Raw genomic sequence first — 142,494 nt, 5'->3', positions numbered from 1 at the left:
ATGGATGGATGGCTCGTGGGTCTGGAGCAGGACATAGGCAGTGTTGTACCCGGAGCAGAGGCTTTTCTTGAAGGATATTGAATAGCACGTTGTGCACAAGTGCTGCCCTGGTGGGAAATGAGGGCTCAGCTGTGATATTCCACTTTTTCCCTGCAGCTGCAATTGGATGGGCAGAAAACCCCCAGTGCTGTGCTCAAACACTCGCTCTTGATGCACCAACAAGCTTTCCACAAGCAACCGGCCAGAAAAATGATGCTGCTTTAGCACAAGCTTAAAACAATACTGGGAGGGAGGGAATTGTCCAGTATTTCCAACCTAAACCTGTGTCAGAGCCGGGAGGTGAAGCCCACCATGCAGGCAGTAAGGTGGCTGCAGCATCTCTGGCTGTTTGTTCAATAGGAGCATCCCAACAGTGAATAAGGTGACTGGATCAGAGCTCAGCATCCCTAAGAAACAAAGGGCACCCCTCTCCCAGACCCCCCTTGCAGTTGCCTCTCCATCACCCATGTGGCTGCCCCAGCCCACGGTGGGATATTAACTGCATCCCCAGCGCTGTGTGAGGATGCTCTGGCTGCAAGCAGAGATGTGAGCAACCTCCCCTCTGTGTGCAGTGCTCCAGGGATGGGACATTTGGCAGCTGCCTGCGGGGAAGGTGTTTGAAGTGTACTGCTTGTGTTGGGAACATGAGTCAGAGCTCCCCGGTGCAGGAACCTGACGTCTCCCTCCTGCTCGTTTATTCAGCACGTCAAATATTTGCCCTGCACAGTTGCACCAGATGCACGTGATCCAGGAGGGTTTTTTTTTATCTCCCCTTTCTGCTGCCTTATAGTAAAACACCACAGTGCCATCTTGGGAAACCTGGGCTCCCAGATAAGCACATTAGAGCACCCTTTTACCCGCCTGCTTCAGGGACCAGCTCCTCTCCAAGCATCTCCTCTGCTGTATCACCAAGCCCCTGTGGTGGCCAGGAGGGTCTGGATACCAAAACCCACAGGCAAAAGCAACCACCCCACAGTCTGCAATGGGGAAAGGTCATTTCAGACCCATTTCCAGCACATTTGTAAAGCTGGGAGCCTGCAGGCAGTGAATGGTCCCCCTGTAAATGCATCCAGCCTGGAAGCCGTGCAGGCAGTGGCAGGAGAGGCCAGCCAAGGAAAACGGCTCAATTTTGCCTCCCTTTAGTGAGGAATTGGCTTTGCTTGCTGCCAGCTCCACAATAGTCCCGTGGGGACCTCAGTCTTTCTTCTTTGTGCCACATCCTTGGATTTCTTATTTCTTATGCCTTGAATGTCCGATTCCCAGGGAGGAGGAAGAGGTGTTTATATCATTAACAGCCAAAGGCTGGAGAAGGTGACCTTGTGCAGAGGTGACACAAGAGGCCTCGTGTCCCACATGCCCCCCCCGCCCTGGGGTTTCTAGCCTGTGATTGCAGCCAAAAATGTCCTGTTTCATCAGGAACTGCAGAAATGGGTCATAAAACACAAGCTTTAGGGATGCAGCACCCGCATGGTGCACTGCTCGATCAGCACAGCGTGCTGCAGGGAAAACACATGTCCCTCCACCCTGTTTGCAGGAGGAACATCACCTTTCAATCTCCACTTGCATCCCCAACAAGTACACACATAGGGCTTTAGGCCCTCAGTTTTCCAGGACCAAGGTTCCACTAAGAAAGCATCCTTGAGCATCGTACTTAACTGGCTCCAGAGGGATCTGCTCCATCCACCTTCATGCTGGCAGGGAAGGACCAGCTTGTCCAGCCTTTACAGAGCTGCACATCCTGCTGTGCTTGCAGGGAGGGGGAGTTAGCCCGTGCCAAACACTGCCCACAGCTGAGCTCAATGTCCTTTGGGAAGTCAGCAGTGAAAATCCAGTGCTTGGGTAGAAACAATACAGCCAAGACACCACCATGTGCCCCCAGGTCCAGCCAAGGAGCTGCAGTGACCTTGCCCAGACTCAGTGTCTTGAGTTGAAAGTGCAGAGCAAGAGGATGTGACTCACATCTGGCTGTGGCTGCAAAGGACAGATGTGTTTGGTTACTGTCCAGGGCCGTATCTGCAGCTCTGTCTATGCACACAATGACTCAGCCTTGCCTTCGAGCCCTTCTGAAAGAGGAGCTGCAGCACATCTCTTCCCAGCAGCATCCCTGTGCTGCCATAAAACAGATTTGGGACGTTCAGACTCCTGCAAGGGAAAAAGAAATAAATAAAACAAATCAAAGTCGTGTTTCTCCATGGGAATCTTCCAATTTCAATTGTAAATCATTCAGAGAAGGATAAAATCAAACGCTTTAATGATGGAATCTATCTCACTAAGCTTAGAGACTTAAAAGCTAAACATCACCCCCATCCCAATGGGAAGGCACTGGTAAGTCCCCTGTGTTTTCTTAGACACTTACCATAGGGCAAAATGAAACATCTCCTGGAGATGCTCTGTGTCTGGAGGGAGGCAAAAGGGGATTTCAACAGGTCTCCTTCCTATAATCCCTAGGAAATTCAGCAGCATTTAGTGGGGAGAGCCTCAAAGCACTGAGGTAGTGCTGAACCACCCCATATTAGACATCAGATGGTCTAAGGATGGGAATGCTGCAGCCAGCCAAGCACAACACATCCATGAGTAACCTGCAAAATCCAGACCCAGACCTCATCTCCCTCACCTTGGGCAGTGTTTCCCTTCCCATATCACCCCCCTTAAGCAGCTTTTATCACACTCACCTTCACTGTTGTCCATCACTGCCTATGGGGACCAAGGGACAATGGGGTTGACGGCTGGGGGTCCCCTGGCAGCAAATCAACTCCTACTCTGCACCAAAACCCACTTCACACCAATGGCTTTTCCAGCGGGAAAGCAGATGGGGCTGCATCTACTGGGAGCTTTTCCCGAGCACATCCTGGCTTTGAAGGCATCGACAGACTCATATTGGGGGGGGGGGATACCTGGCCAAGCGCTGCCTGACCTGGGGGCCAGGAAGCTGCGAGCCAGCAATGCAGTTCACTTGGCAGACACTTGATGGGGCTACGAAACCGATTACCAGCGCACCTGGCAGAAACCGGGGGGGCAAACCAGCCTCTGCCAGATGTTTTGGGGTCCCGTTTTTGCGGGCATCAGGCTGGTGTTGCAGTAGCCAGCAGCGTCCATACAGGATGCTGGCCTTGGTGCAGTGGTCCCCGGCGCTGACAGCTTAGCTTTAGCTTTCAGTTGCGTTCTGCACGCTCTGGCAGAGCGAGAATTGGCAGCAGATGGATAGAGCTGGAGGGTTTTTTATCCCCAGAAGATTGTCCATTGCTCTGCTTTGATAAGCACTGTGGTGATGGAAAGGTATGGAATGGGCAGGTCTGGCAGTGGCATTGGTCAAGTCCTACACTGCTGCTGCTGCAGGGTTTAGTAGAGGTGTTGGAAGTGCTGGGGTAGCGGTTGGACTTGGTGATCTGAAAGGTCCTTTCCAACCCAGTTGATTCTATGATTCTATATAGTAGGAAGTGACCTTGCCACCTCCTGAGCCACCACTGCCTAAACCCAGGCTGTTCACAGGCTGCTGCGGTGGGATTTCCACATGTTTCACCCCAAAAGAAGGGGAGGACGGGGAGATGCAATCCCGGAGCAGACCGTGAGCACCGTGAGAGGCTCAGCCCCGCATTGCAGAGCCCACTGCAGGCAAGGCAAGGGCCAGCCCTCAATTCCCTGAACTTTCCAGCATGGCTCTAAATCCACCAGGCCCTGCCTGGCTCCAGCTGGCTGGGCAAGCCGGCAGCAGCCAGGGAGCAGATAGTGAGAGTCAAAGCTTCTCTTGCTGGAGGAAAACAGACCAGAAAGAACAAGAGAGGGTCTCCATAAATCACGAGCTTGTTACTGATGGAGAGAACTCCCCTCCCTCTTGCTCCACACACTGCGGCACGAATTATGGCCCCAACTTCGCTGTTGTTCAGTGATGAACATCTGAAAAGGCTGTGACAGATGAGAGAAGGGATGATTTAACAGCCATAAATCCAGCCAGCTTAGAGGTGTTTTTACAACCAAACCCATCTTGAATCCCCTCTGTTATGAATACTTATCACTCCCAGACACTACTACAATGGAAATATTTTTAACAGCTTTAATAGAGATGCAATAAAACCCCCCGGAGCCCAGCAAGCAAATGTCCTTTTTATCCCTCAAGGGAAGGAGAAGGGGGATGAGAGCCATTTGCTGTGCTCAGGCTCGAAGGATCAGAGCTGGAGCAGCCACCACTAGCCCTTGTGTTTAATGGATGGGTGGCATCAGCCGAGATCTGTATCAGCTTTCCTAAAGCTGCTGCAGGGAGGGTGTAATTAATACCTTGTAGGGAGGGAGGAACGGGGGGAACAGACTGTGCCCATGATGTGCAGCCCCTTCCACCCCTCTAGAGCTGTTCTTACCTCTGTCACGCCTCCTCCTGCAGTTACTCAAGTCACATCTGGTCTAATTCATCCTGGGGGGTTCAAAATGGGGCTGGTTTCAGCTCAAAGACCCTCCTGGGTTGATGCCACCCCTCTCTGCTGTTAATGCACCTCATTTCTCATGCACTGAAGGCTAAACAGGCTCAATGACCATCACCCAAAAGCAGGATAAGGGCTCTGCGCACTGGCACTTTGAGGAGGCCAGGAGGCATCCCAGCTCAGGGTTAAGAAGCCAAGGATCTCACTCCCTCTTGCTAGATGAGCTGCCCCTATGGCCTCTCTATACCCTTCTGCACATACAGGCTGCACCCAGCCAGCAGAGTCAGTGGCTGAGAGATGCCAGGGTTGCATCCACTGCAAAGGGCACCTGGTGCTGAGCAAATTCCTAATGAATAAGCTCCCCCTTTCTTATACACACAAACTTATCAGGCATAGCAAGGCAATAAGCAATTCATGGGATGGAGGGAACAAAAGCGCTTCCAGGGCAAGTGGCTTCTGGTTTTCTATAGCTGGAAAACCCCAGGTTAAACATGCAAGCACAAGCTTCAGGGATGATGGGTTTCCCTCCTGCAATGGTGAATCCATGGAGTGCTTCAAGGAGGAAAACCAGAAGGAGCAGGGCAAGCTCTTTCCTAAGAGAAAGATGTCCATGAAACCTTGTTCTTGGGCTATTGAGAGAGACACCAGCATGACAGGGAACAGGCTCAGATTGACCATAGGGAGACAACAGCAGACGTGGTCTCCAAAGCCTGTGTGGAGGATGACGCTTCCAGCCCATTAATCTAAGGGAACATCTTCTTTTTTAATAAGATAACAGTGAGTAATTGATTTTTAAATACACTGAAATCGAATGTCCTGAGGCAAGAGCAGGATCCCAGCTCCATCGTCACATCAGCAGTGAGTGGCAGGGATTGAGAGCACAGGGGAAAAGGAAACAAACCTTAAAGCTCCTTCATGTGCCTTGCTGGCCCCGGGGCAAACATGAAGGTTTCTTTTAGTGGTGCATCAATCCTCCTCTATTAAATACTAGGTCATCAAAAGGGAGAAGCCGGTGAGGGCGGAGCTGGGGAAGGCACCAGGGACCATGGAGGCCGAGCAGGCAGCATGGGGAAGATCCATCTGATTAAAACACACGAGAGCTGAGTGAAAAAGTCATTTTAAAGACAATTTATTCCATCCTTTAGCTCTGTCTCACCCCATCCTTCACACAGCTGGGAAGGGCTTATGGATGTTTTTTATTCCATTTTAATTCCTTTTTTTGGTAGAAAAATACACGTGCAAATAATATACACTTCACTGCTGAGCTTCTTTTCATGTTGGGAAAAAAGGATGATAATAAAGAAACAAAGCAGGATCTGGGAAAGACCTGAGTGGAGATAGACACAGGGATGCCATAGGGATGGGATGCTCCAGGATGCAGGTCCTGGTGCTGAGCTGCCTGATATCCGTGGTCCAGCACATCTTCTCCATCAAATAGGTGCACGTTAGGCCTCTCTGACAGTCCCTTACCCCAACAGAAACCATTCTCTGGTAACACTGCCCACACTGGGAAATGGCCAAGAGGAAGCCAGTGCTGGATCCAATTCTTCATATGAGACCCAGTATGGAGCAGATCCCCAGCCCCAGCAGCAAGGAAAGCCCAGCTCAGGCAAAACCATCATTCTCATGGAAGAAAATGACACCAGAAACAGCGAAAAAGCCCTGTTCTGCTGTTTATCTGACGGGATACAGCCAACAGCATGGGGGAAAATGGACTGAGGATTGCTTGGAACCAGGACTTGTGTTTCAGGACAGTATTTTGGGGGTAAGACTGCATGATGGACCCTTGGCTGCTTGGAACAGGGGTTTATTGACCCCATGGACTGAGCTGACCAGGTCCCATCTGAACAGGGACGTGCCCTGTGGAGGGGAACAGCAATGTCCCCATGGCCCCAGCCTCCCTGCAAACCCTGTGCCAAGGAAAAAGCAGATACACTGCATACCAGGTAGCTGCCATCACTGGAGCAGAATAGATGTGCTTAAGACAGAGCTATTTCAGGTTTGATCGATGGAGCAAAGGGGCTGGGGAAGGAAAGGGCAGAGAGATGCTGGCTGGGGAAAGAGGGTGATTAATCTCATAACATGGCTGCTTTGGGAAGCCAGGAGGCTTTGGGAAACACCATAAGCCCATGGCAGCCGTGATGCTGAGGATGCAGCAGGAACAGGTACAGAGGGAATCTGCCTTGGCACTGTTTTGCTACCTCCTCCCAAGCAGCTTCCATGAGTGCTCCTCTCCCAGCAATCCTGCCCAAGGCCATGGTTTTTCTCCTGCTGATCCAGGCTAATGATACGGAGCAAACTGCATTTTCTCTCTGCCCACAGGTACAAAACCACACATGCGGTGCAGGGAAATTGTCCCAAGGGAAAGATTTCTCCCCAGCTCCCAAGGAGCCTTAAACAGAGGAAGGCAGCAGCATGTTGCCAGCCCCATCTCTGCTCCCAGCAAGCCCCCGCACCGCCCATGCCCCCAGGCAGTGGTGACATCCTGGGTACACAACCCAACCTGTTGCCCTGACCCAGATGCCTGCTGCATCCCATTGCCATCCCCAGCAGCCAGTTCCTGCATTGCCAGGACAAACCCATGTGGTGAGAACACCCAGTGCCTCACTATGGAGGGAGATGGGTCAAACTGGAAGCTGCTTTCCCAGGGGAATTGGCTTCCCATGGTGGCTGCATATGGCCCCAGGGGCTGGATGTGGTCCCTGCCATCACCTCCCATAGCCCTGGTCCAGCTCCAGCCTCCATGCAGATGCCAGTGGGGAAAGGCAACAGGAGGGTCGAAGCCTTGGATTCCTTTGGATTTACCACCATCCACAGCAGCCTGGGGAAGGCACTGAGCAGTGAACACGTTTGGCAGCTCTGCTGCTGTCATGCCATGGAACACCCCGGACCACTGGCAGCATCCCATGGTGGGGCTGGAGACCCTCAATCCAGCTCCCACAAACACACCTGGAGCCTGCAGCAGTCACTCTCTCTTTGCATTTGTTTGGGTTTGGTTTTGCTTTTTTACTCACAAAATACACTTTTGGGGCTGTCTACTCTGAAAACAGATGCGAGGGGGGTCTGGCGAGGGGCAGGGGGGCTGTTTAGCTCCTATTTCTACGTGCTGCCTTGGTGCAGCGCTAAGGGTTGGTGGATGATCATGCAGGTTTTATTGCAGCTTGTGTGTGTGATTTCTCAAAGCAGCACAGCTTCGGTTACAGGTATATCCCCAAAGGTGGGTTTCTTTCCCCATCTTGCCTGCTCCAACCGCAGCGCGATGGCCAGGCAGCTATTCGGTAGCCATCTGCTCAATGTGGTCACTGAGCAGCTTGAATTGCTCTGTGGAGGAGAGAGAAAACGGTGCTGGGAGGGTGCTGAAGCATCCCACCCAGGTAGGAGGGCTCCATCCCTCTGGAATCCCATGGAAGGGGTGCGCATCCTCCCCTACCTTCATCCAAGTTGCCGATAGTCGCCTGCTTCTTCAGGAAGTCGCTGCAGAGCTTCTTGTTCAGGCCGAACGCCAGCATGTTGTGGATGAAGGTGCTGAGGAAGGACAGAGATGCTCTTGGTGAGGGAAGGGCCAGGCTGCCTTTTTTTCCCCCACCTTTCTCTTTGCCCCTGCACCCCCTTGTAGCAGGCACTGGGATGATGCTCAGCTATGGGAAAGCGTGCCAAGAGACACTGCAGTGTTGAGATTTCAATTTAAGAGATAGGAGCAGGTCCTAAGGAAAAGTACCAAGCATCCTCTGCACCATAAGGGTTGTCCCCAATGATGGAACATCTGTGATGTGCCCACCCATCAATAGCCCACGCCCTGCTCACCCCAGCTGCCCGAAGGTGATGTTCTCATTAAAGCGGAGGCTGTCATCACGCTCCTCCTGCGTCATGTGGCACCACTTCTCCCTGCAAGGCACAAACCCGTCTGGCACCACCATCGCCCCAGAACCCCCTGCCTGCATCCCCCCGCCCCAGGACACAGAGAACACCAAGACCCCTTGGCATGTGGGGTGCAGGATGGGCTCCCACAGCTGCATCCATCCGCAGGTCTCTCGCTCTGGGGCAAAGAAAGAGATGTCACAGGAGAGTCATCTTCAAGCTTGGCTTGCTCCTGAAGGTTAATAGCTAGGAGGAACATTGGCCTCTCAGCACAGAGCTTGCATCTCTCATCTTCAGTGCCATCGCTTTGGCATGGGGGATGAGTGAGGAAGCAGGGGGTCTGCGGCGCATGCTGAAGGCCCCCCCAGCCCAGGAGGGGTACCACGAGGGTACCAGGCACCTCTCCCCCATCTGCAGTGGGGCTCCAACACCCCAAACCCCAAGCAAGCCATTCCCCAAACATACCTGCCCCTCCGACAGCACAAGGAGCTCCCGTTCTCTTTCCTATGACCCCACTCAAGGGCCAAAGTGCCAACATCACAGTGCAGCCCTGAAGACTCCCTGGCTCTACTCCACCTCCCAAGCAAATGCAACTGCAGCATTGCCTTAAAGGAAAGGGGTTTATGTGCTCTAGATGTTGGCAATCAACTCTAGGTGGTGAAACGACTCCCAGTCCGGGTGTCCCACTTGTGGGGGCTTTGGGAATAAAGCCCATGTCATGGAATGTCACTGTGGTGCTGTGCTCAGGTGGTGGCAGCAGGGGCTCAGTGCATGCACACCAGGTGAAGCCAGCCCCATCCCGAGAGGTTACAGGCAAGGATAAGAGGAGGAAAAGCAAGGAAAAACAGGGATAGGTAGAAGAAAAATAGCTCTATGGAGGAGAAGGAAGAGGAGAACACCAGGAGCGCATCACACGCTTACAGCTCGCACTAGCTCGCCAGCACACCAAGCGGGATGGGAGGAGCTGCGCTGGGTGAAAACAGCAGTTGGGATGAAAGGTGTCTCACAGTGCATTCAGAGGGGCGAGCTCAGCCCCAGAGCGTGTTTGTGTTGCTGAAAGTGGAGAAGGATGAGTGCCCATCCAGGCTGACCCCATGGACGTGAGGCTGTCCTCACCCCAATCAGCCCAGCCCATGCGGAAGGTGCTGAGCCGAGTCTCAGGGAGAGAGCTGCTGCTATTCACAGGGCTCTGGAAACTTGTATGGTATATTTAGAAGTATTTAAAGAAGAAAAAAGAGGTGTAATTTCTTCCAGATAAAGCTCACAATAGCAAATGAAAACCACATCCAAATCTGGAGGCTGCAAAGAAAGGAGAAGAATCAAATTAAGGGGGCTTTGAAATCTGGAAGCGAAACTTCACAGACCTCACTGGCCCACTTACAGAAGCAGCATGTTTGTAACAATTTTTTTCCTGCCTTTTTATGTTTTTGAGGGAGGAAGGAGGAGAAAAAAAAACATTATCAAAGAAAAATCTGGCTTGTTATTCGGGAGTAACATGCCTGGGAAGGGGGGAAGCTCACATGTGGCTCTACTCAAGCCCTTTGATCTTCATACTAGCACAATGGGGGAGGCACAGGGGTGTGTAAGCCCACGGTGTGCTAACACCTTGCCTGTATTTTGGTGTACCCAAGAATGTCTTGCCATGGGCAGACAATGGGGAGAACTGTGCCTGTAAGATGCGGCTTCATCCACTTGGCATCACTCGTCTTTCAGCAACAGCATTTCACCCCACACAGCCGACCTGAGCAATGCTCTATCTGAGCAGTATTCCAGTTATCCATTTGCTGGTGCATGCCTTAGCCACGTGGGAGATTTACTGCCAAGCTTCAAAGAACCCTCATCCTCTTGCTAATGCCATCACTTGCAGCGATTTGCTCCGAGATTGACTACCCCATGCTCCAGCAAGAGAGCCATGGCTCTCCCCCTGCCCCAATCCCAACTCAGAACACCAATGGATGTGGCTGCATTTGAGCATTTTCAGTTGGCAAAGGACCCTCAGCACCTCTCTGTGGCAGCAGAAGCCAGGAGCAAGCAGGAAAGACAGGAGAGGGGGATGCTTTCTCCACGAAGAGACTCAGTTCATGTCCAAAACCTGCCTGGGGAGCTGTTCCCAGCGTAAGCCCTTGGCTACCCCATCAGTGGGCATCTGATTCCCATAGCAAAATACTACAGCTTGAAACTGGTCAAGTTTCCTTATAAAAGGCCACATTAAAAAGGCCCTTTTGAGTGGGTAATGCACATGGAGTCGAATCTCTGGTGGCCGTTCCTCCACAACGGAGAAAGGGCCTTTCAGAGCCCCCCTGAAACATGTTACCCCCCTCCCCAGGGCAGGGTTTGGACCTGAAGTGAGCATTGGCCTCTGGACTCTAACGCACTGAAGTAGAGGGACAGACACACCTCTTCTCCTCTTCCTCCCCAGTGTTCCCTCTGGAGCGGCAGCAGAAACAGGGCCGACAAGAGTGGTGCGTGAAAGATCATGCAAGATAGAGGGATGGAGGGGAAAGGAGGGAAGAAGAGACAGAAGGAAGGTTGTTAGAGGCAGAGAGAGGAAAGAGAGAGAAAAAGAGGTTTAGTTCTGGTTCCTTCCCCCATCCCCTGCCCTCCCCACCGACAGGAGCAAAAACCTCCCCTGCTTTACTGCAGCCCCAGAGGATGCAGCCCAAACACCACAGAGATGCCCTGACCACCCCATAGAAATGGTCACAGCCCTGTCACCAGGGGCCATCCAGACACCTTCCGTGGCCAAGCAGCACCCCTGGTGTTCCAAAACCCATTCCATGGGACACCAGCCCTCACCAACCAGCTCCTCCTGCCAGGGTTTTTAATCCTCAGTCCAACAAGCGGCATCCGTTCGCCCAGTGGCATCCATTATCCTCTCCAGAGGGCTGAGGGGGGATCACTACCACCTTCCAACCCCCACTGAGATACTCAGAGCACTCCAAAGGTGCAGCTCTTGAAGCTCATTAGTTAGGTGGGCTTGTTTCTGCAGCAGAAGCAGACTCAGCCATCAGTTTAATTGAGAAAGGCACTCGGAGCAGAGAGCAGCTGCCGGTGGCGTATGTCCTTGTGAGACACTTGCTGCTGCTAATTTGGGGCTTAATCAAAGCAAATGCAGTTATGGTTACATTAACTGTTCAATAGGTTCTCTTGGTGGCTTGCTTGGGATGAAAAGAAAGGCAATAAAGGAGAAAACAGAGATTGATCGGCACGCTCAGCCTAGCAGAGCAACCCATGGTGTGAGGCAGGGCTGCTGTGGCTTAGCTCAGGTTGTGGGGGGGACGCAGGAGGGCTGGCTGCTCAAAAAAGGGGCTGTTCAAGTGCTCTCAGCCTGAGAGCTCAAAGCCTCAAAGCACTGCACAGACACGCAGCAAGGGGGAAACTGCAGTCGAGAGAGGAGTGAATTGCTCAAGTCCTCCTGGCAGCTCCATAATGGAGCAAGAGATGAACATGAGCCTGGTGAGCATCTCACCCACCCTTGCACCCTGTAGGGTTCCCATGCCCAGGCACCCAGATGCTCCCAGCACACAGCCACCTTCCCAAATAAGCAGCCCCTTCCCTTTACAGGGTTTATTCCCATCCTACAGCCCTCAGGGGTGATGTGACATCTCCAGCTCCCATCCTTGCTGGTTGCCTGGTGTTGGTCCCCATGCTGTGCTGGCAGAGCATGTCCACAGCTCCCCTGGGGATAGCCGGTACCCAGAGCATCCCCTCCCTGTCGCTGCACTAAGCATCTTTCCCCATACCTGCTTGCAAAACAAGCACCAACAGCCTGAACCCAGCTGGGTTTTCTGGGCACGCCTCTAGGGCTTTGTCCTTGCAAAACTGGTGCAAAATGAGCAAGAAAACCTTCATGCACCTAAATCCCTAGGAGGATGCACCCCACAGCCCAGTAGTCCCACGGATTTGCCATCAGGGGCAGAAAGCAAAGTGTTTCCCCATGGTTGGTGATGCTTAGGACCATTGGGAATGCTGTGAGGCTGGAGGGGACACAGCATCTCCTTTTCTGATGGGAACACATCCTACCTGGTGGTGGGGGACCGCTTCCTTCGCTCGCAGTGCACAGCGTCGAAGAAGGCAGCATTCCAAAACCTCAGGTTGTGCCTGCAGGGAGGGAGGGAGATGCTGGGAATGGCCACCCCCCATCTCCCATCTCTTCTATGCCTCCAGGTCCCAGGGCCAAGCTCTCCCACTTCCCAAGAGCCAGGAGATGATTCAAGGGGGTCTAAAGCAAGTCTGGTGGATTTGGTCCATTTCTGGACCAGCTCCTTGAGTGGCTGCAAACACACTCTCGCTGGCACAAGAGGTGTGCAAAAGCCATCAATGTCCTCTTTTAGGGGCAGCAGCAGCTTAAAAGCACTCATAAACATATGGAGAAGGTGTGGACAAGGAAGAGTAATCCCCTCCCCAGGGAGAACAACACTGGCCAGGACCCAGCTCGCTGCAGGCAGGCTTTACCAGATGGGCTGCTGCTTGAGGTGCATGTACAGGTAGATCTTCTCTCCTTTCTTCTCCTCCTCTGGGCTCTGCACGGAAACTGTGGGGACACAGTTATATACCAAGGTCTGGATGGCTCCCACCTTCCCACCCATGGGCAGAGTATGTGACCCCCTTCCAGCTTGGTGCCTAAGCAGCTGTGATGGCATGGTCTGCAAACCAAATACTCATCCCCAACACATCCACAGCAACAAGAACAGGAGTTTTGGCTGCCCTTTGTGGGTAGGTAAAAGCTCTGACCAAAGCATGGATGTCCCAGAAGGATACTTGAGGGACTGGAACACTGATGGGTAGCACGCATAGCTACTGAGGGGAAACTGGTGCAACACGAAAGCTCAGGGGCAGTGGATGCCCAAACCTCTGCAAGCTCTGCCACTGGGGACAAGATGCCACAAGATGTCCTGTGGGATAAGAGCTGTGATTGCTCCAAAGCAAGGAGCTGTGAAGGCTCCTTTAGAGCAATTCTCTAAGGGCTCAGAGAAGATAGCATCTTCCTGCCCTTCTCCTGGCCCCACAGGTCCAGCAATGCATGGTCATGGTTATTTCATACTACCTCCAACCCTTGTTCCTTCACTGGGGATGCCATGACCAGCAGCACTGGCTCTACTCACCCGTCTTCTTCAGCTTCTCCTTTGGTTTGTCCTCCCCTTCGCTGTGGCACAGAAATCAGTGTCAGCCCCCAAAAAACCCGCCCCCATAACAGGATATATGGTAAAGCCCTGCCCACACCAGAAAGGGGATCACCCCCACTGAAAGCCCCCCTATTTCCACGCCACTGTCCCCCAAGGCCGGAAAAGTGGCTAAGGGACTGTGTTGTCCATCCCAGTCAAACCCAATACAGAGGCGATGCAGAAGATCACAAAGCAACAGCACCACCTCCTAGAACCATACATTTCCACCCCCAAGGGACATAGGACTCCCATACTATGTGATACCCAATGACCAAAGTACAAAGTATGGGACCAACCCCCTTCCCATGGCCATGATAACTCCTGCCTTATGGTGACCCTGCACCCAGGAGGTTTCTGCCTTGGTGCCTGCCTCATCCCACCCAACAGAGAGGTACCCACTCGCTCTTTTTGCTGGTAGGACCCTTCAGTTTGGTCTCCAGGCCCCCGAAGAAGCCCTTGACGTTCTCTGTCTTGGCTGATGTGGTTTTCAGCAGCCGCTCTGCGACGTCCTTCTTCTCTGCCAGCCAGCTATTTGCTGACTTCAGGTACGAGTCGATGCTGCCCATGGGCTTCTCCTTGGCCTCCAAGGGCAGTGTGTGGGTCTTGCCTGTGGGCAACACATCAGGAGCTCAGCTGGATGCATGGTCCTGAGTGCTGTTAGCTCCTGGGGGACCTGCTCCCAGCACAGGCCAGACCCATCCCAATTCCCATAGGTCTTTATCCTCCCCTTAGTTTTGGATAAGAAACCTGGAGCGACCACCACACACCAAGCAATAAACCAAGGTGGTTCTGGGCTGTGACATTCACAACACAGCCCCATGGTCAGGGAATATCTGGGGATTGCCACACATAGAATCATAGAATGGTTTGGGTTGGAAAGGACCTTAAGCTCATCCAGTTCCAACCCCCTGCCATGGGCAGGGACACCTCACATTAGACCATGGCACCCAAGGCTCTGTCCAACCTGGCGTTGAACACTGCCAGGGATGGAGCATTCACAACCTCCCTGGGCAACCCATTCCAGTGCCTCACTACCCTCACAGTAAAGAACTTCCTCCTTATATCCAGTCTAAACTTCCTCTGTTTAACTTTTAACCCATTACCCCTTGTCCTATCACTACAGTCCCTAGTGAAGAGTCCCTCTCCAGCATATTCGCTACGTACCTATTGAATCCCTGTTACCCTTAACATCCCTAGCCATGAACATCCCTGAATAGAAACAATGGCAAACCAGCATCAGCATGAGCATCAGCGAGGGTCTCTGGAAGGTTTGTACTGCTTCTTGGCCATGGAGGCTCTTTTCAGCTCAGTATCAGCCAAGCTTGGGTACTCTCCATCACCCTTCCTATGCACAGGGCACGCTTCACCACCAACACAAGCAGAGCCCAAGGGTGCAGGTGCCTCTTACCCACGTAGTAGTAGGTGAAACACATGGTCATAAGGTTCTTTGCAGGGCTGAAGTCATCCATCTGGTGACACCTATCACAGAGGGATGGTTTGGTAAAGAAAGACACCCACCGGTGGCAACCCATGGGTGCTGCCTGTCGGCTTTTGGTGGTCCAACAAAGCCCCATCCCACCCCTGACTTACTCAAACAGCACAAGGGCAAAGGACTGCATCAGGCGGTAGAAGGTCTGCTCCGAGACACACTTGGAGTTGCAACGCTGCAGGCACAAAGCCCAGGGTTTAGCACAGGTAAAGCAGCAACCTCAATCCCCGCCATGGCCCCCATGCAGGGAGATGGGCAGAGCCTCCCTCCCGGAGACAGGGGTTTGCCTCTTGGAATTGTTTTTGTAGGGAACAGGACATTTCTGAGTGCTGATGAGATGTCATTTTACATAAAAGAGGTGACTTCTGTTCCTACATTGCAATAAAGATGTATTTAACTGCGTCAAGATGTATTCATTCACTTCTCTATCTCCCTGTACTGAAGTTCCTCCTTTTACCCCAATTCCCACCCTTCGTAAGTATCACTTTGGGGTGTTGCTGGGTCACTGCTCCTTTGCCCATCTCTCCCCTTACCTGGGCACTCACGTATCTTGCAAACCACTCCCTGCCCTTCCCATTCTCGCTGCTGCAGAGCTCACCAAACCTGGCCTTCTCTTCTTGGTCCAGATCCTCTCTGAAATGGGGTAGAAAGAGGGAAAAACACTATTAAAGGTGAGGATGTGTCTGGCATTCCCTATCCAGCCAGCATGGCTCAGCTCCTCCACCTCCATCCTGGTCCTGCGATACCGGGAGAAAGCAGAGGAAAAGGAGCATCCATTTTGCCATCCCTCGTCTTATGCTGCTCTTTTGTTCCTCCCTGGCAGGGGGAAAACCAAAGGCAAGGGAGAAGGGAAGAACTAAACACAGTCCAAGCAGAAACTGAGCTCCAGAGACAAGCACTGTGCCCCAGAGCAAAAACAACCCCTGTTGCTGCTCGTCACGCTCCGTTTGCTCAATCCTGCTTGACACACCGAGCCACAGCGTTATGGAGACAACAGTGATGGGAGCTGGGGGGGATGCAGGGCTGGGGTGGGAGCCAGGGGCTGCTGCAGGACCAAGGGGCACATGGTGAGCTGCTGGTGTTGGCAGGAGCATGATTAGTGGGGAAGAAGAGTTGGAGACCACGGCATGGGAAGAACCCCAGCATGGGAAAAGGGAGAAAGGAGAGGGGTGGGAAGCTGGGGGTGAAAGATGAGCTGGGATATGCCTAAGAAAGGGATACAGGGCAGAGCCTGCATCCTCGCCTTAGCTCTGACAACACTGGGGAGCAACAATCTGCGTTATCCAGGCACAGGGAAGGACACAAACCAGAGTGGGAGAGCACCCAGACCCCATCCCATGGGATATCCCTTAGCAGCCCTCTCAGGCCCCATTCACTCACCCGCCAGTGAAGATCTTCTCCACGTAGTGCCGCATGAACTCCCTGCGCTCAGCCATCTCCTCATCCCGAGCCGACTCGGTGCTCTGGCTGGAGGAGAAGGACTCGTTGGATGAGGAGCGGTGGTACCTGCCCCAGTGCTGGGGGGAGTCACCCATGTCATTCTCGCTGTCTGCAGACTCAGTGGCATCGCTCTCCTCCCCAGCCACATCCCCCGTGTCCCCCTGGTGCCCGTTGCCACTGGGGGCTGAGGGCTCTGAAGGGATGCAGGCTGGTGTTTCGGTGTCGAAGTCGATGAGATTCCCTACAGGCACGTCTGGGGGGGCCTCCATGACTCTCCCAAGGGATGTGGTGGTGGTGAGGGGCACTCGGTCCTGGTCCTGTTGTCCTCACTGGGGTGTTGAGGCCATTGCTAGCGGGATGCTTGGCAGGACGGGCTGGCTAAGGCAGGCAGGTCCTTCTGTGCACGGACAGGTTACTGCAGGGCATCTGAAAGACAAGGGGAGGACAAGAGTGAGGACAGGGCCCAGGGGAACCTCCACCATGGACCTTAGGCAAGGAGATCACAGGCCACCACCTACTATGTCCCCAGGATGCCCATCAGCAGCATGGAGAGACAGGACAGGGATGCCCTGATCAGACAGAGCTGGCTGCTCTCCATCAGCCGTGTGAATAAGCAAACCCATGCAGTGCTTGCATGCTTTCTGCACTGCTCAAAAGGGTTTTTTATCCGTTAGCCCAGAAAAGAGACAATTTGAGCCCAAGCTCCATATGCCACGTTTGGGATGTGACATCTCGCAGCCTGACAGGCAGAACTGGGCCAGCGTGAGCCAGCAGCTGGCAAGCACACTGGTGATTTTCCATGGCAGCCCTAAAGCATCGTCCTCTCCTCTTCCATCCCCTCCGCTCTTGGGTCTGCCTGACCCCATTTGTAAATGGGTCCTGGATGGAGCATCCCAGTGTTGAACATGCACCGACTCGAACTGGGAGCGGCAAGGGGATGCTGAACGCAACAGAGACTGTCACGGGGTGCAGGTGTAGGGCTTTGGGCTGTGATTAGATTAATTTTGGCATCCAAGCCACATTGCAAAGGTCCTGCAAAGCATTCCAGGCAGTACTGCATCAGTTGCTGTGCAGCAAAAGGGGCTGCCCTGAAGCTGCCTCTTCATCAGAGTCACTCATGTCCTCAGCGAGCGTGTTTGTGCCCCAGGAGGTGGAAGTGATGCCTTCTGAGGAGTGAGCCTGGTACAAGCATCCCCGCTGCAGCAGCTGGGCATGGGGCCAGCGCGGGGCAAGGCAACGCAGCACAGGAGCAGGGACAGCAGCACGTCAGAGCAGTGACATCCCCATGGAAGCACCACAGCAGCACTGCCATTGCGTCTGCTGCCTTCGAGGACACAGGCAACCACCCCCAGAGCAAAAGCAACCCCAGATTTCCTTCAGCTCAAAGAGTAGCATAACCCAAAGGGCCAATGTGCTGCCCATCAGACAGGAGTTCAAAATAGAACACATCTGAAGTGTTTCACCAAGCTCAGAGGCTAGGAAAATAACCCATTTGTGGCAGGAGGAGCAGCATTCCCAGCAGTGCCCTCCTCCTCCTCCTGCTTCCCACTGCCACTTGGGGTGAGTGGGGTCCTGGGACCCACAGGACAGAGAGGGAAGCACTCACATGCACCCACACTGAGCAGTCAGCCCCCTGCTCTACACCCTCCCTCACACTGAACCCTGCTCATCCCCCTGCACGCACCTAAACCAGGATCCTGGGAGAGCTGCGAGGATGCTGCTGCAGTCAGTGAGCCAACGGGAGCAGAAGCTACTGGGAGGAGAGGAGCAGCCAAGAGGCTGCGGCATAGGAGGGACTGGCCTGGTGCCCACAGGGAGCCAGCCAGCTGCAGCACAGCTCAGCCCCCTGGGCAGTGTGACCCTGTCCACCCATCCACCATCCACCCATCCCTCATCCACTTATCCATCCCTCCACACATTAACCCATCCATGCACCCATCCATCCATCCATTCATCTCTCATCCATCCAACCCCCCATCCATTCACTCATCCATCCACCCATCTGTTCATCCACCCATCAACCCATCCACCTACCATCCACCCATTCACCCATCCACCATCCATCCATCCATCCATCCATCCATCCATCCATCCATCCATCCATCCACCATCCATCCACCATCCATCCATCCATCCATCCATCCACCATCCATCCACCATCCATCCATCCATCCATCCATCCATCCATCCATCCACCATCCATCCACCATCCATCCATCCACCATCCATCCATCCATCCATCCATGCATCCAGCCAGCCAGCCAGCCAGCCATCCCCAGCCCTTTCCAGTCCTAAGGCAGCTGCAAGGTGCCTCTTTGCACCCATGGAGCAGCAGCACAAGCTCATTTCTGACCATCGCAGGCTCTATTTTAAGAGAAAGAGGCCAGGATGCATGTGATGGGCTTTCACACATCTGTGCCTCTCTCCCTGAGTTGCTCATCCCCTGTGCACTGAGATCAGGAGCAGGCTTGGAAGCAGGAGGCAGCACATCTGCAAACCGAGCTGTCAGAGCTCTTTGAGCAGATTTTCTCCATTCAACACTGAGTGGAAGGGAATTGGTGGGGACAACGAATCCATCTGACCATCCATGCATGGATGTGGCACTGAACAAAGTCTGGTGCAAAAGACTTTGTGCAGGCACAGTCCCAGATTCCTCTTATCATGTACATCCTGTAAAGAAATAGCAGGAATTCCTCTACCAGGTGAGCATCCCTGTATCCTTATGAGTATCCATCCCAATCAGATTTGCTCCCACTAGGTCACCTGGGGAGACAACAGTGTTTCTGCCCAGGTACTTTGCAGAGTGCCAAGCCCTGTGCGTGCCTGAACAAAGGGCTTTGCAGAATCTGCTCCAAGCAACACATTGCTTAGGAGCAAAACACAGCCAAGATTTGGGAATTCCAGCTCTAGAAAACAAGTGTAAATGAAGACAGATCTCTTGGCATCACCTCTGGCTCTGGGCAGGTCTGTCCTGTCCCAGAAACCCAGCACCAGCACAGCAGCAGCTCAGGGGGAAAACAGCCACTTCCAGGACTGTATTTATCCAGACACCACCAGAAAGGAACCAGATGTGCTGGGGAAATGCTGGCTCCTTCTCTGCTTGAGCCCATGCCTGTACCCAGGAGGGCAGAGAAGCATCCCCAAGCTCTCTGCCAGATGTGCACAGCAGGCAGATGGCACCACTGCTGACCAGGCTCTGCCCGTCCCCGTCCCCTCCAGGCAGCAGTTCAGGGTCTAAGGGCACACAGCAACGTGCAAGAGCTCACACACAACGCTGCCCAAACGCATTGACCCTCTCCATATACACACACCCCACGACCCTACGACGAGAGAGAAGGACTTGGGGTGCAGGCTGAGCCAGACCCCAGGACTTGCAGTGGGTATAAGGAGCATTGCAAGACAAGCAGAAACCTGGCCAGGGCTGCAGGCAGCATTGCTAAGTGCATTTCTGACCACAAAGGGTTTAACCACTCGCTGACCGGCTCGCAATGAAGTTCTGCCCTCGAAGGAAGGCCACAAAAGGAGATCCAAGTGCTCCAAGTTTGCTGGGTTCTCAGCACAGAGCCTAGAAGAGCTTCAAAACCAAACCAAGCCTCAACCTCAGCCCTGTACCCACCCCACAACCCAGTCGTTGCTCCAACGGAACAAATACAGGAAAGGGATGGCCAAAAATACAAACCAAGAGCCCCAGGTCCTGCGTTCTGAGCACTCAGCTCCATCAGCACATCCCAGCACAAGCCAGACACAGCCCAGAGCATCCTGCTCCTGGCTTGCCATTACTGGGTCAAGCTTGAGAGTGAATGAGGGCTGTGCAATAAAAGGGACTTTTTGGCTGCTTGGGAGCCTTACCACAGTATCACAAGCTTCAGCATCATCGCAAGCTTCAGCATCATTTGGGTCCTGCAGTTCATGGGCTGACTTTAACCACGAGGCTAAACCAGACAGACAAGATAGCACGTAGCTGACTACAGGCTTTCTCACGAGCAAGCATCTTCTAGTGCATCTGTATTCCCTATGGACATTTGGAGTACAACAAATCCACGTCTTCCCACTGGAGACGCCAGCGCAGGAATACTGTCAATGAAGAAAGAGTTGGCTGGAGCCATGCATGGAAATGATGCAGGAAACCTGTGGTACCCCGGAACTTTGGAAAAGGCCTGATTTTAACTAAAAAACATGGGGTGTTAAAACCTGGTGCCAGGAGAGGAATGAGTGAGGAGCTGGAATGCAAAGCAATGGAGCTGGGAATGAGGTAGGACCTTTTTCTGCTCTGTTTCAGAGGAATGTCAGGAGGATCTCTGCCATCATCCTCCCATTCGGTCCCACAGCATCCTCTCCAGGGAACAGGACCACTCAGTGTGCCGTTGAATTCCTTTTTCCCCTTGCAAAACCTGAGGATATGACACAGAGGGGCAAAAACTCACCCCCAAAGCCTCACTGAGTGATGCTGAAGTGGTACTCATGGGATCTAGACCAGAGAACAGCTATGATAAAGGACATGACACAGCCCATCTTCAAGCACAGCCTTTGGGGAGTCCTCTGTGCCCATATGCAGCAGCCAGCACCGGTGCAAGCGATGTACTGAGGTGTGATGATCTCCCCAGGGCAATAGCTTTGACTGAGATGAGCGGCCTGGCCAAGGTGACATGGCAAACCCAAAACTGTCCCTCCCACCAGCATCACAGACCCCATCATCCCACCCAAACCCAGCAGCAGCCCTGGTCCCTGCAGTACCAGCTCTGTCACCATACCAGTAGTGTGTCCCTGTGCCATGGGGTACATCCTATCAGGCAAGGGGATTCCAGGATGAGGTGCTTTCCCAGCATCCCTAAACCCTGTGTGGTTCCCCCTTGGGGTTTATTACAGGTGTGATGGGTGCTGAGGACAGGTTTGCTGCAGGACCTCAGCAGTTCACAGCTGGGAAGTGGGATGCAATCCCAGTTTGATGTGATGGAAATCCCAGTGTGGAACAGGATTCAGCCAGTCTGTGCCTCATTGCTCCCCAGCCCACTCAGTCACCAGAGGTGGATGACAAACTCCACTAATTCTCGTTACCAGCTCAGGCTGTGGGTGCATCATGTACAATGACACTGCTCGAACCCACACTCGCATCTGCCTCCTACGCAGAGATGGTGCTGCAGCCTGGAGCCTTCAGGGGTGATTAAATACTGTAATTAAAATGAAGGAACCTCTGCCTATTCGCATAGCTGCAGCATTGCACCCTCCAGTCCCTCTGCTCACCGGGATGCGCGCAGACACTTAGTGCAATGGCTCTGAAAGCCCCTGTGGACATCCAGCCCATTTGCATCCCCACCAGAGATGCTGCTTCAGGGAAGGAGAAAAGACACAATGAAGTCTTGCAGGACATACCCCATGTCTCAATTTCCCAGCCATGTCAGGGGACATGTGCTTCCTAACCTGCAGGAAGGGGGATGATGCACTGCTACCTCCTCCCACCGACTGTTCTGCTGCCCTGGGGAGGATGCAGCCTGGATGCAGGGGATGACACGGGGAGTCACTGCTGCTGGTGTGACAGCAAAGAGCCATTGCTCAGTACTGGCACATTTCCACGCTGCAGCTCACCACAGAGCTCCTCTTGTCCCATCCTCCCTGTGCACAGGCAGTGCATCCAGATCCCGGCAAGGAGACCATGCAGTCACCCTCCTCCATTGCATCCATGGGTCTGTGCTGGCACAGCACCTCAGCACCAGTGGGAAGTGCCCCGGTGGGCGCTGGGCCAGCCTGGCCGGGCCCTGCAAAGGCACCCTGGACAAAGCGTTGTTTCTGCCAAAGAAAACTCCCTGTGCTCTAAGGGAACGGCCTGTTTCCTCATGGGGAACTGGTCAGTCTTGTTCCCTGCTGTCCCTCCTGCAGTGTGAACACCTGGGCAGCTGGGTCATGGCTGAGGGATGCTGACCCCTTGAGCGCCAGATCCCTCAAACCACCCTGAAAACAGAAGCACAGCACCTATCCATCTTCCCAAAGTGCTCCATAAGCACCTGAATGCCCAAACCTCCTTGTTTAAACGAGCCCTGAAATTCCCCCTCTGTGAGCCTGCTTGTCCCCATGCGGACCTGCTCTGCTCCCTGTGTGTCAGCCAGGACATGCTCCTTGTTCTATCGGGGTTCAAGCTGCATCCTCCTCAAGGCACAGCCGCATTATCCTGATGCTGCTCAGCCACTCACAGGCAGAGAAGTTACAGCCTCTGCAACTTAATAAAAGTAATACCCAGGATGCTAGGCCTCAGCATCAGTCCGTGATGCTGGCCACAAGCAGGACCCTTTGCCTCCCCAAGCCAGCATTAACCCACATGGGTAGCTCTACAGACCCAGCTCGTTCAGCCTTAATAACAGAGCTGTTTCAAGACAATCTGAAGCCCCGCACCTTGCCCTGCTTTGCAAAGAGCCTTTTTTTCCCTGCTGCCATCAGACACCATATGGCAGCTCCCCATTTGCCTGGACTTCAGAAGGGAATTAAATATCTCTTGAACAGACCTGTGCTGTGTAAGACCAGCTTTTGTGCCGAGCAGCAGCTTCTCCTTTAACACTTGCCAAGCAGCATAGCTTTCATTGCCCCCCCCCCTCCCTTGCCATGCACACGCATCTCCAGGGAGCCCTGAAACTGGAGCTGTTTATTCTGCAATTCCAGCATTCATCCAGCTTCACATCGGAATGCTGAGGGGCCAGCCTGTATGTTGGTCATGAGCTTCCCTTCCCCAAACACGCTCAGCCCTGTATTCCCATGGGAAACACTGCCTCCATGGTTAAAGATGCAGCCTTTTGATGAAGGAGCGCAGGGAACGCATCCTACCCCAGGAGGATGAATGCATCCAACCCACAGGCTGATCTTACAGCAAAGTCCAAGTCCTCCCTGCAGGAGATGGGGAAAGAGAAGGGGTTAAACCTCAGCCTGGGGGGCCCATGCACAGCGGGCCTGTCCTCACGCAGGGTCACAGCGGAGTCCGTTCGGATGCTGCCCTCCCTTCCTACCCTCGCCGTTACCTGCACGCAGGGCCCTCCTCGCACCGTTGTCAGCGGCATCCGTCGGGGCCGTACCCCCGTGTCCGGCGCACCGGGAGCCCGGCGGCTCGGGGCCGGTGCGGTCGCTCCCTGCGGAGCTCAGGCGCATCGCGGGTACCCACGCAGCACGCACGGCTGCGCGCAGAGCGCTGCCGCTCCGCCTCGGAGCAGCGGGATGGGAAGCGGCTCATTGTGTAACTCCGACACAGTTTTCACGCCCGGGAGAGCTCCTTTCCCCTTGCCACAGCGCTTGTGCGGCGGGATGCCCGCACCGACCTCATCACCCGCCACCCCCAAATCAGCCTGTGCGAGCCATTCCATGAAGGCACATTCGGGGTGCTCCCCAGCAAGAGTTTGTCATCCCTTTCCATCACTTTTAGCTGGTATTTAAGCCTCCCCCCCCCCCCCCCCCCATCACTCTGAGCCCTGCAAGACTGAGTTACCTGCTCCGCTCCTCCCCACAATAAGGCACTCCAGGAACAGAAAGTGCGAGTTTTGATCAGGGGGAGGAAAAAGCCCCAGTGGGGAGGAGAAACCGGGCGAGGGCAGCTGGTGCAGTTGACAGGACAAGGGCAGTGCTTCAGTGAGTTATGGCTCACCTGGAGGGTGGTGCTGCCAGAGCCTGGCTTCTCCCCTGGCACCGTTAGGGAAAAGGATCCAGGAGTTCCATGGCAAGAGATGGGAGAGAGAAGAAGGGCAATCCCCCTGTGAGGGATGTCCCAGAGGGGGTGTTGCATGCCTGGGTGGCAGCTTTGGGGTGCTCACAGTGATGGGGAGTCTCTGATGCGAAGGGAAGCAGTAGAGGAGGCCACTAACCCCTCCACCTTCTGCCAGGCCCTGTTAGGGCATTCAGCCCTCCCAAAAGGACCTTTGTCACTTGGCCAGCCACTGTTTGCATTAACCCCATGGGCTCTCTCTCCAAAGTGGGGTGCTTTGGGGAAGCTCCAGCCTCCCCAGCTCTGCTGCCTTACCCATAACAGTGAGGGGAGGCTGGAAACCCTCTGTGTCAGCACTGCATCCCTGGTCCTGCTTACGCTCCCTGCTCCAGCATCACCCCAACTCAGAGCAGAGCCTCTTTTCATACTCCTGTATCCAAGCATCACTATGGGCAAAGAGGCAGTGATCCCTTGACCCAGCACACCCCACAGGACCAGCCGCAACAGCCAGCCCTGTTCTGCTACCCATGGGGAGCAAAAAACAGGCTTGGTTGTAACAACAGCATCTTCTCCCCTAGGAGATGTCATGGGGAGATGGTCCAAGAGCAGCAAATTGCATGAACCCAAGGAAATATTGCTGGGACTGCAGCATCCCTGGCAACGCCTGTCCAAACCCAGCTGCTGCTGCACAAGGGCACTCTAGGGAGAGAGTCGAAAGCCTCCGCATGCCTTTTTAGTCCTTTCAAGCTACACAGGAGATGGGTGAGTCACTCCTACCATGGAGCATCCTCATCTGGAGAGCTCAGATGCTGCCAGTTAGCGTGGAACTGCTCAATGCCCCTTTCAACCCTGTGCAGAGGGGATGCTGCCCGCCCCACACTCACATCATCATCAGCCCACGGAGGAAGCAACGCATTTGTGACACAAAGTTTGAGCTCAGCAGAAATACAAGAGCGTTACTAATTGCCTGTCTGCTGAGGGTGATTATTATAATTAAGCCAGGCTTCAGAAATGGCAAATGACATGTGAAAACACACCCCAGATCCAGATTTTATATACCACCACAATGAGGGGTTTGCTGCCTTCACCTTGGTTGGGCTTTCATGTGGATGCCCAATCATTAAAGCACAACTTGAAGGTCGTAGGTTGGGTTTTTATCTGTTGCTGCTGTTGTTGACCTGGGTTTTGCACTGGAGCATGGGAGATGGAAACCCCTGGAGCACACATGCTCCTGGCACTGAATAGAACCCAATCTCCAGCACTGGGATGGGAGATGGGCACTTTTGTGCCTGCTGCATCTGGTTTGGTAACCCAGGAATGGTTTACCTGATTGAAGAAAGGGGAGACCCCAGCATGCCAGGAGAGCATCCACCATGGGACTTGGCCATGGCACACTGCCTGCCCTGGAAGCAGCCAAGGACCAGGGCAGCCCATCTCCATCTCCATCTCCTGGAGTTGTGGACCCACCTGCACCCATATGAAACATAGACTGGTTTGATCACCCAGTTCCGATCCCCCTGCCCTCACATTAGACCATGTCACCCAAGGCTCTGTACAGCCTGGCCTTGAACACTGCCAGGGATGGAGCATTCACCACTTCTTTGGTCACCCTATGCCAGCACCTCAGTACCCTCACAGTAAAGAACTTATTTGTTATAGCTAACCTCAACTTCCCCTGTTCAAGTTTGAACCCATCACCCCTTGTCCTGTTGCTACAGTCCCTAATGAAGAGTCCCTCCCCAGCATCCCTATAGGCCCCCTTCAGATGCTGAAAGGCTGCTATGAGGTCTCCACGCAGCCTTCTCTTCTCCAGGCTGAACAGCCCCAGCGTTCTCAGCCTGTCTCCATACAGGAGGTGCTCCAGGCCCTGATCATCCTCGTAGCCTCCTCTGGATCCTCATGACCCTCCTCTGGACCTATGAGGACATATGAGGTGTTCAAGACTTCCCAAACAGCTTGTGGAAACGTCTCCATGGAGGTTTCCCCCCTAAAACACCCTCATAGCGGAACAACCCCTCTCCCCATCTCCATCCTCAGCCAGAAGCCATCTCCCATTGCTCCCCACACTTCCAGCCTCATCCACCCTCCAGCATCCACCTCCCTCCATGGTGTGTTTACAGGCAGCCTGCGAGCATACACAGACGATGATGCCCAGCTGCCTCACCGGCACATTGAGAGCTGCCTCTGCCCCCGGACTGACGTGGGTATTCATCACTGCATCCCTCTCTTCACAGACAAAAGGCTCCGGGGGTGGCTGTGTCTGTCGCACACGATAAGTGGCCTATTTTCCTTCCCTGATCCCAACACGGCACGACTCCAGCAGTAGGCGGGCGCCGTGAGACAGCCAAGCTCACATCTGCCTTGTGGTTCTCCAGCACCAGGAGGGAGGAATCGGTGCTGAGCAGAGGGTGACATCCCTCCCAGCAGGCAGCTGCAAGGGGAAGCACCTCTTCTGTGGAAGTTACTAAAGAATTGGGCAACGTTTTGCTTCACACCCTTGAGCAAAAGGCAGCCCAGGAGAGCAGGGCTGGGCATGAGGCATAGGGGAAGGCAGCGACAGCTCCGGAAGGGAGATGGGGTTTCAAAGACAGAAGGATGTGATGCAAAATCCTACTGTAAAGAATGGAGCGGTGCCAGAGCAGGGAGAAATGAGGTAAAAACACTGAGAAAAGGCCCAAAGCCCAGGTACTGCATAGAAACACCATGGGGTCAGCCTGAAGGTTGAGCCCCACAGAAGAGGGCAGCCCCTTTGTTGCAGCTTGGGCAAGGCCATGCCCATGAGCGCAGCAAAAGCACATGGATCAGGACAGGGACACCAAGGCACTTCCACAACACAGAGCCACATGCATAACGATGGATTAACTCACAGTAAAAGACCCACAACAGTATGAAACCATCCAAACCATAATGGGTACTCACCCTCTGCGATCTCATGGGTAAGGGACTTGGCTCAGACTCACAAGACAAGGAAGATGTCAGATTCCTGATGCTTATTTAGCCGTGTTCTTCCATTCCCTCCCTCTCTTGGCCACCCAACAGCATCTCCCCTGTGCCCAGCCCTGCTGCTTACTGAGCCCTCAAAGCCAGCACCCCAACGCGAGCACGCAACGCAACAGTGTGTTGCAACACCAAGTATAGTTGTGACACGGCTGCTAAAAACCTAAATAAGCCGCTCTCCCAGTCTGTCCCTCTGCAAATCCGTCCTAATCCAATCTGGTTTATGGCATTAAGTTGGACCCTCCCATACCGAGCACCCCTGTTGGCACAATGGTTGGGAAAATCCTCTCGTTTCCTTATTCCTGGTTGAATCTCTAATGCAGAGGTCACCGGAGCTTCCTTTTCCTTGCTTAGGAAAGGGACTAACGACAGGGATCTGAGTGTGCTCCCAGCTTTACACGTTGCTGGCACATCACATCCATGGCACAACAGTGGCTCATGCATGGGAGACCTCCCTTTGTGCTGGCTGTAAACACGCTGGATGCAACCAAGCACCTTCCCCTTTGCTGGGTGTTTATGTGGTTTAAAACACAGGGCTTTCTCCACCTTAACCAGACACAGCAGAATAACCATGGAGGTGGGATCCCTGTGCTGACTTCCACCTTTCCCAGTAAATCACAGCTGGGATCCAGGTGATGAAATGAACCCCAAACTACAGGGATTTGGTGCACACCAACTAACCCCAGAGCACACGCTCCTCACCTCGGTTCTGGTGATGCTCTGCCCTCCATGAGACCACCCCATGGCTGGACCTACGTCAGGGTGACACGGCTGCATCGCCAGCCACCCCTTTACCTCCCTGCAGAGCAGAGGAGAGCAGCCAAAGACACACACCTCCTCGATGCTAAGTTCTTCAGGGAGGAAAATCCCTCTCCATGTCTCCCTGGGGTCCTCTCAGCAAACATCTGCCACAGCACGAGCTCGGCAAGGCAGGCGGGCATCAGCGAGATAGGACCAAGGTGTTGTAATTACCCTCAGTCATCTGGGAAGTTATTGCCATGGGAAAGGAAAGCAGCAGAACCTATTTACAACCCCTTTCCCATTGAGACGCAGATGGCCGGGCTGACATGAGCCCGAGCAACAGGAGCGGGGCTGCTCCCCCTCTGCTTTCCCTGCACACACCCAGATCACGTTTGGCTCCATCCAATACTTAATGCAGAAATAGCTGGGGCCCATGTGGGTGTTGCTGGCACCATTGCTGGCTGCACTGAGAGGCAAGAGCTCCAGCTGCACCTGCAGGTTAAACAGTCCCCCCCCGAGCACTGTTCTTTGTCCTTCCCCTTCCCTGTAAACCAGCCCATGGGAGCAGGGCAAACCACACAGGGAGCGCTGGCAGCAGCGCAGCTGGGAGGAACAAAGGTGGTTTTGATCCCTCCTGCCCGTGCGAGGCACCCGGGATGGGCAAGGAGCAAACAGGAGCGATGGGAGCTCAAAGGGGCAGCTCAGCTCTGTGCCAGCAGTGCCACAGGGCTGCAGTGGCGATGGGGACATCAATGGGGAGGCAGTGGGGACGTGCTGTGAGGTGGCTCCCTAAGGAGCAGAAGGGGCCTCAGTGTGGTGGATAGAAACATGGAATGGCTTGGGTTGGAAGGGACGTTAAGCTCATGCAGTCCCAACCACCTGCCATGGGCAGGGACACCTCACACTAAACCATGGATGGTACCCAAGCTCTGTCTAACCTGGCCTTGAACACCACCAGGGATGGAGCATTCACAGCTTCCCTGGGCAGCCCATTCCATTTCCTCACCACCCTCACAGTAAAGAACTTCCTCCTTATATCCAACCTGAACTTCCCCTGTTTCAGTCTGAACCCATCACCTCAGCTTGTGCGAATTCCAGGTCTCATGAAAGGTGGTGTGGGCAGATTGATGCTGGGAAGAACCCCATGGTGCCTCCACCAGCCTCCCCAGGACATGCTGCTTGCTGACACCTGCATTGCCTGCAAACACAGCTCCCATGTTTTATGTCCCCTCTCCCTTCCCTTGCTCAGTGGCTAGAAAGGATGACAAACCATGGTTAAATATCACCCTAAACCCAGGCACAGCGGGGTCCTCCACTGCCACCCCACACAAGGGATGGAGGAGCTTGCGGCAGCCCTATGGTCCTCAGGGTGTTCAGACGTGAGCAGCTGAGTGGATGCTCAGGAGATGCTGGTAGCTGCAGCACCAAAGGGAAGGTCACCAGCAAGGTGATGCAGATGACTTGAGCTCCATAACATGAATGCTCAGGGCACAACATGCTGGCAAAGGAACGAACGCTGTTTTCCTGCTTGTATCCCAACATCCTGACAAAGACGCAGATTCCTAAGCAGGCCAGCTCACCCATCCTCTGCTTAGGTGTAACCTCCCCACAGACCACCTTGCTTTCCCAGTTGTCATTCCCAAGGGGTGGCTGATTTAACTGTAACATCACCAGCATCCTCTGCAACCCTCACTGTGCTGCCTGCAGCACCAGCCATCACCATCAGCCTTCCCAACCAGCAGCACTTGGTACCCAGCATCAAGCAAGAAGGGACAAGGGAGGATGAAAGACCCGTTGCATTTCCAGACAGGAAATCACTCCATTCCCCAGGGAATCCCGTCCCTAATTGTTTTGCATTAAGAGCTTCCAAATTCATGAGCGTGATAACCAGAAAGAGGAGAAAAGCAATTAAATTAGCTCCAGGAGCCATGAAAAGCAGCCTTGCAATGCAGCAATGGGATGGGATGCGACGCCAGTTAGACAGTGCCACTCACACCAGTGTCTATGCAAACCAAACTCATTTCACATGCACCCACCGAAGCTGCTTCCCCAGCAGAGCCCATCACGCTCTTTTGGAGCGCTTTGTGCCATATAATTTCCTTTCCAGTTACAACAGCCAGCAGTGACTCCCGGCTCTCTGTTTGTGTAAAGCTCTATCACATGCCGGATAACAGCCCAACAAGGAATTTATAAATACAGGCAGTAATTGTCACTCCAGCCATCTGTTAACATGGAGAGCCAGGCAGCGGCGCGGCGGAGGTGGAAACACAGGGAAAAGCATCGCAGTGGTGCCATGGATGACAGGGAGCCAGGGAGATGCCGTGATCTGGGATCTGCGCTGGGATCACTGGCCATTGGTCCTGTGGCTCATCCTGCTCACCATCCAGAAAACCTACATGGTCCCCAAACGACATCAGATTTGCCAGCTTTCCCCATCCCACACTTTGTCTTGCCATGTGGGATGCAGACCCAGCAGACTCCATCCTGGCTTTGGGATACAGCCATGCCGCAGGGGGATGCCCACCCTCTGGGAGCCCCAGCCTGCTCCCCATGGTGCTCCATGCACCAGTTTGACTTTTACCTTCACCCCACGGGTGCTGGGTGATGGGGATGCTCCTTCCAACAGGCAGGAAGCAGCTGGTAGAAGGTGATGCTCTGTGTGCCCCAGTGATCTTGATATGGTGCGGACACAGCCTGATGCTACAGGGGTAGCCCTGCAAGCATTTACTGGTGCTTAATGCTTATTTAAAGCTACAACTACCAACATAAAGAGAGCCAGTGACGCATCGGGTGCTTTTCCCCCTCCCTGGGTGCCGCCCCACTGCAGACGTGCCCAAGAGCCGCAATGGGAGCTCCGGAAGGGACCGCGTGCCAAAATGCAGCCCAGGGCAGGACTGGAAAGACCTGTTGCTGCTACCGGAGCCACGAGGGCACGGGGCTGGGAGGGGAGGTGTGGCAGAGGCCAACGAAGCCTGTGCTACCGCCACCAGCACTTGGGAAAGGGCTGGAGCAATGGAAGCAAGCAGGGGTGAATGGATGCATCCCATAGCCCAGAGTGTGAGCCCAAACACATGCGGACCCTTGGGAGGCTGTGCCTGCGAATGGAATACAGTGATTTAATTCTGCCCTGGGCCTGCAGGGCCCTGACCCATGCCCAGTGCTCAAGGTCTAACCCAAATCTGATATCCAGAGTCAGTGGGATGACCTGATGCAGCCGCTCTGGTGCCATGGTCCCCATCTCCCATTGCTTCAAATGCAGCACAAAGCACTGACAAACCAACCAGGGAAAAAAGGGGAAAAAAAAAAACAACCCAGAAAATAGAGGAAAAGAAAACCCCAGAAAACAGCAAAAAAGCCCCAGAAAACAGGAAAAAAAAAGCAGCAGGTTTATTTCTCCCTGACATCTAATAATGTTTATCGCCCTCCGAGCAGCAGTTTCCCACTCCAAGAGCCAGCAGCAGGGCTGATCCTCCTCCAGGCTGGAAGCAGTTTAAAGCCTGGCATCTCCCCATCTCCCGCCCTCCACCACCAGTGAGAAGACCAAAAAGGTTCAAAAGGCACAAAACAGAAGGAAACGCCATGGGAAGCAACAGCCCTGGATTCTGGGGCCGGGCTGGCTCCTATAGAGTTCACTGCAAACCCTGCATCCCTGCTGCTCCCAGCTTCGTCCCGCAGGATTCCTTGGGCTCTGTGGTTGTTTTCCAGCTCTGAGCTCATACAAAAGGTGCTGGGGCCACAGCAGAGCATCCAACCCACTGGATGAGGTAGTTACTAGGCGAGGGGGAGAGCTGCTGACAACTTGCAGGAGGCAAAAGGAGAAGTTAATGGTGCTGCAATTCCCACTGCCTCTGTCATTAGGAAAAGAAAATGCATTCGAGCATCCTCACTCGAATGCGCAATGTAATTTGTTTCAAGTTTAATATCATTTTCTTTCCTGGAGATGGGCTGAAGCTGGGGAAAGTCTTTGTTTTTATCAGCCGTGCTTCAGGGCAGATGCAAGGAAAAGGAAAGGATTTGCAGAGTTTTATAAAGGGGGAAAACTCATTTAAACCTGTGCAGGGTGGCTGCTGCAAGAGGCAACCGGCCACTGAACTACTACAGACACTATCACCCTGAGCAGTGTGCTCATAAACCAGCTCAAATTAGCTCAGTATTTAACACAGGTTGTTAATGGAGGGTGCGGGTTTTCTCCTGCCCACCAAACTAAAGCTGCCTGTTGCCACCATGCTCCTGCACGAGGCAGTGGCATCGCCTCACCTGAAAGCACCGGTTTTGGGGCAGAACAGGAGGAAAGGGGGAATCCCGGTTTATCTGCGGTTTAATCCTCTCCTGGAGACCTGGGCTTTGCACAGAGAGGTTGGGATTTTCCCCCGCCTGGCTCATGCCGTTTCCTCCTTGGGGCCTCTTGTTTGTACAGGCGGCTGCAAACGTTTCCTCCTCCTGGCGCCACGGAACAACACGGCTCTAGGGGGGGAGCATCCTGGAGCATCCGCATCCATGACCCACCCCGAGCCCATAAACCACCACGAACTAAAGCATCAGATCTGCACACACCCCCCCAAAAAAAAAGGAAAGAAAAGCAGCAGAGCTCCCCTGCACCTTCTCCTTCTGGCTTTTAACCCAAGAGCACAGCAGGGCCACCAGCCTTGTGCTATGTAATATAAATCAGGTTTCCTGGCGCTGCTGGAATAGAGAAATGATAAAACACAGACCTGGTGGTCCCACGGCAGCGGAATCGACAGGCTTTTTCTCTCCAGGCCTGGAACAAGGAAGAGATAAACCACGCTTGCTCCAGAGCACAGGCAAACAACCGCTTATCACCACGTTAGCAGCCTCAAGGCTGTTGCACGGCTGCAGGAAAAGTATTATTCCTCCCCGCTCGCGGTAAAGTTTCTATTTTGGGCCCCTCCGTCACGCAGAGCTGCAGCCTCAATCCATGCTGGGCTGGGAAAGCAGCCAGCCATGCAGCCCCCAGGGACCCCTGCAAAGCCCGTTTCCTCCAACGCTGCCAAACTCACCAGCAAAGGGATAAACTTTGGGTGAACCGGAGGTAGTTTTTTTGTTAGAGCGGCCGATTCCCGTCAGTTCGCCTTGGTTTGGGTGTTTTTGTGTTGTTTATTCACTTTGAGTGGTTTATTTCCTAGGAGATGTCCTCAATGCACCACCCTGCAGCCGGCCCTTTGTGGTGTTGCCATTGCCAGCACAGATTTGCAGGGGGAGTTAAATCAGGGCGGTTGAAACGCATCCACCTGCAGATGCCGAAGGGCATTGGGTGCTGCGAGCCCGGGCTGGCTGTGGCAGGGAGGCAGCTCTGCCCTTGCTGCTGATGGAGAGCCTGTCCTGGAGAGCAGGCATCAGTTTGGGGGTGGTTTGATGCTGTGGAGGGTCCAGCCAGGGATACCAGAGGGTTTGGGGCTGGTGCTGGTGCACTGAGGGATGCTCGCCTGGCTCAGGGGGGAGATAGAATCATAGAATGGTTTGTGTTGGAATGGACCTTAAAGCCCATCCAGCTCCAACCCCTGCCACGGGCAGGGACCCCTTCCACTAGAGCAGCTTGCTCCAAGCTCCTGTGTCCAACCTGGCCTTGAACACTGCCAGGGATGGGGCAGCCACAGCTTCTCTGGGCACCCTGTGCCAGCGCCTCAGCACCCTCACAGGGAAGAGCTCCCTTACACTCAACCTGAACTTCCCCTGTTTCAGTTTAAGCCCATCACCCCTTGTCCTACCACTACAGTCCCTGATGAAGAGTCCCTCTCCAGCACGTTTAAGATACCTAAAGGGCAGCTGCAAAAAGCCAGACTTCGTCCTGGGCTTTCCAAAGACACTTTGAGGGGTTCGGGGTGGAAAATGGGGAATTCTCCATCCTCAGAGGGGCAGAAGAAGCCGCAGCTGATTCGGTCCTGCAGGGTCTGCCAGGTCCTTCTGCCAACACATCTGTGACACTCTCCTCCCTGCACCACGTTTTCCTTGGCCGGAGAGAACAGATCCATTCATTTCATGTCTCTGCTGGTTCCACTTCCCAGATCTCATCAGAGAGCCTTGGTTGCGGAGCTGCTGCCGCGGTGCCCAAATCCAAACACTAAATACAGCAGGAAAAAAGAACGTTTTTGATAATTACATTCTGTAGGACGGTGGGGTCTGTAATTGAGGGTGAAATTACATCCACGGTACATTTCAGAACTGAAAATAGCATAATAAATTAGCTCAGCTTTTTCCTGGTTGACTCAGCTAATCCTTCAGACGCCAACAGACAGATCTGATTGTATCGCCTCTCCTTAGGCTCAGTTAATACGAAGGCCAAGTCGTGGCAGCTGCAGAAGATATATACAGAGCTGCTGCCTGCAATATATAACCTGCCCTTGTTTCTGGATGCATCACAGCTCGGCAGCAGAGCTGAACAGAGGTCGCTCCTGCTCCTGTTTTGATTTATGAATATGGATCGTGTTGGTTAAGCCATTAGGAGTGGTGATGAAGCAATTCAGCGTACATCCTGAGCTGCAGCTTGCCTTATTGGAAGCCCCGCTCTGCAGAACATTCTCTGTGCCTTCCCCCTGCAACGCTGTTCATGCAGGGAAGATTATATTAAGGCTTTGTCTGTAATGCTGTAATTCCACCTTGAGCCCTCTCAGATGTGAAACAACCCAGCCACAGGCAAGGAAAGGGTTGCGAAAGGAGATTTGCACCCATGCAGGGTGGGAGAAGCCAAGATCCCACCCAAAGGGCTTAAAGAAAAGCATTAAATCAGCTCAGACCCCTGCCCTGGCTGTTTGTGGTGCTGCCCCAACGCTTCCCATCCATCCCAAGGGGTTCAGGGGTGCCCTGGGGTAGCTGGGGTGGGAGGACCCATCCCACTCTGTTCCATGGGCAGCGTTCCCATGGGAGCAGCCCTTCCATACCCCCTGGGAGCAAAGCACACGACAGCATAGTTACCATCATGGCCATGTCCTGCTGAGAGGCCGAGCATTGTTCCCCAGGGAAGCCGAAACCGGTTCTATCCCTCTTCTACGGCCTTTATTCCCAGGTCAGCACGTTCCAGCCCCATTCCACAGGGCTTTGTACCCATGTGGAGTAAAGAAACAGGCTGTGCCCGGCAGGCCCCACTGTGCAATTAGAGAAAACAAAGAGGGAGAGGGGAATTGTGTGCATGGGGGGGCCGGGGTATGGCCCCTGCTGCCTGGTTCCCAGCTGCCTGCCTGCTCTCGGCCCTATTTTTCCTCATTGCTGCCCTTATCTGCTTGTTTTGGACAGGAGGAGGCTCCCCCCCCGGCTGGTGATTGCCTCCAGCTGCCCTTGTGTCAGGCACCGTGCAGTAGAAGGCCAATTTGGCACCTTCTCCCTAACAAACCATCACGAGCCAAGATGTGGTCGTGGATGAATCAAACGCGTTATCCATGTGGGAGCCTTTGGGAAGGGTCCCAGCGGAGGCAGGCTTCTCCTCTCTGCAGCAAGCAAGATGCTCAGAAAGGGGCACACATCATCTCCTCTTCTTCCTAGAGTGGCAGAAAATCACATTTTCACATTATTTACCCGAGCATCTCACAGATCTCCTAAATGGAGCGGATCCATCCAGCATCATTTGCCAGCCATCCCCCTCCTCGTTTGTTTTTAATTAGCAGCAACATGCAGGGGGCTGAGCCAGGCAGCCCTAGCACTGCTGATGCAGTGACAGATAACAGGAGCTTGCCTTCTTCCAGCTGGGATTAAGGGATATCAGGCATTTGGCTGCAAATCACCCTCCTAATATGCTGGGAGCAAGGGTGGGATAAATGCAGTGGAGCAGGTAACAAGGTCAGTGCCAGAAGGACACTTGCTCTAGGCCTCAGGTATTACAGTAATGAGGGTTGAGGGACACAGGATCAAATGGAGCTCCATGAGAAGAGCAGCGACTGCAGGCACCGGGGTGAGCTGTGAGACCTGCCCTAGTCCGTGACTAATTTGGGTTCCTGGAGGTGAGGAAAGGGATGAGGAGGTGAGAAAAGCCCCAGGGAGAAGTGAGCCACAGAGAAGAGCATTTGCAAGAGAGGTGAGACCTGAGGGCTGACAGGGAGAGAACTCACACACAGATTTAAAGCAGCTGCATCCTCAATGGCTGCTTTTGAACACAAAACCTTCGCAGTGGCTGAGGTGGCTTTGGCAAGCGACAGACTGAATGTGCTGATGAGAACCGGCTCACCTGGAACGCATGGGGAAGGGTGCATTGGTGGGTGAGCAGGAGAGATGCTCCAGCCTGGCCCCACAGCAGCCCATGGGCCCCAATGGGAGACCCAGCCACGATAGGAACATCGTTGTTGTCACTCTGGCTCCATACAACCTGGACCCTGCTTGCACTGGGGGTTGTTCCAGCAGCCTGGACTGATGGTCAGTGGGACAGAGCAGGCAGCAGGGAAGTAAGCACATCAAACAAGCCACTTATTGGACAAACCAGAGACACAATGGCTGGTGGCCACAGACTCCCACCACTCTCCCTTACCCTTCGCACCAGCATTCTGGTTCATCCCATGCTGTGTTCCCAGAGAGGTCAGTGCCTCTTTAACCAGCTCAGCACTTCCCACTGGATGTTGGTGGGAGAAAGCATCATCCCCATATCCCCCTGGACCAGGCATCCTCCAGGCGTAGAGGTTGGTAAAGCCGAGGTCCACAAGTCCCCCACGGGGCAAAAGTGGAGACCAGTGGCAGAGCACCCTGAGGGTGCTGGGTCCCCCGTGGCGTGCTGGGTCCCTGTGGGTGCCCCCAGTGTCCCCATCGGGGGTTACGGATGCTCCGGGGGTCCCCGGTCCCCTCGGTGCCCGGTCCCGGGTGCGCTGTCCGGAGCGTGCCCGTGCCCAGTCTCTGGGCGCCCCCTGGCGGCCGCGGGGCAGCATAGGCCAGCATGGCTGCAGCGCTTCCTGGAGCCAGGAGGTTGGGATGGGGACCCTGGATTCAAGGGGGGGGGTGATTCCCAAAGTGGGGTTCAATGGGGGCGATGTGACATTAAATCCTGGTCCCAAAAGCGCAGGACAGAACCTCGGTGATCCAGGAGCTGGCAGTGAGAGAGCCAGAGGGTGACAGCTCCAGGGAACAGCAGAAATAGCTCAGGAGTCTTTAATTAGCCACGTAGAGCTTGGTACTAATTAACCTTTTGCACTGGGAAGAGGAGGAAAAAACAAAGCACTGCTGGGAAGCGGGGTGAGCAAAACACACTGCAAATTGCTCATCATCCTCAATGCCTGTGCAGCAGAGAGAGAGGCAAAGAGGAGAGGGCACACCCTGGTTTGGACAGCCAGACATTTCTCCACATGATTTGGAAAGTGGGAATCAGCAGTGCTTGGAGCACAGAGTGAAGTGGGTAAAGTTCCTCCCTCTGCCCCTGGTCCCTGGACTCAGCATGGACTCACAGCCCCCGAGAGTGATGGCATGGATCTGTCCCCTCCATCCCCTCCTGCAGAAGGGAAGGCAGATGCTGCTTCCTTCTCACAGGAAGGAAAGGCCTCAGAGTAAACCAAATGGCTGACAAGCACAGAACAGTGAGAAATTCAACCCTCCCAAGTGGCACTGAACGAAAGCCTTTGTTCCAGCCCATTCCCTAGGGAGCAGGGAGACCAGGCAGTGTGCAAGACAGTGTTTCACACAGCTCAAGGGTGCTGATGCTCTGGATAAGCTTACACAACATCTGGACCAAACACAGCTTGGCTTGCCAGGCCAGTTGGCATGAGAATACAGCCCAGCCCAGCAGTGCTCATCTGAAAAGAGCCAAAAATAAAACCAGCATTGAGCAGAAAGGCAGAAGGATTGCATTGAGCAGGAATGGCAAAATTGATGCCACTTCCGCACCCCATCCTTACCCCAGTGTAAGGTCTCCAGCTGCTGCCAGCAGTTGGGACTCACAGGGAACGGGTTTTCAGCCACACACTTGCAGCACTGAGAATGAACACCTACCTTCCTTCCTTCCTGAGTGGAACCAACAGGCTCTGTGTTAAGGCACCGAAGCCTTGCTTTAGAAACAAGCCAAGTAGCAAGAAGCAGCATCGCCACAAATGGCAGTGGTGGCCTCTTTGGCACAGAAGAGACACAGACCTAAGAGGGGATGAAGATCCAGCTGCAAACACAGCCCCAAACCACCATAGGATGTGCCTATTCACAGCAATCATCTGCCCAAAGAGGGAAAAATCTACCCTTGCATGGCCATAGTTTCTAAGCTAACAACTATGAGACAACCTCCTGCCTGTTGCACAGTTAAAAGCCCATAACTGCCCCTGACACTGAGGACTTCACCCCTAGCAGATGGAAAAAGCAGCTCATCCATCATCGAGCTGGGAGGAACAACCCACCTGCTGAGGAACAGCTCATCCAGATCATGGATATCTCCTTACCCCTTGGCGAGGGGCTGCAGCAAAGGAGGTCTAATGAGGCTTAGCCCCACTCCTCTCCAGGAGGTGTTAGGCTGCCCAGCACTGAACCTTCACATCTCCAAGTTTCCTTGGAAGGAGAGGGGAGGCTGCAAGCCAGCATTCGGGAGGTGCACGTGGTTGGTGTTCAGAAACGCTGCCACTTGAGAAACTACATTTGTGCTCCTCGAAGGCCAAACATATGGTTGGAGTTACTGCGTGTTACACTATTCTCCCTTGCTAAGGCTTGAACGACTGCGTGATTATATATAGAACACTTCACATAAAGGAGTGGGGTCAGATGTGCCTTTAGCACCAGAAAATTAACTCGTGGCATTAGGGGAAAGCGGCGGTGGTAACAAAAACAAACAGGGGGGAAAGGAGGTCACACGTTCATTGCAAACTGCGCTTGAGGAGCTCTAAGCGTGCGCTCTGGCCTTGACTAACTGCCAGCACCAAGGCAGAGCCGTTTCCAGATTAAAAATTCATGTGTAAACTTTGGTAGTTTAATGCCCCACGGCCAAGGTTTGTTCTTAAAAATAGTAATAACCCGCCAAGAAACTTACTGGCAGAGCTGGGCTGCAACGCTCGAAGCACAACATCTGCTCCAGTAAAGACAGGCTCAGGCCATTCGCACAGAGCTGGGGACTCCACCGTGCACCCTGGCACAAGATGAGCAGCTCCTTGGTGGCGGCTGAACTTAACACCACAAAGTCTCCCATTTCAACACAGCCACTCTTTTGGAAAAGCAATGAAAGCAGTTCAGATCTGAGGTGGGTGTGAATTTGAAGGGGTGTGTGGGAAACATGAACAAAGGAGTAAGGAATACAGACAGGTTAGGCAGATTCCATAAAGAAGGGGGCTTACACCATCACACTGTCTCCCCCTCATGTTAGTTTTGTGTCAACTGATCTATTTCAGACCAAACCAAAGGAAGCATGAAGAAAGACCCCCTAAATTCAGGACTACCATGTGCTTCCATGCTTCCTTTTGGAAAGAGAAAGCTACGGCTTGGAAGGCAGAAAGACTTGGTCAAGGCTCAGGTCGTTAGTTCTGCCAGCCCCAGCATCTGCTGTTGGAAGGAGCCAGGTACTACAGGCACTCCTAGGTAGATGCAGGGGGAACAAACATAAATAGGACAAGGGAAGCTGGATTTTGCAGCATGAGGTGTGGGGGTGAGTGCCTCGCATCTTCAGGAAATCAGTTCAACTGCTCATCAATTATCCAAATGAGGGAAAATTAATTCTTACGACGTGGTGGAAGACAGACTGCTGCACGTCAGGAGGCTGGAACTCATCGCCCACTTTCCTTTGGAACAACAGAGGAAGAAGAAGCAAACAGAAGTAAGTTCACAAAACTTTGCTTTTTATTATTTGAAACTGGAAAAGGCTCCTTGGGTAACAATGATCAGGTGTAAAAGTAACACACGCGTTTTGCTCAGCTTTCTGATAGCTGGGATGAAGTAGGCAAAGTGTTGCAAAGTCACATCTAGCTTTTATCCAGCCTGTTCCTCTCAAAACCCACAAACAGAAGGACAAGCAAAACAACTCAGACAGGTGAGCTGTTTAAACTACAGTTACCAAGTTCCACAGGGGTATCCGTGACATGAAACCACGGTGTTTGATGTCAAACAGCCTTTCCGAAAGAAAAGCTCACCTTTTTCCTCTGCACTATGCTCTACATGGAACATGGATCTGATGTTTTACCTTCATTTTTAAGAAGTATAGAGAGTTACATATACACAAAGCCTACAGCAGATGCCCAGATTAATCCACTGGTGTAACCTTGAAGTAGTGAGTACAAAACGCACATGGAAACAGAGATGTAGGATTATTAATCAATCAAAAAAAGTGCAGATTGTTTTAATTAAGCTAATGAACACAGTTGATCTGAGTGCTTTTTCCCCAAAAATTAAAAATACTGCAATCCAAACAAAGAACAGAATCATAATTCAGCACGCACACACACAAAAAAGGTCAGTGGCACTCACAGTTTGGTAACTTATCTTCCACTCCACCTCCTGATCACACCTCTCAAATCTTTCACTGTCCAACTGGTAAGTTACGCTGTGTGCTTGGCCCGCAGGGAAGGCCAGCACATAATCCTTTGGCAGCTGAATGCAACAGAAAATTATTGGCCACGTGAGCAACCAGCTACAAGACAGAGTTAATATATTATCATTTCCTAAACTAGCAAGTTGAGATTATACAACCCAGCTCCACACAACACCCAACACCCCCATTAAGTTCCACTAGTTTAAAATGAATAGGAAGCAATAAAAAGTCACCCTTGTTTAAAAGTAAACATTGAGCCAGCTGCATTTTGTTTTTTTCCTGGTAGCTTACAACTCCAAGAACACCTTCCAACCTGAATTGGCTATATCCCCATTACAAGTTTCCTACCTCACTGCCATCCAACCTCTGCTGTCCCATTCCAGAGCAGCCATGGCAGTACTGCACTGTTCACTGTTAGCAGGAAGCTGACAGCCAAAGTTACAAGTAATTCCGTCCTCTTTCCTTCTCCTCAGTAAAACAAAAAGCCTGATGAGTCCACGTGGACTGCAGTGAGTCTCCTAAAACCCCAACACCCGATCACAGCACTTTTATAGCTATGAAGTCAGGTCCAAGGCAAACAAACAGGCGGGATGAGGATCTTTGATACTTTTGTTTTCCAGCTGGCCAAACCCATGGGTATTGACAACTCAAAAGCACGCTCTAGGAGCACAACACAGCCCAAGAACGTAAGCCAGTCACTTGCATATTGTTTCTCAGCTAGAATGAAACCTAAGGTCTTGCTGTGGCAACTAGGGCAATGCTGCTCTGCAACCTAATTGCTAGCGTTTTAGTCCAAAAGGCTTCTGCCAAGAGTATTCCTACCCCTGACAAGTTGTTTTCCATCTTCCCCAGCACTTCACACCCATCTGGGATCAAGAAATAAAGCAAACTATCCCCAAGGTTTTTCTACAGAGAGAACAGGACAAGGACACATCAGCACCAGAAATTTATCACCATCTGCAAGGCACCACCACACATTATCCCTGTCAACAGCTCACAGAATTATCGCAGCAAGCTGGACAAGTAGGGAACAAACAGGGGATGCAAGGAGGTGGTGGAGCCCGTACCAAACATGAACAAGTACAAAAGTACAGGTCAGGTTGGACAGAGTCTTGGGTGACATGGTCTAGTGTGTAGTGTCCCTGCCCACGGCAGGGGGTTGGAACTGGATGGTCTTAAGGTCCTTTCCAACCCTAATTCTATGATTCTATGAAAACACTGTGCTGTTAGCACTGCTTCCACAGGCACCACAAGGGAAGGCAGGACCAGGGCTGCAGCCACAACCCCCTTGGCCGATGCACAGATCCAAACCGCCTGCTGCCACATCTGGCTGCACTCCTCTTCATTCCCCTCTTCCCAAAACTTTCAGAGCTGCTACTTATCTGAAGGGGGCCTACAAGGATGCTGGGGGGGGACTCTTCATCAGGGACTGTAGCAACAAGGCAAGGGGGAATGGGTTTAGGCTGAAACAGGGGAAGTTCAGGTTAGATATAAGAGAGAAGTTCTTCACTGTGAGGGTGGTGAGGCACTGGCACAGGTTGCTCAAAGAAGTGGTAAATGCTCCATCCCTGGCAGTGTGCAAGGCCAGGCTGGATGAGGCTTGGAGCAACTTGGTCTAGTGGAAGGCATCCCTGCCTATGGCAGGGGTTCAAACTGGATGATCTTAAGGTCCTTTTCAACCCAAACCATTCTATGATTCTATTCTGCTTTCCTCTGGAAACACTGATGTAGTCATGCACAAAGGAACCAGCAAAGGCACAAGAGCACCCAGAGCATTGATGCCAATCTCTCCAGATTCACCCTCTCAATAGCTTTCTTCGCCCTAAGTCACATCAGAGGAAATTTTCTTCCGATATGCCACAAAAGCCTGCCAGGCTTTGAGGAGCAGAAGGTGATAAGAGAAGGCAGAGGAGGAGTATTAATACAAAATTTGCTACTTTCACTGCCTTTGCTCTAGACAGAATAAAGCCACAGGGTATCAGCAGTTTTGCTTTAATCAGGACTAGCACACTGACATTTTGAGGCCAACCAGGTATGCTATAAATGAAAAGATGCTACTACAGGGGCAAAGCTGAGCTATGAGAAGTTCCTGCAAGAGGCAATCAGTTCTCTGCAAAGCCCTTCTCTCCAGCCACCCAAGCAGGTCCCACCTTCAAAAAGGAGACCCTTACCACTGCCACTACAAAGGTTTGGAAGGGACAAGCTACAAGCAGAACAACTGTCTTAGTCTGGAGAACAGTAGATGCACAACCTGTGCCAACAGCCAACCAACAGGTCCTCATCCAAGTGACAAAGCAGACCTGTACCCAGCACTGAGCAAAACGCCAACTGCTACCATAGGTTTGCAATCCCCAATAGACTCCTGGTATCAAGGGGACTTTAAGCTGCAGGTAACAACTACTAAAAACATCCTGTGATACATCAGTGGAGCATACCTACACCACCTTTACACTCCACTAACCCACCACAGCAGGTTACAGTGAGGAGAGCAGGTACAAAAGCAGTGTCTGTTCTTAGGAAACATTGAGGCAGGTCTCAGGCCAAGTGCTCACAGTGCATTCAATGCAGTCTGGATTTTCACTCTTACTTTAAAAAACAAAAAGTAAAAACTATTAAATCAGTTACATAAAACTTCAGGATTTTTATCTCTTTTGGGTGAGCAGGGACATCGAGGGAAGGAGGAATCCACAATGCAAATCTGAAGCTGAAGCAGAGCTGATTTTGGGAACAAGAAATTGAAACAGCTGCCCAAGGGGACCTCTCTCATCCCTTGAGGCAGCTAGGCAGAACACAAAGCAGTCAACGTACTGGCTGCACCAGCCTAACAGCAAGCTCCAAGACAAAGTGGCCACCAGACGCCAAACAGACTCCTAATGTCTTTAGGTATCCCAGAAATCTGCTTTCATCAAGCTGGAAACCTGTGTCTGCAAGATTAAGCATTAAGGTTATGCTTAAGAAGAGCTGTTCTTCTGCACACAGCTCAGAACCTGGCTCAGCAAAACGCTGAGCTGCCCAATTTTTGCTTCAGCTCACCTTCCTGCCCATGCACCAAGGCTCAGAGAACTGCCACCCTTCCTCTCTCACAGCCTTACGTGTTGGGGTCAGGTCCAAGTCAGCTCTACCCTCTGCTGATGACAACAGGAACACCTCTAACAGGCTGCTCAGAAACAACCTGCTTTTTATAGCTTGTTCACTAGAATGGTAATCGCACTTCACATCCTCACCTCTAACACTGAGGCAGGTTTTCCACTACCGACAAAGCAGTAGGAAACAAAGGAACAAGTGCCCCAAATCAACCTTCAAATTCCCAGAGGTTTGTAAAACTATATTCAAGGAGACAGGAATTAATCCTGTGAGTGACGTGACCTTCTGCTCCAAGTCTCTGCTGGAGACTCGGTTCTCACGCAGCTTGAGCGAACATTCAAGAGCCAGAAATGGCTAAAAGCCCTTGTGAGAGCAAGAATAAAAGCTGCTCGCAGTGAAACCAGGCTGTGACTGAAACTTCTCCACAGAAGGGGTCTGAATTTTCCCTTCCTGGCCCGGGGGTTGAAGAAGCACAGCATCGATGGGTGGGACAAGGCAGAGCAGACACCCCTGCATCTTGCTTGTGCAAATTGATGTTGATTACATACCTAATAGAAAACAAGTGTAAGCTAAACTTTTTTGACAGTGATAACAGATCACCACTGATGAAGGCAGTACAGCGCCAGCAAGGAAAGTGTGTGGCTATTCTGCTACAGCACGATGCTGACCTGAATCTGACAGATGCAGATAGCAATACTGCCCTTCATCTTGCTGTTATATATCCTAAAACATCCATAGCAGGGCTGTTACCTGACCATAATGCCAGTATTGATGCCCAGAATAAGAAGGGATATACCCCGCTTATTCTTGCTGTCTCCAAACATCAGGAAGAGATAGAAGAATTTATTCTACTACAGACATGTACAGACTGTACACATGTAGAGACACATTTACAAACCAAGACCTGAAGAAGATATAAAGGCAGAGTTTTGTTAGACACAGATCTGTCTGGTAGCGGGAAGAGAATAAATATGGAGCTTATCATCACAGCCAGAGAGCAGCTGCAGCAAAGGATGTATTTTGAATGTAACCATGACATTCCTTACTAACAGCTCTTTTCTCTCCACACAAGGGTCCCTATCATCTCTTTCTACACAGGATTAATAACAGGCGCTGATGCAAGTGCTGATGCTTTATAGCACAACTCACAGTCTGTACATTAGCACTGGCCAGAATTTTCCTGAATAGAACAGTCAATAGGGAATCTGCTTCGCAGCCTGCAGAGACCTGGAAGGTAGGGTCTCATTTTCAGTGGAGCTCAGGTCTGCCACAGAGAATGCAGGTATCACGGAAACAAACTAAGCCCAAGAGCTTTCTGTTAAAGCAGCAGTCCTTCGGGATGAAACAAGCACAACTAGAAAGGGAATAGAAGGTTCTTAAGAGAAAAGAAGCAGCATCCACCTGACAGCATCAACTGTGAAACATGCCAGAACAAGCCACTGCAATATTAGGAGAACCCCCAGTGCTCCTTCAGACTTCACAGTGCAACCTGATATGAGAGTGACACCTGAAAGGAGCTACAACAGTACCAGTGACACATCCCACCTTCTGCTGCCCATCACAGACAGCAGTCATCAGATTGCAGCTGGGCTTATTTCACAGTTGGTTTTCTTTTTTCTTCTTCCTTTACATTTTCAGACCGACTTTAAAGATCTGAGGTTAACCGTTCAGGTACAAAGCCAATCTGAATGCACCAGCATCTGCAATTTACAGTCACTTCTAGTTCCATACCCAGCTGCTGTAAGAAAAATAATCTCCTTCATGCTCAGGGAGACACCCAGACTTGGAGCTCCAGGGACAGCACATCCATCAAGCTCCAGAATCCAGGGCAACACTACACACACTGTCATTTACAGTGGGAATCCTCCCCTTGCTGCCAAGCTGAGGGAAATTCTCAAAGGAAATTCTCAAAGGAAACCACCCACTGCAATGACTAAACCAAGGACTGCAGGTATTACACCAGCCTCTCTTAACAATGCTGCACCCAGAGAAAGGTTTCTGGAGAGGAGGATATGCTTTGTCAATGGTGACATTAAGCAGCCACCCAGTTTGCAGCTGGGGACTACACAGCTTTTCAGGACAGTAAAGCCAGTCTCCCAGGGGGACAGATCATCCTACAGTGTAGCAAAGGCTCTAAATGAGTCTCCTCCTTGCAGAAGAGCTCTTTCCACAGGAGACTGCTAATGGTCAGAGCAGAGGGCTTGTGTCCATCCTGTCAATTAGATGTTCTTCTGACCCAACTCTGACCTCGAGTTACTTTTGTTCCAATACATTCGTTTTCTGCAATATGAAAGGTCTGTTTCCTCCTCTGCAGGATCCCTTCAGCTATACAAAGCTATGTTACAGACCGGGTAACAAGAACTGCTAGGGAGCAGTGTGGAATGGCAGGGAGGAAGGGACAGTCATGGATATTTTAACCGGGATGTGTACATTTGGGGTAAAAAGGCTTTATTAAAAGTGCATGCTTTTCTTCAGAGGTACCAAGAGCAAGGAATCCCCATCTAAGCTCTGGCTGGGGGAGTGCAGCAGCCTTTGCAACCCCTAGCCCTGTCCATCACTACCCGTCAAGTAGCCAGTGACTGAATGTTCTTCAGCATTTCATCGAAAGCCTCACGGGAAGGTGCGTCAGCGTTCTGGAAGGCCACCTTGATCCGGCTGTAGAGACTGAAGGACTTGAGGTCCAGCCAGATGAATCCGAAGCGGTCGTCATCGAAGAGCACAAACACACCTGGTGTTCGCTCAGGGCTGGTGAAGCCGTGGCCAGCAATAAGCCCCGTCCCATAATAACTGCAAAGGAGAACAGCAAAAAAAAGATGTTAGGTAATTATGGATGTTCTCACATTTCATAAGAAAAAAAAAAAAACAAAAGTACGATCAAGCCGTTGTCAAACACACTGCCAGGTGCTACAGAACAGCCAGTTTTATACTCACCTCTTACCACACAGCAAAAAACACTGTTGATACCATTTTAAGTAAAGAAACTCTTAGCTGCTACTTGGAGGTTGCTGCTTTTGGCTATCCTAACTAGCCCCTGCACACTGAGGCTGTTTTTTTCCTGTAATTCATCCCAATAATCCACCTGAGATTTACTCCTGCAACTCAAGGATCAGCCAAAGCCCAGACAATCCTCACAGAAAAGGCATGTTGAGAGAGTGACCATAAAGGCAAACCTTGTGATAAACCTAAGGGAAGGGAGAGAAAGGATGATCTAAACAGCAGGAAAGTCTAACTGGAGCTGGGGAGGAGTAAAGGTCAGCCTAACCTCCAAGCAAGCAGCAGGTGGAGCAGGGTTTTACTCAAACACAACTCGGTTGTGACAGCAGGGATCTTTGGGGATTAACCAGCTATAGGTAGGTTTTTCCATGAGCACAGATGTTTGGCTGAAGGTCACCTGCCTAAGCCTCAGCTTTTGGGCTTTTTTTCCACACTTCATTTAGTATGCTGCTTCACTGACCCCAGGTCTCTTTCAACAAGGCTCTCTGCATACTTGTACTGACTGCTTAGGGTGCTCAGCACCTTCCAGAGCTTGCCTCAAGGTACCAGAGGTCAGGGAAGGGTGGGAGAGAGCACTGTGTTCTGACAGTCAAGGAACAGAAATGACACACACAGGAATGGGAAGCTGCTTGAACAGGTCTTCAAATACAGAAACTGGTCAGCTCTGGAAAGCAAAACACATACAAAAGAAGGGGAATGGGTGAATTATGGGAGAGGTGCTTGCTTCAGAAGAAACAGGATAAACACCTAGCAGGGCAGCGACAGCACAAAATCTGAGGACAAGGGGCTGGGAGATCCACATCCAGGTAACGGGCAAGCAAATAACAGAACAGATCTCAAAGATACACCCTCCCCTTCTGCTTCAAAAACTGCCTGGCATGACCAGGCTCTAAACCCACCACCCCCCATTACCAAATTCGGCAGGTCCGGGGGTAATCTTCATTCCTCGATATGACTCCAATGGGCAGCACGAAGGGCTGGGAAGCTGGTGCCTTGTCCTGGGTTGACCCCTCCGTTCCTGCTGCGGTGTCTTCCCCCTCGGCACCTTCTCCTCCCAAGGGCTTTGCAGCAGGCTGGGATGGGTCCTCTTCCTCCTGCCGGTGTTCCTGTTCCTGCTCTTCCCGACGCACCTGCTCCTGGACCTCCAGGACAATGCGAGAGAGCTCACTGAAATCACGAAGGTTCTCAATGTCAGGCAGGTGCAGAGGATGCGCCAGGTCAATCTCCACAGTCTGCTGTCCAGCCGGGATGTTGGGATCTCCCTACAGACAGAAAACAACAGCTTGGCTGCAGAGCTCAGACCAGTATCCTCCCCATGTCCACCATCTGACTTCTGCATAGTTCACCCTATTCTACAATCACCAATCTGGCAACAAAATAAAACCCCTCTTGGACCTTGTTTGCTGCTCCCTGAGATGTCTACATCACGTCTGACTTTTGCCTCCCAGAAAGAGAATTTTAAATTAAAAGCTGCAAGTCAGGCTGTACTTGCAAGGGTGAAAGAAAGTCAAAGCTGTAACTGCATTTTGACAGAATCCCTCCCTGCAGAGAGAAAGGAGCTCACTAGCCTGGCCTTAGTGAAAAGCTGCCAACATTTGGTACCTAATCCTCAGATAGATGGAAGTGATCTCCAGTGACCTGCTACCAGCTGCTCACAGAAAGCAGCTGGAAGGGAGAGGACAGGAAAAGGGAGCCAGGTGGCATCAGGAGAAACTTAGAACAGCATGTTTTAGCTGCTCCGCATGTGTTAAGATTCACCTGATGCATCAATCCCCACAAGCAACAGGATCTGGGGTGACAACAACCTTCCAAAGGCCTCTCCAATGGATCCATAACATTGAGAATACTTTAACAAACATCTGAGAGAAAGACAAATGCACTCACAGTGATTTTAGTCCCCTTTGCTTTCTTCCCATGAAAGCTCAACATGACAATCTCCAGCCCATGGCTCCCATAGGTTCCTTTGAAGAGACCTGGCTTTATAAGGTCATCAGGGCTACTAGGAGGGAGGTAGATGCGTCGGTATGTCAGGCAGTTGCTGTGCAAAAACCAAAATGTTAGAGAGATTAAGAGAGAATCCCTCTCTCATGAGGTATGTGTCTGCAGTCAGTTCCTCCAGACAGCTTTGGGATGCTGACAAGAGAGAGGTGGGTTCTGTGTTTTCCACAATACAAACAAGCTCAACAGACTTTGCTTTAGACCTATACAAGCATTCCCCTCCCTTCACTTCTCTCTACCAGTACTCAGCACACCAGAAGGCTCCAGCACGAAGACCACAGTAAACCTCCTCACTCCTTGGGATTTCCAGAGAACCCAAGAGTGAAGCATACTAAACATTTGCTACAGTGAGGCGGCTGCTATTATCACAGAAGCATATAATGGTTTGTGTTGGAAGGGACCTTAAAGATCATCTAGTTCCAACTACTAGAAGCTGGAAGCGACAGTTTAAAACCCACCACATTCTCCAGGACTGACTGATTCCTGCCTAGCACACTCCAAAGCACATAGTGCTTACTAATATGGATACTGAGCAGATAGCTTCTTGAGACTACGGGTATTTGCTCTGTCTCCAAACTAAACACAGTGAAATGACTGGAAAGCACTGTGCTTCACTGTGTCTTTGCACAGAACCTGCAGAGACACAACATCCCTCTGGCTGTTAAAGCCCATTGCAAGCACCCTATCTTCAGAACAAATGATCCAATGTGGTCTCCAAGTTGCAGCAGCCTCAATTCCCCCCAGAAAAGCTGTTGACCTTACTCATATTGGCTGGTGTAGATGAACTTCATTAAAATGAGCTCTTGCATGTGTTCGTGGAAGATGTCTTCCAGAGTTCGACCCCACTCTTCCCGTAGCCAGGTCCGGAATTCCTGCAGCACAAGAAGAGAAAATGGGGAAGATAAAGGCATTTAATTTGTGACAGTGATGCCCCTCAACATGACTTCAACTCATCAGCATGATTTACTGGCAGAGCAACAGAGAGAGCATATGCTCTGTCAGACAAGAGGATCATGGCTGAATTTGGTAACTAACTAGCATGTATTGCTACCAAGCTGCCTTGGAAATACACTTAACAAGTAACGATAATGATAACTGCCCTATACCTGCCAGACACCACACAACAGACATGTGCCACTTCAAATACATCACAGGTAGAACCAATATGCCTCCTCAGAATAAAAGCATAAGCATCACCTGTTACTGCAAAGTAGCTGATCTACTACTTCTTTACATCCAGACTTACCTTGCAGTTGCTCATTTGTGTACCCATAAGCCAATTCCTGTGCCCTATCACTGCATATTAAACATAGAAGGGGAAGCTTTTGAAAGGCACTGAGGATTTAGAAGGTTAAACCCTGATGCATCTAAATCCAAAGGGTGCTTTGAAAACATCTCCTAAAGTACTTTTACACCAGCTCTGACAAGTTAATACCCTACCATGAGTTACAAGTGATAACAGCTTACACTAAGATAGCAGCCTACCAAGTGATATTCCAAGCCCGCTTGCTTTATCTTCTAAAGCCAGATCCTCCAATTACCATAATGCCACGCACATTTAACACAGTGCTTTGAAAGTATTAAAGCATTTCTCATCTGCTTCGGAACCAGAAAACACTTAACTAAACCTTTCACCCAGCTGTTTTCCATTAGTAGACAGACATTCTAAAGCATTTGTTAGAAGCAACTCAAGTTTATCAGATTTGTCAAGTTTAACTAGCTGGCAGCAAACAGCACTACCTGGAACAGGTATTAGCTGAAGGTTTTCATCCTGACATTTATACCTGCACCTAGAAACATGTAGTTTGAGTCAGGAATCTATCTTGCTGGGTATAGCTGACACACACACAGGATAAACAATTAAATGAAGCTTTCAATCCCTCAACCAAGATGATAAGCAGTAGAAAGGTGCCCCACTGACAAGCAGGTATTCAAATGCAGCTGGTACTCTGTATTAGGCCTGTGTCTGATAGATCTTAATTACACAGACAGCAATACCATGAGATTAGTGTCTGGCAAGTACTGCAGGATGTACAATGCATATTGCTGTCTTTGGATACTCCTGCTATCAAGCAGGAAAGGTATCAGAGCACAGGAAGGAAAAGTTGCTGGGGCTCCTCTAAGCACCTTGCTCAGAGAACTGCCTGAAGGGCTTTTTGCTCAACAGGATGGACATTAACAACCTCCTCCAACACCCTGACACACACTGAGATTAAGGCATGGGGTCTCCACACAGACATTCTGCAGGTGCATGTGCAACACTGAACTGACCCTATATACTGGATCCTTAAATGATACCTTGTCAAGTACAGAAGAGGTTCTCCAAGATCCTGCTATTATGCAAACATGGCCACTTTAAGTTTTGATTCAAGTCACAGACTGATTCTACTCACTTAAAAAAGATTCTAGTAAATCAGCCAGAAGCTACCAGCCTGGGTTTTTGTGTATGTTCCACGTATGTTCAGATACACAGAAGTTAGAAGGCAGAAGACCATCTCTCTGACCCCAACACTAGCTAAGAGCTTTGGTAAGACAGAAATGCTTTAGCTTTAGAAAGGGGACATACAAAGAGCCCTAATGCAGACTCTTGGCAAAGGACTTGTACCTCTTGTCTTCCCCCTGACATCCGATGATGGTCTGTCTGGTTGCATTTCGTGGAGAACTCATCCTTCTTTACAATCTGTAGTTACCATGGAAGAGAATTTAACAGGTTACAAATCTGTTTAGAGATGCTTAGGATGATGTAACTAAGACTGCTGAGAGTAAATGCTTGCCACAACAAACATTACTGAATTTACTACAACAGAGAAATTGTTAAGTGATAGCAAGTACATCAGCTACAGAAATGAGAAATAAAAGCAATAAAACCCCAACACATTATAATGAAAGATAACAGGTTTAAGTTGCCTCTCTATTTGAGCTTCCCTCTTCAAAAGAAAAGGAAACAAGCTCTCAGGAACCTTTTCAAAGCATCCAACGTACTGAATGGATGCTATATCACCTTCTCAAGGTCTCATCTTAAGAGAGAGCTGTAAAACAGTACAGGTCTGTGTGTCTGCTTGGACACACTCACCAACCAACTGCACAAGGACATGTTACATATCCTTTCCCCCAGCCTGTACACATACTGGTGCTCCCACACTCCCACCATGCTCCAGCCCAACAGAAGACAGTGTAACAGCCTTCCTGTACTACTGCCAGTGAACAAATTCAGAGTGGGGAACAGCCCACACAACTTGCCAGACACATAATGAGCATAAAGCTGGCATCCACACATACAACAAGGTGGTGAATGCCACATCCCTTAAATCAAATTCTCATACAGTTTTTTGATGAGCCCGTTTCCAGAGCCAATGTGCATGATCGAAAGAGGTGAAGGAGGAGCAGGCTGAAGGAGGTGATCCTGCCCCTCTACTCTGCTCTCATGAGACCTCACTCGGAGTACTGTGTGCAGTTCTGGTGTCCTCAGCATAAGAAGGACATGGAACTGTTGGAGCAAGTCCAGAGGAGGCCACGAGGATGTTCAGGGGCTGGAGCACCTCCTGTATGAAGATAGGCTGAGAAAGTTGGGGCTGTTCAGCCTGGAGAAGAGAAGGCTGCGTGGAGACCTCATAGCAGCCTTCCAGTATCTGAAGGGGGCTACAGGGATGCTGGGGAGGGATTCTTTATTAGGGACTGTAGCGACAGGACAAGGGGTAACGGGTTAAAACTGAAACAGGGGAAGTTTAGAGTGGATATAAGAAAAAAATTCTCTACTGTAAGGGTGGTGAGGCACTGGAATGGGTTGCCCAGGGAAGCTGTGAATGCTCTATCCCTGGTGGTGTTCAAGGCCAGGTTGGACAGAGCCTTGGGTGCCATGCTTTAGTGTGAGGTGTACCTGCCCATGGAAGGGGGGTTGGAACTAGATGATCTTAAGGTCCTTTCCAACCCTAACTATTCTATGATTCTATGATCACACATAGGATGGATGATGCTGAAAGTGCCAGAAGAACTCACCTGGATATGGCCATTATGAGGTCCCTTATGACCATACATACACTCAACCGTTGCAGCCTTCCTCTCCATGAGATGAATCCTGAAGAGAGGTTTGAACCTCATTGGATCATCAACATGAGGGTCATGAGGTGGCAAGTACATCCACCCGATGATGAACAAACCATCTACCTGCAGAGGGGTGGGAGAAAAAGCACATGAGATCATCTCTGCATGTTTGATGAGTATGCAGCTAACAGATCTGGGGCCTATTCTGCAACAGGGTGGGAGCTGTGGAACAGCTTGCTGCATTTCCAAACTGCCTTCCAGCAATTAAACCAGACCATATGCACTCACAGCACACCCCTGGTGAAGAGGGAGAAGGTTTGTTTACCAAGCTTCCTGCACCACTGGAAAACGATCAGGCCTTTATTACTGCAAACGACTTTGTGACGGATGCTTGGTGTGCAGGATCCAGAGGGAGAAGCTGCACTGAAGAGACCACACAGCTAGTCAAACTGTAATTGGTTTGAGAGCTCATGCTGGCAGATACTCAAGCAGACGAATTCTGCTTCTCATGATTATCCGTGCCTTTTGGACAAGGAATTATTTGGCTCCATTACTCATAGACAGCACAGGAAGCAACAATCTCCTCTGCTGAGAGGTGCAAGTGCCAGCCCTCTTCCTGCACGCCTAACAGAATCCATCCCCTCTATCCCAACAGTTCCAGAGAAAGGATATTTTCCAAAGAGAGATCTGAGACAAAAGAGGAGCAGCACCACAGAGGCACTCTTGTCTTTATAAGGTCGTAATAACATGTAAGTACTGGTGCACTTGGATGCACTCTTCTACTAGTTCATGGAACAGAATCTCGCAAAACCCAAAGGTCTTGTGATTTGTTACACTTCAACATGTCAGCTATTGAACCCTGGTGCAAAGAACAAGGGCCTCAGGCAAGCTTCTGGCCCAGCTCTTACCAGTAGAGTCAAATATTGCTCATTAACTACTCTCCCCAGCAGCACAAGAGCTGCCAGGCTCCACAGGTCTTGCACGAGTCATGCCCCTGTATCATAACATCTGATGCCTTAGTCTTAGACATGGCTGGTGAAAGAAGGGAAGGAAATGTGCATGAACACAACTGCAAAACCCTTTGCAACATGATCAGCTACAGGCAAAGATAACGGAGTAAGTGATGGGCCAGTGCCAAAACCTCTGCTGTACCCCACACATAAGGAATGGACTTCTGTGCCAGTTACTGGAATAATAGCACTGAACTCTGAATCAAGCCTTTCCCTGAAACACTGCTCATGTTTTCTGTGCGCTCCTGTGGCTGCCTGGAGAACATCTGAAACACAAAAGGACTCCCTGTGGAAAGGTGGTGACGATGAAAAGGTCAAGAAGCAACCACTGGGTCCCAATCACTTGCTTCAGGGCTGACTATCCAGAATCCTCAACAGCTCAGAGGTGGCAACCAGGTCTAGAAAGCTGTATACAAAAGACTCATGTGTCCTCAACATCACAGCCCCCAGATTGAGGTACTCACTCACCACCACGTTCAGCAGTCCCCCATAGGGCCCGATGTCCGGCTGCCATAACCCCAGGATGTGTCGGTATCGGTGCAGCACTAGGGAACAGTGAGACACCAGAGTGAGCACACCACAGTAAGGAATTGGGATTTTGGGGGAAAGAAAATAAAACACTGCTACCAGACCGCACACAACACCGCCCAATACCACCCACAACTGCCTCTACTAATGAAAACTGGTTACTTCAAACCACAGCCAGGCAGTTCTGAACTGAGGCCTCCCAGAAGCTCACATGGATTTACACTGTTCCCTGCAGCCCTGCTCCTGGCCTGGTGCAGGAGTTTACACAAACAGAAACCTCACCAGGAATTCACAGAAAACATGGTCCCATCAATGCAAATTGTATTATCAGAGCTAAAAACAAATAAAGTATCTGCGGTCTCCAAAACATGTTCTTGATGCCTCAGGCTGCAAAGCTACCGAAAATAAGAAGAACAGAAATGCAGTAAGGAACAGGGGAATTTGAGTATTTTTAAAGCATTTCTTTGCCTAATCTAGGCAAACTTGTCTCCAGAGTTCAGCATCCTTAAAAACAGCCAGCAAAGCGTGCAGACCATGCCAGCTCGGGAGATCTGGTGGTGTTACCATGTCAGTCATGGCCTTAAAAAAATCTAAGCAGCTACATTTTAGCACTGCCCAAAAGCTGATTCAATGTCACCCTCAAAGCCTACTGCAGCAGGTGAGGCTTCTCTGTCATCTCAGAGATAGGTGCACTTTCAATCCCACCAAAAAAGGACAAGTAGGAACATTATCAGCAAGCAGGAGACAACAGTCTTAATAAATCTCCAGTCCTTATACAGTCAGCCATTAATTCTGTCCATGTCATCGCCTGACATGACCAGTACAATCTGACATTTTGGTCAGAATCAGGATGCAAATTTCTATGTAGGTGGCAAGAAGATACTACCCTTGCCTTAAAATGATGCTCCTGGCCAACTCAGAAGGTCACAATAACCCATTACAGGACTGGCTTGAAGAACAGTTTCTGCTTTGCATCAATTTATATGAAGAATTGTGTTTCGGTGCAGTTGCTATAACAACTTTGTTTCATTTACCACCAAAGATAACAAGAATTATAAGAGTGGATTTATTACACCAAAGCAGAGAACTTCCACAAAGGTTTAGGACAGCAGGGAGGGTTGTCCAGAGCTGCTGCCAACTGGCCTGGAGGAGCCTTTTTCCTGTGCAGTAAACAACTTAAGATTGATAGCCTGGATGACCCAGTGAACCAAGTGCAGCACAAATAGCACTGAGGCAAGCAAGCAAACCACATTCCCAGTTTTCTCATCTCAGTGTGGTAATGTCACGTTAATAAAGGCGCTGAGCATAAACTGCACCACCCAGCACAGTCTGCCTTCTACCCTGTCTGGCATGGAGCTGATAAAACCCAGCTTAAAAAAAACACTACTTTTAGGACAGAAAACTTGATGCTAAGCTACCCAAGAGCGATGAGGATGCCTCTCTCCCCAGCTCCTGTCACAAGCACTTTCAGAGCTGTAGGTACAATTGATGGGCTTTTCAACAGCCTGGTAAGTGTCTCTGTGACAAGGCAAGCCCTTCCACTGCAAGCCACATGCCCGCTGAAGATGGTTTGTGTGCTCACTTTGAGTAAACAGCTGGCTCCAGCTGCAGCTCAGTTCACCAAGAGCCATGGTTCAGGAAACATGGCTGAGTCACAGACACATGGCTGAGTGTGTTTCACCATCTGTCCCGAACACCCAGAAACCCAAAGGAGGCAGGAGGCCAAAGAAGTCTCATTCACCTTCAAAAGAATCCTACCCATTGCATAACAGCTTCTGTGCTTGGTTTACACACCGACAGCAGGGACACCTTAATGGACAAGTCATCTTCCTCACTCGCTCAGGATGCTGTGGACGCCTCCTTCTGTTCTTTCAGGAAAGGAAGTGACTGGGGAAAATGCTGGTACTTGGCCAAAGCCTCAAACAAGTCTCAAAGCAAAAGCACAGCTCCATTTTCAAGCCTGGAGTGTCTCTGGGCTCCAGTGCGCCAGCAGCTATATTCCTAGCAGAGAAAACCTGATGAATTCCGGCTCTGGCTGTTCCTGGAGGGAGACAGGATGGATCTGACAGTTGTTTCCCTCCCTGCTCCTCGAAAGAAAACAGCATTTGGGTCTTTCTCCAGCATTTTCCTCTGCTATAAATGTTGTCCATTTTTCTCAGTCCTGAAAAAGCCTCTTGCCTATCTGAGCCACAAATCCTCCCAGATGGAGCACAAATTAACATCCACTGGATGCTTCAGTACAACCCCCATCCAGCCTGGATAATACCCACATTGACACAAGCAGCCCACCAAGCTCTTCAGATGAGAAGGCAGCTTGAATCCAGCTGGGGATGGGTGAGGAAAAGCAGTGAATGACCAAGCTCCCACTAAAAGAAGGCTGCCTGGGAAAGGACTAAAGCCTGTGCTCTTCACTAAGAGTTAAGACACGGGACAAGGAGGTGACACTGAGCAAATGCACAGCGATTCAAGCAAGCATTGCAGTGCTGGCACACCACAGACACTACAGGTATGAACAGACAAGTTACAAACCCAGAATGGGTTATTAAGATAGGAGAGCAGGTGCTTTCAGAGCTGTTCTAACTCTTATTCCATTACTGCGTTCAGCTTGGGGAGCACAGGCAGAGAAATGCAAAACCCTAACACAGAAGTTGTCAGTGAAATCTGCAGCCTTTAAAACAGAAGTATCTTGCTTTGAGCGGAAAAAACCTGATCCACTACAGTTCCCAGGGCCTCTCAGGATGCAGCAAGGTATCTCTAAGCAAAATGAGTTGGAATAATACAGGCAGTTGCTGCCCCCCAGCTGGTGATAACTGACCTGCTAGTGGGAAACACTAAGTGTTTGAGCCAGGCTAGTTTAAAACGCTGGGGGAAGCAATCTGAGCTGACCTGGCTAGTGCTGCAGGAATACAAATTAGGGAGCACTCATGGTAAACCCTGGCAACAAGGTCTTAATAGTCAGGAAGGGAAAAAAGGAGGAAATGGGCAATTGCATCTTAAACCACACTTGCTTTTCCCAGAGTAATACAACATGCCTCCAGAGAAAAGGGGCATGAGACATCAAAAGTGTGGGGTTGTGGCTAAACAATTAACTGAGGGAAGAGCACAAAATGCCATTTGACAGCCACCAAAAAGAGCACATTTGGAGCAAACACCCAGGTAGCAATCTACAAAGCAATCCCTCATCCTGCAGGACAGCTTGGATGTGCCTCTCCTTCCCACCCAGCTCCAGAACAAGGCTGCTGTTGATGCACAGGACTGCTAAACCTAAAATTTCCTATCAATTCCTGCTGTAGCACTGCTGCTGCTTGTCTGTTGTGACTCACATTAATGACACCATCTTCACTCTGTGGCTACCTGTGCTTTCTTTAGCACAGGTAAGTCTGCACCATCCACTCCACTCAGTGTGTGTGAAAACTACATTCCCAAGCACCAGTGAGTTAGTAACTTGACTTGGCAAAACTCTGCAGACCTAAAGGAGCATTAGAGACAGCTCAACACCCCCTCTGAAACACAACCAGTAGTGACTTTCTTAACTGATGTTAAGAAAGGAAATACTCATCAGTATTCCCCCCCCCAACTCCTGCTGAACAGTGAGTGTTAAACTCCAGCATTTTAATGCTCTTCCCTCAACACAACATCAGGAGGGAAAGAAGTTTACCCAAAGCAGCTTCTTGACTAAAGAAGGTAAATCACAACCTCTAAAACACCAGGAGAATGTTTCCTAGAGATGGAGATGGTGCTTTAAGGGATTCACTGTGTGGGGAGGGACTTAGTATGGGAACCCTCAGCATGTTTCACTGGGAAGGTCTGTGGATTAAATGCATCTTAACTGGATCATGAGAAAGCTTTTTGCCAGTCCAGAGCTTATTCAAACTTGCTTTTGGGAGCTGTTACCAGGGTATCTGAAGATTTCCTTCTAAAAAAGGAGCAATCTGTGAGGAGCAGAGGGAGTGCTCCCTTTCTGTGAATGGAGACTCACAATTTTCTAACTCAAAGCACTTCAAAAAGAGCCTCAGCATACCTCAGAGGCTGCCCTACTCTCATTGCCACTCTGAAGAGTCAGAATACCCCCTTAACGTGCAACAGCATGAACTGACTAACCGGCACCCTCTACACTATCCCAAGGTCCGCCCCAAAATAATCTGCTTAAAGCCACGTCACACTCCATGCAGCATCTTGTGTGTGCTTAGTGCAGGAAGCATCAACCAGCAGGAGGTACGTACGGCAGGTGTAAACATCTCTGTACTCCATGTGCTCGTAGTCGGGAAGGATTTTCATAAAACGCCCCGACTTCACTCGTGGGTTTATACCTGAACAGACACAGCAGGGTAAGTACCAGCAAACTCTGCTCCACTGTAACCAGCACTGTTAACAGCATGATGAACCTGGACCAACCACGCAGGAAAGCCAAACTCTTTTTCGACTTCACTTCCAGTTGTGGGGCACCATTTGTTTGCATCAGCCCAGTCTCAGGTATACCTGGTTAGCAGGATTACTCACACAGAGCTTGGTATGCTCAAGATTCCCCACAGACAATATGTATAAATGGCATCCGGTGAATTCAAAGTGGAATCGGGGTCCTCTTCAGACTCTGTAGTGGGACTATAACAAGCCATGCTGCCTCATGAACACACTTAGGCCAAGTAAGTACATGGACAGCAGCCCATGCCTTGAATTAGTTATGCTTTCTGTAACTTAAACTCAGTTCCCCATTCCCCACACTACTTCTCAGAGAAACACATTCAGTGGACAGAAAAGTGTATGTGAGCCCTGCCAGCAGCCCCAGATTAACTCTTCTGCAATTAGAGAGGGGTTTATGGGAGAGTAGAGAAAATGAGGTCACACCACCAGGAAACTGTTCCACTAAGAGCCTGCAACAGGGCAAACTGCTGAATCTGGACAGGAGAGCAGAGATGGTGCCAGAAACTGTGGGCAAGGATTCTCACTTCAGATTTACCATTGCGAGTTAGGACTGTTGAATGGATATGGACACATTCCTTACTCAGAACTGCAATAAAGTCTGTCACAGAGGTACTCGCATGTCAAGTGTGGCTCTCTGCCAATGAATGCAGAAACTACTTTAGTATAAAGGAAGACTGGAAACACATGTAACACAAATCCTGTCTGATTTTCCTGTGGATGCTCAGCAAATCTACTAAAGGTGGGATTAAAACCCTTCTGCCTGTTGTTTTTTTCCAGCATTAAGATCAATGCTTGAGGTCATCACTGTTTCAAGGTTTAACAAATACGGTATATGTAGAAGCTGAGCCAGATTTTGAGTCTGCAAATCTACGGAGACCTCTCATGACTGACCTCTCTGCTTTTGTTTCATAAAGCAAGACCTTCTTCAAACAGCTAGAAGCCATAGCTCAAGTGCTTCAGGTCATATCTTGTTTTTTATCCTAAGAACCACAGGTAAGTTGGTTCTTTACAAGATCTGTGATGGGGAATCAAGACAACACAGCTTGGCAGTGCTGGTATGGGAGCTCTCAGGGGCTTTGCAAGCCTCTCTGAGCAACCAGCCCAGCTTCTGACTGCAAAGTGCAAGGTTTGGTTACAGGGGAGAGAGCCTCACCATGGACCCAGGCCTCCACTCAGCCCTTAGCCTACCTTGGTTTCTCTCATCTGATGATGCCCCCACCCCTCCTTACTGTAAGACAGAAGATGTGCATTTGCCTTGCATAAGGCATGGTGGGTCTAAGGATTTGGGGTTCTACTATTTTACTGTTCCTAAAACTCACTAACAGCTTGCAGAAGCCCAGCCCTGCTAAGCTCTCCTCCTTCAGGAGCAGCTCAGAGGAATGCTCATTCCTATACCTACTGTGCTTTCCCACTTGACAGCATCTAACAGTGTCTTTTCACTGAGATCAAGACTTAGCTACATCAGGGCTATGAAAAAATACCAGTTAATTCCTTAGCAAGATCTGAAGATGGCAAAACAGGAAAGGACGAAAAAACTCCAATACACTTTATAATAAGGTTAAATTACACTCTCTTTTCCCATCAAGGGATTGAGGGGCATAGACATCCCACTTCTTGGCATCTGCTTAAAAATAAAACTCCAGACATATCAACTTCACAGATGAATCCCCTGCCATCAGCAAGTAAGTCCAAATAACTTATGCTGTCAGCATTTAATAAATATTCAACACATATATGCTTTCAAAATTGGTACTAAGCAAGGACATATGGATCTAAAGCAGCTTTATCACTTACGCTTGGCATAAACATCTCGACAGGACACTCCTGTGATCTCCAACTTCCGCAGGTTTTCACAGACCCCATATTCTGCAATGACACAGATAACAATGTCAGCTCCGGCACAAAGGTGTTTGCTACCCAGGATCTTGAGATCCACTGTTCGAGAAAAAACAAGATTTTATTAGGTGCCTATTATCTTGCAAGAATAATCTTATTATTCTTGCAAGCTGCTGCATGAGTCCAAGAATCTTATTTCTGCTTTGAAGAGAAAACAGAAAGTTAGATGTAATTTCACTAAAGTTTGGGAATCTAATGCATTTTACAAGCAACGCCTGCAACAATAAACACACCATCAGGAACACACCAAAGTTATAGGTGCTTATACTTGACCACAAAGAATGTGAAATGTGGAAGACCTACTCATTGCAGCTGGGACTGTACACCCATTTAGATCAAATCATGACTCTGGGTAGTAATTATCTACTCCCACTAAGGTACCCAACAGAGAAAACTGCTTATTAGGATCCTACAGAAAAGGTCACACAGACTTTAAAAAGAATGAAATGGAGACATAAGACAGGCATCAGCGTGTACAAATATGGTTACACTTGAAAGCAGATCAGATTGAGATGGGTCTGTTGTACATTCAAATGCCTTTGATTGCTTACAGAACACCCTGAAAACAAAGCAATACAGAGATCTTATAGGCAGCTTTGAAGCAGAAAATGAGATTCTCCTCTTTCATTTTCAGGAAGTACACACTGAACTTCTGAGAAACCTTAAAAAAAATAAAAATAATAAAAGCAAGCGCTCACATCTCAATACAAGAAACCTTTAGAGGACCAGAGGGAGGAAATGAGAGGAAGGAGATCCCAAAAAATCATCAGCAACGAAAACCACCATGCTGCAGCGACCCTGATAGATCTCAGTACAGAAAACTACACTCCTTCACATCAAAGACATCTACACCACAGATCAAACACCAGCCTTCCTCAGCAGTACCAAACATCTGCCAAATATGTGATTAAAGTGTATCTGTGAAGACCCTTATCCAATCATTAAATATTAAACTTATCCGCAGTAGAGCTTCCTTGAATTAACAATTTACTGTGGCTGCCAAATACCACTACTGAATGCTGGTAACCTACTGCAAACTGAGAATTCATTTTTCATATACAAGAAAACCAGAAGTTTCCCTGAATGAATTCAACCTCCTCCGTTCTATAAATACACTTGTGGTACATGTACACGATGAGACAGCACATGCAAAGCTTACTGTCAGCCTGCCTACAGGGAACACACATTCTGCACAACATCGCTTTGGGTAAGCAAGTTCAACGAAGAGTAGGCAGAAGGTACAACAAACACGTTGCCCTTCATTAAAAGATGCAAAGGTCAGTGGGAGAGTTCCTGCTGACTTCCTTCGCAACAGCCAGAGGAAGCTCTAAGCATTATCAAACACAAGGTGGGATGAGGAAGCACCATCAGCCAGGGAGCAGACAGACGAGCTTGCAGTAAAGGACTTCCAGCACAAACAAGCTATTTAGTGCTGGGCTGCAGCCAGCTGACCTGAGACAGCTCATTCTGCAGATGGGTGAAACCAGAGCTCTGTTGGAGACTGGAAATTCAGACCCAGGCAAGCAGCTCGCCCAGCCCTCCTGCCAGAGCTATCAAGGCTTTCAACCACTGGTGTGCATTATGTGCACAAGTGGGTATGTGTTTGCTAATGGAGGGAACAGCATGTCTCCTCAGCTGATCTGAAAGTCAGAGATCTTTATGACAGAAACAGGGTGGTCATAGCCTGCTGTTTGCAAACAGGCAACTCTTTGCATGTAAACACTCACCTGGCCACAGAACCAGTAAGATGCAGGCACTGTGCAGCAGGCATTGCAGCTAGATTAAATTCAGGATCACTGAAGGTATCTGTGCTGCATCAGAAAGGGAGGAGACATGCAGAGGGTCCTGCCCAAATGGCATTTCTCCATGTTGCTCTAACAGCACTACTAGCACAGTCATATTGTCTCTTCCTCAAGAAAGTGCTAATTTTTCAGTTTTCCCTACTAGAGCTATAAATCACTTTTGAGTGCACTGCCACAGTAAATCTATTACCAGCAGGTATCTTAAAACAACAGGGTGGGGTGGGAAGTGATTGATGTTAAAGCCCTATCCCAGTTTTATGCAAGTGCCCTTGATAACCCGCAGTGAAATATTAATTTCATGAAAGCCAAACCACTACTAAAGGTGCATTTCTAACTGCTGGAGTTTGTATCTTTCCTGAAGAGAGTCAAAGTTCTTCCAATAGCAAGCTCACTTAATTTAAAAAAAAAAAAGATAAAAATTTAGAATTTAGATATGCTACATGTGATTTGATGTTAGATTCCAAGGCTTGTAAGAAAATATTATCAGAATAGAGAAAAATAATCAAGAATAAAGAAAATAACCTCAATTTTGTGCGCTTTAATACATCTCATTTTCTGACAACTAGTCTGTATCCTGTTTTGTACAGCAAACGACAACAAAGAGTCAAAATCCCATAGTGATGGCTAAGCTCTGGTTAAGTGCATCACTTCAGCTTCTCTGATCCATGAGATGTGAACACCACAATGGCCTCTTGATGAGACAAAATAGTCCTTTGGCTACAAAGGACTCCAAATATCACAAGCAATAAAATGTAAGCATCTCTTTAATCCATACATAAAATTAAAAATAAGTAGAACTTCAAGACAGCTACAGTAAAATAAAATGGATCTTTTCTTAACAGAGAACAGAAAGCCTTTTCCAAGAAAGCTCTGAAGGGCTCAAGCTTCCTAGGAAATTCCATTTCAGTGCAATTAAATCTATTTTCAGGAAACACATCTCAGTGCAACAGCTCCCTGAGAAACGTATTTTAAAGAGTTAACAGTCACAGAAATCCACACAAGAAATTTAGACTGTTAGAAAATGGCTACTTAATCCTACTTCAAAAGCAAGGCTGGAAATTGGGTTTAAACTTCTTCCTTGACCAGCTGGAAAGCTTGTTTTATTAGATTTGTAAGAAATGCTTGAAAGATTTACCAAACACAGAGTGACACAGTGCCGTTTCCACGGTCACATGCACTAGAATTTAAAGGACTTGTGAAGGCAATTCTCCATTTATTAGGAACTGCACTAATGCAATTTACTCCCTGGCCTGCCTCTCGCCATCTGCTCTTTTGAGCCTCATGTTCCCATCTCCTTTCTAGAAGCCATGCCATACATCTCCTTCTGTGTGGCCTGTGCTGAAGCTTAAAAAAGCAAACAAACAAACCAGGTTCTTCCAGCCCAAGTAGGGAAGAACCCCCATACTCTTATCAAAGACCAAATTAATGCTTTTCCTCTCCATCCTTCTCAGCATGGCAATGCTAGTCAGCAGCTGCAAGCACTCAATGTGGACATCCGCAATTCAGAGGAAGTGAGGATGTCTGGAAGAGCTTGACACCCTTATCACTGCTATGTTTGCACTGTACCCTGCCTAATCAAGTCCTACAATTACTCCTGGATGATTGTGTGTTTACAAGGCTGTGCACAGAACAGAAAGCACAGAAACTGACTGGATTATTTCAGAGAACACAAAAATGGAAGATTCTCAGGCTAACACCCCCGAAATACCAGGTGGACAAGCTTGGAACCAGCTTCTTGTTTCCAAAGGCTGAACTACCAGACTGAAATACACCAAATAGTCTCCCAAACACTACTCCCAAGGGAAGGTCTGTAGTTACTACCGAGATATTTTGCAGCCACAGATAAAGAGACCTGATCTGCAACAAATGAAAGCATTTGTGGAAACCCTGAAGCAAAAGATGGGTAGCTCTAGGTCTACAGCTTACAAGCTGACTCAAGGAAGACTCTCTGAAGGATGGCTACAGCTAGTGAGCACCTGCCATTAGCAGTGAGAAACAGCAAACCATTGCCAAGTTGTGCTCTAAAAGCCAAAGAAAATGGTCAGAGATGAAGAAAAGCCCATGATGGTTCACCAGAGAAACACGTAATACAGTGTTTTAACCTTATATAAAGGGAGATTAGAGCCCTGAGACTTATTAAAATCACCTCTGCGTTTACTAGACTGCAGCACTACAGGAAATTGCTCCTGTTGTGGGAGCAGTTGTACATCAAACTCCTATGTGGATTCTCTGGAGTCCTGTAAGAGCTGAGCTCTATGCATCAGCTCCCTCACTGATTGTATAAACAAGATTTCCCACTCTTCTCCACAGGCACCTCCTTCTGTACAACCTACTGGAGGTCAGCAACTTTAAACACCTTGGCTGACATTTTTCATCAGGTCCAAGAACTGCTGGAGGTCGTTCTCACAAACAAAAGCCTTTTCATTCAAGTTCCAGATTTGGTTATTCTGAATTACTGGCCTGTTTCCAGGTGTTCTGCTGCACCTGTGCTGTTTTATTTTAAGATGAAAGTGGTTACCATTTAAAATAGACTATCAGGTGTTAATCAAGGTAGGTCAGGCCACCAGCCAGGGTGAAAGAAGCTTTAATTCTGCTCCCACTGCAGAGATCAGCAATCTCCTATTTATAGAAAACATGAAAGTGACTGCAATCGTCTTCTTGCCAAAGAAGCAATAGAGATATTGTTTACACCAAACAGTCGCAATGATAAAAGGACAACAGCCCTAAAAAGCCATGCCAGCACTGCACAACCACTTCTGGTTAATCCCAGCACTCTTCCAGATCAAAATCACCAGCAAAAGCCACCCTGCTTTCAGGAGGACAAGTCCTCTGAATGCTTGCACTAACCAGATGTTCTCAAGTTGAATCTACAGCTGAGTCAGCCCACAGTAGTGTAAGAACAGGACACCAACACTCAATGGCTGACTGAGGCAATGGCTGGGCTTCTCTCAGAGAACTGTTCCATTTAATTTTAGAATCATCTTTCTTGTTTCTTTACTGCTGTGCATTTCTGAAAAAGCAGACTGTTTTGCATATGCAACTGACACAAAGTTGAAGTTTACTAGTTACTACCTCAGAGAGATCAGCTCTGGAATATCATCAGTAGACTTCAGAGTAAATAAGACATCAATGCAAGGAGCACACCAGGAGAGGTGCACATGCTCTCGTTCTGTTTCTAGGACACATAGCTTCACAAGAAGACTCAGGCAGATACAAGCACACGTTGCCCTCAGCTGGGAAATGGCTTGTTTTGGAGAAAGATAAATTCCATTTCATGTTTGACTATCATATAGTAACCAGCGTAGGGTTATACAGAAACACAGTACTTCTAAATTTTACATGTGCATTTATATACCTGATGCCCATGCAGGTCCTCAAGGAGTTGCACACTCACATTTGAACACACTCAGTAGCTGACTATGTGCAACAGATCACTGAAACACACACAGATAACTGCAAAACAGCTCCACAAAATGACATATTTCATATGTGTACAAATACTCATAGTAGCACTGCCACAATGGTGATTACTTACACTGCTGTGTAGAGCACTATGGACAGTGCAAGTCCTTATGAAGAACTGCTTGGAGAACTGTGACTGCTTAAAAGACTGCAGTAACAGTTTCATAGATTAAAACTTGCTTTATGCACCTCTCACCTTGTACCTAGCCAAGGGTCTTGAGACAAAAGTGTAGTCTAAAAACTTTCTCTTCCTGTCTGGATCAGTTTTAGCCATATAAAGCCCACTTAGCTTTTGAGCACTGTTTTATGTACTTGCAAGAAAACACAAGGAGCAGTGACGAATTCAGTAAGCAAATTTATTTCTCAATCAGGCCTAATTTAGTGGGTCCTTTTGACAACAATCTAGCTTACATTCAGAAGTCGTATGCATTTCTCTGTAAACATACTGCCAGGATCATAACCTATTAAAATAACTAATCAGTGAAGTTTGCAAACCATTCATAAAACACATGTTCATGAGGCTTCTACGTTAGTGGAGGAGAATAAGGAAAGAATGAATACTATTTTATTAGCCTGTCTCCAAAAAACAATGTTAAGTTACTGGGACAACAGGATCATCCCATGCTGAAGTGAGGAACAAGAATGCTTTGGTGTACATTTTCTAGGTACAGCCTTTGTACTGTCCAAGGGTTCCTGGATAGTGCTGATAAGGCAAGAATTCATTCCTTCAAGGCTGAATGCATCTGAACAGATCCCACTGCTGATGGCAGGCAGCCACTCTGCCATATCTAAATTCTTCATCTTGATGTCCCCACTGGTATTAAAAACAGAAAACAACAACAACAAAATATACATGACTTCATGTGCTGGCAGCAGATGCACCTGGCAGGATCATGCTATTTAGAGAGACGATGAGCACAGTAGGACAGCCACTGGATTAGCAAACAGGGAACAGAGAGCCACAATGTCGTCAGAAAAAGCACAAGGAAGAAAGAGTAAGAATTTCAGTCTAACAGGGCCACAGCAGCACAGAACTGAGACACTGTACCAACAATACATCCCCCAGGCCTTTGCAATAATGCAGCACAGCATCCTTGTAACAGACATTCCCCAGGCAATGCACATACAAACCAGGAACCCCCAGAAACCGGGCCCTGTGCTTCCCGAGATGGAACAGGAACGGATGACCTTACCCAGGGCTGCCTTTCTCCATCTGCTCACTAGACCCCAGCAGGATCCCTGCTCCTGCTTTACCCACTGTGCCTCCACGCCTCCAAGGCCCCCAGCTCAGCCCCACTCTGCAGGGACTGATCACTCCCTGTCCTCTCTGCCTGAAACACACCATGCTCAGGATTCACCCAAGGACACCCTACAAGGAGGCATCACCCACCAGGGCCTGGTCCCATTCCCGTTCCCATCCAGCTGCCACCCCGGGAAACAACCCCAGCTCGATGCCCTTTGCTATAGCCGCTCACACGTGACTCCTTCTGCAGCAAGGTCCACCAAGTAAGGACCGCGCCCCAGAGGACCCGAGATGTACCCTCTTCTCCACCTCCACCCCTAGAGCCCTGCCTGGCGCCCTCACGACCCTACAACCCGCAGCCCCCAGCTCTTTCCTCCCCCACCAGACCTCCCACACCATCCCCTCCCGTCTCTGCACCACTCCACCACCTCCCCATAACCCCCGGGTGCTTCTGCATCGCCCGGGACCCTGTCCTTGCACCCCCCGGCTCCCCCCCAACCTCAGGGCGGGCGGTACCTTCGCGGCAGCGCCGCCGCCAGATCGTGTCAGTGCGGAGGATGCGGCGGAAGGTGGTGCAGACGCGGGCCAGGCTGGGTAGGTCGGTACCGGGCAGGGAGCCGAAGATCTGCACCAGGAGCTCAGGGGGCAGCTCCAGGATGGACAGCGGGGCCCGACCCGCCGGGCCGGCCTCGGCGGGGTGCGGCAGGGGCCGCCCGCCCTCGATGCGCTCTGCCGCCTCCTCATCCTCCTCGGAGCCGCCGCCGCCGCCCGCCTCCTCGGGGTCGGTGTCGGTGTCGGTGTCCGGTTCGCTATCCCCGGCCCCGCCGCGCCGCTGCTCCCGCGCCGCTCCCCGCCGGCGGCACCCGCGGGCCGGGCCCACCCCGCACAGCCGGGCGCACACCGCCATGACCGACACCGCTCTGCCCGCCGGGGCGGGGCGTCGTGCCGCGCGGCGCCGCGGGACCCGCCCCCCCGCCCGAAGCAGCCAGTCAGCACCGTCCCTAAGGCCTCGCCACGCCCCCGCTGGCATCGCACCCCGACCCGGCGCAACTGTCTGTGGGGAGCCGCGACCGCCCCCTAGCGGGCGGGGGGACCGAGCGCCCGGTGAAGGGGCCGGAGCGCGGTAAGGGCCCTGCGCTGCAGCCCGCAGACCGCGGCCCGGGTGACGGGGCTGGGGCCGTGGCAGCGAGGCCAGCTGCCCAATTCGGTTGGTAGAAAAAGAACCCAAAATGGCACTTTTTCTCCTGCCGAGGGGAAAAAAAACAGAGGACACCTTCCTTGCCCCGTGTGAGGATCGAACTCACGACCTTCAGATTATGAGACTGACGCGCTACCTACTGCGCTAACGAGGCTCCTCAAGGGCGCTTCGGCGCTGCGCACCTCCGCCTACCTGCATCCCTTTGAGACCCTCCCCTGTGCTCACCGCCAGTTCATGCTGCTTCGTGGTGTGTTGCACGGGAAACCTCCCTTCTTTGCTTCCTTTCTTTCTTCACAGAAAAAACTGCTTTGTTTTTTATCCCTGACTCGTTCTTTCCCCGTGTTTTGCTGCAAGAACTGACATATTTTGCAAATGGCTCCTCTTTCACATGCTGTCCTGCAAGAAAGACCTTGGGTTTGGATTTTTGTTCCAGTAAATGGCTATTTTTATCCATGATCTGCAAAACAGCTGCATTACTGACTCCTGAGCATCCTCATCCAGGTCTGATGGCCAGGAACAGGCTGCGAGGGCTGCACTGACAACATGCTCGCAAGGAAATCAGGTTGTTTTCACATAATAGGAAAGATTAAAGCCAGCCTTGTTTGTGTTTCTGCTGTGCAGAGTCGCTGCTCGACTGGGATTTCTGCAGTGAAATGAACTCTGTGCATTCAGTGAAGCACTCGGCAGAAGAGGCTCCCTTGTGATGCCACAGAAGTGCTGCCCTGAATCCTAATTGACAGGCCTCACCCTTAGCGAGGGTCTCCAGGCAGCAGTCACCATGACAATCAAGCAACACGTACCTAGATTGGAAGAAGATGGGAAAAGAGATGCTTAATTGCTTTGGAAAGTCTCCAGACCTCACCCACGAGCATCACTGCAGGGAAGATGTTCACCTGCAGAGCAAGCAACTGGCAGAAGATGAAGGAACAGACCTTTAGACATCAGACCCACCATACAAGAAGAGATGTCTGGGTCAACCCAAGGATTTTGCCAAGGGTCTGGTGGGCAGCTTTTGTTGTCGGGGGGAGCAATACCCTAGTTTTCAGGGATCAGATGGACATTCAGGTGTTGAATTCAGTCTGCAAGGCTGGTGGTATGAATAAAATCACTGCAACCACAGGATGAGTAAATCCAAGGCTTCTCACAGCCTGAACCACTGCATTCCTCCCTCCAAAACTGCCCACGTGCAGAATGAGGATGGCATTTTTAAGAACGTGCTAATCCTTTGGTGCTTCAATGATGGACAAGTTTAGTGCCCACAGTTCTGATCACATCAAGAAAAGCTGCTCCAAGCATCTAAACCAAGGCACATGGACAGTGAATCACCTAAAACAGACATCAACCATTGGGAAATGACTATAGCTGGCTTCCACCTGTATTGAATCACATGTTTTTGCCCTCACTATGTTACACTCAGCTGGTAATCAAAAGTTTCTGACACAGCTGTAAAAGGCCTTGTCATATCTGTTTGCTTATGAACTGATGGATTCATGGTGAGGACAGGAGAAGTACTGATGGCAAGGATTTTCATGTGAATGAAACAAAAGATGTCCTTGGTGATATTGCCTCGAGCAGAAACTCAGCAGTCTACAGCACACACAAGCTTTTCCCTCTTTTCCATTTTTATCTGGACTTTCTTCTTTTTTCCTTTTCCTCTGAATATTCCTGCTGTGCCACACAACCTTCTCTCATTTTCCCTCTCCTACCTCTCCCTATAACCTTATCCCCCAGCCTTTGCTCCATGGATGCTAAGCCACTGGCCCACTGACCCCCTTTCCAGCCCAGCCCAGCAGAAGGCAGGACAGCCCATCATAAATCCATGCCAATTCCCACAGAGCTCTATCACCCCATGCCATTTCCTCCAGATTAAGAAAAGAAGGAAAAGTCCATCTGTCTGAAAGGCAGTGCCACCTCCATGATGCACTGATGTCACTTGGCAGGGAGCAAAGCCCAGCAAAGACAAGGCAATGCAACAAGCCCTGTGGGCTCCTAGTACTTGGGGTGACTGCATTTCCCCTTCCCATGGATCAGAGTGGGGGAATGTCAGCTTTTTGTTACGTTAGAGAGGAGAAATGATCATTGTCTCCACCCCAAGTTTCACGACCCAAACATAAAAGGTTTTCAGTGCTGAGAGTTGGAGGCTGGGCACAAGCAAGGTCCCTGGGGAGAGCAGAACAGGGCTCTTATAACTGAACATAACTTACGAACTCACTGATAGCCGCCCCATCATCAGACAATAAAACTGGCACTTTCTCCTCTCTGTTACTGAGTCCATTATCTGAATCTACCAGCTTTGTTCTTGATGATAGGCAAAACCAGTAAAAATGCGTTATCATCATCTTCCATCCTCTGAGCACCTTCCTTTGTAAACATCGAGTAATAGCCCTGAGCTTTCCAATCCTGCTGTTCCAGGCACGCAGTTTGCAGCCATTAACAGAGGGCTTTAAAAAAAAAACAAAACAAAACAAAAAGGAAAGATGTACCAAAAGGTGAAGATTTTATTGTTACATTTCCCTTCAGCTATTAAGGAGCTGATGCAGCTCCCGCTATAGTCAATTAGTCTCCATGCTCACTCTAAAGGGCTTTGGATTGGTCCCAAAGTTAGTGTCCTCATTTTCTGTAATCCTGGAAGCATTTACGCTTTCCCAGCCTTTGAGCGGGGATGAGCCAGCTGATGGCATATCCAGCCAATTATAACCTGGGCAGCTAGGAGAGAATTATTTATTTTCCATTTGGCAAGAGGGACATAAAAGTATGGCAAGGGAGGCTGAGACAGATGAACAAGCCCTCTTTGCAAGCCCTCTTTGCCACGTGAAGTATTTGCAGCATAGCTTTTTTGGCATAAGCCTGCAGTGAGATTTCTTTGTAATAAGCATCATTGGAGGCAGGACACTTTGAAGGGAGAGTATTTATATAGAAAGACCAGAGAATTTTTTTTCATTTTTTGTGATGTACATATTTTCCTCTCAGATATTCTTTCTTTGCTTTTTTATGTAAGCTGGAAAATAGCTCTTCTCATCATGATTTCAGTGTTTTTCCTTCCTTCTTCCTTTCTGTCTGGACATTGATTTTGCAGGATAAACTGATTAGTGGACAGACTGGGCTCTTCAGGGACAATCCAGAGCACTGCAGAAAATGCTGCAGATGACTCAGGAAGTGTTTTGCATCCTTCTGCTTTAGAGCTGAGCCCGGTGCCTTCTCGTTATGAAAGAGATTATGGTCTTTCTTCAGCACACTGTCCTTGCAATGTGGTATTAGCCAATCCTAATGATCAGCTGTGGTCATGAGTACCTGGGGTCACCAAAGACTTTCTAGCACTCCTGCTAGAAGCAGTTGTTGTTCTTTCAGCTCTGGCCATGGTCCAGCTTGAACGATTTCATTGTGCCCAGCACTTCTGGTAGCTCAGTTCGCAGAAGCATTATCCTGTTCAGGACAGATCACAGGACAAGCAGTGGGGTGTCTGAGATGCTATTACTGGGTCGGCTGCTGAGCAATGGTTGTGCAATCACAGGCAGCTCACTGAACCTCCATATGGCTCAGTTTCTCACGATGTAAATAAGGAGGGTGTTTACTGAAGCCACAGGAGGTGTAGTACTCAGTATTTGAATGTGTGTGTGGAATTGCTTAAATCCTAGGAGTATTAAAAATTAGTGGAAAACTTTGTTGCATACTGTATTATCCCACAATTTCCCTGCTATGCCTTCCGCACTCATGCGGTTGTTACTGTTTGCCAAGAGGTTATGGATCTGTTTGAGCGACAGGTAGTACATAAACATAAGTTGTTATTGCTTACGCCAACTGATTTACTGTGTTTCGTTGTGAAACAAATGGCTCCCGTTTAAAAGGGGATCCTGAAGCCAAGAAATGTTTGCTGGAACAGCAATAGCAGCAGTACCTGATGTCGGGGCTGTGGCACATGGCACTGATCTCTTAGGCAATACTTCTTGGAGGGGGAGTGCAATGAGTTTTACCCAAACGTTCTAAGGAAATTGTGATTTTGTGATGACATTGCACAAGTCTGTGTGCTAGTTTGGGTTTACAGTCCAAAAAAGCATCTGTCTATTAATCTCAAAAGTGTTATATTCCAGAAGTTTTGTGAAATATGTGGCCAGATAGAGGAGAGAGTCAATGTTCCCGCTGAGGAACAGCTTAGATAAGCGATGGCTTATCTGCTGTTAGACCTCAGAGAAAACTCACATATGGAAAATGTTCTGCAACTGGTTTCTTTAGCTTCACTTTTCTCAAATTACATTTTTATATCCCCCCAAAAGACAGATATTTTGTCATTCTCATCACTTCTTTGCTAGAGATCTCCTAACTCAGAAAGTGACTTCCGTAGAGAAATAGGAAGTTTGGGAATTTGTTCATAGGGTAGTCACCATCTTAGGACAAATTTAAGATGAAAACTTCTCAGAAGAGTTATTTTAAGGCATTGCAAACAATTCAGTACAACTTACTCTGTCTCAAAATCTTCAATAGTAGCCGGGTAATGGCTGCACACTGTGTTAAAAAATCAAGGCCCGCATTGATCTTTACCAGAGCTAGATCAATAAGAACAATTCATGAGAAAATAACTGAAGGAAGGTGTTTTGATTCAAGTTTAAATGCAGGTTACTCTCAGCACAGTTGTCCTTCCTTTTATTTTGTGAGTGTTTTCTCTCCATGTTTCTGGTGAATTTAATACTGCTGACAGCTGCTGAGCTAATAGCCCTAGACACTAAAGTGCTGTCTTCCAGCAAGGGTGTAGCACTGCAGAGGAACAGCTTTGTCTGTTCACTGTAAAAGCCTTTTCAGAGCCGTTGTGCCAGAGAAGTGAGGGGATGGTTTATAATTCTGACTGTGAAACACACTCACTTTGTTGTGAAGCAGCTCATATGTAAAAAAAAGAAAGAAAAGTGGGAGTTTTTCCTCAGGGAAATGCTGTAAATACCAGCTTGGGTTTGGGTTTCGTGCTGGCTTTTAACAAAAAAAAAAACAAAACCTGTAACCAACCTCATGGAAGAGATAACAGCTGGGAAAAGCTGGTGCTTTTTTCAGCTTTGGATTTGGTATAGCCTGCTGTATAGGGTGCAGACGCAAGAATCTGAGCTGGAATCCAAATCCAGCTTGTGCTCTAACCTGTTTTGTCAGTTTGGGCAAATCACATCTCTTTGCTTCATGAAAAAGTAGGGTGGACAGGTGTTGTAATAGATAGTTTACCCCATCCCTCTCCCTGAGATGAAAACAATTCTCCCTAATCTCTTCAGAGCAGATGTTTTACTAATTTCTTGTTAAACAAAAATATCCGATAGCGATTATTCCGCTGCTTTCCTAGGCAATTTGTTCTGGTGCTCAACTCTTCTTACCCTTAACCCAGTGTCTAATTTCTATTGCCTTTTCCAAGATGTAAGCTCATTATTTCTTGTCCTAGACCCACTGCATGCAGAGAGGAACTAATTCCCTCCTGCTTTGCAGCAACCCTTTGCATATTTGAAGACGATATAATGTCTCCTTTCAGTTAAGGCTTCTCTTTTTCAGGCTAAATGCTTTGTAAAGTGTTCTAGGACTAGAATAAAAATGCTCTGCGGGCTAGATCTTTAAGGGGCTCTGTTCCAGCACAGTCACCAAGTTTGAAGCAAAAGCAGCGTTTTCTCACTAAGGATGGAGAATTTGGGTGGTCCCAAAGGCTTTGTCCATTCTGTCATTCCAACTGCACCTAACACCTTTCTCAAATCCAGACTCACCAACTGTCTGTGCTGTCGACACGCAGACATAGGCGAAGGCTGACATGACATGAGGAGGGAAAGGTCAAGTGAGTCTTGGTGTGGATGTAAGTTTTCCTTCTCACAGTCTCTGCAGATTATTTATGAGTGGAAAATGTGATAGCCCAGCCTGTCAGCAGATACTCTGATTGTGGCTCTTCCTAAGCACCATATGGATGCTTTCAGCCTGAGCTGCAGCCCTGCTAACAGTTGGTAGCGTGGATGGAAACCATGCGACATGCAGTGCTCAGTACTGTCAGCCCTGCCACTGGGACTGTCCACCCCAAAAACAATGCTATGTGGTTGCACCAGGGCCTGCCATAGAATCATAGCACGGTTTGGGTTGGAAGGGAACTTAAAGCTGATCCAATTCCAACACCCTGCTATAGGCAGGGACCCCTTCCACTAGACCAGGTTGCTCAAAGCCCCATCCAGGCTGGTCACACAGCCTGCGGCAGCCCTTGGCAGTGGAATTCCCTCATCCCAGGAAACGTGTTTTAAAAGGAAGTTGTTTAAAAAAGGAAGAAATCTGTTGAAACAAAACCTCAGGATTGCTAGTTTAACTTTCAGATGTATCAGCCTTTTGATGATCATCCACAGTGTCTCACCTGCTGTCCCTGGACAGTGATGTGATGGACAGAGCATTCATAGACCTTAGGGCTGTTTTTCTTCCCTTGATTAGTCACATCTTTAATAGCCTCATCTTCTAATTATACAAGCACCGGAACTGGATGACCCTGAATCACAAACTTACGTGAGGAACACTCATTCCAGCGTGTGAGAGCAGCATCACTCTTAGCTTCAATGCATCATTCCACCCCCAAAACCCCTGATAATCTCCACGCTGGTTACAAAACGGTCCTTCTCCCTGTACTCATAAGGGTACTGCTGGCTGCAGCTCCCTGTCCCTTCAGCCACAGAAGCTGAATTATAAAGTGAGATTGTGTAGCCCTATTGCTGCAAAATCACTCTTGTATTTCAAAACACGGAGCCGGGAACATATGTGAGGGAAAGAGAAAGAAAGGCAGCTGAAAGTCTACAGCCAACAGCTTGTGTAGGAAAGCTGCTAAAGGAGGAAACAGTTGGGCCTTCTTAATCGCGATGCAGTTATCTGCAGGATGAACACAAGCGAAGTTGGCTTCCAAATGAAGTGGTTGTGATCCAATCAATTCCTGACAAACCAAATGAGACGGGGTGCTGGGCTTCCAGGGGAACGGCAACACCTGCCCCTAAAAGGTTGTTCCCTGAACTAAACTTTACCATGGCCTCATCATGCTAGAGTCTATGGTGGTGGGGGCAAAGTGAAGGCAACTCAGCTTTGTATGGAGGTGAACTTGCTTGTTAAGGGGGGACATGGTGGGCCTGTCTGAGATGGCCATGGCTGTGTGTCACTGTAGGGGTACAAAGGCAGGATGCTCTAAGGGGGCCATGGCTGTGTTTTCACTGTGGGGATACAGGGGGTACAGTGACCATGCTCCCTTGAGGTTGCTATGGCTGAGGGGCCACAGTGGCAGTGCTGAGGAGTCCATGGCTGTGTGTCACTGAGGGGGCACAGTGGCAGGGCTCCCTTGAGGCGGCCATGGCTGAGGGGGTGCAGTGGCAGTGCTCTCAGGGTGGCCATGGCTGTCTCACTGGGGGGACACAGGGGTGATGCTGAGGTGGCCGTGGCTATAGGGGTACATTAGCAGGGCTCTCGGGGCAGCCATGGCTGTGTGTCACTGAGGGGTTGCAATGGCAGTGCTCTTGGGGTGGCCATGGCTGTGTGACTGAGGGGACACAGGGGTGATGCTGAGGTGGCCGTGGCTATGGGGGTACATTGGCAGGGCTTTGGGGCAGCCATGGCTGTGTCACCGAGGGGGCACAGGGGTGATGCTGAGGTGCTGTGGCTATGGGGGTACATTGGCAGGGCTTTGGGGCAGCCATGGCTGTGTCACTGAGGGGGCACAGGAGCAGAGCTCTCCGAGGCAGCCCCGGCTGTGTGGCCGAGCAGGCACAGGCCGGAGGTGCCCGAGCCCCCCCGGTACCCGATCCCCTCCGGTACCCAATCCCCCTCGGTACCTGAGCATCCCCCCCGGTACCTGATCCCCCCTCCCAGTACCCGAGCATCCCCCCCGGTACCCGATCCCCCCTCCCAGTACCCGAGCATTCCCCCCGGTACCCGATCGCCCCCGGTACCCGATCCCCCCTCGGTACCCGATCCCCCCCTCGGTACCCGATCCCCCCCGCTACCCGATCCCTCTCGGTACCCGATCCCCCCCGGTACCCGAGCATCCCCCCCGGTACCCGATCCCCCCCGGTACCCGAGCATCCCCCCCGGTACCCGATCCCCCCCGGTACCCGAGCATCCCCCCCGGTACCCCATCCCCCCCGGTACCGCACCCCCCCCGGTACCCGACCCCCCCGGGTGCCGCAGGTCCCACCCCAAACACGTCGCCTCGCCCGTGCCGGCCCCGCCCCTCCGTGACGCCCGTTGTCAGCTGACGGCGAAGCCGCCGGTGGTGGTGGTGGCGGCGGGGGGGGCCGGGCGCGGGCACTCCGGGCTGTCCGCCGCTGCCGTGCAGAGCCGCCGCCGGGCCCGAGGCCGAGCAGCCGCCGCGATGCCCTCGGAGAAGAGCTTCAAGCAGCGCCGCAGCTTCGGTGAGTGTCGTCCCCCGCCGCGGAAGGGATGCGGCGGGGCCGGGCCGCTGACAGGGCCCTCAGGCTGCCCCGCCGCCCTTCGGGCCTCGTCGCTCGGCTGGCGGGGCAGGGACAGGGGCAGGGCGGCGGCGGGGAGGGATCGGGGCAGGTCCGTGTGGGAGCCGCGGAGAGCCCCAGACACGGGGGTGGCTCCCGCTGACAGCGGGGCTCAGCGGCCGGAGCGGGCCCGGCCGCCCCGTCCGTGGCCGTGCGGCTCCGCCGAGGGCTCCGCGGTGTCCCCGGTGCTGCGGCGGAAGGGGAGTCACCGCCCTGCTCGGCCGGCACCGAGATGGAAACAACCCCCGGGCTGGGCTCCGCTCCCCGGCGAGGTGGGGAAGCCTGGGAGCTTCCCTTGTGCCAGGGCTCTGTTCTGGATGTCCGGAGGCGTGAGCGAGCTATGGAGGCGGACACCGTTGGTGTGCCAGGATGAGCTCTGCGTCGGGAGAGGGGCTTGGGATGAGGAGCTGGCATCTCCGAACCACCCGTTATCGACCGCAAAATGCCCAGGAGCCAGGAGACATCGCTTTATGTTGTGTGCCAGGAGCTGGGCCCGCCTGCACCTCCCGACGTGTCTGCTCAGCGCCCGGCCGTGTCTGTGCTATTGACAGGAGAATTAAGCTCCGCTTAGAGCTCGGTGCTTGGCTCCGGGTGAGGAGCTCTCTACCCGAGTGGACTGGGTTGTATGCCTCCTGTCTTCGTTTAGTTACTGAAAACTAGCAAGGCATCAAAAAGAGCTGTGTAATGGTGGCTGGGGAAATGAGATTAGTCCCTTTCTAGAAGGAACAGCCTTGATAGAGCCGTGCCAACACTTCTGTCTGTGCTTAGGATGGGACCAGAGCAAGCAAAGATCTTGGTATCTGTTCATGTGTGTCAGTGAGGGAGGCTGAAATGCTCTGAGGGTAACAAGAACTGGCAGCGTAACCTATTTCTGCATGAAGTATGAAATCCTATACGTAAAATTGAATTGGTGGAAGTAATTGATCCAGATTTTCTATTCCTTCTGCCTTTGGGTTAAAGGCAAGCTGCTTAAGAGAGCTTTCTGATGCGCCCACCCTTTGCTGTTCAGTTGAGCGTAAGCCACTCTCTGCATAGAAGCAGTGAGAATGTCAATCTAGCAAAGTCTGGTTTTAAGCTGCCCCTTTTCTTGGACTCCTCCAAAACTGTTGTTGACCCCATTGCCTGTCAGCAGCCTCTATTGCAGGTATTAAGTTCAGCTAGGATGGCAGCCAAGCAGTTGCCACTGCAACTAATGTCGTCAGAGAGCAGTGTTTATCTGTGGCTGACTGAAGCCTGATTTTGAACACACCATATACAATAATCTCAGTGATTTGTCCGGTTTATGTTCCTGCTACTCCAGGGAGTTCTGCTGAATAACATCGCTATGGACAAACCTGTTTCGGTTGCAAAATTAATCAAACCTCCCTGTGCTTGCTAGGCTGACAGTTGGTCTCATTTACTCGCCGTATCTTATGTTTCTAGTTAATCTTAAAAAGTATTTTAATTAGCTAGTAATCTCTGCCTCTGTCCTTGAAGTGTTAATGCTGTGAGAGCGTGGCTCACGCTGTGGGATGTGAAGCAGGATGGCTTTCAGGTTCTCACTCCTGCAGTCAGGTGAAGGCTTTGCATGCTCCCTGCCTTAGTTCAGCTTGATTCATCTCCAGCTCAAAACCGTGATTCACGTGAGTTGCATTTCCTTAACCAGGCGTCTAAAAAGGCACACGGATGTGTTTCATGCACCCAGATTCAGTATAGACTAATGGAGAGCTGAGTGATGTTACTGCTGAGTGACGGGACAGGTAATGTGTCCTAAGCATTAACATACCAGAAAGGAGTCGGCCTGACGGGTGCTGATCTGAGCTCTTCCTCTTCCACGAGAGGCACGTCTCCCTAGCTGAGTGTCTGTTAAAGCTGTGATGCAACATTAAATCTCCTCACTGAGAGGTGTTTACGAGATGGAGATGGCCTCGAAAGCCCTGACCTGCTGAAAAGGACCAGAGAGGTTAAAACTGAGTTTGCTGAATCTGAAAGTAGGCAGGGTATAAGCAGATGCAACTGCCTCTGAAAGCAACTGTTCCTGTTTACTTTGCCTTGGACATGTACTTTAGCCTGGTTTATAATATCTGTGCTATTAATATTTACGTCTGAGGAGAGATGAACTTTATCCTGAAACCTGGCACAGGGAGCAGTGCAATGTTTAGGTACAGAAGAACCTGCCAACAGCTTCTGCAACAATGAGTGCAGCATAATCAAACCAGAAAACTGTAATTGGTAATACTAGAATGGACAGGGTAAGCTGATGCTGCCAGGCTTAGGCTGGTCTCAGCTCTCACTTAAGCGTTGACTACCTCTTCTTCTGGGATCTCACAGAAATGTTACAGAAGACTTAGTCATTAACTTGGGTGGTGTAATTTGGTGCCATAAATTTACGAGATTAAATGTCTGCTTTAGTGGGCAGAAAATGAGGGGTGTGTGGGGAGGAAGCTGTCTCCTTCAATGCTTTCTAGGAGTCGCAGGTAGCATGCATGCAGTACTTGTCACCTTGGGTTAAAGAGCAAAGTGTCATATGTCACAGGAGAGGTTTTACTTGTGACAGTGCTTTTCCATTTGGAAACTGCTTTACCTGAATTTGCTGTTGTTAACATGCAGTCCCCCTCTTCAGTGGTGGAGAAATAAGGTAATAACACCATTAAGTGTGGATGTAAACCAGACTTTTTTTAAATCTCTTGCAGAGCAAAGAGTGGAAGATGTACGACTGATTCGAGAGCAGCATCCAACTAAAATACCAGTAAGTCTGGTTCTTTTTATTTTTCACTTCAATTTCCAGTCTCATATTCCTGTTAGTAGTTAGAAGCCTGTAAAAGAGCTGTCCAAACAGGTGAAAGTTTGGCTGCTCAGGGTCACTAAGCCTGGGTTTCAGAAACATTCTCAAACGAGTAGCCAGCAGTCAGTGTGGCAGAGCAAGGTGCTAGCTGGGTCTGGAGGAAGTTTGGTTTCCTGTGTATTGCTGCTTCGTGTTGTAACTTCAAAGAAAACCACGCCCCAGCTGAGCTCTGAGATCCTCCTGAGTGTTCAGCTCTCTTCAGTGTTTTTCTTCTCCAAAAGAAGAGTCTGCAGGGGCTAGCCAAGGAGATGACACAGTAATGGAGAGACAGATCCGCCTTTCGTCACCAGTCTGTACTGAGAGGGGTGGAAATGCTTGTTGGGAAATGGGCTTGTCTTCAGGGTCCAGAAATGCATCCTGGCTATCAGACCCTTCCACCTCACCTTAAAGAGAAGATCAGGCCTCACCTTCTTACTCTTCTTTAGCTGGCAGCCCCAAATGTTGCCTGTATTTTTGTTTTCTTTCATTTATGGCACCGGAGAGGTTACAAATGCAAAGTAAAGCATCCTAGGAAGCAAAAGGCATGGGTTGTGTTATATTACTAACGAGTTCTTTGCAGCTGGTGGGCTTTGTGTGATGGCTGTCACCGTGGTAGGCAATAAATGCTTAGGGCTGGAACAGGGAAGGTCTTAGGAGAGAGAACTTGGTTGGTGGAAGAGAGAACTCTATTGGATGCATCAGCCTTTGGTACTTAGGGGTGATGATCCCTGTGAATGGAAATTCTGCTGTGAACAGGCTGCTTGCAAACTGTCTGCACTTCAGAACAAGTTCATTCACAAAGCAGTTGTTGCCTCCATGTCAAGTAGAAACCAGAAAGTTTTCAGCTTCTGCTCAGCTTTAAAGCTGTTTCATCTTGAAGCTGCTGCTGCTGTTTTACTGTGTTGTTGGGCATAGGAACAAGTTCTATTTTACAGCACAGATTTTTTTTGACTTTTCTTGAATGCACAGTTTTCCCAAGGCCCTTTCCTAACAAATCTTTCCTGACAGAGGATTGCTTTTTCACCCACCTTTTACAGATCACTTCACTGTAGTCCCCAAGCTCTGTGACCACAGATGGAAAGACACTGATTTATAGCAAAACTCTGATTTTAAGTCAGCCGTGGATGTATTACTAGCAAAAATTCAGAGCGACCTAATGAACTTGGTGAAGATGCAGTGATGCAGACTCCCAGCGATGGCAGAGGCCTGCTGGGATCTCTGGAGGCTTGCTGGGGTTGCTTGTCTGTGTCCTAACTTGGATCATTGCCTCATTATTATCATTAGCAGCCCTGCATGAGATAAGATGTCAGTGTCACGCTAGCTGGTACATCTCCCCATGCTATAAACATCCTTTGCCGTTGGAAATACTATCTATTGGTCATGATATGCCTTTTTAAAAACAGTGGTGTATTTTTTCCCAGCATTTGTTTACACTGCTATAAGGAAGCCTTTGTCTGAAATCATTAAATTGGCTTGCTATCTCTTCACCTGAGCAGATTCCACACATCCAGGCCTCGTGAGCGTGGAAACGATCCAAGCGGATGGTATCACATTGCTACCCTTGCTTTAAAAACAACAAACCCCAAATGGCTGTGGAAACAGGAGTGCACGAATTCTGAGATCATTTCTTAAAAGCAGGAACTATATACAGTTGCTGGGCAGGGTGCTGCTTAAATTGGCAAATCTGCAACTTCCTTGTGAATTCAGTAGTTACTACCTAGCGATCTTGACAGAATTAGTGGTTCCTACGTGTGCTGTCTTGAGTCTAAGGAGGAGAAAGTGCTCTCCTTTGAGGCTTTATAGCCTACAAAGGTAGCTTTCTCTCATCTGTCAGAGCTATCATGGGAGGTGAATGGAATCACGTACTAATCTGGAGGTGTAGTTCTTAGAAAGATCTTAAACTGGAGAAATTCTAGTGAAAACTGCTTGGATTGGCAGGCTTCTATAGCAGCCAAAGTCCCTAGTCAGCCACTGTAATGTGTTACAGTGAAGTGTGCTTTATCTTTTATTGGGTTTCCTTGTTGCTGGGTAATTCAGTGCTAGATTAAATGACTCCAGCAAATGAGCTGTTCTAAAACTGCTCTGAAGCTGTGATATGTGCTGTTAAAACCCTGTTTGTTCCCTCTTTGTGCAGTGACTCTTGTGAACAGAACAAGAGGAGCACATGAAGATACTTGTAATTGTTGCTTTTCAGATGTGAGAGGCTGCATTCACAAATGAGGGGAAATGGAGTTCAGCATAAATGCTTGTACTTTGCTCTGTTTAGAATGGAGGGGGGAGATGAAGGCACCGGACACCGCTTCTGCCTTTCACATCTTCAGCTCCTTTCTTTTTTGTGCTTCTCCTTAGGTGATCATTGAAAGGTACAAGGGAGAAAAGCAGCTTCCAGTTTTGGATAAGACCAAGTTCCTGGTGCCAGATCATGTTAACATGAGTGAGCTAATCAAAATTATCAGGTAATATGCTTTGGTTTCAGTGTAAGATGAATCAGCCTAAGATTATGTTTATTTGTTAATTCCCCACCTGGTGTATGCATTTGGGAGCAATACATAGAAGATTCATCTCATGAGCCCTCGGTATCATCACTGGGACAGACTGGTGTTTTTCCTTTGGCTTTGCTTGGGGAAAAAAAACAAACCTCTGAAAACTGTTGTTAGTCTGCTTTCAAGAGACATAACTGTCTCCCAGAGATGTAGGAGAGAGTGTGGGGCCATGAATCCCTGCCTAATATGGGTGCCTCTGACCCAGGGCTTCAGTGCTTCCTGCTTGGCTATTTTAGGCTGCCTTCCTTTCCAGTGTTCCTGCTGGGAGTCCCTCTCTGGAGTGCTTGCCTCTTCCCACCCACTGGAGGGGAGTGTAGGCTCCCAGCCAGAGCTCTGAGCTGCTGCTCAGGGTTGATGTTGGCTCCCTTTGATCCTGAAACGAGGTTTCCCTCAATGATAGTATCAGTGTCTTTTTGTCCAAGCTGTTTGCAGACCATGGCTTGAAGACTGCTCCGCTCGGGATGCTTGAGCTTTGCTTACAACAGAAGTCAAGGAGGAAATAGGCATGGAGTGGAAGTTGTGTGGTCTGAAACTGTGGTCAGAAGTCCTGCTAGAAGTGCATGTCTCCTGGCTTAAAGGAAAAGCTGAGTTCTCAAGTGGTAAACTTGGAAGTCAGCAGCAAACCAGAGTTTGCTTTTTCATTGGTCACGGTGTAGCCCGGAGCTGGTTCATGGAGGCCACAAGCTACAAAAACTGGGAGTTGTCCAGGTTGTCCAAACAATCCCCTGCCTCCAGGGCCTGTACAGAAACTGCCTGTAACAAACAAATCCCAGCTATTACATGAGTAAGAAAGTGAGATAGGGCTTTGGAAGCATGATCCAGATTGCTTAAGTCTGACAGAATTTCTCATGGAACATTAAAGACCTTGGGCAAAGAGATCAACAGCAATTGATGGAATTTTCCCACCTTTTTGCTCTGGCTTTATTGTTAATAGATAACTTGGCACCAGCTGGACTTGGTCCTCTGCCAGCCCTTCTTGTTTATAGCAAAGCCTGTCCTTCCCAGTCCTCAGGTAGCTGCTGCCTTCTCCCAGCCTGCTGTCCCTGAAGGTTTGGACGGGTTCCTCTTCAGGGAGGCTAAATAAAGCCTTGTTCCCAGCTGCTGCTGCCCCTCAGCAGTGAGCAGCACTGTGTTGTTTCCTCCTTTCTTTGATTGCACCTCTACATAGAATCATAGAAGAGTTAGGGTTGGAAAGGACCTTAAGATCATCTCCTTCCAACCCCCTGCCATGGGCAGGGGCAGTTGTCTAACCTCCTCTTGCTTACTGTGAAGTAAGGTCTGCAGACCTGCTTTCCGGTAGGCATCTTAGCAGAAATACCTGTGCGTCCCCCCCAAGTGGAATGAATGATCCCAGAGGAATGCTGAAGTTAGATGTTTACTGTGCCACACAGTCTGTGCAGTCTGTTGCTCTCTGCCCTCCCTATGATGCTTCTCCTGGGCAGGATGAGACGAGGGTGCAAGGTGCTGCGAAGGTTAAACACAGGCTGTTACAGAGCTGGTGACAAAGTGACTTTAACAGACCCAGGGCCTTCACATGGAAGCCCTGCCCTGCCTCCCTGCCTGATCTCTCAAGGTCAGCTTGGGTTTATGTTTCCAGTGAGATGCTGCTGAGCTCAGGTGCGAGCCGAAGGGCCCACAGGCTTTGCGTGCTCCCTGTTTGTCCGGGGATCACCTTGGCTTCTCCTTTTCCCTTCAGTTTAACACCCTTGTCGAGAGGAGCTTTCCCAGAGGAAGAAGGGCTCCTGCCAGTGGCTATGTCTGACTGCACTGAGTAGGTGACCTCAGTAGAACTTGGGGGTGGGAAGCAAAAGCCTTCTCCAGTGGCAAGAGCTGCTTTGGGTGGGGACATCTTAAAACTACCAGCGGTGAAGGACTTTGTTTTGCTGCCTGTTGTAAAGCGATGCCGAGTCACCCCTGTCACACTCCTTCCCCCTTTGCTCCCCTCACTGACAGGCGACGCCTGCAGCTGAACTCCAACCAGGCGTTCTTCCTCCTGGTGAACGGACACAGCATGGTGAGCGTTTCCACACCCATATCCGAGGTGTACGAGAGCGAGAAGGACGAGGATGGGTTCCTCTACATGGTGTACGCCTCTCAGGAGACTTTCGGAGAGCAATCTTCTGTCTAAGAGCGAGTGGCTTCTAGCCTAGGATTCTGGTTTACCCTTGGCCATCACCCCCACTCTTCCCCACACGCACCCCAGGGAAGGAAATGGATGTCACCTATGCTCTCAGTACTTTAGCATAGTCTTGCTTTAGCAGGTGTCTCATCTTACCTTGCCTTGTTTGTAACTATTAAACAGTACAGACGAGCACCTCCAGCTTTGAAACCTGCTGTAATATTCCACACAGGCACATTTGCATTTCTGGACTTTATGAACGGAACCCGATCGTGTATGTGACAAATTGCAAACAAAAGGGACACTCGATTGACTTCTAACAAGCAAACAGGCACCAGGGAGGAGCTAAAGTGTTTCGTGTGACAGTTTTTTTGAAAAATCTCCCTTTTATTCCTTAAAACTTTCTTTTTTTAAAAAAAAAAAAATAAAAAATAATGGGAGGGCTTCTCATGAGAGCAAAAATGTTTTAATGTTCCACAGCAGAACAGCTCGATCAGACTCGTGCCAGTGCTGCAGCGAGTGAAGGCGAGCGCTTGGGGTGAGCTGGGGGGAGTCCAACTCTTTTTATCTCTTGTTTTTTGTGGCACTGGAAGTGTAGGAAGGGTGCCAGTATCTGAAATACTCATACCAAACACCACAGCTTTATTGTAGTTTTAGGAAGTGTTTTAACTGTAAAGTACACACCCAGACAGGTAGCACTGAAATAAACTCCAGTCTGTAAAGAATTCCCAGTCCCTGTGTTCAGTGAAACACGGTTTTCACCATGAGCTCGCTTCCAGAAGATTTCCCCCCTCCCTAACCTGGAGTTTTGCTGTTCCCTTGAGAGGAGGAGGTAGTGGAGGGGCCCACTGGCAGCACTGGGGATGCGTGTGGCCAGCCATGGAGCGGGACAGTGTCTCTTAAGACACGAGCAATGCCCGTCCTCGCTCTTCCCATTGGCTTGGCAGGGCCCTCCATGCTTTGTTGTACTGCTCCCGTTGTACCTGCCGGTGGCATTACCAGCCCACGCTGCCCAGCCAGTCTGGCACTTGTTTGGGTCAGGGAGAACGGCTTTTGGAAGCGGCTCAGGCCCAGGAGCTGCTGCCCAGTCGATGAACAAATCCTTTTTGCCATCACTGATGTTTCCTGCCACTTGTATGGGGTTGGGACGATGCTGGCGTTAGGCCTGACCTGAGACAGGCTTTGCAGAGGAAGGGTATTATATAGGACTGGTGTTTCTCCTCTGGAGTCATTGTCAAGTGAAGCATAGCAGGATGAGATTACTCGTGTATATTATGTGTCTGTAAACTAACTGCATCTGTTACTGGAAGCTAACTACTATAACTGGGGAAAACCAAGCAATACTACTGCGCCTCGGCACTCTAGCTCAGCAAGGTGTACACTTTTTACTACCTACACCTCTCTGCATGCATCTCCTTCACAAGGCTGACTGACTTGGGATTTTTTTATTGTTTTTTGTGTTTGTACTCCAATGTAAACTTCTAAATGCAGCTTGTTCTATGTTTAGTTTTTGTTCGTGTAAGGAATTGTTTAACTCATAACTGACAACCATACTTGTAATTACAACGTGATTGACTGATACTCCTGTACAAATGTTGCTTTTTTAAACTTAATACAGTGCTGATATGGATGGATTACATCCCAATTTCCCTATGGCTCGTGTGGTTATTTCTGGACAGCTTGCTTAGGCACAGGACCCGCTGGTGCTGATCGGTGGGCACAGCTCAGGGAGGAACCACAGGTAAAACTGTTCCGCTCCATAGCCAGGTATGGCCCAGGGTGTTCCTGCACACCCATGGCTTCCCATATTTTGCTGTTCCTGCTTCACCAGCCTCTCCCTCAGCTTCCGATTCCCGGTGCTCTCACAACCAGGACTCTGTTCCTTGGGAATGGGCCCAGGCACTGGCCATGGAAGGTTTGAGGACGCAGCAAGGTGATGATTCCTCCTGCTCACCCCAACCTGTGCCTTGCTCTGCAGTCAGTGCACGAGGGCCAAGCCAACGTGGCCAAGTGGAGCCTGGAGGCTTGGCTGCTGACTTCCCTTGGAACAGGAGGCAGAGCCTCCCTGCTCATCCTGCCCACAACACTGCTGTGGGCAGGCACTGGAGTTGGGCCACTCTGGATAAGAAACCCTTTCAGAGCATCCTTCCTTGGCTCAGCCAGCGGTTGCAAGCACCACGATGGATTTGTGCTTACACACAGATGTCTGTAGGTGGAGAGACAGCAGCAGCAATTGAATTAAAGCCCCCGGTAAGTGCCAGGCAGGAGAAGCCCCCACACAGATGGAGCCCCTTTAAATTAAGAAAAGTACAAAGAGATTCTGTTTAATTCTTTATTTTCCATACATTAAATTTACTCAGATAAAAACATTCTAAAAATGTACAATTTTACTTTTAACAAAGTATAATAAAACATAAAAATCCCAATACCAGAATACTTGACATTTACAATTCAAAATCAAATTAGCTGAATATTAAATATTTACAAAACTATTTAAAATATTTATAAAGTTACATGCACAATTTGTAATACTAGAATTGACCGAAGTAGAAGAAATGGCTCAAATGGAGCAGGAGTTTCCTTCATTCCTAGTGGAAAGTTATGTCCAAGAGAAGCTATTAAACTGCACTTGAAAACACACAGGATTTGCTTTCCGCTTCAGTACCAACACGGTTCTTCCTTATGTGAGGAAAAATGGAAGGGAGCAAAGGGCTAGATCCAAGGATTCGGTACAGGAGGTGTCGTCAGGCTGCCGCCTCTCCCACCCAACGCGTTTCCTGGCCCCTGGAAGCGCTCAGTCGCACGGATTTCTCTCCAGCTCTGCTCACATCCCTCTCATTTAACAGCATTCCAGACTATCCTGAACGCACAGCTCCGAGCTCCGTGCCCTCTGGTAACCAACCAGGCAGCGAACCCACGTGCTGGCATTTCAGATGATGTCAGGTTTATTCTGGGGAGGAACCAGGCCGCGTTTCATTTCTGAGTACCCTCACCCTGCAGCTCCAGCCAGGAACAGCACAGGATGGAATGCGGGTAATGGCAAAGGCCTGGCGTTAGTTAACCTGTTATTTTTGGAAGCCTGGCACTTAGTTTGCCAGGATTTACGGACCGTGGCATGAAAAGGTTCCACAAAAAGGGGAGTGCAGCGTGCTCTGAAGGAGGAGCCTCGTGGAGCGCTCTCATCCATACCCCACTTGATGCAGTGAGGCTTCCCTCTTCACCCTCCTGCTGCTGGGCGTCGAGCCTGGCCTATTTATTAACACTTCACTCCCAGGCTGCCAGCGTGATGAGGAGCTTGCTGGGAATTCCATCCCATTTCCACTATTCCCAATGCCAACGCTCCCAAATGGAAAACGCTTCTGAGACGGCACCGCGTGTCACTCGCTCCTCCCGAGGGAAGCCTCGGCGCTAACTTCTCCGTGCCCCTGCAGGGAAGGACTTGGGATTCCCTTTCTCCTTTGCATTTAAAAATCACTTCTATTCCACAGTGAAATCCATTTTGAGAACTAATTCTTTTGATCCTTCTACGACACAAGACAGGAATAAATAGCTTTCTTTGAAATCCCCATCTCTCAATGTATAAAAATAGGTTTTAAGAACTGGTTCTTTCAGCCAGTAAAGCCAGAACTACAATTCTAAAACAAGCTGCCTTGCTTTTTGGGGGGTGAAAAGATGGATTTGTGCCTTTTAGAAACAGATGTAAGGGTTGTTTGACAGAACTAAAGTGCTCTGTTCAGACTTACCAACTTTGGTGGTTTGTGGTGCTTTGAACAGCGTTTGCTCACAGATCCAGAGCCACAGCTCGCTGGGTGTAGGGAAAGCTTGGGAATCGCTGTTAGCTCATCAAACACTCGCACTGCTTTAAGGTACTTGAGACTTCTGAAGTTGAACTTACCCTAAAACCAGACTTTGCCACTTAAAACCGTTACCTAAAAGTACACGTAAGCCACTTAAGAAACATCAGCCTTAACTTCACACAAAGGAAACGATCCCAAAGAGAGCTCTGAAGAAAGGAATGAAAGTTTGCTGGACACAGGTTCAGTCTGACAGTCCTTTTGTGACGGTTTCGACACTGATGAACGTTAGACAAGATGCTGTGCCCAGCCCTGGGCATCAAACCAAAATGGAAGTGGTACAGAAATTAGTATTCCTTACTTTTTTGCTGTTGATTTTTGCTATTTTGAGAGGGTTTGTGACACCTGCATGTGTGTTAAAGTAACAGTTTTCTTCAATACAATTCAGTTTGAAAGCATTGTTTAAAAAAAAAAGTGAAAAATCCCCACTAAAACAAAATAAAGGTTTGGCTTTCAGCACATGTTCCAGGCCACTGGAGAGACCCCCCAAAGCTGTAAAGAGTAAACATCACCACTGAAAACTGCGCGTTTCCTCAGCGTAACACAGTACGACAGATTGTTCCTCCCATTGTCTCAAGCTCATTAAGGCAAAGTAAATTGCATTGTCAGTTTTCATCACTTTAGTGTTGTAGGTCTGAAGGTCGGTGGTTAGAACTCAGGGAACCTCCTCCAGCGCGGGCAGAGCGATGGAAGCATCTCCACAGCGCGTGCGGTACTGTGGGACGTGTGAGCTGGGATGAGGATGCACAAATCTTTCTGCTTCATTGCATAGGAAGTAAAAATTCATCCATTTTGCTTTAAAACCAAACATTATGCGATTTTAGATTTGGGTTTCCATGAAGCCACATCCACTTCGAGCCACACATCACTACCTGGACCGAGCCTGGTTCCGGGCCATCTCACGCTGCTGTGCCTCTCTGGCAATGCTCCTTTATCCTGCTCTGACGAGGCTGACAACTGCCCCCTGAGCACACAGGGCTGAAGGATGGCCCAGAACATTCCTTTGCTATGGTCCAGAAAGGTCTCAGCTGTCAAGCTCCTGCATCACCCCCTCATATGGACATTTCACCTCCAACACAACTTCCCTCGCTTCCAAGCAAAACTGGCTGCACCACTACATGTACCCTTCATCCTGGTGTGGTTTAAGTTGGTGTAAGAAATACCTCCAAGTGTAAACAAGGCTTTGGACTTTCAAGATGTCTTCCCAATTACAGTAAGGAAATAGCTCTGCGATACAGAAGACCCACCTAATGCTGTCAGATTCCCTGGTGAGCCATGAGGATCAGTATCTTCTTTCAAGCAGGCAGGACCAAACTTTCAAATGAGCAGTTCAGGATTTGTTTGGCTTCCTCTCGAGTCCTAATTTAGATTTGTCACCCACAAATGATGTACTCTAAGTAGTTAATACCAAAGCTAGTCATCTACAATCTATTGCAACGAAGGAGGCTGACGAGAAACCCGCCAGAGTCTTGATAATAATGAAGTTTACTACCTTTTACATGTTTGACTTCTACCACTTCTGAATCCTGTAGCAAAAGCCTCTGGGTAGGAGTCAAAGGGGTATTTTTTTATATGAAGTAAAGCAAAAGCTTACAAACTCTGCTGACAGAGTTCTTTTTCTTTTTTTTTTTTTGCATTTTTCTTTTAGGATGGTTTAAAACTCATTTACAAAAGCAGAATAATAAAGTTTCTGTGAAAGAGACCTATATACAGTAACAGGACTTAAAGGTTTTGTGTATTACAGGAATATATCCTTGAAGCCTTTTTGACTCTGGAGTCTCTGGGACTTGGACCCTTGGAAACTAAAGTCTATTCCACCGCTGGGAACCCAGCACTACCTAGCAATAAGTGAGACAGTGAAGCACAAGTTTGTTTCCAGAAGGAACCGAAACCGCCGTGTTTGTGTTCTTTTGGTAGGGAAAAAGGAGACACTTACTTCAGACTTTTATTGTGTGGTTAAGTCACGTATCGCCTGCTGGTGCCAGCTGTTAACAGCTGGAACTTCTTTGCCTCTTGCGCTGGTCTCAGTGACACTGCTGGAAGTGCAGAAAGCTCGAAGGGTTTTACATTCTTCTGTAGTGCAATCCTCAATAATCCCAGAGATTAGTGCCTGATCACTTTTGAAAAAAAGTAGACATTTTACCCAGCCCAGGGGTGCCAAAGTCCTTCCAAACGGCTGCTCCCACCTCCAGCCTCCAGCTTCCACCTCAGAATGAAGCTGCCCTGGAGCTCGATGCTTCCCCCCTTTGGAAGTCCACGTATGGCAACGTGGCTCAAGCAAAAAGAAAGTACCTTGGATGTTGTACTCGCATCAGGGCAGCTCCACCATCCATCGATCCCATGACATGGGGAGTCAGAAGTTCCAGCAACAAGATCCAAGCTTGAATTTGGCAATCAAAAATGGGTTCGATGCACCCCTAAGCTAGATTTTCTACCTAGTCTAATAAAGTAAAGCACCTTTGGATTAAAAAATACATTAAGCTTAACAGCAACTGGACGTCTCAATTTGTAGTTCAATCTCCTTGTATCTCCATGGCTTACAGTATTTTCTTGCCAGATGATAAAATATCAGTCTGTGGAGTCAAGACTTTCAGAGGGAGGGGCGTACTTCAGCCTAAACGTACCTGGAGAAGGGGAAACAGAAGAATTAGACAACATCAACTCCCTCATGTCCATTACATCTCTGCACTTGCTAAACCAAACTGCTTCTTACTGGGCACATGACACAGTGTTACATGTGTAATTACAGCACCACGCTAAGGTGCTGAAGCTGCAGGAGAGGCTGACAAACGTGTGTCTGCAGTCGATGGAGGTGAACATCCAAGCTTGGTTTTATGTAGTCGAAGTCAAGTCACTCGCTTAGATGCACTTTTAGGGCTGGCAAAAATTCATTTGGGGTGATGTGAATGGAAATTTAGTTAATGAAATGAAATTCATCTTAGAAAGGCACTGGGCTGTGTTTCTGAAGTTCTCTGAATTAGGACTGATGAGGCAGTGTTGCTTCTTCCCCACTGGCCACAATCAGTATGTTATATACAGAAACAGCGCTAGTTAACATACGTTTTAGCAGTGCTGTCAAGTTCTGCCTCAAAACCAAGTCACTTGTTAATATACAGTGTTCAAATACTTGGCTGCACCATATAAAACCAATTAGAGACACCCACTACGGACAACACACTGTGTAAAATGAACCCCTCAGTGCGGTTCCCTCCAGTCCAAAGTTCACGTTTCATTTTTGAAGCCTACACCACATGCAAATTATCCCAACACAGTGTGTCAATCCAGATGCAAGAGAAAAACGGGACTAGAAAGTGCTCTTAGTAAATGTAACGTTCTCTCTTAGTTGTTTCCCACCTGGCATTAAGGATTTCAGCTCTCTCCTGGGGAAGCCAGGTCTGTAACTGTGTAAGCAACATGCCCTACAAAATAATTACAGCAGCAAACACGGGACCTTCAGAAGCATCTGAACAGTAACTCACCATTTGGGTTACTATTTCAGGAAGGGAAAGGGGGAACAGAGCTGTTCGGTTTGTAAACATCCAGGGGAAGTTGCCCATTAGAACCAAAGATGACCTGGATGACAAGGTGTAAAGCAGCAGACCCTATGGGCCCTATGTACTTGCATTGGGCCTGCACAAAAGAACTTGCAAATACAGCTAAAACCCCACCAGCTTCCAAGAACAAGATCTCTTTAAGCAAGTCAGAAGTTAAGGACAGGGCACTGCCATCAGCCTCCCTCCAGCCCTCAGGGAATGCAGCCATTCCCCTTGGCTAGGCACAGCACTCTGCATCAGTCCCTCCTCCTGCTTTTACCTTGTCGATTGAAATCCATCGGAGGCTGTTTGCAGTCCTGAGCTCTGTGACCACTGGCCCCGCAGTTGTAACAGGAGAGATTCCCGTTTTTTTTGTGACTCGAACCATTGCCGTTTCCCATCATCCCCTGTGCCTGGTACACCCCTGCTGTCCCTGCCATAAAGTTCTGCATTGGTGGTACCGCAAACGTCGATTGCCCAGCCATCACGGAGTCCGGTGCTATGCCGCTGTTGTAAGCGGTGTGGACCACGGGGAAGGTCGTGCTGCTGTTGTACTGCTGCGTGTTGATGTAGCCGTTACCACACAAAGGGTTGAAGGGCAGAAACGGGAAAGTAAACATCGACGGGCCTGAAAATGGGTGCTGGAAATAGTTGGCGTAGCTGACGGTCATACCGCCGGTGCCGCAGTTCCCACTGCACCCGCAGGAGCTGCACACCATGCACCCGGGCGGCTGCGGCTGCTGCTGCTGGTGGTGATGGTGGTGGTGGTTCTGGTTTGGTACCGGGATGCTCCCTGCGGATCCGCTGCTGCTGCTGCTGCTGCTGCTACTGCTGCTGCTGCTGCTGCTGTAGAAGTTGTTGTCGGCAACAGAGGAGAGCGTGGGGCTGGAGCTGGGTGCGGGGCAGCTGGGCAGGTTGGCCATGGTCGCGTAGGATGTGGATGGGTGGCTGCTGGAGGAGGCTGCGTTGGTGTTTGCACAGAAACTGCCTTGCATTGGCGCCACTGGCACGCTGCTCATTGCAGAAAAGGCAACTTTGGTGTTGGCTGTGTACAGAGCAGTCCGGGGATTTATTATTGCAGGGGACACCGTTATTTGCATATTACTGGAGCAGGAAGTCTGTCCGGCAATGGCAGAATCAGTAGGAAGAGACGAAGACACCAGGAGTTTGATGGGTGGACGAGCCACGTGGAAGACCGTGCTGGATGTTACAGTGGCAGCAGTACTCGTTTCTACTATTAATCCTGGCTGCTGAGCTGTTTTTATCACTCTGTCCAGAGTTGAAGCATGTACAACTTTGGTTCGAGGACCAAAGTTAATAGTAGAAGTGGGTGAGCTGTTCTCAGCAGCACCTGACAGCACTTGCAAGGGCTGGTGGGGAGAAGATGCAGACATTACATCCACGACTGTATTTCCAAAGCTCTTTTCCATTTTAATGCTGCCCCTAGATCCAGGAGAAACTTTATTTCTCTCTTCTAAAGACAAAAGAGAATGCATAGACGATGAAAGGAGCTTCATGTCTGCATTGCCACGCTCTGATTTATGGACTGAGTTTAGCATCCGAATGGGGGTGATGTGAGTAGAGGCCGCTGACATCATTTGCATGGGCAGAGCGTGGTGGCTGGACGGACTGGAGCCTGCGTCATTTTGCACTGGCAAGACTTGAGCCGTGGGTCTGGCAGAGCTGGAAGCGAAATGATTCAGTAACATCACTGGCTTCTCCTTTTCAGAACCATCTAAGTGAATCTCCAAACCTAGGGACAGAAACATCCGTAAGTACAACAGCTTCACGAGACAAAGCTGGGCAACACAGGCACCCTCTCTGCTTGGTTCTGCTTACGTCTGTCATTCTCCTCGGCGCTGTCCGAGCTCTCTTCCCTTGTCTGGATCCCCATGGGGCTGGAAGAAGAGCTGGAATACTCAGATGAGCTGCCCTCACGGGGCAATGGGTGAGCTGGCTGATCCACATCCACTCGCAGCTCTGCAAATAAAGGGTGTACAAGCCATCAGGTAGTGCAGATGCGAGCGGTGACACCTACGTGGCGGGACTTAATTACAGCTGTTTCATGACACCATCTAACATACAGTGATGCTCAAGGTTTACAGACACACATCAGCTAAGGAGCAGGAGCCTGGAGCTGTAACAATTGCTGACCAGTGCAGCCAGCCATTCACATGGAACCCGCAAGCAGGAAACCACTTTTTACTGCACTACACATACACGGGAATCATAGAATCCCAGAGTGGTTTGTGTTGGAAGGGACCTTAAAGCTCCTCTAGTTCCAACCCCTGCCACGGGCAGGGACCCCTTCCACTAGAGCAGCTTGCTCCAAGCCCCTGTGTCCAACCTGGCCTTGAACACTGCCAGGGATGGAGCAGCCACAGCTTCTCCAGGCACCCTGTGCCAGCGCCTCAGCACCCTCACAATAAGGAATGAGACTTTTTGATTGCTCCCCATTAAGCCAATGACATTTTGGAAGATAAAGCTTATGATGGGTTGTAGAAAAAGCACTGTAAGAATGAGCTTGCTCTCGTGCAAGGTCACATTCAGCCCCCAGAGCAGAGCAGTGTCCTTTGCTCCTCTTTCTTACCTGCAGCATGGTTGCCACGAATACTCTGGATTGGCCCTACATGTGTAGTAGGGGGAACCCTTGCCACACCACTGCTGGTAACTGAAGAAGGTGTTGAGGGGTTTAGGCACCGTTTCTCCGACTTTTCTCTATGGGGTGATGGAGAAACATATGAGGAAACAGAAAATGGCTAATGCACAATGACAGATAAATCAATTTCTGAATGAAACCGAAGCAGACAGAGCCCACTAAATAATCCACTAAATGCTATGCTAATGTCAACTGCAAACGTTTGGAAATCGCATCAATTGTGACCACAGCTTCTTGCCAGCAGTTACATTTGGACTGTGCAATGTCTGGTTACAAAACTAATGCTCTTATTTGTACAGGGTAAAATATCACCCAACAGTGACTAAATCCTACCACACATGATATAAGCACATCCCAAGCATAGCCATGCACACCAAAACCAAAGAGAAGACAAATGCAGCTCCAAGTTTTCATTTTGTAAACACAATCTGGAAAAAACTAAGACTGATGAAAAGTGCTGTCAAGGAGCTTTGATAAATGGGCCTGGATTTGGATTTTTAATTACTTTTAAAGTCACTGCGGAAGCTTCAGAATAAACATTTCCCTCTAAGAGGAGATGCAAGAAAAAGACAGTCTGTTACATCAGTTTCCCCAAAGGGCTATTAATACTGCACAGAGCACTGGAAATATTATGTCTGGCAATACTGAGATCATGAAGGTGCGACCTTCATGAGAGGAGGTGACAACAGGTATTTATTATATGACTTTGTTGTTGTATCCTTTTAAAACAGAGTTCACAAACTCTTTCCATTCGGTTATGCCTACCACAACCATGAACAGGCGACAGTGAACCAGTAAGTAATAGATATTATCTGCTAAGAGCTTTTCACAGTAACCAACACATCTTCAGAGGATGGGAGATAAGCATTACCCACATTGACAGCTGGGAATCCTGGCAGGTATATGCTCTAGAAAGCAAAGGCCGTCATAAAACTTGCGTTAAATATGGCCTTAAAAAGACAGTTTCCCCACACACACACTTACTTCTCCAACTCTAGCTGGGTCTTGAGCTTCTTCTTTGCTCCCATGGTGAGGGATTCAAACTTATTCAGATCTTCCTCAGTAAGACTCAGAAACTTGTAAAGAAAAACAATGCGTGCTTAGTTTTACAGCCTGGAATGTTCTTATTTACATTGTTAATCAAGATCAACTCTGGAAGGCAACTTTAAAGCCATTTTTTAACACGCTAATTCAAAGAAACTCTCTGCTCTAGTTTTTGGTTATAGAATCTGTGTAGACAGAAAATGTGGGAAACCAGCGCAAAAGGAAGAACATCTGTAGATTAAATTTAATTAGGTGTGTGCTTATACTAACTACTCACAATAAACACGGGGAAATTTGTGTACATATTAAAATAGAATTTTGTGTTATAAATGGGTTTAAGGATCTGATTCTCTGGAAAAAAAAACCTCTAGTCTTCCTAGTTGTGTCGTTTAACACAGAAATCAATACGCAGTCAACTCATCAGTTTAATTAGAAAATATACTCCAAAATTAAATCTTATAACAAAATATAGACATAGAATATGAAATTGTAATATATACATTTATAATGTAATGAAAATCAAAGCCAGCAAAGTATGCATAATAGCACATGCTTATTTAAAACACACTAGAATATGCACGGTTTTGCTACTTTATTAGAGAACAAAACACTATAGATTTCCCTCACATAATGAAGAAAATCGAATCAGAAGACTCTGGTAACAGATTAGGATTAAATCCAACATTCTACAGCCAGCATAAAGCCACTCCAATCTAGACCTGGACCTAAGCACTTGCTCCACTGGAGGGCGTTCAAGGCTAAAAAACAGAAAGATTACGGGAATTTTATAGATGGGAGCTGGGTAAATGCTGCAAACGTATTCCATTTAGACAAAACCCAGCACACAGAAGTGTAATTTGTGACTCCTATTGTGCAAATATACAAGTGATTGCTTTCCCACAAGAATTTCAGCATAAAACAAAAACCTCACGTTCCCTTACAGGTACACGCACACTGATGTTCATTTCAGAAGTCTCTGAGTCTATTCTCTAAAATCAGGATAACAAATAGTTTTTGGACAAAAATCCACCAAGAAGCAGAAATAATAAGAAGAAAAGCCCCTACAATTTTTAGTTATGTGCTCCACATCGAAGGGATGAACAAGGAGCCAAAGCAGAGCTCCTGAGGCTGCATGCAAGATGGATCTTCAAGCATTCAGTGAAGCATGCTGAAGCAGGAGGCAGCTGTGGAACAGCTCAGGCCCGGACACAACACAGAGCCAAACAGAAAGGTTCTCATCAAAATATTACTGCTTCAAGAGAGCAAAACATTCACAACATTTGCCAGTAACTTCTGCAATTCTCAATGCAGATGTTTGCAGCCCCTCTCTCTGCACTAGAGAACACGAGTATGATTTAAAAGCTACCTCCCTTCTCTTAATCCACTGCCCTACCTTCTCCATCGTGAGCTGTTTGAAGACAGGATAGTATTTGTGCAACCGCAGTTTCCTGAGCCAGTCTAAGATCCCATTTTGCTCCTGTGTCTGAGGAGTCTGTGGACTGGAAGACATTAACATGGGTGAAGAAGAGGCGTCCATCTGGGTGCGATAGGCCAGCGATGAGCCAGTACCTCCTGCATGGGAACAGTGGGGTAGTGCAACAGGAGCAGCAGCTGAGTGTTGAACGTGATTCTGAGAAGACTGAATGCCAGCCACTCCACATATAGGTCTGCAAAGGAGTAATACAGTTCAGTTTAGCACATTGAATCTGTCTCACCCATAGCTCAAGCTACGATGGCCATACAAATCTACCACTTCCAGGATTTCTAGTAAATTCTGAACTGTTGGATCCAACTTGGAGATTTGTATCTCTGCTGTTCAATACCACAATAAGAACAGTGCAGCTTAGGGCAAATAGTGTTATCTTTAAGTTAAGCAGAGGTTTCTTTCTATAATCACAGCCAACATACAGTCTACTACCTCTGTGATTTAAAAGAAATTTAGAGAGAATGACCATAGTTTACCGTAATTCTTGGCATTATTAAAAAGAAGCCCAAATATAATCCTGTGGAAATTTTTACATGTGTAAGTGGCAAAATAACCCCCAATACTGGATCCTTGGAAGATCCTGTTTTTGTAGAAGAAAATGAAAGTTGCCTCTTCAGAGAATGAGTTCTAAGTTTGTTAAATCCTAACAAAAGGCAAGACAATTTCTTTCCTCCCAAGGCTGATTTCTCCCTCCCCTGGAAGAGGTCTCCTCTTCTCTCTGAAATGAAAACCCCTGCTGTACAAGGAAACATTCAAACATGCTGTAGAGAGAAAAGAACCCTTTCAGAGATGCTCTAGTCTCCCTCTGACCACAAAGACCTGCACTAGGGATGACACACCTACGATTCAGTTTCAAAACAATTCCTTCTAAGTATGTAATTGAGACCATTACCACTTCTGCAGTAAGCAGTGGATCACAAAGGAATCATCCATCACCACAGCTCAGCATTGAAGTGTTGATGCCAACTAGCAGCTACAGCTGTAAACCTTTAGAGAAAGGCTGCTCAGAGCAGGTTTTACTGCCAGCCAGCAGGATCACAGCAATCCTCTGATCTTATCTCCCATGTAACGCTGGTCAAGAGGTTTCCTCAAATTCTTCCCTGAACATACAAATTTCCTAGGGCAAGACAGCCACTGCTGATTTCATAACTTCCAAGGACAGATAGTTCCTGATACGATGGGGTTTTGCAACTAACCAGAACAAACGTAAACATAATAAATGTTTCACCTTCCAGATGTTCCCAGCGTGGTTCCTACTTTATAAAGGGAGGGATTGCCAGGATCTAGAAACAGGGAACAGAAGTTACAAGTGGTGTCTGTTTATGAAATTCGCATCTGTACAAAAAATTTCGGTTTTAAGCTTTATTTAAACTTACTCGAGCTCTGAAGTTGCTGTGAAGGAGATGAAGCGCTGAAGAACTTTCTAACGTGGTCATTTTTCACCACATGGGAAGGTAATGGTGCCAAATACCTGCATGTTCATCAAAAGCAAACACCCCCCCCCCCCCATTGTTATGTTTGATTTGGAGCTGCCTATAAAGTCAAAATTACAGACTGTAAATAACGTTTTGAAACTGAATTGGAAATTTTAAAACTGGAACATAGAAGACCTTTCAAATTAATAACACCACGCAATACTGAATCAAAGTATGGATGTTCTTACACTGAATACTACTTAAACACGTTATCATTGTGTTGCTTTCACTCTCCTGAGTGTTTCGGTAAAGATGCTTAATTTAGGAACACTGAATGTGTGTAAAGCAGAAAATGTTCAAATATAAACTTGAAAATTTCCCTTCAAATTCACGAATCTGAAGACCACAAAATATAGATGTATCTGTTATTTCATTCTCTCCTCTTGGAGGTAAACAGCAGATGCAGAGTCTGGCAGTGTAAGGAAAAAGGCTGTAAAACTTATGTCACGTTTGCTTTGGGATTGCCGTGCCTCTTTTGAGGGAAAATCTCCTAAAACTCTGTAATGCATAAAAAGTGTGTTCCATCAACATGTATAAACTTCTCATGGTCATGCAAAAACTGGTGCCAGATCTACAGATGTCAAAACCATACAGAAAATGGTTTTAAAGAGACCATTTTGACCGTATCTTTACCATTTTAAGTGTCTTTTGAGTAAAAAATAACTCAACTGCACACATGCACACAAATATGCTTTCTACCTTGAAAAATCACAGTTAAAATTCTGAACATTACACCCATGCAGCATTTAACAGAACAGCTTCTTTCTCTGCTCCAGAGATGCAACCACTGCTCTGGGAACACAGACTGCTGCTCCATTAACCTAGATTTGCAGACTGTTGCAGGCTGAACAGCAGCAGCATGCATTCTTCCTTACCCTCCCTAAGTCCTGTCAATAGCCTGTGATCCTTAAAGCACAGAAGGGACTATCTGAAACGTTAATGCTGTTTGCCATTAAAAATAATCTAGGCATGTACCTGCTGGCTCTGACTGTGGAAAACCAATATCCAGGGTGGCTCTGCCAGTCTGGATTTAGGGAAAATAGGTGCTTAGCAGAAGCTCTAACAGAAGTTAATTAGTATTTTAAAATGCCATTCAATACTTTGCACAGATAAAGACAGTAGTAGCTGACAATAATTTAAGTCCTTCGAATTCTCCTAGCAAAACTATTGTGGTATCCAGAAAGAGAGATCTGATGTGACCTGCCACAGATTGTAGTTTAGATTAGATAATGGCCAGGTGATTTGTGATAACGTGAGGAGGTACTTTAAAAACGTCTTGGCTGCTAATGGCTTCCACAAATTTAATGGCTATTATATATACATACATATATATATATATATATATATACACATACCTACCTTTTAAAAATTAAAATAAATACCATGACAACCTAGAACAACTGAGACAACACAAAAACCCTCTAAAGGGGTAAGGGTAAAAAAGAAAATGCCCTCAACCCATCCCTCAATACGGAAGGATGACTATTGAGGCAGCTGTATTTTTCCTGAGTTTCCTGGCTATTTTCTGAGCCCAAACCAAGCTTCTGCAAAGCCCATGATCCTCTATTTGTTTTGAATAAGGAATTAGGAAATGTCAATTCTCCAAGAAGCTTAATACTGAATATTATTACCATCTGTATTTCCGAAGAAAAAATTCCTAGAAAATTCTTCCATGCTGGAATTAGTAGAACATCAAGAAATAACGCTCAGGATGAGCCTCTAATTTCTTAAAAGTAATTTGGAATAGGAACGTATTATTTCTATTTCCTGGGTTTTTTTTCTTCCAGTTGGTGAAAAAAGCCAGTGTTAAGGAAAAAAACCCACAACAACAGAAATCTCAGCATACCTAAGGTCCGATTCCAGGTCCATGTGGTTCCGTTCTAGGTAAAATGAATCTGGACCAGCTAGGCAAGGAATGAATTTCTCCAAGTTTTCTTCTGGATACAGCTGAGACAGCTAAATGTGGAGGATATTACAAATAATGAGTGAAAAGAAGACTTGTTACTCATAGGAGTTTCAATGCACAGCAATTTGTAAGTCAAACATTTTATGAAATTCAATCTGTACTATCTCAGCATATCTGAAAAATGTCATTTGACAAAGCTACACAGAGGGATAAAACATCTTCCTGTGCTCAAAGTGTTTTTGATATCGCCTTTACCTTTGAGATAAAATCAGTCACTTCAGAGGAAGATTTGGTTACCAACGTCACTGAAGAATCAGACCACAGGACCTTAGGAAGTGAAAAGTATTCAGTTTAGTAACTAATGGTCAGGGACTTAAGTTTGGTTCCAAAAGATCAATTATGGTCATCAAATGTCACCCCCCGATTTCAAGAGAGTTTGTAATGTGTGAGAGCAATAAGGAAAATCTCTCTCTTGTGCACAAGTAACTATTACTCAGTCCTCCCTCGCTGCCTGGTTCTTGCTGTTATTATACTTAACAGCTATTCTGAATGCTTAAAAAAGCACTTCATAGTTTACACAGCCATTGCAAGCTGCAGACGTCCAGTATTAAGCAACAGACTACTAAGTAATGGAAATTTTTTTCTCTCATTACTGTTAAAGAAAACAGCTGGTTTGTAGAATCTGATGTTCAATATGAACAACTCGCCACAGCACAACAGTGCCTATTTATAATTAATCAACTCCATATGCCATGCAAAGTTGAAGATGGCAGCAAATCACCACACTGCAAAGAAAGGCAAAGCCTTAGAAAGGAAACCTGCAGCTCCTGCTCTAGCTACACTCTTTAGACACCATCTTGTATATGCCCTAGAAGAAGGAAAGGGTTCAGTATCTCTTCCCGTATGCATTAAAGTCATTACATTCTTAGATACAGAGGCTTTTATTGCGCGGTAGATGATTAGTTTAACTGAGCCAAAGCCAGGATTTCTTGGCACAAAGGACATCAGCATGAGACCAGCCAACGATAAATGCCTTCAGACTTCAGGTATCTGCTCACGGCGTCTGGGAAGCATATGGATCTTCATCAGTTCTATAGGGGAGGAAGCTGGATTTACGTGTTAAGAACCAGGCGACCATCTTCTCACATGACACTAGTTTCAATGACAACTGAAAACATGCACAAAGTTTTTCCAGCCACCAGAATGCTGCCAAAAAGACTGGTGAGAGGAGAGTATTTCAAAATACATTACATAATGGAGGAATTTCCTCTCTGAAGAGCTATTACACAAAAAAAAATAAGGAAAAAGAAAAGAAAAGATGAGAACTTAAGCAGTTTCTGTTATTACAAAGCCTGTGGGGGTTTTTTGTTGGGTTCTTCTTAATGTTCATGATAAATGAATACTTTTTTTAGAATTCATGAGAAGTTTCAGAAAAATCTAGAACTTTCTCTTTCTTTCTAGTTTTGTAATAACCCAGTATTTGTTATGACTTCCATTTCGCCAACTGGTTATAATTTTCAATACTTATAAAACAAAAATATGAATCATAAACGCAGAGAACAATAACATTACAAAGCGATGCTGAAAACACTAAACTACTCTATTGACCTTCTATTCCCAAGCTGCTAAACAAAACATTTAATAGCTGGGTTTCTAACCGAGCAAACAGCAATTTATTAGCTCAACTAAATTACATACTATTCCTTCAGCTATAAGCTGTCAAGTGAAATACTGGTGAAAGTAATTTCTGGTATTCACAGAAAAATTCATAACAGAAAAAGATGTTTCACAAAACACTAATATGTAACTGCATGTTTCATAGTGATTTTTAAAATCCCTTGAAAAACTCCTTTCTAATACTGATGTTTGGAACAATCATGGGATTTGGAAAACGCAGAACAATATCAAGTCACGCAGAGGTTAATGCTGTCAACATCACAGGCAGATGCTGAACTGATCTTGGGTGGTAGTTTTAAAGAGTAACTTTTCCTTTTTGATAAAACTGCAGAGAATTGAAATTCTGCTGTTTTCTTTCGAGTTCTCCTTTTCTCACCAACTGTTTGGCTCTGCCGCCTCATTAAGCAAACCAAAGACATTTTCTGGGCTTTGCAAGTCTGAATTTTGGAATACATCACTCCAACTAGATGGAAGAAAAGCAGTTTGCCATTCTTGCTCGCCAGCACCCAGAATCCAGTCTCTGCTATTAACACGAGGCTTCACACAATGAAGTCATCCCTCCACAGAAACTGTGAGCAATGACCAGACCTCCAAAAGCTGCGTGAATAGGAGGGGAAGCCACTTCTCCCAGCAGCCTGTGGCTAACCACCCTCATTCCAAAGAAACTATTCTCACTTCCAGTTTGAATTAGTCTGGCTTCAATTTTCAGACCTCAGTTCCTGTTATGCCTTTTTCTCCTAGATTAACACTGCCTTTACAGTGCAACATTTTCTTCCCTTTGAAAACACTTTTATAGGATACCGAAAATCATCTTTCAGTCAAGTTCTTTAAGTCTCTCACTACACAGCATTTTCCTCAAGCTTTGAATAACTTCCAGGGCTATTTTCTGTCCTTCTCATCACTCCTTTTATAATCAGTAATGCCTGAAGGTCACACCACAGTCTCACACTTCCCTCAGTGCTGAATGCAAAGATAAATGACCGTCCTACCTCTTTTCCAGTATGTGCAGCAGTGCCCACAGAGTCTAAACTCTCATCTGTCCAGATTAAAACTTAAATTCTTTCTAGCGTCTGCATTCAGCCCAAGGGTAACTGTTCTGTAAGCATGGCATGATATTTCCCCCTAAATATATACTTAGCCATAACTTGCTGCATTAGAGTGAATGTATCTATTTTGCCTGTGTCCCACTTACCAGACAATCTCTGCATCACCCACATATATTCATAATCAGCCATTTATGACTACTTCCAAATCACTGATTAAAAAATAAGACTACCATTTGTCTCAAAGAAGCTCCACTAGAGCAACTTCTGGGATCTAGCACTGAGGTTTGAGAATTTCTTTAACTTCTCCTTAAGTATGATTATTCTCCTTTCTTTCATAGTAGAAAACCAACCTTACCTCAAAGGAATATTCAACATTTCTTTCATTCTTCTTGTGTGCCAGTCCCTTTAATTCCACTTTTTCAACACTCACTATGAAAAAACAAAGAGATAAGAAGAATGAAGCAGATATTCAGAAACGCATGCAAAAGTGATGACTCTCTGATACTGCCAGGACTTGCTTTGAGAGCACCTCATACTTGTAGCAGTGCTTTGGGTGCCCAGCTCAGGTAGGGAGGTTGATACCACTGCTGTATGATGCTTTCAACTCCAGCCTTAACTAATACCCAACAACACACCGAATGCAAAGTTCCTCATGGCCTTATCATACCATTCGTCTATATAGTTAAGTGTGCTACACAAACTGCATGGACTTATCCTAATAACATCAAGTAGCAAACACCATCCCTCTGAGGGAAATCTGGTGCACAGAAAATGAAGACAAAAAAAGCCTCCATGTTTTCAGAGGCTGATTTTGCAGGCAGTTTAGTGTGGGTTTGTTGCTGCGCTGACATCATGACAACTCCTCGACCGCAGTTTCATGGAAAATTTCAGCCTCAATTACTGCAATTGGAGTAAGTTGTAAGTAAAAACAGGATCTTACTGTGGAAAGGGTTGAGTAACAGCACAGGTCACTGCTTCCATCTCTACATGTGGTACACAGCCGTCAAAGACACAGTCTTAAGCATTAGATATTTGATACACTGAATTCCTGGAGCCTCTCATTTCCCTGCACCACAGATAGAAATTCCACCATGCTAAACTTTATGAAAATTATTTCACTGACTTTCTATTTGTCTTGCAAATTTCTCCTCTCTTTTGACTGCACACATGGGGATACCGACACAGGGAATTTTTCTTACAAAAACCTAACGTACATCAGCTTAACTATTCAAAAGCAATTATACTAAAACAAAGACACCGGAATTTTACCTCCAAGTGAGGTGCCTGAAGGGATGCATGCTGTGTATACAGTGTCTCACTTAGTGCTTCTCACAAAACCCAGAGATCTACCATTTTGTTTCTGGTGAATCACCATTTACAACACGTTTACCTATTCTCAAGGCTATTTATACACTATATTACCTGTAAGACTCAAACCCATGTTTATCACATGTAACTTCCTCATAACATAACTGCATGTCAGAAGAGCTGCAATGCAAAAAGCCATAGAGACCGCATTACAACAGGCAAACTGTGTCATCAGCCTCACGTCTCCCTGCTCCCCACAGCGAGCTTGATTTTCCTCTATCTCGAAACAATCACGACCTGAAGTCTTTATTGTGGCCATTTAAAAACTCCTTGTGTGTCCTGTTCATTTAAAACTATTCCAGCCCAGTTCTTGTCTCTTTTAAAGACCTCCTCTTCCAGTCTCATTTATTTGCACTTGAAATTTTTGGAACAGGCAAGTTTTAAATAGATCTACAGATGTTGATGCCTGTCTTTAAAATACAGAATTAACATTCCTTTTATGATCCTCTCAACCGCTCCTTCTCCATGTAATTCCCAATTACAGTAACATAAATCCATGAGCTCACGAATAATGTCAGTTCATTATTCTCTACTTCCTCCTGCATATTATGCTTTTTGTAGAGATTTGCTCATCTTCAAATTTTCAGTGGGTTCCTCACCTGCTTCCTAAATGATTTTATAGTACTACTGAGCTGGCATGTTGTGTGCTGAGCACCACAGGAATACAATATGCATGCCAGGTATTGAGGAGCTATCTAGACAGTATGAGTGGCATTAACATTTTACCATGCACATGGTACAGAGGTTTTCTTGCTATTTTAAGGAAAATCTATCTTGGTACACTTAAGAGATTTCAGGCCACCCCTAATTGTGATCACAGTTAAAATACACTGAGTATTGGTTGGAACTGTATGTGCTTCAAAATTATAATTAGAAAGAACTCATGAAGTGGATATTGATAAGGGGTATCACCATGCAGCTGGTGAAACAGCTGAAGGATGAGCAAAGAACTAGCAGAAAGCCTACCGTCAACTGCTGCAGCATCTCTTCTTGGAGTGGGATAAAGCAAGCCAGAAAGGCATTGCAAGTCAAAGCCTAACAAAGACATAGTAAGTGTTCCTCAGCACTTGTCATTCATAGCAAACCCAGTGCCACTTTACTGAACGTGTTCTTATCATTGGCATTTCTACAGTATTCAAACCCCATTTCTTTACCTATCCTCCTACAGTAATTCAGGCAAATAGGATTACCTATCAATGCAAAATCTAGCTATTGCTTTTTTACTATGTGGGTTAATAACAGACCTTAAATCACCTCATGGATTTTGTTGTGCTGACAGTTCCATGACCTTCTCATGCTAAAGTTCTGGTCTGAACTTGCCCAGTTAGTACAATCTGCTGAAGTGAATTTATCCTCTGGAAAATGATTGCAATTAGCAAAGTGGACCATTGCATAGTTATTTCTGCACCTTGTAGCAATTCTAAACCTAATCTTGTAAGATTAGGTCTGTCCTAGAGCATGAAATATAGTTCATTGTGCTGCAGCAATATGCTTCTAGGGACAACTGGCTAGATAATTACTAATTATAGGAAGTGCTCCAGTAATTTTCTCCTAATTATCTAATACCATGAAAAATACAATCTATCTAAAAAATTACCTGAGTTCCTGTTTAATTTGTCCAGTTGTATGTTTCTGTTACATGGCCTCTCAGATATTCTTTGTATTATTTATGTTGCAGTTGGTTTTATTAAAATAAGCCTCATAAACCTACTGTGAAACTCAACTTTATTCAGAGCAATCAATTATACAATATTCAGGAAGAATAAGGTGCCATCTACCAAGCAGAAGTGAGTGGATATTAAATTTGCTAACTAATAATAGAGTGAAAAATTATGTATTTTCTTTAAACTGCATTTACTATCAAAAGCATGAGAAAATGCTCAAAAAGCTGACTCCACCCAGTATCACTATAAATGATTTCATAACCAGAAAACCTTTGTAAGGAATGAAGGACACACGAATGCTGTTTGTCTCTTCAGGATGCTGAATTCAACAAAAAAAAAATAATCAAGCTTCCCAATCCAAGGGATAAAAAGAGTAAAATTACCATTTCTAATACAGGAGATAGCCTGAGATCGCATATCTGCACTTCCTTACATCTGAGCTTAGAGTCTGGAACTAATCAATGGGAGCTCATCCCCAAGTAGTCCAGCTACGCTCTCCATGTTAGGCTTTGTTGCGTGCATGGGGCAGGACCCACATGGAGCAGATTGGCAGGACATCAGTGACAACACATCTCAGAGACATACCTTTTGCTCCCCTCTCCCAGCACTTCCCTGTAAACTGATCCAAGAAAAGTGCCTGCACATTAGTGTACATGCCTGCCTCGCTGCTAGGCTAAGCTGCATTGGCAGAGGGGCACAGAAGACTTTCATTGTGGAGATTTATCCACAATTACCTAGGGAATTAAGGCAGGGAAGTGAAAGTGTCAGACAAGATCACAAATGACATATGAAGGGGGTAGAGAAATACAAAGAATGATGAGGCCTTTGGGTTACAAGTGCTTTCCAACACCATTCAGAAAAGGGCAGAGCACTGCAACCTGTCCACACACATGCATATTGCCCATCCTATGCACCAATGCATAGTTAGTAGGAACCAGATTTTTCACTAGCTGAGCCTCTGTTGTTTGCTGAAGTCTACCTTGAAGGGGCAGCAGACGGCACAAAACCATCTTCATTCACTCACATATTTTCTGTAATCAAATTTCCCAAGTTGTTTTCTTTATTATTTTTTTTAATATTACTTTATTTGCTGCTTTCTTTCACACGCAAAAGAGAAGCCTTCTTCACGTAGTTTTCAACTGTACATAGAACTGTATTAAGTATGGAAGCTTGCATTCGAAATACAGCACAGAGGCAGAAATCACACCCGTTAGAGGCGCTTCTCCCCAGTCCAAAAATGTCAAGGTAAGAGAGTTAGTGGGCTTGAAGACATTTTATTCAGTTCTGTTTTCTTATTCATGCCTGGGATTTTTACCCATTTGACTGGTATTAGTGCATTTGTCATCAACCAGTTGAGGTTTTCCATGAAGGCACAGACAACTCCTCCCCTCTTCCTCATGACCACATATTCAACCCTCTGGCTTTCATGATACCAGCCCCTATCAGCCTCTCCCGGGTGAAAGAGCACAATCTTGGACTTCCTCCTCCCAAAATGGCAGCAGCTATATAAGGTCAAACACTTCAGGATTAGCCACTCCTGGCAGGCCAGGGTAAAACATGCACTGGATATAGGCAACATCAGAAGAGACATCATCTGTGGAAGCCACCTTAATACCCCATTGCTGGCTGGGGTTTTTGTAACTCCCTTTTTTCAGCTTCTGGATCAAGCCCCTATTAACCAGTAAAAGGACTGGAAAATTAATGTCTCAATCTACACCGAGATATTTTTTCTATTCCTCCTGAAAAAGTAAAAAAAAAAAAAAAAGTTAATCACACACATGCTGATTGAAGGCTACACTTTTTTCATAACATCCAATATTTCAGCCTTAGCACAAGCACTCTAGAATTAAATCAAAGATCTGTTCCATCTTTCACTATTTTTATTATGCCTATCAGTACAATTTATACCAGTATGTGTTTCCTTTGATTTCATTAACAGCTTTACAACAGCACCTTTTTTCTAAGCCATTTTCTTTACTGAAAGAAAACACATTAGAGTCTAGAGCTTCATCTGTACAACACTAGATGAAAACCACAGAGCAGGAGCACGTCACAAGAGCTGAGCAACTGAACAACACTGAAACTACCAGGAAGAATTTACCCCATCATCTAAAAGAGATGCCATATCTAGCTCATTATTTTCCTTTTTATTAAAACACTGCATGTAGGTTTAGCTTTTATGGCATGTAGCATGGAAATACTGTTCTCCAGCATTCATGTAGTAAAATTTGAGTGTAAAGAACTAGGTTGGACCTGTATAGATCGAGACAATGGTACCAGACACAAAAGTAATAATAAATCAGCATTTATGTAAAGCAGGAAAAAAAATCTTAACTAAAACCCTTTAGTTTGTGTTATACGGGAGGCCAAGTACATACTCACAATTGACGCTTCTAAAGATTTATTAATTTTCATTCATGAAGTTTTGCCTTCATGGAAACAGGCATTCAAACACAAATACAGCCATTGAATTTTTGCTGAAAAGGTCTACTTAACAAAAGGGAACTAATAAAATACTTTCCATATCCTTATTTACAGGGAAGTGGTAACCAAAAATGCAAAGCCAAGGCTTTCATATGCCAACTCCTCTTGTTTTGCTAAAAGCAGTACTTCAAAAGGAGCATTACTCAATTACTGTTGTACATTAGACATCAGAAGGTAATCCCAAATGACTGCCCAAAACTGGAAAACAAAACCCCACAAAGTCTCCCCACTGACCTCTCAAACCCACCAGTATTTACATTCCCATACATACAGACAAAGGAAGGGGAGAAAAAAAAAACAAACAACAAAAAACAGTTTATTTTATTTCTAATTTCAAATTTATTTTTGGCTACAAGCACATGAAAGTAAAGCTGTTGGCAATTGCTTTTGTTTAACAACTATCAACTGAATTGAACTAAAGCAGAGAAACTGCTCCTAAGAATGAGCTAAAGATGTTTGGGCTTTTTTATCTGCCTGTTTTCAGAAAGACTCCTGCTTTCATGTTTCTTATATTTTAGAAGCTTTTTATTTAGGCTACAATGGAGAATGGAAAAAAACTAAGATCCACTCTCCTTACTAGCAAACACATTGAACCTCATCTTGCCACAAACACACAAGACTAAGTTTTCTCATCAACTAAATACATTTTATTTCCTACCCTGCTACTTCTGATAAATTATCTATTAACCAGAATACTGGAAGCCTAAAGAAACCTTGCAGATCAAACACTAGGTTTTCAAAGCACATATGGAAATGGTTGACCAAAGTCTATAAGATGAGAAGATAAGAGAGAACCGAGATCTACACAACCCTGGTATTAATCAGCAACTTTCAGAACCTGATGTTAATGATAACATCCCAGGATGTCAAATAAGGTCAGCCTCATGTTTATTCACTAAAAACCCTTGTAATAAGTCAGAGATTTAATACTAATTACAAGAATAAACTTGTAATAGTTTTGTCATTAAAGCCAAGAAAGAGCTTGCACTGTTGATCTGTCCCCAAGACTCCTTTAGAGGAAGATTTCACTGGAAGCATGTCCCCAGAGCCTCACTTCAAACTTTGACCTAACAGGTTCTGAATCACTCAATGTTAAGAGGACACTGAAAACATTCGGCTTGAACTCTGTTCAATTCAACAACCAGCAAAAGCACACCCCGGATTGTTTCATGACTCATTAACTCACAAACTAGTCCTTTTAAGAGATACCAATCTGCATCAAAACACTGATGGGCCAGAGTCCAAATAATGGAATGACAAAAGAGGCTCTTTTCTATTAAATAGTTTGTACTTACAGAAACTGTGCTTCTGGGGAGGGAAAGAACATGAAAAAACAGGAAACACAAAACATTCTCATAATGTAAGTGCATCAAAAAATTAAAAAGCATGACACAAATTTAACTTAAATGACAAGTGTAAATCACTCAGTTATGAGCTTGTCTATCCACAGCTATACTAGAGGGAAAAAAGCTTCCACTGAAGAGCATCAAGAACCATCTTTAGACTATTTCCTTAAAAGTAAGGGAAAGCAGGTAGGGATGTGTTTCTTTTTGAAAATGACTTATTTTAGTACCTAGAAAAAGTCAAACCTAGGAAAGGATGAAGAGATTTCTCTACAGTTCACTACATTGAGTTGTCATGTAATAATGACCTTTCATTACATCATTAGTGAAGAGAAATGACATCTCATTCTCAGAACTCTCCAGACACAGCAGGGTAATTTATTAAGATATTAACCTATTTTTATATAATACAGTGGTTATGGATTGAGAAAATGTGTGAAGAGGCATAACTGGGACACTGAAGTGATCCCAAAACCTTGGTATGAAAGCACAGTGAGATCTTTGCTTATTCTCCCTTATCAGGTATCTTCAAAATCCTCCATGAAGCCCAACTCATCCAGGAAACTATGGACTGTGTTCCAGGGATGAGACTGGTGCATGTACAATAGCTCTGAAACTTAGTTGTGACCACTGCAACACAAAAACCATTGAAATGTTCTTGAAAAGAAATACCACATTTATCTAGACTCCAAACAGAGCAAATTCTTTAAACCAAGTATCCTGTAGAAACTAATTTTGCTAACACAAACTCAGGAGACAGGACTAATTACCATCACAGCTTTCATTTATGAAAACAAAGGAGGGAAAATTTAGCAGAGGACAAAAAGGGGCCTCTGCTTCTTGCCTGAAGCTGGTCAAGCAGTGTGTCATAGCACATGACACAAGACCTACCGGCCAGCAGTTATTTAGCATGTTGTATCACTTGCTGCTCCTTACATTTCCACTTTCTGGCTTTTACTTCTCTTAATCCTAAGGGTTTGTGGTTCCTTAAGAGTCAGTGCTAAGTTGAACATCTTCTCTTACTAAGAGAGATGGTTTTATGAAGAAAAAGGGAGAAAACAAAACTCACGTTTAAGGTATGTTAACTTGTTAAAACCCAGTTCAGCCTTGTAACGGGGTCCACCACCCTGTGTTCTGCTGGTATCTCTTAAGACTGAAAGTAGAAGAGCAGACAGCAGATTTTCTTTCCTTCTAAAAAGGAAGCTACAGCTAGGGAAAAACTCGTAACCAGTTTTAGTAGTTAGCAAGAAAGTCTTCTGGCTGGTTGTTGCCACACAGGAAGGCAATGGAAATTAAAGCTTCGTGAACATCATGAAAAAAATTCTGTTAGCACAACATCAGCAGAAGAAATGCTCTTAAAACTGTCATTTTCTTTGTCAGAAATAAGGATTCTTTCAATTTACAGGACAGGATCACAGACAACACATACTTGTAACGTGACTTTTAAGTGACAAATTAATTTTCCTTTAATTTAAAAGCAAGACTTAAGATTATGAACTGCAATATTCCACAGGAAATAATTACACAGCTTTTACAGAAAATCAAAGACATCGGTTTGCTTTTGGCAGCATACAGGAAGCAGTAATACACTGACATTGTATCACTCACTCCCAATCAAGCTGGTAGTTTTCATGTTCCTGCTATTTCCTGTTTGGCTTGTTTAACTTTCCAACTAAGTGACCTTCTTATGTTTCTAAAAAAAAAGAAAAAAAGACAGATATTACAAAAAAAACTCTGTATATCTTAGGTTTTAAGATTTAATTGAATTCATACATTGTTTTGAGTCTGCTGAACGACACTGTCAGCACTTCAGCCAACCACAAAAGCCGATCAACGTAAAGAATGGTTTCGCAACTTCACTGGATTCAAAAAGCTTAAATAAACTGAAAACTGTCTGTGCTGAAGGCTGGAGAAGACTCCCATCTGGAAAGGAAAATGTAAACCCCAGAAGAATCAGTCAGCTGCTTTCAAGAACCAAGCTACAGCATCAAAAACCAGCATGAAGGCTTTTCTTACCCACTACTTCAAGCCAAGAGCACTAACATTCACATTGCTGCCGAGCTGCCTGCCACTGCCACTGAAGAGAACTGCCTTACAAGTTGCCTTGTTTTCTTTTCTAAGGCCAGAAAAAGCTTTTGCAGAATAAATTACCCAGAAAGGGCTGCTGTATTGGACATATTTGCGTAACAGCTCCACTGCCTTACTAAATCTGAGCACCAGCACATGTTACTGAGCAGGTGCTGTGCCTTGAAACATATACTTACCAAGGATATGCTGTTGAAATATATATAATAACGCTCTGGGCTAAAGGAGAGCTATGATATAGAGCCAGGAGAGTCTGCAAGAGTTTTGACATTAGCTAGGGACAGCTGAGCAAAAGGTAAACCATCATTTCTTAATTTAAGTAGCTCTAATCAAGCAAAGATGGATCTCTTTGTACTGTCACAGAACATATCCTGAAAGAAATGCTTAACTATGTTTTTTAATACCATGGAAACACTTTGGCATTTTCAAGCATCATTTTAGGTGAATACTTGCAACACTGAAAGCTTCAAGATATCCTACAACAAATTCAGACTAGTTGCAGTGTTTGGGAATAATAAGCATGTGCTCAAATTTTACTGCTCGGTGGTTGGGGGACTGCTGCATTTTTAAAGGACTTCAGAATTTAACTGATAAAATATACTTACTGCCCAATTCCCCAAGCTGGCTAATTCTATATGTATCAGCAGCTAATTAACTATTTTCATACAACTGTGAAAAGCATGTGTTAAGTTATGAATGCAGCTGTGTACTTAATTTGCTTGGAGATCCAGCCCAGTGCCTGGCTCATCTTCCTTCTCCAATTTAACTAGATTTCTCTTTCCAAAAGCTCTCCTGTAAAAGTGACCATAAGCCCAAAGGCTCAGCGTGAAGGCAGCGTCAGTAACCACTGACATACATTCTTGTATAGGCAATTAAAATAAGCAGGCTGCCCATATCTAATTACACAGCCCATGGCAGTAAAAATATCTCTGCAATCAAGAGCGATGTTCAAGTTAGTATATAAATACTTTTACTTACTGGGTAAGTAACAGGCTGTATATTTAGTCTAGTTTTATCTGATCAAGTAATTATTTTAATTGCTGTTCTTAGATCCCCTTTAAAAGAAAATATTGGCTTTATTTCTTATTTTTAAGGGAAGGTTAGTTCATCCTACAGAAGCCTTATGCTCCCCTAGAAAGGATTTCCTCTAATTCACTGGAACACCCACAAACCCAAGGCAAGCCAGATGATTAGTTCTAATACGAATGCTGTATTCACTGACAAAACTAAAACTGCAATCTCAATTTTCCGTGGAGAACACTCTTGGTAATGTAGGTCCTTTTCCTAATAACAGATTTTGTGCTAAAGTGTACGAAACACGAGGCTTCACTAAATCTAAACATCACCAAAGGAAACAACCCCAATTCAGCCAAAGCCTCTGAAGTTTCTATGTCTGCGTGGAACAAACACCCTGAGCTTAGAAAGGGCATATAAACCTGAAAGGGAACCAGAGGAAGAAAACGTGACACATTCAGGTAGTCTCCACAGCAGGGAATCCAATGGCATTTGCTTTGAAGTTTACATCAGTGTCCGAAATACAGCCTGACAAATGGAGTGTCACACCAACACAGCTGACCCACCACTGAAGCAATGCAAGATGCCACCTTTGGGTGCAGCTTGAACTAACAACAAACCATCTTTTTCGGAAGGATGTGGCAAATGGGAACAGAGTTAAGGCTGCCTACTATCCATTAGTTTTCCTTCATCACACAAGATTTCATTCATTTAAGTCTTCTAGGTCCCACTCCGATAATTATAATCCACTGTTACTCTTTATTAACAAGACCCAGTCCCCACTGCATAAAAACAATTACAGTTGTAATCACAGTTGCATCACATGAGGATTTGCCCAGCAACACTTTAAGCTTCTAGGTCACCAAGTCAGGACCTGATTATTACTTGTATACATGTATTACTGATCAAATCTTGTCTGGCGTCCAGAATGCAGGAACAGTGATTTATATGAAAGTAGAAAAGGGAGCAAGAATACATGTTAGTGTTTTTTATATATATATATATATATATATATATATATATACATACACACGATATAAACATATGTTCATCTTTTTTTTCTACAGCACAAATACCACTTGTGGGCTGCAGTATGTAACCATATATCAGCATAGCTGGACCCCTGTCAGTGAGATTACAGCACAGCAGCTGCTCAGCCAGCATGCCCTGCCTTGAAGGGCAATCTGGTGATAAAACACCAGAGCTCTGAGATCAGATGCTGCCTGCTCCAACCTTGGCAGAAGAAACCCTTCAGCTACCTAAAGGAGTTAAGAGAGTTTCCAACTCCAAATCAAACATACAGCAGCCATGTGCATTTCAAACTCAAAGGCACATGAATACACACTGCTAGTCTTATTTGAAAGACAGATACTCCAGAACAGCACAGTTTAATGCTCATGTAAATAAGCATGTGCTGTTTTCTGCATGTTAGAGAACAGTACCAGCATCTTGAAACTCGTGACTTAAGGCCGTAGCAGCAGGGACAAAGTAATTTTATAGCTTTTTTTCCACCCTCCCTAAAGAATTCCGACATGAAAACCTTGTTAACGATGAGAAAATATTCTGTTAGCATACTATGTAAGAACACCAGGCTCAGGGACTAATAGAACAGGCAAAACCTTCAGTACATACAGTCTTGCCAAGAGCCACAAATGCATTCAAGAGCTTAGCTCAGTGAGAAACAAATATCCCTCTGCACAACCACTTCTGTGAGGTTGTTCTTTTGTTGGCAATTATGTCCTTGTACATTCTCAGGTCTCTGGTCTCAGGCTTTAATATTCTTGTTCCCTTTTCTGCTTTTGTGTAAATCAATTGTTCCTTCATTCTGGACCCCCGACAAGATTTTACTAGTAATTCAAAGAGACAGAGAAAAGTTCTAATTCAGCATTTAAGCTTACTTTGAGATACTGTCTACTATGAGACAACTGTTTTTAACACATCTATGATGCAAATGTAAGAAGGAAAAGATGAAAGTAGATTTTGTTAGTATTTGCCAAGGCAGTGCGAGTGCCCAGAAACTGAAGGAAAGAAAAAGAAACAAAACAAAACCTCATCCACTAAAAATCTCAGTTTTAAAGCTTTGACTATACTTGGCTCTAGGTTCTTCAGCAAGCAGTACAGAATGAGGCAAAACATACTTCTGGCAAAACTAGGGTTTAACACCCTTGCTCCCCACCATCTTTTGCAATAGTAGGAGATCCATCAAATCCCTGAACTATTTAGTAACGGGGACAAGAAGGAACACAAACTTTGAGCTTCCCAAGCCACTAACACTTATTTCATACCTATCGTTTTTGCAGACAAAGTTTGGTTATTACACATTTCCACATGACCAAACGAAGTCTGAACCCTTTGCAAATAAACAGGTGGTGTCCAACTGTATCTCTGCTTGCATGATACGAATTCATACATCCACAGAAGTGGAAAACACAATAGAGATAATCTAAGGCACAGTTGTGTTTTATGCCGTTTCCTTTCAGCTGTGTGTATTAATGATGTAATTTTAGCAGGGCTACCCCTTCAAGTTACCGTTAAAAATAGCATCCACACCATACACTGATGAAATGCATCCACTCCAGACAGTGAAGTAATGCACCACAGCAAGTTCACTGCTTTCTTTCCCAGGGAAGTAAAAGAACATCAGAAAGCAAACGAAACATTAACCTTTTAGTTTAGCATTTTTGTGCACCTAAAAATAAACAATAATTTTAATCAAGACCACTGTGTTGCATGATTGCAGCCTATGACTTTCCAGCATAAAAGAGCAAGAGAAAATTAAATTAGAAATAAAACCTGACCAAGCACCTCAACACCATCAAAGCTGACTATTTGTCTTGTCCTCTACCTGTGTGGCACACAGTATACACCATATGGATCAGAGCCACTGCTCCTCCCTTGCAGGAGTGCATCTGATGGCACCAGCATCAAATACTTAAGGAAAGTACAAGATACCCCACTCCACACAGGTTTGGGGCAGCACAAACCCTTAAACTGCTCCCAGTTTCCACTACCTGCAATCCACAAATGAGATTTTAGTCTCTATTTACTTCTTAGCATCAACCGAAAATACATAGATCCTTTCACTACCATTCAGCTGCCAAATCTCTTAATCCAGGTCTCAGTATCTGGCTCTGCTCCGGCATTTTTCAACAGATGCAGTTTATGAAAACCACGTGAAGCCTGCATGAGATGGAAGAATCCAACTTTCTTTAAACAACCCCAAATAAAACCGAATTAATACACAGAATTTTGCTGCTTTGACTTTTCAGCTTCATTTTGATTGTATTTATAATGAACCCAATGTTAATAGCACCATTTTCTTGTCTGGCTGTTAGCAAAAGAGATACAGGTTAGTGAAGGCACATATAATTTAAGAAATAGTATCTATGTAAGCAAAACAAAGGAGAGGAACTTGCCTCTGTCCACAAGGATTGACCAAAGAGCCTTTCTGTCCACCAAATGGAAAAATCCCAAACACTTTGACACAAAACTGAGCTTTTCCTCACAGAGCTATACAAACATTAAGACAGCCCTGATGTGAAGCAACAACTATCCCAGCTTGATGGATACATATATAAGATGCTACAGTAAATCTCAAGCAAAGCCATATCTAGAACACAAGAATCTGAAGCTCTGGCACAGCGAATAATAAAGTCAACCATTGTCTTCTGACCTGTGAGTGCAGGCTGGCAGCAGCTGGTAGTTAAAATGCAGGAGAACACTGATTAAAATGTCCTCCCCTTTAGCTGCATGCCCTGCAGTAAGACTCATGAGTTACCGTCTGCAAAGGTCTCCCACTAGCATAAGTATTATTACATTCATTGTTTCTTTGCAGTCCATCTGTTCCTTTGTGCCAGATACTGAACATAAGAAATCATGGAAATAAAGCCTTGTCCTTTACTAAATAAGGTCACTTCCAGTTAAGAAAGAATGGAAGCAGAGTAAAGAAATACTTGCTGTAGTAGTAGGGAAAGAAGATTGCTGGTAAAGTAACCTCTTTTTTGGTGACATATTCTCATTCCTCCTCTCCACCCACCTCCTCATTTCCAAACCAGATCAGTCTGTCATGACAGTGCTCAGTACTAAGGAGAATTAATCTCAATCCTGTGATTTACTACCCTACGTGAAACCACAATTTATTGTTTCCAGGTCCAAATATCACCAATTTCTCTAAAGTTATCTCAAGTCCTCTATGCTGTACTCTGATTCTTTTGAAAACAGCCTCCCATGCCTGCAGAGAAAAGCCCCAGTGTCAGAATTCTAATCCTGATTTTGACATCAAAAGTCAAGCACAAAAACCAAGACTTACTTTAAGTTCTCATGAACTTTCAGATGGACACGAAAAATATCTGGGAGGAATGTAAACATTTCTAACTTACATACGCAGCCACCTATAAAAACTCCAGCTACTGAAGAATTGCTTTACTTTAAGCCTATCGCCCTCAGAGAGGCACATTTTGGAAAAAAAAAAACATTCTAAATTTAAAGGTATGTAAAAATGAAAAATAGGTTCTGGAAAACAGGAGATTTAACAGCAAACTGATACGGGAAGGGAAGGAACATCTACCAGATAACAACTAACCAGCTATAAAAGCTTATGAAGCATGCCATACACAAGAAAATTGCCTTTGTGTCATTAGTACAAATGTAAAAGTACACCATGTAAAAAAAAAATGGGCAAGGAGATGATGGTTTTCCAGGAACACATGTAAATCACTTATTTTCCTCTTAAAAGTGATTTTTTGGTCCAATTCAGTCTGTAAGGAAAAGCAAGCCACTTATTTTAAATTCCTGTATCCCTCTGTTTAACATGGCAGTGAAAGGGATTATTTCAAAACAGACACTTCCAGACGTTAAGGGGTGTTAGGTTCTAAAGAGATGCAATGAACAGCTGAGCATTTCTGAACATTCCACACAACCCTGAATCTTCAAGCAGTAGACACAAGAAATGTTCACCACTAGTGAGAGATACTTGCCATCAGGTTGCAGCAGGAATTGCCAAGAGCCAAGAATCAGCAGCTAGTGTTCAACATCACTTTTTTTGAAGTGCTGCCTGACATGTCTTTATCCTTCAATAAGTTTCTAGATTTCACATTTCCTCTCCCCACCCCCTGCCTTTAGAAAGGATTTTCAGTATTAAAGTAGGTTTAAGCATTAGTTCCACCAGGTGAAGTTTTCACACTCATTTTATTCTGACTCTGCCACATTTTTTTCCCAGCAGATGCGCTGCATTAAGCCATTACCTAAAGATCTGAGAAAAGCTGGGTTTGCTCATTAAATGCAATTTTAATTAAAAGCTCAAGTTGCTTATGTTGTTTTCATTACTGGCAGAAGGTCATGCTATTGCTTCCATAGCTATTGATGTAATGGCTCTTAATTTCATCTGCATTAGCAACTGATGTGCCACTGTAGACACTTCCAGGACTTCATAAACATGAACTGCCAATACAAGAAGGTCCTTCTAGGAATGTACATGCCTCAGTGTTGCCTCCTGTGCTTCTAAAGAGCCATGAAAATAGTGTTAAATATGAGTTTATAGTCTCACATTAGATATTGACAACTAAGATCAGGAATCTGCCCAAGGAATGCATTACAGTGAGGCAAACCCCTTGGCATGGCTGAATTTACCAGCATACTATTCTTAGAATTTTGGGTTGTTTTTTTTTTTTTTTCAGAGTAGCTTGATTCTAATTCATTATAAACAGAAATATCATCCAACTCCCAGTAAAGCCAAATTGAACAGGCTTCACAGTACTCAGAATCAAGCGCTTCATTGACAAACCTTACTTTAGCAGAAAGCTGGTAATTTTCTACTGTTTAATAACAAAAACATATTGCCCAGTACATAAATTTGGACTGAATCTTCATATAAGAATAAATAAAAGCAAGATGAATAAGAAAGGAGCAAAATGAAGCCTTAATTTCCAGGGACCTATGCTGTATGTCTCCTCCTCTGCAGAGACTCTAGTCCTTCATCACCTACAACAGACCTACAACACTACTTTCCGTATTTACCAGATCTACCTTAAATTTTCCACATATTCCCTAAACATACACTCATAACTAGCTACTTTCCTTCCCCAGGCACCCACACCATTGCAAGTCACCTGCCTCTCTTGCACACCCACTTACTTCCTCAGGATGCCAGTTCAGTCTTGCATCCCCTACAGTGATTTGCACAGGACTCTCTTGAACTGCCAACTGGGCAACAATCAGCACATGTTGCTTCTAGTCCAGAAAAAACAATGAGTGTCTGGGCAGACAAAACAGGATAAGGGCTGAACTGTTCTCACCTCTCCTCCTGACTGAAGCATGAATGAGTCTCTTCTATTCAGACACTACTGTAAATAACTCCAAATGCCTCTGTCAAATTTGGATTAATTTAACCAACAGGCTCAACAGCTAATAAGGTAGGGACAGACAGAGCTGCCCAAGCAGAGTGATTCCACCACCTTTACTGAGGCAAAACAAGCAAGAAGCCCAAAAAGAGGCACTCAACAGCTTCAAGATAATGCCCTTAAGCATATGCTTGATATAAACATTGTATGAGTATGTGAACAAGGCATACAGTATATACAAAACAAAACTGCTTACAAGAAGCGTGCTTTAGTGAAGTCTTACGAACTTGAACTGAAAACACTGGTAACCACACATACAATGACTTTCCACTGAAGTCAACACTGCAGCTCTTGGCCACGGGGTAGACCTGAGGTCAACCTTCCACTGAAGTCAACTGCAGCTCTTGGCCAAGGGGTAGACCTTATAGTCCTCATGTAGAGTGCTGGTGAACCAGAAAGGGCTGTGAAGGAATCTAGGCCATGACTTCAAAACTTCAGTAAGGAGCACCTTGGACTATTTGCACAAAAAGGTTATGACAATTACTGCATGAGTAGGCAGATCAGAACCTTTGTTTTCATTCGGTTACAAGAGTCTGTACACTCTGGCCTCCTCCCCCTTTGCATCTTGTCATAGCAATCCCTGATCTGACATTACCAGTCTTGCTATGTGGAAAAGGTGGTAACAAAGGAGACAAACCCAAACCAACTCCAACATCTTGAGAGTACAAAAGCTAACTTATTAACAGTTAACAACACAAATTTGCCAGAGTCCAAGTACAGCCCCAGGAGTGTGGAACTCTTCTCCCAGCTCTGACACAGCCCAAGGGTGAGCTACTTAACCTAGTGTCTGACTTGGAGGGAGAAAATGGGCTCCAGTGCCTGCCTACATAAGCACATTGTACAACTGCACAATCAGTAAAGACTTCGGATGAAATGCAATGCTTTTGTTTTTTTCTAAACCATATTGAACAACTCCTGAGTATTGTCCTTGCTGCCAGAGTAGGCCTGCAACCTTAACTGAACTCCAACACCAGAAGACCAAGCTGCATCCTGGTCTTTATGCAACATACATGCTTCAATGTATTTATGCAACATAGAGGCTTCAAGATACCACTTTATACACAATAATCTTCTAGCAGAGGGGAAAACATGCAACATGAAAACAACTTTTTTTAAAGTACACTAATCCTTGGATTTGATTGCTAGAATTAACTCTAAACACTTGATACTCATAAGACCACTATGTTAGAGACAGTAAGTCGGGAACGCAATGCCTTTTATGTGATCTAACAACCTACACTGCTGAAGTTTAAAGTCCAAGCTCTACTTCAGAGATAAGATGAATGAAGACATATATAAACAGCTAAAAAAAATTACATACAGTTGGCAGAGGGAGACTTTTTTTCCTGAAGGATTATCATAGCCCAAATATTTCTTTAAGCCCTACCCTAACAGTAGCTGACCCAATATTATTAGAGATGATGTATATGCTTAAAAATAGAATAATCCTGCTACACAACTGATGCAGAACAAGGTACTGTAAAGTCTGGACCCTGAACCATAAGGATTTCAGAGCTTTTTTCCTCCTGTTTTCTCCCTGCCTACAGGTGGGCAGTATTTCAGGAGAAAAAGACCGTTGGTTGCCACTAGCAGTGGCAGCTGAGAGCTCTTGCAGTCTGGTTTCTTGTGGACAAAGAATGAGACAAGGGAGTGGGAGACAGACAAAGGTGCAAGACCATACAAATACATTTTGCCAAGGAAAATAAATCAGGTAGCAAAAACAGTGGTTAGAAGTTCTGGATAGAATACACCACACATTTCAACTGACTACTGTAATGCAAGTTCAGATACCAAAGCTTGCTGCACATAACAATCAGTTTAACCTACCTGCAACTCGTACCCTACCTGAGGTCAAGAGGGTTGCTGCAAACAAGAATACATTTTACCATTTAGTATTAACTCAAAATTATATCAATACACTACTGTATTTTCTCTCAAGATTGTTTTTCCTCATGCCCACAAACTGCAGCAGCCTTTGTCCAGTAAGTCATGTGCTATTCTGTGTATTTATTCTAGCCTGGCACACTGTTGAAGCTTTCCAGAAACCTGTATGTGGGCTAACAGGACCTTCAATTAAGGAAGAAGTTTTACTGTGCTCAGCAGGAGTACCAAAATAGAGTACAGATTGTAGAATAAAGCCTGCTGCACCCATTTTACATCTTTACTCCTCTCTGTCCACAGAAAGCAGTCTGTGTCTATCATTAGATGCATGTGTTGCAAGGATTGTGATTCAGCTTCACTATATAAGGATCACATTTCAACAGTTGCTTCATTTGAAATCAGACTGGCTGGGAAACAATTTTGAGGTTTTGTGTGGCAACAGCGGAAAGGCAAGATAAATATACAGGAAAGACAAGAATAGGGGATTTTTTTGTCACTTTGCACAAAATGGGACTTGCTCAGTCAAGCAAACCATCTTCCAGACTGCTTTATGGAGGAAACCAGTGGTAAGTGCCACCTGCAAAGCCTCATAGCAGCAATGAGCATCTTATAAATACCAGCACAGAACTTCCACTGCAGAAAATTTAAAACAGAGGCTGTGACAAATCAAAATTTTACTCAGTATTATGAGAAATTACAGTATGAAGACTGCATGGTGATGTTTTGCGACTTACACTGCCTTTATTATAAACATTCTTTTGTTCTGCACTTCAGCATCTGGTCTAATATTCTTTATTCCACTGTGCTTTTGGAAAATATGCTGTGACCACTGAGCATATTTCATACATTGCTAAAATATGTCACATGCACAGAGTAGTATTTGCCTACAGTGATCTTCACCTATCAGCCAAATCATTCTGCTTGGAACCACACAGTAGGAATAATTAATAACATCTCTGGTGGAGAGGAAATTCCTATCACTTTTGTATTTTAAAATACAAAATAAGCTGAATTTTTCATTCAGCTTTGGCACACAACTACTCCCTTTTGGGAACTGCCACACAAGATCAGAACAACTCTACATCAATAGGCTTGTTACAGATTAGCTCTGTGAGTGGGACTTCCCCTAGGTCTGATAGCTCCTTCTGGACTTTGACATGGTAATTCCATTTCCCTTAGCTACCAACACAGGATTGCCCACAAAACATAAGTTGCTAGTGAGTATTATATTTTTAACCAGTGACCTTCTTTAACCACCCAGGTCAGAAACCAGGAAAAGGTCTGAGGTGGCTCTCCATAAAATGCAAGGTAAAATCCTTAGTTTCAGACAACCAGAATCAGAATACCTGCAATAAGTTTGCTGACTTTGTTGCTATTGTGCTGGGAAACACAAACCTGCCTACAGATGGGACCATTACTATGCAGCTGCACTGTTGCTAAAGTATGCGCCTATCAGGCAAGCATTTGCAAGCATGAAATCTTATCTTCATGTCAGAAATGTAGATTCCAGTTTTGGACACCTGCAGCTATGTTTGCACTGGTTCAACTTTTGTAGTATTGTAGGAAAAAGTCTAGGGCATGACAAGAAAGATAGAAAAATACTCAGCTCACACAGTATGCAAAAGATGCCCAACCCTCATCTGAATTTAACTGTTTTTTTCAGATCAGTGTTAAAGCCGTAGTTAAAACCTGGCTAGATTCTAGAAACAGTGGAAAAAACCACAAAGATACAGCGACGTATCATGCCTGGAATTACGGTTATCACAACAGTCTGTATTTACCTATGTTTTCCTTGACCTGTGAGATGTCAGTATCTTAAAACCTCTGCTTGTGTGCAGCTTACAAGCACAACAGCCAGTCACTGAGAATAGGGAAAGCCTCCACTTCCTGAAGTTACCTTCAACTGACTTCCACATCTGTGGGAACAGGTTTGAACAACCCTCAATCACCAAGAGAGATCAGTAAAAAGCACAACTCATAATGCATATTACAGCTACTAGAGTCCAAAAGAGGTTCACATCCTTCTATGTCAATACCCATCCACAATTTTTCTAAACTGGATAGGACAAATTTTTAACTTTATTTTACAAATTAAAGTCCAGATAAAGGGCAGATATCCGAAGTGCTTACGTTAACAGCTACATGATGTGCCTAGTGTCTTAACTTTTACTTTGCAGAAATGTCCATCTGGTTTGCCTTGCTTTAGCACCGACACACGCAGAAAAGAGAGGGGGTTTTAACTAAGACTGAAGGACCAGTATAAAAATCGATGAATTTTGCTAAATAACCATATGATTGCCCCCAGCTGGTCACCACTCCCAACAACTTGGGCATTACAGTATGGATCCAGGAGCCCAGTGCCTGACACTGTTCCCACAGTTAGCTGGGCCTCTGAAATAAAGGCTTCTCAGGGACACTCATCGTATAAATTCGTTTCCCAAGGCAGCAATATTCTGTGCAGGTAGGATGGTGAAATTGTTCAGAAGTTATGTATTTGACAAGTCTCTACATGAAGCGTGCATGAATGTTTCCAATTAACCACCTGATGCAAACAGAACTGCGTACAGACTCTCACCACAGTTAGTACAGGAGTATTCAGCAATATACTCCACTCTTCTCATCTGTCTTCAATATACAAACTAGAAATCTTTTATACTAAAAGCTAGATTCTAAGTGTGGTTTAGGAGAGGTACAGCCACTGATAGCTTTCAGGTCCAAGCTTACTACAAAGCCATTCTCTGTTCAACCACGTACAGAGTATGTTAAATTACTAACATTTCTGCAAATCAGGATTAAAACCAGTCACTGGATTAATACAAACTGTCTCTAATCCATCTAAGCACAACGGATACTGCACCTTTCATGAACTTGCTCATTTTTCTTCTGTTTCAGCTACAGCCTTTTTAACTGAGACACTTTCAATTCCAGTACTCTGCCAAAAGTGGAACGACTGACTTAGGCAGCTCACTACTTTCTGCCCGTGAGAAGCAATCCTGTCCTCTCAAGCTCTCTGAAACAAGGCTCACTAGAAAATACCAACACAAGAATTACACAAGTGGTCATGCAACCTGTCCATCCTATACTCGCACGACAATTTCATATGCTCTAGGTTAAAAAGTCTGTGGGTCCTGCCAAATTAAAAGATGTCTGTTTGCTATGAGAATCAGAAATTTAAGTGAGCAATGGTGGCTCCAGGCTGGCAAATAATCTTCAGTGTTACTCCAACCCGAAGAGGCAGAACTCCCTACCAGACACATTGTACATCAAGGAGAACTCGACACAATCTTTCCTGCTGTGAATCAGATAGCAGAGTTATCAGTTAGTAAGAAAATTGTATTTGTTTCATGACTCCTTTTCCGACTATCTCTAAGGCAATCTATAAATTAAAAAGCTACATTCTCTGAAAACTAAGGAGATATTCTATAAAAGAAAAACAGATCAGAGGAAAACCTAATTAATTTTCACAGTGCTCCATGACTAATCTTGGCATATATGGTACTGGAATAGCAATCACTGAGTACAAATGAAAACAGTGTTGAACCCTGTCCTATTTTTAATCAGAAGAAAGCCACAAACCTTAGCCATGCTTCTGCTTAGTGGTGCATTTTCTTCTACCCTGATGGTTTTTACAGCTGGAGAAATAGCTACTTACAGCACTATTCTGCTATAAAATATTATTGCTGCTTGCAGCTTCTGGGATTCTAGTTGAGTGTGTCACAGAAAAGGAGGCCTGGTCCAGGCAAGCTAAGAACATTTTCTTGGGATATGTAACCCTTTCTGATCCACACCAGCTCCTCTGAGTGAAGATGTGCTTTGAAATTCTTCAGCACCATTTATGTGGCATTAAACTATATTTGCAAAGTGATGCAGAAAGCCAGTGGCAGAGACCAACTCCAAATAAAAATAAACTCCAAATTAAAAAACAAAAATTATATGGTCCATGGCAATATTTTTTAGTTACATTTAAAGGCTATATACTAGTGCTGCTAATGGGATGGTGCATTTCCCCTACATTAGCTCTGCCATAGAGAATATTTTTATTAATACCACAAAAAGTAGCTATTTGCTACTACAAACAGCAGCTCACAGTTCAAAGGCTTTCCTCACTTAACAGTGCTTTTCATATGCATTGAAAAAAAAAATTACTATTAGTCACATTTTCACCTCAACATTTTAATATTTGTAATCATAGCCTGGAGTGTGGAAATGGAACGCGTACTTGTTAATGCTAATTTGCTAAGCCCAGCTTTTAGCCAGGTCAGCATTGCAAAAATAAAGCCTTATTTTGTAACAGCATTCAGGGTGCACACTGAGTAGGAAAAAGGTGCAAGTTTTCTCTCCTGTCTTCCACTCCTCTTCCCCCAGCTTCTCACTTACACATTCTGGAACTAAGAGAGAGGTGGAAGTAGAAGCCTAACTGCTGCTTCAAATGCCTTCTCCTCTCTCCCCAGTAAAGCAACACACCATATGTTTCATCCAAGAAATAACCTGCTACTATAAGAATGAGAGGTGGAGTGTCAAGAGATAGTCACTCTGAGAATACAATAGTCCATGAGAGCTAAGCTGGTATTTCAACTTATAAGGAATGCTCTTGCTTATTTCTGCAACAGAAAAATAAACATACTTGTCTCCTGATGACCATTTTTCACTGATAGCCTTACTACAAGACCCCTTCTGTGGCTTCCTTTGCTCAGAAGCAAAACTCCAGTCTCCAATCACAATTGAAATAACACCAGTTGCCACCAAGATACATGACTTTGTTCCCCCATTGGAAGTGTGCATGTAGAAAAGGACACACCTTTGGAGTGTTTCCCCGAAGGCCTCTTGGGTAATGACTCCTCAATGGAATGTGTTGATGTATGTAGTACATTTTCCAGACTGTTGCTGACACTGTTGATGGGGGTCTCGGGCCTTGGCGTGACCTGGAAAGACACAAAAATCCAATAAAATAAACTGAGGGAATGTGCAAACATCACACCTTCCTCCAGAGTGAGCAGAACCACTCTGACGGCAGTCAGAAGTTTGCCTCTTCTAGAACCAAGGGGTGTTACTACTGATATTCCACAAGTAACAGCTCAGGGGAGTTGTTTCAGTCAGCAGCTATTCACAAATCTAGATTATTTTGGCTAATCTACAAAGCTACTTAATGTTTAATTCTTTGTTAAACAATAGTCACACAGCAGTCAATTGTAGAGATATTGCAAGATCCTTAACCTCTCCACACTGCAGTTCTTAAACTCTTCAAGAAGAAAACGCATCCCATTTTTGTTACGTCTACGTGCTGTTTGTGGCTGGGATAAAGTTAGTTTCCTTCATCGTAGCTGGTATGGGGCTGTGTTTTGGATTTGTGCTGTAAACAGTGTTGGTAATACAGGGATGTTTTAGTTAGTGCTGAGCAGTGCTTAGACATAGCCTTTTCTGGTTCTCACCCCAGCAGTGAGCAGGCTGGGGGTGCACAAGGGGTTGGAAAGGGACACAGCCAGGACAGCTGAATGCAAGGGATATTCCATACCCTATGGCATCATGCTCAGCATAGAAAGCTGAGGGATAAGAAGGAACCAGAGGATGATCAGAGTGATGGCATTTGTCTTCCCAAGTCACCAGCCAATGGGAAGTGGTGAAAGAATTCCTTGTTCTGGGCATTTCAAAGTATTTCCACGCAGAATACAAAAATGTATTTCAATTTAGTGGGAAAAAAATAAATAAAAATAAAAATTGTCTTTGCCTTTTAAAAGCTTGCTATCGTGATGGTATTTCAATGAAAAATAGCACAGTAAAAATGTCCAAACAGAAAGCTGCATCATCAAAATAGACCTCATGGCCTTCACCTACCTTCTAAACTGCATTTAGCACAACAACACTTACTTTCACCATTAAAGCTACATTAAAAACACAGAAGTCATTAGAAGAGGCAGAACTGAGCACTGCCCACAAGCTGCTGTCCACAAGAGCATTCAAAGTTATGTAGCAACAAAAACACATCTATTACTTGTAGCATAACATTCAATGCCTGCCTCATAAGCAAGGCAATTACTCTGGTTTTCTAGGTAATGAGAAGCAGGAGTGGATGAACAGTTACATTAGCAGCACTGAACACAAGGGTTCAAATCTCTTAAAGAGGAAAGCGTGCTCTAAAGAGGTAGTTAAGACTAACAAAAGCACTCATACTAATGCATCACTTGAATTTCAATTCACACATTTTAAATCAATGAAAAATCCTGGTATGGAGAGCTGTAATGAGAATTTAGCATTGATTTCAGCCTTTCACAAATCACAGGAGAAAACCTGTGTCTCCACATCACGAGAAGCTATCCTTTATTCACGGTAACCAATACCAGTGACTAAAGGTCCCTGGAAGGAAAAAGGCTCTCTCAGACCCTGTTTACGTGAGACTGGTGTGACTTAGAACAATTTAAGCTTAAAACAATACTTTGCTCACCCTACCATTAGCCTTAAACATCGACATCAGCCAGAATACACAATGCAAGTCAAAAATAGCACATCCTTACTCTAAAATTACCTATTGTAAGCTCCATTTTAAGACTGACGTTTATAGATTTATATACAGTTTAAAGCAGTAGCCCAAGTGAGAGGCCTGGTATACTTGACATCCATAAGAAAGCTTATACATGCAAAGAAATCAATTTGAAGGTCAGGCGAGTGTCAGAAGACAGCAGGATTACAAGTACCTGCTTTCCTTGTCAACACTGTTAAGTCTACTTTTTGATCAAAAAATAAAGTTTACTTGTATGGTTCTTCAGCACAGCTTTCCAGCAGTAACAAAACCTTAATACCAAGCTTTTCCATAAGGAAGACCAGCCATTAAACATCAATCGGGGGGGGGCAGAGGGTGAAGAATAGCTTAAGTCTCCTTGCCAGAGTCAGCCTTTACCCAAGCTTATCCCACAGCTCTCTTCTGGAGCTGATTAAACACTCACTCTAATGGACTGCTGCTGAGAGGAAGTTCCAGCAGACTGAGCATTGACACCACCATTCTCCTGGCCATGGGAGATGTCATAAGAGCAAGCAAGTAACACAGCAAGCTAGAAAATTAGATTCAAGCAAGACTATGTTATCCGTAACAACCAGGTTCTAAATATTCAGAACAGTCAGCAAATACAAACACTTACATGAAACTGAGTAAGAACATAGCCACATGGCTTCAGAAAAACCTCTAAGCAAGCAGTTTGTTACAACATATTGCTTCTTATCTCGTATTCCCTTCTCTCCATCATCCTTACTATAAGCATCACGTGCAGTTTGAAGTTTGCATCTCGTTTATACATAACATACAGTTCTTTCCGTAAAGACTTAATTTTTTATATATTTGGTAAAGATTAATTTAGCCCATATGTCTTGAATGACTGAGCTCAAATACTGTCTGATTCAGCCACACATCAAAGGAAAGCAGTTTCAAACTGGCCTAGAAAAATCACAAAGCTCTGATTAGTTCCAAATGGAGCACTTTGTTAGTGAGCTGAATGGGGTTATAACCAGTGAATCTGACTGCTTGAAGCTTTCATTCCAAATTTGAAATATTTTTTTTCCACTGACTTAAACATACCAATACTGCAAAGGTTTGGATTTGCTTAGGAAAAGTAAAATGATGAAAAATGTTTTGCAAACCTAAGTTTTATTTCCAAAATAGTAACAGCTTTTCTTTTTCTATTTCAATTTTAGGCCAATCAAACCAGAGGAACAATAACCCATGAGCCATGAACTGCAGATGATACTCTCCTAGGAGAGGTGGGAGAAATATTAGCAAAAGCTTGACAGTAGAGAGATGCCCAGAAAGGATTTGTGTGAATTCAGCTGTAGAAAGTCAGTGTCCTACCAATTCTGGGAGGAACGTTCGCCGTATCTGAACATTACTGTAATCCCATAAACTGGGCTCAGCACAGCTACTAGTAAGCAGTCACTAGATTCTGAATAAAGAACAAGGTATTCCAGGGAGATAAAGATTCTGAGAAATCGTATGTAAACTGTTTTAAGTCTTTTAGGGTCTGTAACATCTCTCAAGAAAGCCAAGATGATACTAAAGAGTAAGGATCTGCTGTTCAGGAACTGTTAAAGGCTTATCTTCTAAACCAGTAAGAGTCCACCGTAAAGGCGGATAAGCTGGCCACACAAACCAGAAGGGCACAGGCTATAGATCATAAAACCACAGGAGTGACAATTTGTAAGTGCAGAAAAACTCCTTAATCATTCAAGTTCTAAGAGGGTACAGCATCAGATATCTGAACAGAAGACTTTGGATCTTTCAACTGAAATTATTTGAGAACATCAGCAGAAACACTCCATGAAGACTGATCAAATACAACAGCAACCTCAGAGAGTTAAAGGAATAGAAATATTATTCACTATACCTAATATTGCCATGAGCACAGCACTTTGTAGAGGGCCAGGGAGAAGAAAAGCCCTCTGTTCCACCTAGCCATAGTTTCACTAAGATTATCTATAAATTGTTTTAACATGAGTGGCTTCTTCAACAACTCTAGAAGATGTACCACTCAAATGGGTGCAGAAGAGTTTCTTAAACTATTTTTATGCAATTCTTAATGATGTCTACTCCCTCCATAGCAAAGCATCTGGCTCACAGATGAACTGCTGATTGTCCAGATTAAAACGTAGACTGTCTCTTGAATTTCAAGTTAAAGTACTAGTCATAACCAAAAATAACAAAGAAAATTCATCACTACTGTCCTAGTTTAAGCTCAGTCATAAATCAACCACACAGTCCTCGCTCACTGCCCCCCCTTTCCTCCCTCCACTCCTGGAGGGATGAGGAGGAGAATCGAAAGAATGTACCTCCCACGGGTCGAGATAAGAGAAGTCCAGTAACTGAGGTGTAACACAAACCACTACTGCTACCACCAATAATAATAATGATAAGGGAAATAACAAGGGGAGAGAATACGATACCACCCGCCGACCGATACCCAGCCCGACCTGAGCAGTGATCTAGCCCTTCCAGGTATCTGATCCCAGTTCTACATCATGGGCATGACGTGCTGTGGTATGGAATACCCCTTTGGCTAGTCTGGGTCAGGTGTCCTGTCTCTGCTTCCTCCTGGCCTCTCCTTCTCCCTGGCAGAGCATGAGACTCACAAAGTCCTTGGTCGGACTAAACATTACTGAGCAACAATGGTGTTATCAGTGCTGTTCCCAGGCTGAAAGTCATAACCATAGCACTGCACCAGCCACTGAGAAGGAGAAAAATGACTGCTACTGCTGAACCCAGGACAACTATCTAGAGACAAAGGCTCAGCCTGAACTCTTCTGTGCGTCATTCTCCATAATAATAAAATCAGTACCAGAACTGAAAAGCACATCCTTCCCAACAAGGGTTAGACTAAAGGATCACAGAATGACACCCTGAAGCCCTTCACACCCAGGAGTCAGCAAGGAAGTGGAACAATTGCTTTGACCTGTTTGTCATCAACCCCTGAGTCAATGTGCCAGAAGCCACTGCTAGAATTTTAGCCATTATCACATTTTCTCCTTTCTACCTGCCAGCAAACAATTGTATTATTTTTTCGGCAGTGATTTTTTTCTTTTTTTCCTTAGCACCAGAGATACATTAACAGGCATAGATCACCTTGGGAGAGGAAATAAAAAAAAGAAAGTTCTAGAAATCTCTGTAAACCCCCATGATCCATCAAAAAGTACACAGAAAACAAAGACATTAACTGCACAACAAAAGCAGAAGCAGTTACTTCAACAGGCTCTCCTTCAGCCACTGCTACCTGAAAAGGGTCCGCCACTGTCCAAGACAGTGGAAGGCAATGGAAAACAGTAAACCTGTGAAGCCAGATTCAGTACCTGTTAGCTTGGCTCCTCAGGGACAATCCCTGACATTTAGCATAGCAGAGTCTTTCATAAAAATAACAGGACTGAGAGAAGTCAAATTTCATGTGGTAAGAATTTTACCAAAACAACAATTACATGTTCCTTTTAAAAATAACTAAGCAGAACACAGAAAATGCATGGTTTAATAGCAAAGTATTCACTGACTTAGTTTGAAGTGGAGCCAATATTAAAAATCAACATAGCTTACTACCTACAGTATGCATGCAACCTCAGATACAGGATCTGAGTGAATAAAATATGATTTCTATTCCTAGTTAGGTATGCAATTTAGGTCCTGCACATTACACTGCTCACACAGGAAAACTTAGTTTTCAGAAAACTTAGTTTTCCCAGTGATACACTGGGGAAGTCCCAATGATAAATGCTTCTGACAATATTTGCTTTGGAAGCCTCCATTAAATAAGGTTTTTCATAATCATAAACTGACCTCCAAGCTTGAGGGTGATGCAGGTAACATGTAAGAGTGCATTCAGGGCTTGGAGCACTGAAGTCTGGGGTGGGGGGGGTTGGAATCAACTTTGCTCCTGTCATTTTCATATTAATGAGTATTTACAGCAGCTTATTTTAAGGTCAACACCAAGGTCTTTAACGTGGAGCAATCCTGTTCGCAAAAATGCTCCAGCAGAAGCTTGGTGGCAAGAATACAGCCCTGGCATGCTGAGGCAGATAAGCTGCTATTTCCCAATGGAGAGATGTAACTCAGGTTCCCAAATTATCTGGGAAAGAAGAGCATTGCTGACACTCAGATGTCACTCTGTGGGGGCATGAGATTGTTCAGTAGGCTAAGTCTGAGCCAGAAACAACCAGTGCAAGGACCTGAAACTCAAAACCTACTGAGACTACAAAACCAAGAGGACCAAAACTGAGCAACCGTCTTCCTCTTCAAAGCAACAAGCCATTAGTCTGCCCAGCTGCTTGTGAAACCATAGCCTCAAGCACCAGTTCTGCAGTTACTTCTATATGCAAACACTCATTTTGAAGATCTGGGCTCTTCTACAAGGATGTTTAAGGAATAGTCACACAAACACAACCAACTTTTCACATACCTACTGAAGTCCTCAACACTACTCAACAGTTAAATTTACATGTCTATTTTCTTTGTTAGACAAGGACGTAAATACAACTGAAAGTGTCTGGCTTGTGCTAGAAATTCATGCAGTTCCAAGAGCTAGGTCTACCAAAAAAGATGTAAGCACTAGGTCAATCAAGTCAGGTGTGCCCATGTTTCTCACATGGGAAGCTGGTAAAAAGGTATCCATCTCTGAACACAAAGGGTGAATAGGTAGTTCACAGTGAAATGGGGTAATAGATCACATGCTATTGTCCTGTGAGACTATTACTGGGATGAAATGAGGCATACAGTACTTAAATGCCATGGGACAATCACACACCTGCTCCAAGGCTCCATTATAAATTCAGCAGAACAGATGGACCAAAAAAGTGAGTTGTAATTTATAGACTAATTTACACCTAAAATCCTTTGCTTAAATAATTGCAAATACTTTGGCAATATTAGGAACATAAACCTACCACAGAGTAACTGGACTAATTATGTTGTGCTGTGCATTTGTCATTCAAGACAATCAAATGAAACCCTTGAACGTACCTGACAACACTAGTCTGTGCACTCACCACGAACAAGTGAAGCTGTGCTCTGCAAAGAAGTTTCAGAATTCTTTAATGTTAAACTAATGCAATGTTTGCTGCCACCACTACACAGTCTCCAACAGTTAACCACAGGAGATGCCAAACAGGCACAATTCATGAGATTTCCTGCTGAAAAGCTGTATCGAGTGAAAGGTTTGAACTCTAAAGGGAAAAATTATAGAAGGCAACAAAAAACACCCACAAGCATTAATACAAATAAGCTACAAAACAACCGCCTCTTTCACATACCTGATCCTCTACAATTTACTACACAGAGAAGCTGCAAATGCAACCAGTTCACTCAACATAATTAATTCAAGGCACTTCCATTCTAGATTTCTGGTGCATCAGGCATATTTAATAATAAAAAAGGACAGATGGCAAGAAATATTTTTGTTTTCCCTCCAAACAAACAAAAAGAAATCAAATCTATATTTTACAAAGCAATCATGAAAGGTACTTCAGAATCAAAACAGATAACTGCTTAACTAGACCTTGAAAGAGGTACTACTGCTCTCTATCCCAGCATTGATGTACGAACATGTCCCTGTTTCTTCACCTGAATGCCACCAAAAGGTAAAAGCCTAAAAGCATAGCCACTAGCAGGGAAGAGATCACCTTACACTTACCATGAGAATTCAAAAAGTAGCATGGTCCTTCCTACCCATTCTACAAGCCTCCATCCCTTAATGATATCTGCCTTTAAAACATTAATATTATGTTGACTTTGGAGCTAGCCTACTTCTATTGCCAATATATGGGTGGGAAATCGCTTCCACTGGGCCAGTGTTTACATTTGGGAGGTAAAAGGCCAGTCAAAGAAGCAATTCTAAAACTTGAAGTATAAACCAAGCAATGACTCCACAAGCTTTTCCCTGGTAGAATGGTTCATTGCCACTCCAGCCTCTTCTCAAGAATTCACCAATTAACAAGGTTGGCAGATGTTATCTGACAAGACACAAATCCACTGAATTGGATTTCTCCTTCCTCCTCCCTCCCCTCCAATAACCACTTAAGTAATGGCTTGAGTGTAATAAAACTACCGTGGTGGAAAAAAGGCAACACTGGAAAATAATTCATAATATGCATGAAAAATGTTCACTTTCACTATTTACACCATGACTTGGCAGGTCTTTAATTCAAATTGAGATCTTACTCTTAAGTAATTGATCTTATTATTTCTGGATCGCTTCAGCTATTTACAAATATCCTGAAGCCCATTATTGGCCAGAACACCCAATTAAAAAGTAGATCCCTTCCAATGCTTACTGTCGGATAATTACACCAATGGAACCAAAGCAAAAATTCTATTTTAGCATGAGGCAAGAGCAAGGAATTTTGATGTTTGCTCATTACAAAAGCCATGCAAAGAAATATGTATCTGAACCATATCAGCATCTCTTTGCTATATTTAATACCCACTTCAAATATAAACAGAGAACAAGTTCAATTTTACTTGCTCCAATTCTTTTGCTCAAGAGTAAAGTCAAATTCTAGTTTAAGCATGACAATGGTTCTCATTTCAAAAGACAAATTAGATATAGCATTTCTGTAGATTCATAGAAACAGAGTCATAGAAATGCTTATCTATACTCTTAGGAACAACATTCCCATATTTGCCTCTTTTGTTTTTTTCTGGAGGAGGAGAAAAAAGCACTCAAGAGCGAGAAGTAAAATGGTCACTGCAGTATTTGAATACAGAAGACGACTGTAGTCATCCCTTTACAGAGCACTCAAGGGCAAAATAACACAGATACTGAAGCACTGAGAAGTCCATAGAAGAACCAGAGCTCTACCCTAACACTAAAGCAAATGGCTAAATACTGCCAAAAAAGGATGCTGTTCAGTACCTTTGAAGTTGGACACTGGAATGCTTGTTAGGTGTGGTTAATTACTGCTGGCCCCTGCTTTTCCAAGCAGGATCTCCACAGAGCTTTTACAGCTTCAATTAAAACAGTTTCAAGTATGGTACAGTTCAAAACACCCAACACCTTACAAGAGGCCTTTTAATTCCAGGAGAGATAAAAGGCCTTCTAAGGAGAGATAAGCAACTTCAGTGTTGCTTAAGTGACAACTAACAGTTACAAGGTAATTAGCAGGAGAAAATTTAAAAAGAGCCAATTAAAAAACTTAGGTGAAATGTACTCTTGAAACAAAAACTTGATTCAGCCTGCACAAAAATATGGGAAAACAGTTCACGGAAAAAACAGCAACATTATTAGCTCAACACAGATTTTTTGGCCGAACTGGCCTTGATGTCTGGATGCAAAGTCTATTTCCCAAGCAAATTAATTTAGGTTCTTAAACTCAACGATCAGGCAAAGTGAATTCAGTGGCAATTAATATTGTTACTACATGACACCATTGTCTTCCAAGGATTCCTTTGTATGCCAAGCTCATTTCTGAAAATACAGCAGGTTTGAGACTCAAGTCATTTTATCAGAGTCACAAAAACTTTTAAACGAGAGTATCAGTAAGTAGTGAGCCAGAACTGGAAACCTCACATTTCTGAACTGGAACATGAAGAGGTGCATGTAAACAGTGTTGCCTCAAGTACCTAGAATACCAAAAGGACATGCAAAGACTGGCACACGTCCACAGCGGGAAGCTGCAAAACCTGCCCCTACAGCTCCTGAGGTGAGGTTTGTATGTTTTTGAAAATGAGATAATTCCTGAGATAGCAACTACTGATATCAGTGAGTAAACACCTCTAATCCTAGCTAACTGCTATTAGCATGGTAATGTACCAAAGCTATGAAATCTAAAGCTATGAAACACATTCAGTGGGTAAGGAGGCTGAAAATTAGGTTTCTCTTATTTATTCTATCCGCACAAAGATAGCAAAAAAGCCATAATGGCAGCTGGCATAGATCACTGAATAGTTAGATTGCTGACTCCATGAGGCCGTAAGGGCTCAGTTTCAACCCAAGTAATAGGGCTTTTCTCCAACTCATCACTCCACAGATGAAATAAAAATCAGAATATTTCTGAAGATGGAGTATGTAACTTCAATCACCTGAGGTAAACAGTGCAGAAAGGTGCAGTTATTTGAAATGGACCTCTCAGAACATCAGCTCTGCACCACTCCCAATATACAGTCTTCAGTTATTTTGAAAGTTTGGATGATCCTATTGAATTAACAGAACCAAAAAATAGCATCTTATGCTAGAAACTTGAAATAGATGTTGGTGCAGTATTTGGAAACTGACTCGGCAAGAACCCTTTTTCCCATTCATAAGATAGCAACCTGAAACAGCCACATAACCACAGTGTCACTGACTCTTATTTCCTTTGAGCTGCAAACAAACTATAGTCAGACTTACTATTTATGACCCCAGTTCTGCAGCTGAAGCCTCAACCAGATCATGGCACTAATTCCACTGAGGAGCTCCTGCCATAGCTGGCTTGCACAGCTAAGTAAGCAACCAAAGCATTATCTTATTTCCTTGTTTTTACAGAATGACCTCAGCAGATGAAAGCAAGTCCAAGAAATACAAAGTGACAGATTCATTAATAACTTCTCCTTTAGTTCTGGGAGTTATGTCCCGAGTGATTAAGTTTTCACCTATAGCAAAGTCAGATGTTTGTTGTCACAAGGCACGCACAACAGAAGTCTGAATGGGTGGTTCAAGATGTTAGGAGACAGCTTTGACACATTTCTCCCTTTTCTGCTGGTCACAGATTCAGCAGTGGCAGTTTGCCTGTCAAAGCGCCTGCATATATACATGCACAACAGGAGACATTTGACTACTGGTTTTCATGTGCCCTGAAGCTTCCAGCCCCTCCCTCCTCTAGGAAAACAGGAGAATTTGCAGCTCTAAGCACTACAGCATAGAAATGAGCCTTCAGATGGCTGGCCAGAAAACCATTCCATCTCCTTTGTGGCAAAGGTATAAGACACCCGAATAGGCATCTTCAGGTGTAAAATTAGCCTGAAAACTCAGCTGCATCATTTCCAGTTAAAAAAAAAAAAAAAAAAGCCTATTACTGTTAATCTCAGGAACAAAAGTTTTTAAAGACCTCAGACATACGATTGGGCTGCATTTAAAGACAATTTGCACTGTTTCAGTCTTTAAAAACCATACTAGCACCTCAGATTTCATGCCTACAGCCAAAAGGTTTGAAGAATTTACAATTCAAGTCCTGCAAGCACTGATACTATTCAAAACAAGAAGAAAACAGACGACAAGGGGGCAGAAATTAACTTCTTTGCAAAGACTAAAGCCATAGTCTGCTATAGAGAGGGCAGACTTCTCATTACTTAGGGCAAGGAAAAAATGTTTATTTTGTACTATCAAGTAGAAACCATGAATTTAATAATTACTGACCTACGTAAAGCCAGCCACAGCCACCTTTTCCTGTTAAGATTCGTATATTCCAAGAATGATTCTGAAAAGCACAAATTACAGCAAAAATATATGGGCAGCTCTTTCGAGCCTTCTTGTGGTCAGCAATTGCAGCAGACAGTAAAAGAGAACAGCAAAAAGCAGTTGTTTGGGGTAGATAAAGCTGGTTAGTGAGGCAAAGTAACTTAAAGGCTCATGAAATGTTTGCAGTAATTTTCTATCAACTGTTCAGTCTCTTCACAATTTCGAGACATTTCACTGCAAAATGCGAAAGAGACAGGAGATGGAAAGAGGACTGCAAGCTCCAATCCTTTGGAAAAAAGTTGTAGCTAAGATCAAGCTGGGTCATACTTTAATAGGACTAAGGAGGAGCACATTTCCATTTGTTTCTGCAAAGAGAACAAGAACACTGTTCAACTTTTTTTGTTTCAATTCCCTGAATAAACAAGTTAAATGTAAGTCATCAGAAACTGTAACGGACCTCTAGTTATACAGAAGAAACTGTGGTCACATAAGTGTTAGTCCCCATTCCCACACTTGGCACAAGAGAAACTCTGAGGGATAACTAGCCCTGTTCACAAAGAGCTCCCTATTTGCATGCCGTTACACATCCACGCCATTCCAGCTTCCCAAAGTTTCTCAGGACCTCAAATGGTGGCCATTTCTGCAGCTCATTTTTTTAAGGATGAGCTCAAAGAGGTTTACACTTAAGAACAGAGGAGCAGCATTCACACAGTTTAATGCGCAGCACTGACTTCAAGGACCAGCTCTACATAGCTCCAGCTGTAGTAAAGCAACAGGAGTGATGAGAAAGTGCTGGCACTGGGGAAGAAATTCTCTTCCAGTTCTGAAGAAGATGAAGAGCACGGGACTCTTGGCAGGCAGCAGCCCACTGCCGCTCACTTTCTCTTGACATCTGTACTGTTGTTTTTTTAAGTGATGTTACAGCACAAGTATTGTCACAACATAACATCGCAAGATCGAAGTCCACAGTGTTGGAATTTATTTGTGCATATTTAAACTGGGCTGAATGGAGAAAGACATTGTTTTTTCCACTTGCTTCATCCAACTCCTGTTTTAAGCCAACTGCTTACTCTCAAAGTAGCAAAATTACCCAGCTATCAACACTGAAAATATTCAACCATCTTAAAGGAAACCTGTTCAAAGAAAATACATATTCAAGAGACCATGAAAGCAAAGTCATCTTTTTGTTCCCTCCAACTATCCTGTACTTGGAAGCCAGTATTCAACACTTATTTCTTAAAAAATAAAAAAAATTTAAAAAAAAGTATTTTCAAAGAGCCAACCCTTCAATGAGTGCAGAAGAATAAAAAAACATCAACTGACTGTCCTATTGCCTTATGCTGGCACAAAAAATGCCAGAATGGATTCTCCGTCCATCTTAGATTGACATAAATAGTGGAAGAGTTTTTCAGCTACATAAACTGTGGGCTATTGTGAAGCTTTGAAAGCATACTCTAAAAAAAAGTTCCTGCCCACAGAACTTTATCTTTTTTTACTCACCTTATTTTGGGAAAACTTGTATCTGATTTACAGTCTTCCCTTTCAAGCCTAGGTCCATGCATCTTTTGAATAAAGGAAGTTGCAAGTAGTTAAGCATCTGAAAGGAAGCTTTTTCTGGTTTTAATTATACCCTTCCACACACTGCATGAAATCTTTCATTCCATGTTTTATTCGCATACAGGTTTAAAAAGAAGGGCAATCCCATACCTTGTTCTTTCCCCTTAAAATGTCAGGAAAAAGCACTGTTTAAAGACATGCGAAGGGAAGATCAGGAGACATACGAAGTTTAATAATACTCACCTAAATTTTACAATTGAAGCAGCAGTGTTCAAACAAAACTGGAAGGAAATTTGTATTCAGGGGAAGACTGAGCATAGATTGCTCTCTCAGTCTGGAAACAAACACTCAACACAATCTGTAGTGAGCCCTCAGAAAAAGCTTTATTTAGGATCCTACTCCAACACAGGGATTTTCATAGCCGTTAGATATACACCATCTTTCCCAATAAAAGGGTAACACAGTTATTTGCTGACTGAGACCATACACCCTCAAAAGCTACAGCCTGTTAACTGATCACATGCGTCCACCTAGCTAGCACTTAGCTTGAACTTTAAAGCAGGTTAAATTCAGTCAAAAAAGACAGTCTGACTCCCTAAGTTGCAGCAGGCCAAGAGTACTTAAGCACTCAGTAACATATGTAATAATTAACAGCACATCTTAAAATGTTACTGCCTACTTTAATTGCTGGCAGCTGAATGAACAAATAGCAATTTAATAACAGTGAACCAGTGACACCAAGATCAATACTCAGAAGATTCCGAGGCAACCACCACACTTCTTTTAGAATCAGAAACTGAGAACGTTTGCCATCACAATTGTTTGAAGAAAACCCAGACACACCAAGATGCCTTTGCCACTGGACAGCTACTTCAGCTGATCCTCCTTTCCAACTTATTCCAGGGAAACTTTTAAACAGATGCTTGTTTCCAAACCTGCATGTTTGCTTCCCATACTAAATCACTAGTCTTCCACACAACTGGCAGGACTGTCCCCTCAGCACAGGTACTGCCAAAAGCAACCAGTTAAGGTTTACACTGCTGCCTGTTGATCAGCTTGCGAACTTCTCCCCACCTGAATGCCACAACCCACAAGAAGTCCATGAATCCCTCTTTTTGCCCTCAGTTATTCACCCCCATCATCAACCAACCAAGTGATCACCACCAGTCTTTCAGGCTGCCATTTATCACTAGAATGCCTGTACTAAAAGAAAGGTTTAAAACCAGAGCTTAAGACACAACCCAGTGCCCTGCAGCAGTACCACCATGGTGTGCAAAAGCAGGATACCCACCTTATGGCAGCCAGGATAGGTTGCCATGGTGTTGAGGGTAGAGGTGCTTGGATTCTTGCTGGTGCTGGCCATGATATTCTGGATCTGGGTGAGCTCTTGCCTCAGGACCTGTTTCTGGTGGAAGCTGAAAGCAGGATGGTTGGATGCCATTGTAAAGAGCAACAGGAACTCATCCCCTGTGCGGCCCTCGTTGAGTTGTAGCCCATAGTTGTTGATGACCGAATCGATGTGGGTGAGGGTACGGAAGAGGACCCCGGCCGCTTCTCGGTGTGCAGACCCGAGCAGGGCGAGAGACACCAACAGTTTGCTGCGTACCACCTCGTCGGTCAGGTTAGTGAGGCTCCCCAGGTCTGCGGGGTTGTTGGCCTTGATTTCGGAGTCACGCAGCGAGTGGTAGTCCTTGCGGGCCAGGTCCTCCAGGCAGGCGCCTAGGAAGCGCAGCTCCAGCGGGATGCACAGGTCCAGGAGGCCGCACAGGAACTCCACGCGCTGCGGAGACGGCAGCTCGGAGAACCAGCGGTACACGCCGTCCCGCTGCAGCCGCGGGCACCGCTTCTCCACCATGGTGCTCCGCCTTCCCCCGGCCCGGAGGGCGCACACCCTGCTGGGGGTCGCGGAGGAGAGAGCGGGTGGCAGCGCACCGAGAGGGGCCCGTAAGCCCGGCGCCCCGACACCCCCTAAGCGTCCCCCTCCGCGCTCCCGCCCCCCCGACAAGCCCGGCCCCCGGGGGACAAGGGGGCCCGGCGGCGAGGAGCGCGGGGGGCAGCCCCCGGCTGCGGGCAGGGCCGGGCCGGGCCCCGCCGAGGGAGGCCGCCGCCGGCGGCGCAGGCCCGAGCGCTAGAGGCGCGGCCTGGCCGAGGGGTCCCTGCCCGGTAGGGCCCGGCAGCACCGAGCAGGCCTCTACGCTCCCGCGTCCTTCCTCCCTTACGGGGCGGCTCCTTCTCCCAGCCGGGCGCCGGCTGCCTCCATCCGCCGCGATGGAGCCGCCCCGCCGCCGCCACTACCGCGGGAAATAATCCCTCGCTGGAAGGCAGCGAGCAGGCGGAGGAGCACGGAGCCGTGCGGCCAGCACCGCTTAGGCGCGGAGGGATCCCGCAGTGAGCAGTCCCAGCCGGCAGCGGAGCGGCAGGCAGAGAGGAAGGAGCAGCGAAGCGCCTTCACTCCCGGTCTGACCCCGCAGCGGGCCACGCCCACCGCCACAGGGATTGGCTGAGCTGTCTACGCGCGCCCGGTGATTGGCTGTCAGCGCGCTGGCTCCACCCGCTCCCTGTCCGGCGAGATGAGGCGCCTCAGAGGCTCGTCAATCAACATCTCGTAGTCCGCGGTAATCCCGCCCCTGGCGCTGATTGGTCGAAAGGGCCCTTAAATAGGCGAGGCGGGGGTCTTCTCCTCCTTTTTGTGTGCAGGGTTATGGGGATGTGGTGGGCGAGTGGCAACCTGCGCAGGCCGTGGTGGGGAATGGACTGTGGGTGTCCCAGTGCTGCCACCGCCTGTGGGGCCGGGCCTGAGGCAGTGACCCCCCTCAGGGCATGGCTGTGCTTTGCTCTGGACACCGTGGAAGAGCTCTGGTGGCTGATGTGGGCCTGGGGCTCCTGTCAAGCCCTCAGGGAGAGGGGCACCCCGGAGAAGGGCCTGGGTGACTGACTGCCTTCCTGTGCTCGTTGGTTGCTATAATATGCGTTAACGTGTCCTTTTCCCCTTGCTTTGCGGTCAAAAGCATCCTCATTCAAGCCGGGATGCGCTTATGGAGTAGCAGAGGGAATGGCCATGCTGCTCTCTTCTCCTAGCTGTTGTTTTAGGATGGTGAAGAGCCTCAAAGGCACAGCAGAAGGGTGCAGTATGGCATGAGATGTTGCTAGGTTTGTGATGCCAACAGCTTTTGGCACCGGCGTTTGCCTGAGCAGCCTCACCAGATTAAACCACACTCTCTGGTCCAAGCCAATTGGGCAGTTGATTTCAGATAACCTTTAAAAATGTGGAAATAAGCGACACTAAAGACCTCTTAAAATGGTTATTTCCCACATGAATGCACATTCCCACTCTAAACTGGGGTTCTGGCTGACAGCAGTGCACTTTTTGAAGCACCTTTATTGTCTTTAGGCTTGACTATGGGTTGCATGGATGGCATCCAGCAACCAAGAGGCCAACACATCATTTCTTTTAGTTCCAGACCATTTTTCCATGGGACTTGGCTGTGTGTCAGCTGCAGCCTGGTAGCCAGGCTGCACATCAGCTAGATAAATGATACAGGTGGTGATCTTTTAAGTGGAGCTGGCCAGGAATAACATTCTTAAATGCAGCCCCAGGCAGGCAAAGAATGATTCCAGACTTGGTTTTTATATGATGGTAATCTTCTTGGAAGACAGGGAGAGAGTGTTTTATTTTAGCAAGTGCAATATTGCTGCAACGCAGATAAACAAAACCTCTGACACTGTTGTTTTTTAGAAGCACAATTGCATTTTGCCTTGAGTTGATCTTTATGGGATGCCCACTGCGCCCAGATGCAGGCTGCTTTCTGTCACATGAGTTGTGTGAACGCTTGTGTTGGTATTGGCTTATTCCTTTGGGTGATGGCTTATTGGAAACTTCATTATACACCTTGCAAAGGCAAACTGCCACACCACAAAAATTCCAAATGCTGGTAGTTTATCCTTTTTTATTTCCCTGTGGGATATCTGAGACCATCAAGTGCATTTATTGAAGCCGTACTGAAATGCAAGAGTAAGCAGTCAAAGGATGCTTACTGGGGCTGCATAATGTCATATATTGTAAAGCTGCACAACTCTGCTTCTGTGCTGCAGACTCCTGCTGTGAGAGGGTCCTTGAAAATCCCACAGCCTCTCTGTGTCCTTTCCTTGTAGTGGTCTGTCATTGAGTGCAAACCATATGTGCTTCCTTTTCCTGCCGAGCCCAGTATTGTCTGTTGGAGGAAGGGATAATGTGGAAAACAGAGGAAGTACTCTCAGACCCTTAGGAAAGGTTTGCATTGAT

General features: G+C 46.7%; 4 protein-coding genes, 2 long non-coding RNA genes and 1 other non-coding gene across 14 annotated transcripts; 1 reads left to right on the top strand and 6 right to left on the bottom strand.

The window, feature by feature from the left end:
- Positions 1-5,566: 5,566 nt before the first annotated feature.
- On the bottom strand, positions 5,567-32,884 carry KIAA0513 (KIAA0513 ortholog). Of its 5 annotated transcripts, none has more exons than XM_061477420.1 (13): positions 32,529-32,884; positions 16,344-16,829; positions 15,497-15,596; positions 15,065-15,138; positions 14,883-14,953; positions 13,874-14,081; positions 13,415-13,455; positions 12,765-12,843; positions 12,333-12,410; positions 10,707-10,736; positions 8,256-8,336; positions 7,882-7,976; positions 5,567-7,772 (listed from the first exon to the last, which is right to left on the bottom strand). In XM_061477420.1, exons 2-13 carry the CDS (start codon positions 16,670-16,672, stop codon positions 7,723-7,725), a joined length of 1,236 nt encoding a protein of 411 aa, XP_061333404.1. In that variant the 5' UTR covers positions 16,673-16,829; positions 32,529-32,884; the 3' UTR covers positions 5,567-7,722. The 5 variants fall into 5 exon arrangements, with proteins under 5 accessions (XP_061333404.1, XP_061333405.1, XP_061333403.1 ...); XM_061477421.1 differs by lacking the exon at positions 32,529-32,884 and adding an exon at positions 26,998-27,021; XM_061477419.1 differs by lacking the exon at positions 32,529-32,884 and adding an exon at positions 23,405-23,679.
- A 441-nt stretch (positions 32,885-33,325) lies between these two features.
- On the bottom strand, positions 33,326-36,040 carry LOC133281655 (uncharacterized). 2 transcript variants are annotated; one of them, XR_009747565.1, is made up of 3 exons: positions 35,874-36,040; positions 34,747-34,916; positions 33,326-33,895 (listed from the first exon to the last, which is right to left on the bottom strand). It is a non-coding gene; the product is annotated as an uncharacterized LOC133281655 (long non-coding RNA). The 2 variants fall into 2 exon arrangements; XR_009747564.1 differs by having other exon boundaries at positions 35,878-36,040.
- A 3,484-nt stretch (positions 36,041-39,524) lies between these two features.
- Positions 39,525-67,630, bottom strand: FBXO31 (F-box protein 31). Of its 3 annotated transcripts, XM_061477360.1 has the most exons (10): positions 67,231-67,630; positions 60,106-60,177; positions 58,113-58,199; positions 53,830-53,906; positions 52,307-52,474; positions 50,916-50,990; positions 49,073-49,182; positions 48,197-48,350; positions 47,225-47,574; positions 39,525-46,105 (listed from the first exon to the last, which is right to left on the bottom strand). In XM_061477360.1, exons 1-10 carry the CDS (start codon positions 67,619-67,621, stop codon positions 45,883-45,885), a joined length of 1,707 nt encoding a protein of 568 aa, XP_061333344.1. In that variant the 5' UTR covers positions 67,622-67,630; the 3' UTR covers positions 39,525-45,882. The 3 variants fall into 3 exon arrangements, with proteins under 3 accessions (XP_061333344.1, XP_061333345.1, XP_061333346.1); XM_061477361.1 differs by lacking the exon at positions 58,113-58,199; XM_061477362.1 differs by lacking the exons at positions 53,830-53,906; positions 58,113-58,199 and having other exon boundaries at positions 67,214-67,630.
- Positions 67,631-67,993: 363 nt separating this feature from the next.
- TRNAM-CAU (transfer RNA methionine (anticodon CAU)) lies at positions 67,994-68,066 on the bottom strand. Its single transcript has one exon. It is a non-coding gene; the product is annotated as a tRNA-Met (tRNA).
- An 8,096-nt stretch (positions 68,067-76,162) lies between these two features.
- Positions 76,163-84,086, top strand: MAP1LC3B (microtubule associated protein 1 light chain 3 beta). Its single transcript, XM_061477354.1, has 4 exons — positions 76,163-76,290; positions 79,059-79,114; positions 81,539-81,645; positions 83,686-84,086. The coding sequence occupies exons 1-4, from the start codon at positions 76,251-76,253 to the stop codon at positions 83,858-83,860; spliced, it is 378 nt and encodes a 125-aa protein (XP_061333338.1). The 5' UTR covers positions 76,163-76,250; the 3' UTR covers positions 83,861-84,086.
- Positions 84,087-86,169: 2,083 nt separating this feature from the next.
- Positions 86,170-88,121, bottom strand: LOC133281620 (uncharacterized). The gene is made up of 2 exons (XR_009747554.1): positions 87,073-88,121; positions 86,170-87,029 (listed from the first exon to the last, which is right to left on the bottom strand). It is a non-coding gene; the product is annotated as an uncharacterized LOC133281620 (long non-coding RNA).
- A 1,053-nt stretch (positions 88,122-89,174) lies between these two features.
- ZCCHC14 (zinc finger CCHC-type containing 14) lies at positions 89,175-140,276 on the bottom strand. The gene is made up of 13 exons (XM_061477353.1): positions 139,504-140,276; positions 125,567-125,690; positions 102,887-102,960; positions 100,064-100,135; positions 99,749-99,858; positions 97,804-97,898; positions 97,656-97,710; positions 96,335-96,608; positions 94,882-94,973; positions 93,829-93,956; positions 93,078-93,218; positions 91,519-92,991; positions 89,175-90,329 (listed from the first exon to the last, which is right to left on the bottom strand). Exons 1-13 carry the CDS (start codon positions 140,065-140,067, stop codon positions 90,274-90,276), a joined length of 3,258 nt encoding a protein of 1,085 aa, XP_061333337.1. The 5' UTR covers positions 140,068-140,276; the 3' UTR covers positions 89,175-90,273.
- Between the last annotated feature and the right edge of the window lie 2,218 nt (positions 140,277-142,494).

Source organism: Pezoporus flaviventris, unplaced genomic scaffold (genome assembly GCF_033815535.1).
Source record: "Pezoporus flaviventris isolate CSIRO_AGI_PZ_B2104156 unplaced genomic scaffold, CSIRO_AGI_Pfla_v1 ptg000105l, whole genome shotgun sequence".
Lineage (NCBI taxonomy): Eukaryota > Metazoa > Chordata > Aves > Psittaciformes > Psittacidae > Pezoporus > Pezoporus flaviventris.
Note: the sequence above shows the minus strand (reverse complement) of the source record. Positions and strands in the feature narration are given on the sequence as shown.

Excerpts from the sequence above, each read along its gene's own strand:
- KIAA0513 (XM_061477420.1), bottom strand. The coding sequence starts at position 16,672 with ATGGAGGCCCCCCCAGACGTGCCTGTAGGGAATCTCATCGACTTCGAC. Across the intron at positions 12,411-12,764 it reads CTCAAGCAGCAGCCCATCTG|GCACAACCTGAGGTTTTGGA; the intron begins GTAAAGCCTGCC and ends CCCTCCCTGCAG. Across the intron at positions 7,773-7,881 it reads TATCGGCAACTTGGATGAAG|AGCAATTCAAGCTGCTCAGT; the intron begins GTAGGGGAGGAT and ends TCTCCTCCACAG.
- FBXO31 (XM_061477360.1), bottom strand. The coding sequence starts at position 67,621 with ATGGCGGTGTGCGCCCGGCTGTGCGGGGTGGGCCCGGCCCGCGGGTGC. Across the intron at positions 58,200-60,105 it reads TCGAGATGTTTATGCCAAGC|GTATAAACCCACGAGTGAAG; the intron begins GTAAGTGATAAA and ends GTGTCTGTTCAG. Across the intron at positions 48,351-49,072 it reads ATCTACACCAGCCAATATGA|CAACTGCCTGACATACCGAC; the intron begins GTAAGGTCAACA and ends GTTTTTGCACAG.
- MAP1LC3B (XM_061477354.1), top strand. The coding sequence starts at position 76,251 with ATGCCCTCGGAGAAGAGCTTCAAGCAGCGCCGCAGCTTCG. Across the intron at positions 76,291-79,058 it reads CAAGCAGCGCCGCAGCTTCG|AGCAAAGAGTGGAAGATGTA; the intron begins GTGAGTGTCGTC and ends AATCTCTTGCAG. Across the intron at positions 79,115-81,538 it reads AGCATCCAACTAAAATACCA|GTGATCATTGAAAGGTACAA; the intron begins GTAAGTCTGGTT and ends GCTTCTCCTTAG.
- ZCCHC14 (XM_061477353.1), bottom strand. The coding sequence starts at position 140,067 with ATGGTGGAGAAGCGGTGCCCGCGGCTGCAGCGGGACGGCGTGTACCGC. Across the intron at positions 102,961-125,566 it reads TTCGGGGAAACACTCCAAAG|TGAGTGTTGAAAAAGTGGAA; the intron begins GTGTGTCCTTTT and ends GTTTTTTCATAG. Across the intron at positions 92,992-93,077 it reads CGCCGAGGAGAATGACAGAC|GTTTGGAGATTCACTTAGAT; the intron begins GTAAGCAGAACC and ends TTCTGTCCCTAG.